General features: G+C 37.1%; 4 protein-coding genes and 6 non-coding genes across 11 annotated transcripts; 7 read left to right on the top strand and 3 right to left on the bottom strand.

The window, feature by feature from the left end:
- Window positions 1–14429: 14429 nt before the first annotated feature.
- LOC110937723 (brefeldin A-inhibited guanine nucleotide-exchange protein 2) lies at window positions 14430–24781 on the top strand. 2 transcript variants are annotated; one of them, XM_022180177.2, is made up of 11 exons: window positions 14430–14570; window positions 15577–16984; window positions 17073–17748; window positions 18265–18687; window positions 19369–19655; window positions 19742–20015; window positions 20718–21220; window positions 21397–21718; window positions 21796–22138; window positions 22721–23364; window positions 24002–24781. In XM_022180177.2, exons 2-11 carry the CDS (start codon window positions 15753–15755, stop codon window positions 24611–24613), a joined length of 5316 nt encoding a protein of 1771 aa, XP_022035869.1. In that variant the 5' UTR covers window positions 14430–14570; window positions 15577–15752; the 3' UTR covers window positions 24614–24781. The 2 variants fall into 2 exon arrangements, with proteins under 2 accessions (XP_022035869.1, XP_035844630.1); XM_035988737.1 differs by lacking the exon at window positions 14430–14570 and adding an exon at window positions 14626–14641.
- A 682-nt stretch (window positions 24782–25463) lies between these two features.
- TRNAL-UAG lies at window positions 25464–25552 on the top strand. Its single transcript has one exon. It is a non-coding gene; the product is annotated as a tRNA-Leu (tRNA).
- A 957-nt stretch (window positions 25553–26509) lies between these two features.
- TRNAL-UAG lies at window positions 26510–26589 on the top strand. Its single transcript has one exon. It is a non-coding gene; the product is annotated as a tRNA-Leu (tRNA).
- Window positions 26590–28410: 1821 nt separating this feature from the next.
- TRNAL-UAG lies at window positions 28411–28490 on the top strand. Its single transcript has one exon. It is a non-coding gene; the product is annotated as a tRNA-Leu (tRNA).
- A 9062-nt stretch (window positions 28491–37552) lies between these two features.
- TRNAL-UAG lies at window positions 37553–37632 on the top strand. Its single transcript has one exon. It is a non-coding gene; the product is annotated as a tRNA-Leu (tRNA).
- Window positions 37633–73107: 35475 nt separating this feature from the next.
- TRNAL-UAG lies at window positions 73108–73187 on the top strand. The gene has a single exon. It is a non-coding gene; the product is annotated as a tRNA-Leu (tRNA).
- A 104-nt stretch (window positions 73188–73291) lies between these two features.
- On the top strand, window positions 73292–73371 carry TRNAL-UAG. Its single transcript has one exon. It is a non-coding gene; the product is annotated as a tRNA-Leu (tRNA).
- Window positions 73372–74467: 1096 nt separating this feature from the next.
- Window positions 74468–79512, bottom strand: LOC110937715 (ankyrin repeat and zinc finger domain-containing protein 1). The gene is made up of 7 exons (XM_022180167.2): window positions 79064–79512; window positions 77828–78291; window positions 77301–77415; window positions 76482–77135; window positions 75455–75532; window positions 75083–75154; window positions 74468–74900 (listed from the first exon to the last, which is right to left on the bottom strand). The coding sequence occupies exons 1-7, from the start codon at window positions 79400–79402 to the stop codon at window positions 74670–74672; spliced, it is 1953 nt and encodes a 650-aa protein (XP_022035859.1). The 5' UTR covers window positions 79403–79512; the 3' UTR covers window positions 74468–74669.
- Window positions 79513–81451: 1939 nt separating this feature from the next.
- On the bottom strand, window positions 81452–92785 carry LOC110937717 (vacuolar protein sorting-associated protein 53 A). Its single transcript, XM_022180168.2, has 24 exons — window positions 92394–92785; window positions 91053–91147; window positions 90356–90412; window positions 90084–90234; window positions 89905–89975; window positions 89095–89219; window positions 88786–88946; window positions 88562–88703; window positions 88371–88434; window positions 86941–87126; window positions 86795–86824; window positions 86334–86438; window positions 86189–86248; window positions 85996–86073; window positions 85647–85754; window positions 85484–85549; window positions 85126–85203; window positions 84445–84578; window positions 84273–84366; window positions 83267–83344; window positions 83065–83127; window positions 82897–82965; window positions 82594–82689; window positions 81452–81932 (listed from the first exon to the last, which is right to left on the bottom strand). The coding sequence occupies exons 1-24, from the start codon at window positions 92536–92538 to the stop codon at window positions 81633–81635; spliced, it is 2556 nt and encodes an 851-aa protein (XP_022035860.1). The 5' UTR covers window positions 92539–92785; the 3' UTR covers window positions 81452–81632.
- Window positions 92786–101918: 9133 nt separating this feature from the next.
- Window positions 101919–121783, bottom strand: LOC110937718 (BEACH domain-containing protein C2). The gene is made up of 32 exons (XM_022180169.2): window positions 121534–121783; window positions 118885–120904; window positions 117262–118046; window positions 116490–117140; window positions 115910–116044; window positions 115715–115819; window positions 115529–115642; window positions 114501–114577; window positions 114318–114399; window positions 113884–114195; window positions 112212–112840; window positions 111133–111217; window positions 110831–111025; window positions 109588–110115; window positions 109292–109435; window positions 108736–109212; window positions 108315–108460; window positions 108096–108165; window positions 107925–108008; window positions 107329–107385; window positions 107188–107256; window positions 107014–107100; window positions 106809–106925; window positions 106250–106399; window positions 106083–106167; window positions 105855–105975; window positions 105687–105783; window positions 105486–105599; window positions 105012–105384; window positions 103448–104193; window positions 102574–102696; window positions 101919–102404 (listed from the first exon to the last, which is right to left on the bottom strand). The coding sequence occupies exons 2-32, from the start codon at window positions 120881–120883 to the stop codon at window positions 102330–102332; spliced, it is 8832 nt and encodes a 2943-aa protein (XP_022035861.1). The 5' UTR covers window positions 120884–120904; window positions 121534–121783; the 3' UTR covers window positions 101919–102329.
- Between the last annotated feature and the right edge of the window lie 22396 nt (window positions 121784–144179).

Here is a 144179-nt window from a genome sequence, read left to right as displayed (position 1 = left end):
AAATTTTTACCACATATTCTAGTGAGTATATTTTAGCATTATAAAGCTTCGGGTCTGCCAAAAGTTCACTCAGAGGTATAAATTCAACATGTTGACACTTTTGGCCCCTATAGTTTGCAATACTTCACTTTTGTGCAATTTCCGCGTCGTATGAACCATGAACCATCCGTTTAAGGTTATAAACATTATGTAGGGTTATCATAGAGTCTATTTATCCATTATTGACACTTTGGACCCTTACGTTCCATAGTTTTCACTGTTTGTCACTTTTAGTCCCTCTAAAGTATGTTTTCACATACCGGAACCTTATGACACGTGTCAAGACATTATTGGACGGAAATTTTCGAGGTGTTACATCCTCACCCCCTTAAAAGAAATCTCGACCTCGAGATTTACTGAAATAAATGAGGGTATTTCTCTTTCATCGTGGATTCCACTTCCCACGTATATTCGGGACCTCTACGGGCATCCCATTTGACCTTAACAATAGGCACGTGCTTCCTTCGAAGCTTCTTCACCTGTCGATCCTCAATCGACAAACGTTTTTCCACAAACTTTAGACTCCCGTCTATGTGTATATCTGTATGCGGTATAACCAGTGATTCGTCAGCGAAACACTTCCTCAAATTACAGATGTGGAACACATTATGAATAGCGCTAAGTTCTTCGGGCAAGTTTAACTTGTAAGCAACTTCCCCGATACGTTCGATTTTCTCAAAAGGCCTATGTACCTCGGGCTTAGCTTGCCTTTCTTTCCAAATCGCATCACACCTTTCCAAGGTGATACCTTAAGTAACACTTTTTCACCTACTTCGACGTGAAAATCTTTGCGCCATGGATCCGTATTCGATACGGGTTTATCATTATATCACAAGTCTTCCAACTGTTATGTGATAGTGCTTCTTGACTTATTGGCGAAACGTATCCCTTAATCCTTAGGGTGTAATACATTGCGAGTTCCACCAAGCTCCTTAAATAAGCTTTTAGCTCATAAGTTATATGATCTATGATACATTCGATTCCTTCGAATGATTTGTTTTTTTTTATATAATCAGAGTTTAACTAGCCTGATACTTATTAATTTGGCACACCCTTCCAGAGTGATGTCTTTGATGAACCTTATTTCTTAACAAGGACTTAGGAGGGTTGCTATTTTCGCAACTCTTTGACTTTTCTGCCAAAACCGGCAATCTTACAGATGATCATGGATTTGCCTGATCTTATTCGTTGTTTCCAAGGCAACTATCAGACCGGATGATTGGACTTACCAATCTTCTATTTAGCAATAGATAATTAACATTCCATCTAAGCAAGGTCTCCAAAGGAGTAGCCTTGACACTTATACATCACTATTATAGAAATGCTTATCTTAATGTGAAATGGTTCTCCCAACCATTGCTTAAACTAATCTTAAGGGATAGTTAATTCTCTCAGTTAGTCGAACAATCGACGATCCTGGGCAGCTGATGGAAATTCTTAATTGTTGCCTAATTTGGGTTGTGATATTCAATGCATCAGCAGAATGAACCTTCTTTCTTAATTAACAATACCGATTTCTTCAGGATATCGAGTTAGGCTATATGAATCCTTTATTTTAAAACTTACTTAATCGGGGTTTCGATTCTTCAAATGATGGTACTAGCTACCTTGAAGGTTTCATAATAGAATAACCTGAAATGGGATATAGATCTTAACTCAACTTGCCTCTCAAGAGGTGAACATGGTAATTCTTATAAGGAAGCTAATTATGACACATAAAGATGTCAGAGATTTCCGTACTCTCAGGCTTTGGCTCATCTATCGCTGTCGGTGTCAGATAAATGACACATCCCCTTTGCCTTTGCAAAGATGCCTAAGTAGAGATACTTATAAGGACATTTTTATATTGGATATCTTCTTTGAATACTACTAGTCGACTTTAGTACTATATGACTATTGGGATATCTTCGGGGATCCCATGCATTAAACCTCCATACTGATCAGGCATGGAAGCAATCTATGGGACGCACTAGGATACGCAAATCCTCATATGGCACTCTTATCAAACATAGTTTGGCATTCGCAGACGATAGAAAACAATGAGAAAATAATAAAATACAATAAATAATATATATTGTCGTACTCTTTCTGGGGAAAGCTACTCCAGATTCTTATGAAAGGATCTTCTCCGAGGATGCGAGAGAGGTCATTAAAGATTCCATTGGTAATTCATACCTCACATTTAATATATGGAGTCCTTATGAAGAGTTAAAAAAAATCTGATCTACTTATAGTTTACGAAGGATTTACTGGTATTCGAACCAAAATAAAACTCTTAGCATTTAAATCACTGATAAAACGACAAGGAATTGTACCTGATGTCATTATTTATGGGTCAGCTTAGGCATTTTAGGCGCTTTCAATTTTTGGCTTTACTTCCTCCGCCGCATTTCCTTTGACATATTTAGGGCACGTAGTCTTGATGTGGCCTTTCTCATTACAGCCAAAACAAACTGCATTCTTCATGTCCTTACAGTCCAATGCTTTATGTCCCTTAGACTTGCAGATCCCACAAACCCTGGGCTGTGATTTGGATCTTAGTTTGAGCCTGCATTTCCCATAATGGCGCTTCTTGCAGGTCTTACATACTGGTTTCTTGTCAGACTTTTGTTTGTTCTTTTTCTTAGAACTCTGGGAGTTATCTACCTCCCTTTTCCTTTTTAGTTCATCCTTTGCATCCGAGGCATGAACGAGATCCTCCTTAAGAGCAAGGAAATGTGGTCCTAGATAAAACTTGGACCGAGCAGCATGGGGCTCCTTTAACTTTTTCACAGCCTTCTTTACAGCTTTTCCAACGGCTGCGTCTATCATAGTCTGAAGAACATCTTTGGAAATTCTAAGGTTTACAATTTCAGCATCATTAGCATGCGTCGCGTCATCAATGGCGCGATTGACTGTTATCTTACCCGAGTTTGCCATACTCGATATTGGTTCCTAATACCAATAAAACAATTTCTTAGTTAAAATCCAACAACTGCTATTTTTCACTCTGATGGCCTTAATATATGCTAACCATGGTGTCAATCACCTATACAGGCTACTATAGCACTAACATTCTTAATGAACGTTATTTAAAATATAATAATATTACTTAGCCTAGGTCGCAAAAGACCATCAATGGCATTAAAGGTTTGGACCTAGTCCATTACCTTTCTGACAGAGGATCAAAACGTCACATCTGTCTTTATTATATTAAAGAATTTAGGTAGCTTGAAAGCTTGCCATAGGAATATCAGAAAAGAGTGATTCCTATTTAGATATAAAATATCCATCTAAGGTTTGTTGGAGCATTTCCTAAAGTGTCATCGGCCAATTTCTACTTCGTATAAAATGACCGAAGTCCTACTAAGACGGAGACAACAGTTCTCAACAGTGATTGTTCATTATTGAATCACATGTGTCAGTATCAATTAAATTTCTGCATAAACTGCTTGATAAGGAAAAGTACCTGCTATATAGTTATCCTTCCTAGCATTCATCCGGAAGACTCATGCATTTGCTTTTCCTGGCCTCTCAGGCTTCTTTATAAGCTTTGGGCAGTTGGTTTTGATGTGTCCTTCCTCGTTACAGTTGTAGCATGTGGCGTTCTTTAACCCCTTGCATTCCAAGGTTTTGTGGCCTTTGGTCTTGCAAATTCCACACAATTTAGCGCGTGGGTCTATGGTACATTTTCCAAAATGCTGCTTTTTGCAGTTATTGCATTTGGGTCTGTTATCAGACTGACTCGAGTTTTTCCTAAACTCGGAATCTTTCCCATGCTCCGAACTTCCCTTCTTCTTCTTGTTAGTTTGATGAGAGTTTTCCTCCTCTCTTTCTCTTCTTCTCTCGCCAGAAGCCTTAACAGACTGAAGTCTGATTGCATCTAAGGTGAGAGATAAGGATAAGTCCACCGCGGACCTATATGTGGTTGGCCTAGATGCTTTAACATTTCCTTTTATCTCTGGTGCTAGGCCTCCAATGAAACGCGCTATGCGTTTAGGTTCAGGGGTGACTAAATAAGGAACTAGGCGGGACATAGTGTTGAAACTTGTCACATATGCCGGACAATTCAAATCTTTCATGACCAAAGTCAAGAAGTCTGATTCTATCTTTTCTACTTCATGCTGAGGGCAATAGTTTTCCTTGACTAAAGCAACAAATTGACCCCAAGATAAGTTGTAGAGTAGAACTTTCCCCGTGGCTTGGAGCAATGATCTCCACCATGCCAACGCTTCTCCTTTAAATGATTGTGAAACAAACTTCACAACGTCTCGCTCCGCACAACCGCTGATGTCAACAACAGCGTCCATCTCATCGAGCCATGTCATGCAATCGATGGCCCCATTTTCTCCTGTAAAGTCTCTGGGCTTGCAGGAGACAAAATATTTATATGAACAGGTCTTAACTGGTGCCTCTTGATGAAACACAACTTGTCTAGACGGAATACTCCTTTGATTTGACAAGTCATGATCATCGTCCTCCCTTGACTCATGCGTTTCAGGAGGGGGCTCACTACGAGCCATAGATAGAGTCTTGGAGTGGGTATCATTTGATTCATCATTCTGTCGATCGAGAGCTCGAGTAACAGCATAATCTATCATTGCCTGCAGTTCTGCTCCAGTTACACTAATTCTGGTAGTGTCATTGCTCTCCTTCAAACGACTGTTAACTTCATCTAATCCAGCCATGTAGCTTGATTGCTACATAATTATTAACAATGATTTATTCAGAGATTATTATGGAGTCATCATCTTTGACGATTTATCAACCATGGTAATATAAACCATATTGGTTAACTTGTTAGTTATATTTAATTAGTATTTTCCATTATAATTTATCCTAGTTATAAAACATTAAGGATATTAAAGTGGCGCATAAAGCCTAGTCACAAGGACAGTTCAAATTTTTTTTTTTTTTTTTTTATAAGCCATGATTCCAGAGAATTGAGGCATTTAAGGTTCGAATCACGTTCATTACCTTCTATTGACAGGGAGTTGTAGACTTCAACTGTCTTTTGTCCTTTAGGACAATAGGCATAGCCCGTGGGCGTTCCCCTCTTGAGGGATGGTTATAATATGATCATCTTCTCAGATGCTATTAGTCGAGATCATATGGATCCTACCGACTATTATGCTTGGACCTGGTCCAACACTTTTAGACATGAGGTCAAAGACCACCACTGTCGTTGTCTTATCGGACAACAAGTTTAGCCCGGAGGCACTTCATCACTATCGGATGTTCATAATGTGATCATCTTATAGGATGACACAAGCCATGATTTCTACATCACTAGGCTAGATAAGAAAATTGGGAGAATCCAATATAAGTTTGATTGTTGTGATTTATCGAATCACATTTGTCAGGAGTGCTAACACGTTCTTAGGCGTTAACAAGGATCTGAATCCCTTGGGTAGGTTTCACCATCTTGGCCGCGTAGGCTAGATTTCACCTTTTAGATTCTTTTTAAAAATACCTACTGGCAGGGAAGGAAGGATATTTATTTTATTCAGGATTTTATCATAAATCCTAATTTATAAGTTAATAATAGCACAAATGGCCTAGTCGCGTAGACAAGTTAATTTATAAGCCATGATTGTCTGGGATCGAGGCATTTAGTAATAGCACAAAAGGCTTAGTCACGAGGACAAGTTTAATTTATAAGCCATGATCGTCTGGGATCAAGGCATTTAGTAATAGCACAAAAGGCTTAGTCACGCGGACAAGTTTAATTTATAAGCCATGATCGTCTGGGATCAAGGCATTTAGTAATAGCACAAAAGGCTTAGTCACGCGGACAAGTTTAATTTATAAGCCATGATCGTCTGGGATCAAGGCATTTAGGTGTGAATCAAAGTTCATTACCTTTTCTTGACAGGGAGTCATAGACCACCACTGCCTTCTGTCTTATATGACAATTAGTATGGCCCGTAGGCGCTACATCACTATTGGATGTTTAATAAGTTTGGCCCGCAGGCACTACATCACTAATGGATGTTTAATAAGTTTGGCCCGTAGGCATTACATCACTAATGGATGTTTTAAATAAATTTGGCCCGTAGGCATTAAAAGATAATTATGTCCTTATAAGGACTAATAAGGAAAACGATTTTCAGTAAAAGGAGTTCCTTCTTCATCTTATTTCTGAATGCTTTCTCCTTGGATGTTCGTTCCATTTTAGCCGCGGTACAAGACTCAGCATCTCGGGCTCCGGTGTGGAGAACTCCTATTACGGCTTCTTCGCTTGGCGACGTATCCAATAAAAATAATCGGAAGCAGTAAATTCCAGATTAGAATCGGGAGTATTCCTATGTTAAGTCTAGACTCAGAAGATTTAGGAATGTGCGATTGTGTCATTGAGATTAAACACAAAAGTTAGTGTTTAATTCACTCAATGTTGGCTCTGATACCAACCTGTCACACCCCAATTTTCCACGTGTCATCGGTGGGCCCGGTGGGGAGCATAGTGACGTAGTTGGCGTCATCATAGACAAACAACACAATATATAAATGCACAGCGGAAGCAAAAGATAAATATATTACATTCCGAATACGAGTAATGTCAAAGTATTACAACGGAAGGTAAAGGATCCACAGGCGGATCAATAAAAGATAACTGTCCAATAGACTTTAGGCATCTAGGACTTGCAAGATTCCCTAGTGACGCCCCGAGCTCCCAGCCAATTACGCATAGTACCTGTCACTTAACCTTTTGGAAAAATACGTCAGTTTACACTGGTAAATACAATTAACTGACTCATTTTGGAAAAAGAGTTTGAAAAGTGATTTGAGTGCAAACGGCACAAAATATCTTGACACATTGATTAAAATGCACAGAGGCAAAATTAATCTTTATACTTGGGACAATTTTATTAATAAAAATCTTGTATCCGATTTACATGGTTGTCCAACATTTAGGGCCGGTGATTATACAATACAAGCCGGACAAGATTAATCGACACACCACAAATATAATCTCACAAGAAGAAAATCTCACGAGTGAGTATACGTTATACATATGCAACAGGAGGTGTTCTGTCTACACCTTGTGCTTACGTCGTGGCCATTCACTTTTTAAAATGAGCCAAGGATATCCAGGACACGGTCATTAACCCCCAATGTTATTTGTTATCAATCAATACAGATTAAAACGGGATTATGCAATTTAATCATCTCCGATTAAAAGGTTTCTACACCCGACCAAGCGGTATTTTTATAATACCGTATCCCAAGCCCGTATAGGGAAAATAAGTTAAAATGTATTTACCTGAGCTAGCTCCTGTCTTAAATAGCAAGAATAATAACTCAGCCGTATTCCTAAGTAAGCGTAGGTACAATTTACCGGAAAGCTCTAGTCTGGAACGATGGTATAAATAACCAATTAGGATACTAACGGGTCTTTAATTAAGCCTAAGCTTAGACCGGTTAGTTTTAAGGAAATATGCGGTTCAAGCGCACGATTAAGCGAAAGACCGGATGGAATGTGATTTAGACCCGACAAGCTTGAATACTTGTATAATATGGGTATACTAAATACATCCTGGATTTTGAGACAAAAATGATAACGTTTGACCCGTTTCGGTCAATTTACGCAACCTAGTTACGTAAACCGAACCGAACGCAAAAAAGGCGTTACGGGTAGCCAAAAGAGTCAAATGCAAGTTCCCTGAGATAATACGCCTTAATTATGACATAATATCAGTAAGTTATGTTCTATTATGCCCCGAATAGTTTTAACTCAATTTATGACTTAGAAGGGCATTTTGGTTATTTAAAAGATTATAAAAGAGTAAAATTAGAAATCTGAGTTTCGGGACTGGTTCATACAGTAAATATACTTTATTTAACATATTATATCAGTAGGGTATGACCCATATACCAAACTTGTCATTTAAAATCAAACTATGCACCGTAGGGGTATTTTAGTAATTTCACAAGGGCTAAAAATGCCAAAACTGGAAATCTGAGTTCATATACTCATACTTACTATTATTATGTGAAAATATACTAATTACATCAGTAGGTATAAGTCTTATATGTTTAAAATGGGTATAACGCTTACTATGCGTTAAAAACGCTAAAAATGCGATTTAAGGGCGTTTTCGGGTTTTCAAAGAAAAGCTGAGATTTTTATATTTCCAGAATACTTAAAATACTTTATTCAACAAATGAAAACAGTAGGAAAAGGTTTCGGGTCAAAAGAATGTATAAAACTCATTTTATGGCTTAAACGGTCAAAACCGGCATTAACCGAATCGACTAAGCGACGTATGATCCGATCAGCCAAAAATTAAATAAAAATCATCAAAAATCCCAAAATATTATATAACATCAGTGAGTAAAAAGTTTGGTATCAAAACGTGGCCTGAAATGGGTTATATGCGAAATACGCCGTTTATTAAACATAAGAACATAGTTTTACGCTAATGGCCATAACTCAAAATCTGGACCACCAACTGATCCGAAATTTTCGGTGCAAGTATATATATTAGAAATAAAGATTTCTACTCTTTCACTTTTCCAAAAATCATGTTTTATCTCAAAAAGGGCAAAATAGTCAACTTTATGTATAAATCGGAAACATGCATTTGAATCGGCTAAGTATAGACTCAATCAACAAAAATTCCAGAAAGTTTTACCAAAGTAAAAATGGTTCAAAATACTCTCCAATACAGATCTCAAACATGCATGTACGAATCCGAATCGATAGTCTACGAAATAGTCGTTTTACAAGACTTTCGGTTCCGATTCGTATTTATACTAAAGATTGTCGAGTTGATTATGATAAAACACATTCTTACATATATTATAAGTTATTTATGATGATCAAACAGATTGCATGTTATCTACATTACCATTTAAGCTTATTTTGCCAAAAACAACTTCTGTTGACTTTTTAGAACAAGTTTGACTCGACAATTAACACGCATATAGTGGGAATCAGAGAACACCCTTTTGAGGGTTTGTTTCCCACATAATTACCAACATAAGTGTGGTTTCAATTTGAGAAATGACTGAGTAAAACTCGCTTAATCGGAAAGTCAAAGCATAAGAATAATAGTTTGACTTTTAGCAATTAATCGATGCAAGAACGAATTAGAGACTGAATTAGGAGCTTACAAAGGTCCTATTGATGCTTAGTTAACACTAGGATGTTGCCTTGATGATCAGAAATGCTCCAGAAATGCTTGAGAGAGTTTTGCAAGTTGAGAGTGTTCTTGATCACAAAAGGAAATGCCAAGAAATGGGGTTTGATCTGATTTAAAGAGGGATTCAGAGGTTTGAGGATAGGTTACTATAGTCCTAGGCATGCAAGGGTGTTCATTGGTGCAAAGGGAGGTGCTACCAGCTGTTACACACCTCAATTTCGGACCAAATATGCAAAATTCGCAAATTTCTGATGCTGGGGGGTTCACGCGGCCCGCCTAAGGATTCCCAGGCGGGTCGCCTGGGGTCTGCAGGCCCAAAAACTTTCAAACATTGGCAGATTTGGTCCCTGTCCTTGCACGCGATGTTTCGGCTACTTATTTTGACTCGTAAACCCCCAAACTTGGTTTTTAAGAACCTTGGGACATTTACCAACATGGAAATGTCCTCGGATAACTTTGCGCTCAACCGAAAAGCCAAGAAATTCGACGTTGACGCTTTTAGTCCCTCAAGTACGGTTTTGGCCATAACTTTCTCATACGTTGACGAAACTTCACGAAATTTTTACCACATATTCTAGTGAGTATATTTTAGCATTATAAAGCTTCGGGTCTGCCAAAAGTTCACTCAGAGGTATAAATTCAACATGTTGACACTTTTGGCCCCTATAGTTTGCAATACTTCACTTTTGTGCAATTTCCGCGTCGTATGAACCATGAACCATCCGTTTAAGGTTATAAACATTATGTAGGGTTATCATAGAGTCTATTTATCCATTATTGACACTTTGGACCCTTACGTTCCATAGTTTTCACTGTTTGTCACTTTTAGTCCCTCTAAAGTATGTTTTCACATACCGGAACCTTATGACACGTGTCAAGACATTATTGGACGGAAATTTTCGAGGTGTTACAACAGCTGGGAAAGGCATCTGCCACTTGTGGAATTTTCGTATAATAACAGCTACCACACCAGCATTAAAGCTGCTCCATTTGAGGCATTGTACGGACGTAAATGCCGGTCACCCCTCTGTTGGGCAGAGGTGGGGGATAGTCAAATCACTGGTCCAGAACATGTGGTAGACACTACTGAGCGGATTGCTCAAATACGACAACGCATGGCGGCCGCTCGTGACCGTCAGAAGGCTTACGCCGATAAGGGCAGGAAACCACTTGAGCTCCAGGTTGGGGAGCGGGTATTACTCAAAGTTTCACCCTGGAAGGGTGTTGTTCGTTTTGGTAAACGAGGCAAACTCAACCCACGATACGTTGGACCTTTCGAAATCATTGAGAAAATAGGCAAAGTGGCCTACAGACTGAAATTACCAGCAGAACTCGGTGCAGTTCACAACGTTTTCCATGTGTCAAATCTGAAGAAGTGTCTGTCAGATGAGACGCACGTAGTTCCTCTGAAGGAACTCACGATCGACGAACAGTTGAAATTCGTCGAAGAACCTGTCGAGATCACGGACCGGGATGTTAAGGTCCTCAAGAGCACTAGAATACCCCTTGTTCGAGTTCGTTGGAACTCACGTCGCGGCCCAGAGTTTACCTGGGAGCGCGAAGATCGGATGAAACAAAAGTATCCCCAACTGTTTGAGAACAGTACAAACGCTACTGAGGCTGAAGCTACGGAATTTCGGGACGAAATTCCAGATCAACGGGGGGTGGATGTGACACCCCAGGATAACCGGGAAAACCTTACAACTTGACTAGCTTCCTCAGTGAGTGCCATCAAATTTCGGGACGAAATTTCTTTCAACTTGGGGATGATGTGACAACTCGAAATTTAGAACCTTTCGTTGTAACTTGCTTGTACATTATGTGACTAGTTGACTGACTAAACTTAATGATAAACGTGAACTTTTATGTGCTTGGTATGTATGCATTTGTATATATATATATGTGTACGTGTTATATGCGAGCCGAGAACCCAACCCGAGAACAAAGAACCCGACTCGAGACCATGAGGTCTCGAGTGAATAGTGACCGAATGGGCCTTTGGGCCGAGAACCTAGTGGCCGGTTGGGCCTTTGGGCCGTAAACCCCCACTCGAAACCATGAAGGGTGCACCACTTGAACTAGCCTATATAAACCACACCTTAGTTATTTTCACCATTGGTTGAACAAGAACACACACACACTCTCCTATCTTCTCTCTCACTAGAACTCTAGAACACAAACACACCTCCAAGACTCTCGGATCCAATCGGTTGACACAAGAACCCTCGGATTTGGACTTTGGATCGGCACACACACACACATCACCAACCGGTTAGTATTTTTATGGTTGATTTTTGTTGTGTTTTGTGATGTATGATAAAATGCATGAGATGATGTTTATTGTTAGTATTTCTTGATGATCATTGTTGAATGCTTAGTGATAGTATGTTCATGTTATGCTTGTGCTTAAATGGATGCATGAATGAGATGATGTTTTATGTGTGCTAAAAAGTTTTAGTGTTGGAATGTGTTGCTAAAGAACTCATGACATCTTGTGTTAAATAGAGTTTAAACTACTAGATTTTGATGATACATGAAATCGGTTTACATATGTCATGAAATCGGCTTAGAATAGAGACAAGCTTGTGTTGTTATGCTCAAAAGTTTAATGGTTGTTCATAGTTTGGTTGAATAGGTGTTAAATAAGTTATGAACTTGATGAAGATGGTTTTGAATATATGAAGAACACTTTGAATGATAGTCAAAGATATGAAAACCCTTGTGATTTTGATCCATTTTGACTAATAACCTGATTAGGAAAACTGTTAGTGGAATTCTATTGGTTATTTCCTGATTTGGGCCTGATTACATTGTACCATTTGGCTGACTACATCTGCATCAACACCTGAACGTGAAAATGACAGCATACCGACTCGCAATCACACGGTTGCGACTCGCAACCACAGCGTGACAACTCGAGACCACGCGGTTGCGACTCGCAACCATAGCAGGACAAGCCGAGACCACAGGTTACGAGTCCCGTTGCGACTCGAGACCTCAGCATGACAAGCCGAAACCACGGTTGCGACACCGGTTGCGACTCGCAACCACCTGAGATCAGCACAAACAGCATGACTCGAGACCATGCTTGCGAGTCCGGTTGCGACTCGAGACCACACTTTTGGGCCTAGGTTAGTGGGCCGGACTTAGGAACTTCTGTGCTTCTGTGACGTATTGTTTGGGCCTGTTACTACGAGCCCAACTGTTTGGGCCTCACACTTGGACTTTGGGTTTGTATTTGACTGTTAACTGTGAACTGTGTATGTTAAACGTGTTGCCATGATTATTACCCGTGTTTGCCATACGTATTGAACATTCGTGCACTGCTTGGTTTGAATCTGATTATAAGTGGTATCCATGTTAGGACGTAATTGACTACTTGCGACTTGATTGATCTTTCTGTGATTAACTGCCGAGCAAACCAAGGTGAGTTCACACCCTCTACAAAGCATGGGATTCCCTGGGTTGGGAACGGGGTTAAGGAATGTGGATTCCTCGTCCTCCTTGGGTAGGACGTCAGTGGTTCAGGAATGTGATTCCTCGTCCGGATGGACGGATAAACGTACTAGACTAAAACTCTATCACGAAGTCCCTCCTTTTTGTATCGACTAATCGCCGGGCCAATGGCGAGCGGGTCATTAGTTAGATAGCGCTATTTAGGTCTGACAAGCCTCACACCGTGCCGCAGAGGACGGGCGTGAACTAATGGATCTGGGGCACGTCAATGATGATAGACATTGATGTTTTCAGGGCACATAAACATGACTACAGTCAGCAGTCGATATGGTAACGAGTCTAGTGTACGCATGGGGTAGCCCCCACGGCCGAAACGCCTGATAACTATCATGGGGTAGCCCCCACGGCCGGAGTGCCGGAGTAACTGGGAATGAACATGTCACGTTTTTAAACTATGGGGTAACCCCCACGGCAGGATGCCAGTTAAAGGAAACTGTTTTCGGAATAACTAAAACAAACACCCAACCGTGAACTCACTCAACTAGTTGTTGACTCGTTACTACATGCTTTGCAGGACCATAGGTACTCAGCTGGAGCTTGCATGGAGGAGGATCGTTGTGGGACACGGATCGCTACGTGCTATGTTAAACTTGGAACTTTTTGAACTTATGTTATAACTTTAAACTTATGCTTCCGCTTGCAACTTAACTTGTTTGTTTTGAAACACCAATTGTATTGGTTAAACTTTTATAACTGTTTATATGCTTGTTCAGTATGATTGGTGGCTGGATCCTGGTCAGTCACGCCTCCAAGCGGTAGTACTCCGCAGGTGGGATTTTGGGGGTGTGACACTGTCAATCAACTATCTCAGTTTCTTCATTGCCCAACAGTTGATCATTTTCGAGCAGTTAAACGCCTCTTACGGTATGTCAAAGGCACACTTTCATTTGGTCTTTCCTATAGCAGCTCACACCCGCCGGATATCGTTGGTTACTCTGATGCAGATTGGGCTCGATGTCTAGATACGCGCCGCTCCACATATGGTTATTCAATTTTCCTAGGTGGTAATTTAGTCTCTTGGAGTGCGAAGAAGCAGCCTACAGTCTCCAGGTCTAGCTGCGAATCTGAATACCGTGCTATGGCTAACACGACTGCTGAACTTGTTTGGATCACTCATCTCTTACGAGAATTGCATGCTCTACCACCTGATCGCCCAACGCTACTTTGTGACAACAAGAGTGCCCTCTTTATGACTCAGAACCCCGTGTTTCACAAACGTGCTAAACACATTGACTTGGATTATCATTTTATTCGTGAGTTGGTTAATTTTGGAAAACTATATACTAAGTTTGTCCCAACCATTCTCCAGGTGGCTGACATTTTTACTAAAAGTCTTCCGCGCGCCCAATTTGTTGTTTTTCGTGACATGCTTCGTCTCGGTCAGCCACCGTTTCGATTGAAGGGGGGTATTAGAGGAAATGATTTGTAAATAATTGTATTTATTTAGCTTATTTATTATCTTGTAAATTAGTGGTTGACTCTCCTTATTTACAGGAGAGATTTTTGTATATCTTTGAATATAAATACACATATCGATCACCTCATTGATCATTGAGGTTTGATCTCTTACAACGATAACCATTACAGGTAGGCCGGACCCGTGTGTCTAACTTTGGTATATACGGGCTTCTACAATATTGTTACGGGCTAAAACGAGCCGATATTTTATGAGCAATGGCCATAAGTGATAATGGACATAATAAATAATAAAAATAAAAATAAATAAAATAAGATTAAGGAGGAAGCAGTTATAAGAGTAGATCGTCAATTGTTCGGCATCGCTCATCACCTGAGTTCACCAGCAAATCTTGCATTGATTCGCAAATCATCGCGAATCTGGTTAGGGTTTACTCGATCTGCATCAACTTACTATAAATCTTCGCCAATCAGGTTACACTTTACTCGATTTGCATCTACTTCTCTTCCTCTTCACAGTAGTAATCTAAATCTTAGCGAATCAGGTTAGGGTTTACTCGATCTGCATCCCCATTTTTCTTTTTTTGCCTCAGATTTTTGTTCTCGATCTACTTTCCTGAGCTGTTTATGACTAGATTCTACACATTTTGAACAACAATTTGGTAACTAAGTCGAGTTAATACTGCACAGATTTTGATGTCAATTGAGTTAATCGCAATTTAATTAGCTTACAACGACGGATTATTTTCATGATGTCAATTGAGTTATTCGCAATTTGATTAGCTTACTTGAAGATTGAAGAAAATGTATTAAAATCATTCAGATCTCAACGGAACTATGTGTTGCATATGTTCAAATTGGGAACATATGATCGTGTGCTCATGAATTGCAAAAGCATATAGATGTTAGGGTTTTGGGACTTGTTTGTATAAATCAGATTATTTATAAATCTTAGTTAGTCATGGCATTGGCAGGTGCTGGTTGATACACATATAGTAGATTTCTAAATTATTATTATTATTTTTTTTGCAAAATAATCATTTTTAAAATTAGCAGTTCTGATCCGAAACCGTTATGACGCGATCACGTTTAAAACTTGGCTTGCCGCTCGTTCTAACCCGCTCGTTTTACCAGGCCTAGTTGCGGGTGCTCTGATCAGACAGAGTATATTGAGATTTTTTAGAGTGTAAAATGTACATATTATTATCTAATGTCATGGCTTGTAAGTTGTAACTAATGTTTTCTAAAAGGATTTTGCATCTATACACTAAGGATCCCTTACAAATGAGAAATATTCAATGCATATTAAATAAGTTTGATTTTACGTTGTAATAAAATTAAATGCCTATGCTTTTAGAGCATACTTTGGATGTTTCCTTTATTGGAATTTCGTATATCTTTATTTGTGTTTATCTTGATAAAAAATGGTACAAATTTTGTAACTTCCACTGTTGAACGCATTTTTCACACTTCGCATCAGAACCTGGAAGACCGGAAAAAAGCTACCAACTCATCAGACAACTCAAAACATACTCTTTACTCTGACGAAATCGCCACTGCAGACCATCAACATCCACCATGGAGCCATCACCACGGAGCTCCAACTAAACCACCGTCATCTTATTGTGGCCAGATCTTACCGGAGAGACTAAGGGGATGGCTTCTCCGGAAGCCGATTCCCGCCTTATCCGCAGCGTCCTCGTCCCCGCCTTAGAGAAGATCATCAACAACAGTTCGTGGCGCAAACACTCCAAACTTGGCACCGAATGCAAATCCGTACTTGAACGTGTTACTTCCGAAAAACCGCCTCCGTTATCCCCTACTTCCCCTTCACCGAAGGAAAAGCAATCAGATGTTGAGACGATATCACATTCTCAACTTCCAGGTGTCCTGCATGATTCTGGTTCCAATGAACTAAGCTTAGATGAATCAGAAGTCATTTTAAGTCCACTCATCAAAGCTTGCTCTTCTGGAGATCTGAAGATCGCGGAGCCAGCGTTAGTCTGTATACAGAAACTGATAGCGTACGGACATTTACGCGGCGAATCGGATCCTACGGGTGGACCCGATGCGAAGCTGTTGTCTAGACTGATCGAATCGGTTTGTAAATGTTGTGAGTTGGGAGATGAAGGAGTGGAGTTGCTGGTGTTGAAGACGATCTTATCAGCTGTGACGTCCGTGCAGTTGAGGATACACGGTGATAGTTTATTGGAGATCGTGAGGACTTGTTATGATATATTCTTAAGCAGTAAGAACGTGGTGAATCAGACGACGGCTAAGGCTTCATTGATTCAGATGCTTGTGATCGTGTTTAGGAGGATGGAGGCTGATTCATCGACAGTGCCGGTGCAACCCATTGTGGTGGCTGAGTTGATGGAGCCGCCTGAGAAGAGCGGAGACGAAGACGGGCCGATGACAACGTTCGTTCAAGGGTTTATTAGCAAGGTTATGCAGGAAATAGACGGGGTTTTGAATCAGGGAACTCCGGTGGGATCAAATGGGGGTGCAACTGCACATGATGGGGCGTTTGAGACACGTACCTCCACCACAGAGACCACAAATCCCGCTGATTTGTTGGATTCGACAGATAAAGATATGTTGGATGCAAAATATTGGGAAATGAGCATGTATAAAACCGCTTTGGAGGGCCGAAAAGGGGAATTGGCGGATGGAGACGGAGAGAAGGATGACGATTTAGATGTGCAGATCGGGAATAAGCTGAGACGGGATGCGTTTTTGGTGTTTAGAGCGTTATGTAAGCTATCAATGAAGACTCCCCCAAAGGAGGCATTGGCAGATCCACAGTTGATGCGAGGAAAAATCGTTGCATTGGAATTGCTTAAGATTTTGTTGGAGAACGCGGGAGCTGTTTTTAGAACTAGTGAAAGGTACTTACTTACGCATGTTCTTTTCCTCCTTTCAAATCGTCATTTTTCTTTCATGTTAAACTTTTATTTTCTTTTCTTGTTTGAACAGATTCTTGGGTGCCATTAGGCAGTATCTATGCTTGTCGTTGTTGAAGAACAGTGCATCAACCCTCGTGATCGTGTTTCAGATCTCATGTTCCATTTTCTTTAGCTTAGTATCAAGATTCAGAGCCGGGTTAAAAGCAGAAATCGGAGTATTTTTTCCAATGATTGTTCTTAGGGTTCTAGAAAATGTTGCCCAACCTAATTTCCAACAGAAGATGATAGTACTGCGGTTTTTCGAAAGGCTGTGTGATGATTCACAGATCTTGGTAGATATCTTCATCAACTATGATTGTGATGTCAACTCATCTAACATATTTGAGAGGACCGTAAATGGACTTCTTAAAACAGCTCAAGGTGTCCTACCTGGCGTTACGACCACTCTTTTGCCAGCTCAGGACGCAGCGTTAAAACATGAAGCCATGAAGTGCTTAATCGCTGTTTTAAAATCAATGGGTGATTGGATGAACAAACAAATGCACATTCCTGATCCTCACTCGGAAAAAAAAGTTGAAGCCATTGAAAACAATCCTGAAAATGGGGACTTACCTATAGAACACGGGAATGTAAATGCAAATGAAAATGAATCTGTTGATGGATTAGATTCTAATACTGAAGCTTCTAGTGAAGTTTCAGATGCTTCAACGTTTGAGCAACGACGGGCTTACAAGCTTGAACTTCAGGTTAATATTATTTTAGTTTTTAGAGTAAAATGCCATTTTCGTCCCTGAGATTTGGCCAGTTTTGGAACTTTTGTCCAAAGGTTTGTTTTTCTGCATCTGGATCCAAAAGGTTTATAATGTTGCCATTTTCATCCGGCTCGTTAACTCCATCCAATTTTCTCTGTTAAATCAGGGGTATTTCGTCTTTTCTTTCAACTTAAAGGGCAATTTGGTCTTTTTCACATTATGTCAAAAGACCGAATACCCCCGAAAAGACCGAATTGCCCTTTAAGTTAACAAAAAGATGGAAATATCCCTGACTTTATGAAGAAAAATGGATGGAGTTAACGAGCCGGATGAAAATGGCAAGATTTCAAACCTTTGGATCCGGATGTGAAAAAACAAATATTTGGACGAAAGTCGCAAAACTGGCCAAACCTCAGGGACGAAAATGGCATTTTACTCTTTTAGTTTTTATATTTGACTCTATTTCATCTGGCATTTTTTTTGAGAAATCTAATACTACATTAATGGCAGGAAGGTATATCTCTTTTTAATAGAAAACCGAAAAAGGGTATCGAGTTCTTGATCAAAGTGAATAAAGTGGGAAATTCACCTGAAGAAATAGCAGATTTCTTAAAGAACGCTTCTGGTTTAAACAAAACTTTGATTGGGGATTACCTTGGGGAACGAGAAGATCTTTCACTGAAAGTGATGCATGCCTACGTTGACTCGTTTGACTTTGAAGGTATGGAATTCGATGAGGCAATCAGATCTTTTCTAAGGGGATTTAGATTGCCTGGCGAGGCACAGAAGATTGATCGAATTATGGAAAAATTCGCTGAGCGTTACTGTAAATGTAATCCAAAAGCATTCATTAGTGCCGATACAGCTTATGTTCTTGCTTACTCTGTTATACTGCTAAATACAGATGCTCATAATCCCATGGTCAAAAATAAGGTAAAATCAATACATTAAATTTGATGCTTAATTGGCGGTTGGCCTGTAAACGAACCGAACAAACACTAACACATGCATGTTCGTGTTCGTTCATTTAACTTTAACCATACACGAACATATAATCGAACACATTTTTGTGTTCGTGTTCGTTCATTAAGAAAATGGGCATGTTCGTTTATGTTTGTTCGTTTAAAACCTAAACGAACAGTTCATGAACGTAAACGGACATAAACAAACAAACGAACATAAAACAACATAAATGAATATAAATGACCAAACATAAATAGACATAAAGTAGCTTTTTTATACAAATTATTGGTTGATGACAATAAGTTATATTGGAAAGCCCAATTAATGTATATAAGTAGAAAAAAACCTCTCTTATGTTTATATTTATATAAGCCCATATGTATCTATTAAAATATTAACGAACATAAACGAACGAACGTAAACGGGCGTTGACGAACATAAATGAACGAACAACATGTGTGTTCATGTTCGCTCGTTTAATTAAATGAACAAATAATTTTGTTCATGTTTGTTCGTTTATTTAATAAACGAACTTCCCGCTGAACAAGTTCACGGACAGTTCATGAACGTTCGGTTCGTTTACAGGCCTAATTGGCGGCACTCTTAACCATATATTGTTGCTAATATTGAACATATGTATGAACTATGCAGATGTCAGCGGATGATTTTATAAGAAATAATCGTGGCATAGATGATGGGAAAGATTTACCTGCAGAGTACCTGATATCGTTATACGAACGAATATCGAAAAACGAAATTAAAATGAAGGAAGATGATCTAGCCCTTAAACAGAAGCAGTCATCAAATTCAAACAGGATTTTAGGTTTAGACAGTATACTAAATATTGTGGTGCGAAAGAGAGGTGATGAAAACAATACGAGTGATGATCTTATGCAACACATGCAAGAACAGTTCAAAGAAAAAGCACAAAAATCTGAGTAAGACGCAACATTTATTCATTAAGAAGAATAATTACTGAAATCGTTTATGCTTTTTACATATATTGTTTATTGTCGCTTTGTAGGTCTGTTTATTATGCTGCAACGGATGTTTTTATACTTAGATTCATGCTAGAGGCATGTTGGGCTCCTATGCTGGCTGCGTTTACTGTTCCTTTTGACCAAAGTGAGGACGATATAGTAATTTCCCAATGTATAGAAGGGTTCCGGTATGCAATACATGTGACATCAGCAATGTCGATGAAGACTCATCGAGATGCTTTTGTGACATCACTTGCAAAGTTTACTTGTCTTCATTCACCAGCAGATATTAAACAAAAGAATATAGAAGCCATCAAGGTTTGTGTTATTATTTATATATATATATATATAACAATAACAATTACGAACTTTGATGAACAGTAGATTTGCCTTTTGACCTTTTTTTGTCTTCTTTTTTGTCACAATAGTAGATTTGACTTTTGACCTTTTTATTTTTGTGTTTCCTTTTTATCTTTCAGCATTTACACTTGCAACCCATTAATTTTCTAAACACTTTGTAATTGAATTTTACGTTTTCAGTTGGTCTATGTTTTGACATAAATTTTGTTTGGAAGCGAGCCGGGTCAAATGTAATACGTTTTAATTAAGCGGTATAAATTCGAGTTACTTTACGTTTCGACACCGCCGCAACGCGCCGTACCATAATTTAACTTAAAAAAACACTATTTTCTTACGTGCTTATTTTTGTGCACATGCTGGTATAAATTCAAGTTTGTTTACGTTTCAATGTAATTTTTTTCCGGAAATATGTTGGGTCAAATATGATACGTTTTCGTATTTATTTTTATGTATGTTTTCAGTTGGTCTACGTTTTGACGTAAATTTTGTTCGGAAACCAATGGGGTCAAATATAATATGTTTTCGACGATATAAATCTGAGTGACTTTATTACATAATTACGTTTCGACGCTGTGGCAATGCGCCACAAGTTACTAGTTTTTAACATTTACTAAAACCTTTTTTTACATAAATTTCATATTCATATTTATTGTTTCACAGGCCATTGTTACAGTTGCATATGAAGACGGGAATTACCTACAGGAAGCCTGGGAGCATATTTTAACATGTGTTTCTCGATTTGAGCATTTGCATTTATTGGGAGAGGGGGCCCCACCAGATGCTACTTTCTTTGCCGTTACTCAGAACGAATCTAACAAATCACAGTCAAAGACAAAGTCAAACATCCTTCCGGTACTTAATAAAAAGGGAGCTAGTAGAATCCACCAGGTGGCAGCTGCTATGAGACGCGGTTCGTATGATAGTGCTGGCATTGGCGGCAATGCTTCTGCTGGTATGACACCCGAGCAGGTCAACAATTTGGTCAACAACTTAAGCTTGTTGGAACAAGTCGGAGAAATGAACCGTATTTTCACAAGAAGCCAGAAATTAAACAGCGTGGCTATAATCGACTTTGTGAAAGCACTTTGTAAAGTGTCTATGGAGGAGCTACGTTCTACTTCTGATCCCAGAGTATTCAGCCTCACAAAAATAGTTGAAATTGCGTATGCATCTCATTCCTTACCACATCAGCTCTGCCATGTCAGCAGTTAGTTTCTGTTAGAAGCAGTTGACAAACAAAATTAACTGCTGACATGTAAAGGCTGATGTATATCTCTATCACTATCAGCACGCGTTTTTATCTTTATCGTAAATAATTTGTTTTTTTTTTGCTGATCAGGCACTACAACATGAACCGGATCAGGCTTGTGTGGACGAGCATCTGGAATGTACTATCTGATTTTTTTGTGGCAATAGGATGCTCCGAGAATTTGTCAATTGCGATATTCGCAATGGACTCCTTACGGCAACTATCTATGAAATTTTTGGAGCGAGAAGAATTATCGAATTACAACTTTCAGAATGATTTTATGAAGCCTTTTGTGATTGTTATGCGCAAAAGCAGTGCTGTTGAAATTCGAGAATTGATTATCCGATGTACCTCTCAGATGGTTTTATCACGTGTCAATAACGTCAAGTCTGGATGGAAAAGCATGTTCATGGTATCAAATTTAAATTTATTTTTTATATTTTATATTTGTGTCCTTTTTTTATTTCTGATTTTGTGAACATATATCAGGTCTTCACAGCAGCAGCTTCTGATGACCACAAAAGCATTGTACTTCTTGCCTTTGAAATAATCGAGAAAATAATTCGAGATTATTTCCCATACATTACGGAGACTGAAACCACAACTTTTACCGATTGTGTAAATTGTTTGATTGCTTTTACCAATAACCGATCAGACAAAGATATTAGTCTCAGTGCAATCAATTTCTTGCGTTTCTGTGCTGCCAAACTTGCTGAAGGAGATCTAGGATCCTCTTCAATATCCGTTTCGCCACGTCAGCAAGGAAAGGATGCGAAATATGAGTTGGCATATAAGGAAGATCATCTATACTTCTGGTTTCCGTTATTGGCTGGTGAGAAATATAATTAACTTCAATTGATGTTGAGGTGACAAACCTATACCACCCGTTTTTAGAATTGACCGCGTAATTTTGTTCATAGAATGGAATGCATTTTTCTATTAACAAAGTGTTATTTTAATAATTATGTTTATTAAATCGACATTTTGAAATGAGTAAAGTACACAAATGGTCCCTGTGGTTTACCAAAATTTTAGATTTGGTTCCTAGCTTTTCAAATATACATGAGTGGTCCCTGTGGTTTGCACTTTGTAACACATTTAGTCCCCAGCTTTAACAAAAATCACATGGATGGTCCCTGTGGTTTGCACTTTATAACGCATTTAGTCCCTAACTTGGACATGCTGAAACCTTTAGATTTGTTGGCTGGGGACTAAATGCGTTACAAAGTGAAAACCACAGGGACCATTCATGTACTTCTGAAAAACTAGAGACCAAATCCAAAAGTTTGGTAAACCACAAGGACCATCCATGTACTTCACTTTTTTGAAATTGAAAATGGCAATAGAAGTTACCGGTCAACTTGAGCCAGACAGGCCCATTTGACCATTTTTTTTAAATTTGCTTGTTTCGCAGGTTTGTCTGAACTCAGCTTTGACCCGAGGCCCGAGATTAGGGAAAGTGCCCTTCAAGTACTTTTTGATACATTAAGGAATTATGGTCATCTCTTCTCTTTATCATTATGGGGGAAAGTGTTTGACTCGGCTCTCTTTCCGATCTTTGACTATGTTCGGCATGCGTCTGATTCTGCCACCAATACCGACACAGACGAGCTTGATCAAGACTCTTGGCTGTATGAGACATGCACTCTTGCACTCCAATTAGTCATGGATCTTTTCGTTAACTTTTACGACACTGTTAATCCGCTTCTGGAGAAAGTTCTAGTATTATTGGTAAGTTTTATCAAGCGTCCTCATCAAAGCCTTGCGGGTATTGGTATTGCTGCGTTTGTTCGTTTGATGAGTAGTGCCGGGGAATTCTTTACTGATGATAAGTGGCTTGAAGCGGTTTTGTCACTTAAGGAAGCCGCTAATGCAACACTTCCGTATTTAGCTTCTATTCTTAACAAAGATAGCATGAACTTGAACTATGAAGATGCTCCAACGGTGCAAAGTAATGGGGCCCATGATGACAATTCGGAGAACCTGCAGACGAATCAGTTATATGTTGCCGTTTCTGATGCTAAGTGTCATGCTGCAGTTCAGCTTTTGTTGATCCAAGTATGTATAGCTATATGCTTATTAAACATTAGGCCTGTAAATGAACCAAATGAACACGAACATATAATTGAACAGAATTTTGTGTTCGTGTTCGTTCATCAAGAAAATGGGCATCTTCGTGTTCGTTTATAACCTAAACGAACAGTTCACGAACATAAACAAACAAACTTAAGCGAACATAATTTAACAAATATAAAACAATACAAATGTACATAAATGACCAAACATAAACATACCTAAAATAGCTTTTTTATATAAATTATTGATTAATTACGAGGAGTTCTATTGGAAAGCATATTTTTAGAACTGGAAAGCCCAATTATCAATTAGTTATATGTATATAAGTAGTTAGAAAACCTCTTTTATGTTTATATTTGTATAGATACAACTCCATATGTATTTGTTAAAATATAAACGAACGTTCGTTCATGCTCGTTTATTAAATAAACGAACAAATTAATTTATTCATGTCCGTTCGTTTGTTAAATAAATGAACATAAACGAACCTTCTGCCGAACAAATTCACGAACAGTTCATGAACGTTCAGTTCGTTTACAGGAAACATTCTCACAAGAATGATCTTTTTTTGTTGTTTTTTGTCCATTAAAAAAAATAATAATCTCTTTAAATCTGGCAGGCAATAACGGAGATCTACAACATGTATAGACACCATCTATCAGCAAAAAACATCATGGTTCTATATGACGCGGTGCACACAGTGGCAAGTCATGCTCACAAAGTAAACATTAACGCCACATTGCGATCCAAGTTACAAGAGCTTCAACCCATGGCACAAATGCAAGATCCGCCGCTATTACGTCTCGAAAACGAATCCTACCAAATCTGCCTGACTTTTATACAAAATCTCGCAATCGATAAACCGCCGTTTTACGAGGAATCAGTAGTGGAATCATCACTCGTTTCCCTTTGCCAAGAAGTCCTAAAATGCTACATCGAGTTAGCACTTCCTGCAACTATGAACGAGTCGTCTCATGAAGCCCACCCTCGTTGGTTGGTACCATTGGGCTCTGGTAAAAAGAGAGAATTGGCTGCTCGTGCTCCGGTTATTGTCGTAACCCTACAAGCTATATGTAGTTTTGATGATTCGTTGTTTGAGAAGCATCTGTCTAGCTACTTCCCCCTGTTTTCAAGCTTGATACGGTGTGAACACGGGTCTAGTGACGTTCAAGTGGCTCTCAGTGAAATGCTTAGTTCTTCTGTAGGACCCGTTCTATTCCGTTTATGTTGATATGGTGTTTTTACGCTGTGTGTATTATCGTTAGTCATGCTTCACTACTTTAGAAAGGAATAGGTTTGATAGAGAGTTTTGTTGTATCTTGGTCACAAATTCTCATATGTTGTAACAAATATTGCTCATCTTTTAGTATTTTTAAAGTGATACAATTTTCCATCTAAATTGTCTTTGATAACCATAAATTGTTGCAAGTTATCTCTCTTTTTTTTGAACAAACGAGTGAAGCTGCCATAAAAAGAACCAAAGATCAAACCCAGCCAGGAGCTGGAGAAACCAAGTTTCCTCTATCGGGAGCGTTATGTCACGGGGTTATCTTTCGATCCATGTGTGGCGTATTAGGAGTGCGGTGCTAGCTCTCGACTAGTGGTGCGTTCGTCGTAGACACGACTAGGCACGTACACTTCATTGACACCGAGACTGTCCTTGATAAAGTCCCGGACTAGCTAGTGAACCTAAGCGTTCAAGCACAACCCATAGCATAACGACCTTCGAATACTTGGCCCGTGACAGTTAGCTGCTGCACAAATCACTCGATAAATCTAACTATTTTGATTTCCCTGAATGGTCATAATTCTTGAGGGTGAGATCTCTTGAAACACGATCGCATACTTGGGGCTTCAATGAACTTCAAACTCACACCGAACGAGACATTCTTTGGATCGCGTTCCTCTTGTTTTATATCTCCTTGTTCCAAACAGTCCTTATCTTATCCATACGATGCGAGTCACTGGGACAGAACACTGGAACAGGTTCACATTATATCTCCCCGTGCAACTCAAGGCCTGGTGTGTCATGTGTGCCATCTTTTGATACTATGAGAATGTCAAAATACATAAAACATCAAGACAGTTTGGCCGAGTGGTCTAAGGCGCCAGATTTAGGCTCTGGTCCGAAAGGGCGTGGGTTCAAATCCCACAGCTGTGTTTTATATCAAGTGGGTCAAAATGAAAAAGTTTAGTTGGAAGTTAACTGTGGCATTATTGATATATGTGGTTATGATTAGGCATACGAGAAGTAGATTACCACAAGATGGCGTTACAATCTTGGTCGCAAGAGGAACTTTGAACAAGTTATCGTGACATTATTGAAGCTTATGTCTCATATTTGGTCAATAGTCAAACATTTATTTTCAATTATATATCCTGGACATGTGTTAATATTTTCATTGAAGTGAGGGAGTGTTATGTTTGTAACCATCAAATCTTTTAGCCTAAGTGTTTCACCATTTTTAAAAACTGTATCCGAAGAAAGAGTCACTGTTTGACTACAAAAGGTCAACTGTTGTGCTACCAAAACTATTTGTCAAAGGTCTAAACTAGATCGTTTATAGTGATGACGATAAATTAAAAAGTAACTTCATGTTAGTTTTATTCATTTTGTTTGGTTGTTTTAGTTCCGGGAGTTTTTTTATGAAGTTAGCGCAAGTCATATATAGGTTGTTGAGTCATACGTTAGTAACGTTTTAAAGGATAGCCCACACGTAATGCATTCGCGACTTTGTGTTGATTTTACATCTTGATTTTTTATGTTTCCATAGACAAATAGGCTTCTTTATTCTATTACAGGTCCATGACTCGATCGTTAAGAAGAGTTACGTTTTTTTTTCTTTTACCATTAAGAGAGTCAAGTTGAATTACGTATTCCTTAACTGAAATCAAACCGTTTATTTAACAAGTCTTCTGAACGAACAAGTAATCTCAACTTGCTCAATGATTTAGTCAAGTGGCAAAACATACTACAACCATTGCATTTACCTTCTATAATAAATTTCCAAAAGTGATAAAATGTTACTGAAAAATTTATATTTGAGTCTAATTACACCTCTTATTCAACAAATTAGGAAAATCTCATCCAGATTTATGAACATACTTCCAATACTATAAACATCCAGACAGTTTGGCCGAGTAGTCTAAGGCGCCAGATTTAGGCTCTGGTCCGAAAGGGCGTGGGTTCAAATCCCACAGCTGTCAACTCTTTTTTTCATAATTTTGCAGCGTCTTATCCTCTTCCTCTAGTACTTTTGATCGATTTACTTATTCATTGGTTGATTTAGTTGTGTTTTATATCAAACGAGTTGACGCTACCCCGCGCATTGCGGCGGAATGTTGATTATAAAAGTCTATAGTATCGCCATATTAGCAAATACTAATTAGGTATTTTCAAAGAATTTATTGATCAAACTCTTATTAACAGCCACTTGAACCATGTTTGTTTTGGTTTTTGGTTTAAAACATCACACGTACTCTCAATGTATGTTCAGATCTATACATCAATCAAATGCTTTTTTTTAATTATATATATAGTTGTATATTTCATGAGCCATTACGATGGTTTGTTATTTTTTTTATTTAATCCTTCGTGTTTTTCCTATTCAACCTCTCAAAAAGGTGTGAATATGCATAATCTGGCAAAACTAGAGGGCACGATCATTCGATGTTAATTTTATATGATCCGTCACGTTAGTTCGAATAAAACTCCTTACCATAACATGAATCATCTCACCTTTTCACATGGAACCAACATATTACTTTTATTTCATAGGGAACCATGGTGCTTTTTTGTATATGCATATAATTTCTAACAGACGCGACTTTTAAACAAAGGGGTACAACCCAAGTTGCTTTTTATAGTATTATATATTATATAATATAATGGGTCAAATGAAAAAGTTTAGTTGGAAGTTAATGTGGCAGTATTGATGTATGTGTATGAGAAGAAGACTACCACAAGATGGCGTTACGATCTTGGTCGCAAGAGGAACTTTGAACAAGTTATCTTGACATTATTGAAGCTTATGTCACATATTTCGTCAATAGTCAAACATTTCTTTTTAATTATATATCATGGACATGTGTTAATATTTTCATTGAAGTGAGGGAGTGTAAACATCAGTATCTTTTAGCCTATGCGTTTGAATTTATCTTTTACCGTTTTTAAAATTTGAATCCAAAGAAAGAGTCAATGTTTGACTACAAAAGGTCATCTGTTGTGCTACAAAAACTATTTGTCAAAGGTCGAAATTACATCTTTAATCTGTTATAGTGATGACGATAGGTTGAAAAGTAACTTTATGTTAGTTTTATTCATTTTGTTTGGTTTATCTACGAGTTTGGTGAAAATTTCAGGTGTTTGGGACAATACAAAGCTATTGGTTTATTCCAGCTTATAGTGGTGAAGTTTGCGAAGAATGCCCGCCCTTCAAGACCTGAAGTATCCATCAAAATTGGATGTTGACACCCCAGAATTCTGAAATGAGCATGAATAGAAAACAAGAAAGAAAATATTGGTTAATAGCATCACCTCAGTCCTCACCCCCCCCCCCAACCCACCATTCGTGCGATGTACTGAATGGCCTGCAACTGAGTTTGGTATGAGTGTTTAACTATTGTAGAAGTGGTAGTTCAGCCGTGAGCGGGGAAACATTGGATAAACGGAATGTTTATTTAATGGGTATAGTTTTTGGGAGTTTTTTTATTAAGTTAGTGCAAGTCATATATAGGTTGTTGTAAGTCATAACGTTTTGAAGAATAGCTGACACGTAATTCATCTGCAACTTTGTGATGATTTTACATCTCGATTTTCATGTTCCGATAAAAATAATAGGCTTCTTTGTTACATTACATGTTCATGACTCGATCGTTAAAAAAAATACATGTTTTTATCAAACCATTTTTATAACAAATCATCTGAATGAATAAGTGATAATTTCCAGAAGTGATAACATGTTTGAAAATGTCACACACGTTGATTATATTAATCTCTAGGAAAATATAAAGTTCATTAAACATCCAGACAGTTTGGCCGAGTGGTCTAAGGCGCCAGATTTAGGCTCTGGTCCGAAAGGGCGTGGGTTCAAATCCCACAGCTGTCAACTGTTTTTTTTTCATAATTTTGCAGGGTCCTTATTCTTCTTCTAGTTATATATATATTAGTGGTGATGCTCCATGAACAGTACATTGCCCAAACTTAAAATAAAAAAAAAAGAAATGGATTACATGACAATTAAATAGCTGTAAGTTTATTTTTTTTAAACCTGACTATTTGTTGTCATATTATATCAAATAAAAATTCAATATATATTACAAAAAATGAGTTGGTTTAGTGGTTTGTTGCAGCCTACTCAAATATTGAACCCAAGTCCAATCCTCATTGATTACTTTTTTATTTGTTTGAATCTCTTCACTTCTTGAATCACAATGAAAATATTTTTTTTACTTTATTTCTTATTTTAGTTAAATATTTTTACTTTGGTTTTTGTTACTATCTAAGTTTCTAATGTTTTTTTCTTAATTTCTCCTCTTGAAGAAGTATATACTTTTTTTATGATTTTAAATTTTAAATATCTTCTAATATCTATAGTTACTTTTAAATATTGGTTTCGATATTAATATTCGTTCTTTTATAAACATGTGTTGATATATTTTTGTCCATATCACGACTTATTTTTTGATTGCTATATTAAGTGTTGGTACCATAACGAACAAAATAGGTACCGATCGAATTCCCGCCACAATAACGAAGGCCCATGAATAGTTATTTTAAATTTATAACAATATATATCTTTTTAATATTTTATTATTTAATATTATAATAGTTATTATTATATTCACTTTTACGTTTTAGCATATTTTTACTTTTTTCCATTTTAAAAGTCATATTTTCTTTATCATTTAGTTTTTTTAATAATTCGTTTTCTGTTCTAAATTATATTTCCTTTATCAGTTAATTTAATATTTCTTTAACAACTTACGTTCGTTAATTTTTTTTTCCGAGAATTTAAGTATGTAGTTGTGCTTAATTTCTTTTCCAACTTTCTGGTATGAGTTTTGTTAAAAATGAATTTGTATTCAAAATAAAGTATTTATTTGGTATCGTATAATGGTATGATAATAAACTGAATCGATTCTGATAACATGACTTTCTAAACAACATGCTACATTTTCAAATAACATTTGTTTTACATTATCAATTGCTTTGTTTCGCCGCAAGGCGCGACATAGAAAAAACCTAGTTGCTATTAATCATGATCATTTCACCAGGAAAAAAAATGAGAATTCAATGGATTTTTTTTTTTGCGCTATTTGTGTGTGCTTTGGGTTTCAGATTTATAAATCTTGATTATTTAAAGGTGACACTTTTGACCCATTTACTTATTCATTGGTTGTTTTAGTTGTGTTTTATATCAAACGAGTTGACGCTACCCCACGCGTTGCAGCGGAATGTTGATTATAAAAGTCTATAGTATCACCATATTAACAAATACTAATTATGGTAGTTAAGAAATGCCATCTCATCACAATTTCCTCTTACCATCAAAGGATTCAAAACATGCATAGATCGATATTGTTGGAAAAATAGTGAAAATAGCATTTTTCACAAATATAAGAAAATGATTTTTTTTTTCTATTTTGGACTAGAAATAAATATAATAAAATGAGCGGGTTTTATATATTTATTTGTGGGTTTGTGTTCTATGTTGCAAGAGCTTCGCAACGAACTAAACCACGTCCAAAACGGAGCTAAGATGAATGAGATATCGATGCTCAAAGTTGGGTGTTTGAAACATTGAATGCTGAAACAAAAGGGAAAGTAGCACATTGTCCCACATCGGAGGAGAGATGGAACTTAAATGGGTATTTAAGGTGGAACTCTCCATCCTTGTTGTTTCATGGAAGCACACACTAGTGTCCTCGCGAAGGGTGACACGCGCGCGTGGCGTGGGCGATGAGGCGCAATTTGGCGCAATTTGGCGCTTTGATGGCGCACGCTCGCATCGCCGCGAGCCGCTTGAGAGTCGCCTTTATATTTTTGACCGCGTGCGCGTGGTGGAGCACAAGGGTTGCAAGGACCAAGTGGTATGTGATGCGGCGCATGACGTGGCAGTCATGCGCATGCGCGCGCGAGTACACATGGCACGGAGGCGCGCGGTTGCGCATGGTGCTTGGGTCCTGCTGTGTCGTGCGTGGCGCACCAGAGTGAGCCAATACGGCGCGACTGTGTGGCGCGCTCGTATGGGTTCACAGGTGATGTGGCGCACGCGCGCATGGACTTGAGCCAGTGTGGCGCATGCGCGCATGGCAGTGAGCAAGGAGGACGCACCGCGCATGGCGTGCAGACCTGGGCGCTTCCAGCATTGAATGACAGTGCAGTTACAGTCCAGTTTCGTAACTGACGAGTTAATAGGCTTTGACTGAGAATTAAATGACCTATTAAATTGCATTGAAGATGTTTAATGCAATTTAAACCTCTCATTTAATTCGGTTTTGACTGTTTCAACCTAGGAGCTGTATAAATACAGCTCCATACCCACATCAGAAGGATACCAGCAACACAACAGCAAATACCACTTTCTCTCGACAACTTCCTGATCTTTCTCTAGCGGTTTTCAAGGTAACCTTCGAGTTGTAGGCGAACTCCGGCAGTACGCTACTTCGGCTGTTGTACCCTGGGAAACAAAACGAGTCCTCTTGGGAGACTCGGAATTTGTTTTATGGGAAGCGTGTTTACACGTGCCTCAGCCATTCTGTTTCTACTCCTTGTATTTTGGTTCATTTCAGTTGTAATTGTACTAGAATTTTAGCTTTCTATTTTCTGTATTGTAATCGTATTAATAAAATTTGTTTTATTTTATTTAATTACGCGAACGGTTACTACAGATATCACACGTAGTTTCTAACCATATCTGTGTTCTTTTATTTTCAAAGAGTTTATTGATCAAACTCTTATTAACAGCCACTTGAGCCATGCTTGTTTTGGTTTTTGGTTTAAAACATCACACGTACTCTCAATGTATGTTCAGATCTATACATCAATCAAATGCTTTTTTTTTAATTATATATATAGTTGTATATTTCATGAGCCATTACGATGGTTTGTTATGTTTTTTATTTAATCCTTCGTGTTTTTCCTATTCAACCTCTCAAAAAGGTGTGAATATGCATAATCTGGCAAAACTAGAGGGCACGATCATTCGATTTTAATTTTATATGATCCATCACGTTGGTTCGAATAAAACTCCTTACCATAACATGAATCATCACACCTTTTCACATGGAACCAACCAACATATTACTTTTATTTCATAGGGAACCATGTTGCTTTTTGTACATGCATATAATTTTTAACAGACGCGACTTTAAACGAAGGGGTATAACCCAAGTTGTTTTTTGTAGTATTGTATAATATAATGGATCAAATGAAAAAGTTTAGTCGGAAGTTAATTGTGTCAGTATTGATGTATGTGGTTATGATCAGGCATATGAGAAAAAGACTACCACAAGATGGCGTTACAATCTTGGTCGCAAGAGGAACTTGAACAGGTTATCTTGACATTATTGAAGCTTGTCACATATTTCATCAATAGTCAAACATTTCTTTTTAATTATACATGTGTTAATATTTTCATTGAAGTGAGGGAGTGTTATGTTTGTAAACACCAGTATCTTTTAGTCTATGCGTTTGAATTTATCTTTTACCGTTTTTAAAATTTGAAACCAAAGAAAGAGTCAATGTTTGACTACAAAAGGTCATCTGTTGTGCTACCAAAACTATTTGTCAAAGGTCGAAATTACATCTTTAATCTTTAATCTGTTATAGCGATGACGATAGGTTGAAAAGTAACTTTATGTTAGTTTTATTCATTTTGTTTGGTTTATCTACGAGTTTGGTGAAAATTCCAGGTGTTTGGGACAATACAAAGCTATTGGTTTATTCCAGCTTATAGTGATGAAGTTTTGCGAAGAATGCCCGCCCTTCAAGACCTGAAGTATCCATCAAAATCGGATTTTGACACCCCAGAATTCTGAAATGAGCATGATTAGAAAACAAGAAAGAAATATTGGTTAATAGCACATCATACCCCCCCCCCCCCCCCCAAAACCCACCACACGTGTGATGTACCGAATGGCCTGCAACTGAGTTCGGTATGAGTGTTTAACTATTGTAGAAGTGGCAGTTCAGCTGTGAGTGGGGAAACATTGGATAAACGGAATGTTTATTTATAAATCTTGATTATTTATAAGTGACAATTTTGACCCATTTACTTATTCATTGGTTGTTTTAGTTGTGTTTTATATCAAACGAGTTGACGCTACCCCACGCGTTGCGGCGGAATGTTGATTATAAAAATCTATAGTATCACCACATTAGCAAATACTAATTAGGTATTTTTTTAAGAGTAAATTACAAGTTTTGTTTATGTTTGTCCCAAATTTCAGGCGCTGTCATTTACCTTTAAAATTGATGTGTTTTGTCCTTAACGTTTCAAAATCCTGCACATTATGTCCTTTAGAGCAAACCCAGTTAATTTTTTTCATGAGTAAATTACAAGTTTTGTCCTTTATGTTTGTCCTAAATTTCAGGCGCCGTCCTTTACCTTTAAAATTGATGTGTTTTGTCTTTAACGTTTCAAAATACTGCACATTATGTCCTTTAGAGCAAACCCAGTTAATTTTTTTCATTAAATATTTATGATCATGTGCAAGGCACATGAGGGCATTTTTGACATTTTACCCTATTATTTAAAAAAATATCTTAAAAGAAAAAATAAAAATAATATATATTAACTCAACTCTCTCTAAACAAAACCTTCTCTCTCTACAACATCTAACTCTCTCTCTCTCTCTTCCTCTCTCTCTACCACTTCCACCACCACCACCTTCTTCCACCGCCACCACCAGGTCCTCCACCGCTCCCTCACATCTCTCTCTATATCATTCTCTCTCTAAAAACACCACTTGCCTTCTTACATCTGATGAGAAGTATAACATGGTTGAACAAGTAATGGTAGATATCACCAACCAAGTGGGCCTGGATGTAAATTTGGCTATAAGTCATGAATGGTTATTCGCTCCTCTGCATCAATTAATTACATCGCCTGGTTCAACAAAAACACCACCCACCATCACCATTCCACCGTCTCCAACATCACCATCAATTACATCGCCTGAACCAGATTCAACAAAAAAATCCCCAAATCCCTGAACAACCAAAAAATCCCCAAAATCATCTGAACAAACAACCCCCCCCCCCTTTTAATAAATCATTAAGAACCCTAATTCCCAAATTTTAAAATCATCAAATTTCTAATGCCCCATTTGCGTATAAATTCAAAATTCCCATATTCTAAAATCACCAAATTCCAAATAATAGTTATTAGCAATGAAAGTTTCAAAAGTGTTTTATCTGTTTCGAAGATCACCAAATTCCAAAAATATGAGCTAAAAAAGCCTTTGATACAATGTTATTTCCCAAAATTCAACGAATGGATGAGAGATTATCTGCCTACAACTTCAAACCTCGTTGACTCCAAAGTCATCAGATCCCCAAAATTCAACGAAGGGGTGAGAGATTATCTGCGTACAGCTTCAAACCTCGTTAACTCCAAAGTCATCAGATCCAGATCAGGTTCCTAGAGACCCGGTTGCTAAGAGATTTGGGTATCATGGTGGAGGCGGTGGTGGCTGGTGGGGACTGTGGTGGTGGCGCTGATGGATAGCAGGTGGGACGATGATGGTTGGTGGTGGCTGTGGGGGTGGTGTAGTGTAGAGAGAGAGAGAGAGAGATGGAGAGAGGAAGAATGGTGGTGGTGGTAAAGTAACGGAGTAGAGAGAGAATCAGAGAAAGAGTGTTTGTTAATGAGAGGATTGAGAGAAAGAGGTGGATTGAATTTTAATATTTACATTTCTTTTTTCTTTAAAAATGTGCTTTTAAATAATAGATAAAAAGACAGTTTTACCCTCATGTGCCTTGCACATGATCAGATTTAACAAAAAAAAATTAACTGGGTTTGCTTTAAAGAACATAACGTGTAGGATTTTGAAACGTTAAGGACAAAACACATCAATTTTAAAGGTAAAAGACAACGCTTGAAATTTGAGATAAACATAAAGGACAAAACTTGTAATTTACTCTTTTTTCATTAAATTAAATCTGATCATGTGCAAGGCACATGAGGGTATTTTTGACATTTTACCCTATTATTTAAAAAATATCTTAAAATAAAAAATAAAAATAATATATATTAACTCAACTCTCTTTAAACAAAACCTTCTCTCTCTACAACATCTAACTCTCTCTCTTCCTCTCTCTCTACCACTTCCACCACCTCCTTCCACCACCACCACCTTCTTCCACCGCCACCTCCAGGTCCTCCACCGCTCCCTCACATCTCTCTCTATATCATTCTCTCTCTAAAAACACCCCTTGCCTTCTTACATCTGATGAGAAGTATAACATGGCTGAACAAGTAATGGTAGATATCACCAACCAAGTGGGCCTGGATGTAAATTTGGCTATAAGTCATGAATGGTTATTCGCTCCTCTGCATCAATTAATTACATCGCCTGGTTCAACAAAAACACCACCCACCATCACCACTCCACCGTCTCCAACATCACCATCAATTACATCGCCTGAACCAGATTCAACAAAAAAAATCCCCAAATTTCTGAACAACCAAAAAATCCCCAAAATTATCTGAACAAACAACCCCCCCTTTTAATAAATCATTAAGAACCCTAATTCCCAAATTTTAAAATCATCAAATTTCTAATGCCCCATTTGCGTACAAATTCAAAATTCCCATATTCTAAAATCACCAAATTAATAGTTATTAGCAATGAAAGTTTCAAAAGTGTTTTATCTGTTTCTAAAATCACCAAATTCCAAAAAAGACGAGCTAAAAAAGCCTTTGATACAATGTTATTTCTCAAAATTCAATGAATGGATGAGAGATTATCTGCCTACAACTTCAAACCTCGTTGATTCCAAAGTCATCAGGTCCCCAAAATTCAACGAAGGGGTGAGAGATTATCTGCGTACAGCTTCAAACCTCGTTAACTCCAAAGTCATCAGATCCAGATCAGGTTCCTGGAGACCCGGTTGCTAAGAGATTTGGGTATCATGGTGGTGGCTGGTGGGGACTGTGGTGGTGGCGCTGATGGATAGCAGGTGGGGCGATGATGGTTGGTGGTGGCTGTGGGGGCGGTGTAGTGTAGAGAGAGAGAGAGAGAGAGAGGTGGAGAGAGGAAGAATGGTGGTGGTGGTGAAGTGACGGAGTAGAGAGAGAATCAGAGAAAGAGTGTTTGTTCATAGAGAGGATTGAGAGAAAGAGGTGGATTGAATATTAATATTTACATTTCTTTTTTCTTTAAAAATGTGCTTTTAAATAATAGGTAAAAAGACAGTTTTACCCTCATGTGCCTTGCACATGATCAGATTTAACAAAAAAAAATTAACTGGGTTTGCTTTAAAGGACATAACGTGTAGGATTTTGAAACGTTAAGGACAAAACACATCAATTTTAAAGGTAAACGACATCGCCTGAAATTTGGGATAAACATAAAGGACAAAACTTGTAATTTACTCTTTTTTAAATTTAAATTTATGATAGTTAAGAAATGCCATCTCATCACAATTTCCTCTTACCATCAAAGGAATTCAAAACATGCATAGATCGATATCACATATAGTTTATTGATCAAACTCTTATTAACAGCCACTTGAACCATGTTTGTTTTGGTTTTTGCTTTTTGATTAGAAAACAAGAAAGAAAATATTGGTTAATAGCATCACCTCAGTCCTCCCCCCACCCCCACCCAAACCCACCACTCGTGCGATGTACCGAATGGCCTGCTGCAACTGAATTTGGTACAAGTGTTTAACTATTGTAGAAGTGGTAGTTCAGCCGTGAGCGGGGAAACATTGGATAAACGGAATGTTTATTTAATGATTATAGTTTTTGGTAGTTTTTTATGAAGTTAGTGCAAGTCATATATAGGTTGTTGTAAGTCATACATTAGTTACGTTTTGAATAATAGACCACACGTTATGCATTCGCAACTTTGTGTTATTTTACATCTCGATTTTCATGTTCCAATAGAAATAATAGGCTTCTTTATTATATTACATGTTCATGACTCGATCGTTAAAAAAGATACATGTTTCTTTTTCTTTTACCGTAAAGAGATTCAAGTTGAACTTCTGATTCCTCAACTGAAATCAAACCGTTTTTATAATAAATCATCCGAATGAATATATGATCAACTTGCTCAATGATTGGTCAAGTGGCAAACATACTACTACTACCATTGCATTTACTTTCCATAATAATTTCCAGAAGTGATAATAGCATCACCTCAGTCGTCACCCCCTCAAACCCACCACACATGCGATGTACTGAATGGCCTGCAACTGAGTTCGGTATAGGTGTTGTAGAAGTGGTAGTTCAGCCGTGAGCCGGGAAACATTGAATAAACGTAATGTTTATTTAATGGGTATAGTTTTTGCGAGTTTTTTTTTTTTTTTTTTTTTTTTTTTTTTTTTTTTTTTGATGAAGCTAGTGCAAGTCATATATAGGTTGTTGTAAGCCATACATTAGTAACGATTTGACGAATAGCCTACACGTAAAGCATTCCAACTTTGTGTTGATTTTTTTTTTGAATCGCAAATATTTCTACTTTACACCTATTATACTAAAATACTTCTCTTGCTCAGGTTTGAACCTGAGAGCTATTCTCTAACAGGCATATACCTCTACCAAGTGGTAGCCTCACATTAACGCAACCTTGTGTTATTTTACATCTCGATTTTATGATCCGATAGAAGTAGCAGGCTTCTTATTTTCTTACAGGTTCATGACTCAGTCATTAAGAAAACATGCGTTTTTTTTTTTCTTTTACCACTAAGAGGGTCAAGTTGAACTATGGATTCCTTAACTGAAATAAAACCGTTTAGTTAACAAGTCATCCGAGTGAACAAGTAATATCAACTTGCTCAATGATTAATCAAGTGGCAAACATACTACTACAATGGCATTTATTTTCTATGATAAATTTCCGGAAGTGATAAAAAAATGTATTTTACAAGTGATAACATGTTAGAAAATGTCACACACGTAATCTTTAGGAAATCTTCAAATACATAAATCATATAGACAGTTTGGCCGAGTGGTCTAAGGCGCCAGATTTAGGCTCTGGTCCGAAAGGGCGTGGGTTCAAATCCCACAGCTGTCAACTCTTTTTTTTCATATTCTCGTCTCTCTCTTGAATGCAAGTCGATTGACAGGTGCACAAATGCTATCTTGCAGGGTCTTATTTTCCCTCTAGTTGCAGTTTATCATGATCATTTCATCAGAAAACGATGAAAATTCAATGGATTTTCGGTCTTTTATTTGCGGTATTTATTTGTGCTTTGTGTTTTTAATTTTATGGATTTGCCCCAGTGGAGAATTGGGAGTCTTGGTAAAAAGAGCAATTGGCATCTTTTTTAATAATCTAAGGCTGTACTGATTGATAAATCTTGATTATTTACTGGTCGCAATTTTGACTCATTTACTTATTCATTGGTTGTTTTAATTGTGTTTTATATCAAATGGGTCAAATGAAAAAGATTAGTCCGAAATGGAACCAAGTTAAAGAAAGGGGTTAAGCCAATGAAGAACTCAACTCGTTTTAGAGGGCAGGCAAGCGTAAGTTAATCCGTCACAACTTTCCTGTTTCAATAATATTGTGAGTAAAATTAACCATTGTCAAATAGATCATGTTTAGAGTTCAAAAAAGTTTATAAACATGAAACTAAAACGTGATGTGATGTACCTGGTAACTCTTCTAGGAATACCAATATATCCATCGATCTCCTTCACTTCAGTTGTTTTTTGACTTAAGAATCTGTAGAGTCAAAGGTACAAAACTCCACTACAAAATGGATATTCTTGTTAAAAAAATCTGGTTGGTCGAAGAGTTAACGGGCAACCAGACTTCTTAGTTTTACCGATGGGTTACAACTACTACTAGTTGTAAAAGCTAGTGATTCAAGTAGTTTAATATAAAAGCATTAAATCACAATCGTAAGAATCTTTTATTATTAACAATGCTATAAATTTTATTAATAAAGTATCTAAATGACACCAACTAATGAAGAACAACATTAATTTTTAACCAAACCCATTGAAAAATACCCGAATTAGTAGGGACGTTCATAGAGAAGTACCCAAATGACACAAACTAACGAGGGACAGCCACCTCATCGGCACCCACACTCAATTGATTTCCCCGCATACCAAAATTGGCATACACTACTTGAGCAAGCAAACCGATTCCACCCCGAAACCCTTGCGGCGATATTGCCAAACTACCCACACAAACCGAATGCACTATCCGATAAACGTCCCAAGTACCCTTAAAACTTATTTCAGTTTCCGTTTGGATTCAATTCACAAAGTTATTGGAGTTAAGGTGTTGCTCTTTTCTGACGCGTGCTGACGTGGCGTCCACATGTAACATAACGCCCCTTTTTCAAGCCCCTCCACACCGTATAGCCTTATAAGTAGCCTTACAAGTGATTATGTGACGCAGAGCGGAAACAAATATATATGCAAAGATATATGATTCTTAAGAAACTTCGATAAAAAAAATAAACGAATGAATAAACCATTACAAGAAGTGTATTTTATGGGGAGTTTTTTTTTTTTAATTTGGCGGGTTTGCTAAATTTTCAAAATTACAAATTGACTACAAATTAATGATCAAAGCCATAAATATATGTGTATATTGTACTAAGGCTAGACGGTATGGCCCCGTCTTCACCCCGTCCTCACGCGGCGACGGACCGGCACACCATGCCGCCCCCCTGCCGTCCCGTCCTCTACGTCCTTTCTTCGCCGTTTGCGACGGACCAATTTGTGGGGCCCAAGTACAAAAACTAGCCGTTATTTAAAAAAAAAATTAATTTCTCATCTATACTATATAATAAAAGAAACCACTTTATGGACACTTGTCATCATAGTGGAGGGTTCAAATGAGAAGAAATTCTTTGTAAGAAGAAAAAAGAAGAAATTTCAACCAATAGAAATGCTTCATTAGACTTCATTTAATATTTGTACTTAATGTAATTATAAGGGTATATTAGTAAACTTACATACATCATTAATTGGTAGTTTCATCTTTAATAACTAATTATATTAAATTTGTAACTTATTTTTAAGATATATATTTTTCACAAAAAAATAAAAATAAAAATTCATTTATAGTGTAGGATAGATACGAGGCGTGTAGGATAAATTACGAGTTGTGTAGGATAAATTTCAATATGTGTAGGATAAATTTCGAAATGTGTAGGATAACTTTTGATGTGTGTAGGCAAAAATGTTTAGTGTGAAGGATTATAGTCTTAATGACTAATTAATTAGTCAAATATAATAATAAATGAGATGAGAAAAAAATATTTAATGTTTTACAATTGTACCCTTTTATTCTTTTTCTTCTCAATAAAATTTTCTTCTCAAATGAACCTTCCCCTGTCATCATATTAGGTTATCTTTTATAGATAATTATTATTTTAATTTAATATTTTCTAATTAATTATAGATAACGCTCCTACAAAATATTATTTAATTTAATATCTTATATTATAGATAACTCTCCTACTAAATATTATTAGTTTAATATCTTATGAATAATTATTATTTACTTTAATCTCTATTTATTTGAATTAATTATATTTTAACGTTTTGTTTAGTTTGGTATCAAATAAATTTTACGAAACTTAAAATAAAATTAACTAATATTATTTATCATTTATACATTTACGGAGTTTTAAATAAAGGATTAAATTTATTGAGACTTCGTTAACAAATTTTGCAACAACAGAATAATCTATTTTTATCACGAAAACCAAACTTTGTATTAATATATTAAATATTTTTATTTTCACTGTACAAAATTACATTTACTCGACCCATGTAACACATGAGGTTTTTTAAGATATAACTTTTTGTTATTTGATATATAAAATTAGATTTACTCAATTCGTACAATACATGGGGGTTTTTAAGGATATATATATTTTTTATTACTTAGTACAGAAAATTACATTTATTCAAACCGTGTAATGCACATATTTTTAAAGATGTAATTTTTTATTGTTTGGTATATAAAATTACATTTATTCAACCCTTGTAATAAATGAGGTTTTTTAAAGATGTATTATTTTTTTACTTGATAAACAATCCTACGTTTATTCAACCCGTGTAACACACGTGGTTTTAAAGATATAACTTTTTTATTTGGTATATAATATTACATTTATTCAACCTGTACAATATGGTTCTTATATATATAACTTTTTATTATTTAATATATAAAATTATATTTATTCAACCCGTACAAAAAATAAGGTTTTAAAGATATATTATTTTATTATTTGGTATATAAAATTTATTTATTCAACCCCGTGTAATACACGGGGTTATAACCTAGTTTAATTTAATATTTCAAACGGTTATATTTCAAAGAATCACCAAATTCACTTCCACTTTTATAAATACTCACTTCTTTTACACATTTTTCACAACTTTTCACCCACTACAATCTCATATCTCTCTCACATTTTATAACCCCTCTTTCATTTTTATAAAAACTCATCTATTTTTATACCAATTTTTACCCGCTACCACCCTATCTCCCTCTCAAAAATTATCATGGCTTCACCTTCTTCCATTTCTTCATTATCTTCGTCTACGTGCTATTCTTCATCTTCGGAAGAGGATGTTATTATTTTTTTTAAGCTTATGTTTTTTTTTAATTTTTTTTTAAGTTTATGTAATGTTTTTTAATATTAATGAAAATGTTTTGTTAGTTTATTTGTTAAATGTTAAAAGAAAGTAGAAGATTAAAAAAAATAAAAAAAACATAAAAGTGGTGGGGATGACTATGACTAGGACCATCCTCCCATTCCCTCTACTTTTGGGGGATGGACCATCCTTGGGAGGACTATGACGTGACGCCTACGTGACAGATGGTCCTCCAAGGATGGGATGTCACCATACCCTCTAGCCTAAATGATTTACATTTTAAGCTAAAATGAAAGTTATCGAAAATTTAAGAAATTGGGGAAATCTTGAGTGATAAAACCGGAGCCTATGGTGGTTTGCCAAATGATCCGGTTCTGTCCACTAGTAATGGACCTTGTAAGAGTTTGGCACCTCTTGGGTCAACTCTCGTCATTTTGACGATTTAAAGAATCAGAATTAGATAATTAGTTGGAGTGAGGTTGAAGATAGTTAGGCACTTTTAATTCATCTCATTACTTAGTTTTGTTACACGTTTTTTATAATAAAACTGATCATTTTGACCCAAAATAATATGAGAAAATGACAACCCAAACATTTTGAATTTCATTTTAATCTTCTATCAAACCATCTATAGATTCCAGTGGCTTTAGCTGCCGAAGAGTCGCATATGGTGGTGTCAATGGAGTGTACTACAGTTCAGTGGCTTTAACACGCAAATACGAGATCGAACAAGGTGTTCGACTCTTTTTATTATTTATCAATGAAAGCACACCAATTACAATAACCATAATCATCTATTTATACTAAACTCATCCTAATCCTAATCCTAACACAACTCAAACTCTATTTATATAAATAAATAAACCTTAATAGTTTAAACTAATAATTATCCTTAAACTAAATATAAAAAGAATCAATAAATAATTCACAAGAATTATCTATAACCCATTTAATAAATATCTCCTGAATTCAAGATTAACGTCTTCAATGAGTTGATCGTGCCGTTATTTTGTGTAAATTATTTAGATGAAGTAGACGGGTTTGAAGAAAATTGGAAAGCCAATGCAGACAAGTATATGCCCGGTTGGAGTGACGGGTTCAGTTCTCTTGAGAACTCAGGTAATCAATCATTCAGTTACCATAAACAATTAAAGATCAAGTGATGATGTTTCTAAAGATTTGTTTATAAATTATGATTTATAAGTTTATAACCATAACTATGTGTTGTATTTATAGGGCTCGAGGCTTACGGTCAATTAGGAATTTAGGATGGGACGGTCAAGGGGCTTGGGATGGCTGGGCCCGGGCCCTGCCTTGGATGGATATTTGGGGAACCGAAGGAGCAATGGTGCCAACTGGCGAACCTGAACCCGAACCCTCTTCTGGTTCATCGGCCATAAGGGTCAAAAAGGTGACCCCAATTGATATCATGTAGTTGAGTTAGCATACCCAAATAGTTGTGCAAGTGTTGGTGTCTTTTTTATGTTATCGGGTCAAGTATCGACTCTTGGACACGGTATAAGTTCTTGACATATAACATTGGTATATGAGTACATGCATTTTTGTAAAATACTCGTATTCAAGTGACATGTTGAGCGTGTCATATAAATATTTGGTTGGATAGTAGATAATGAGGTTTGTCTCGGTCATTGTAAGAATTCTTCCAGTATCCAAAATACAAAGAGGTTTGTAAGTGTAGGAGCGAGGTATACCTAATATAAAAGAATACAGTCTAGACCATTGGTTGTGCTTCTTCATAACCCACATGGTGTAAGATTAAATATATATATTTTATATTATATTTAATCTAGTAGCCATTATAATCATTTACATTATATGGATCAAAATATATAACAATCCTATTAAATAATTAGTTGGTAATTGTTGATGGGCCCAATTACCCTTATTAACTAATTAGGGTTTCCCCCTGGGTGCTTATATAAGGAGACTTATGTGGAGGTTAATAGGTTACACACTTAAGACACATAACCTAATTACTCTCATAACATCAATCGACCTCCTCTCCATAACCGATCCCCTTGTCGGTTTCTCATCATCACCATCATTAGATTGCACCCTAAGGAGGAACCAGATTAAGCTGACAATCATGTCAAACACTGTTGCTGCGTCTACATCTGGATTCTCTGCTGGCCTGTGCTGATGCAATCAAAGGTATGTTTTCATGTTTTTCATTATGTCTAAAACAGAACTGATCAACATGTGGTATCAGAGCATATGTTGATTAGTCAGTTCTGTTTTTCGTATCCATTATTCTGGGATTGAAATCTAGAAAACAGATGTTTAGAAAACTCAATAAAATTCACGGCTGGATTCGAGTCATATGTGCCGAAATCATTGTTTTTTTCGGAAAAAGGATAATAAAAGTTCACTCGAAATCATATGGTTAATATTGATGTCCGAAATCTGTTTTAAAAGGCCTTAAAATTCAGGTTTCGGGTTCCAGAATCATGTTTTTATTTTTAGGGTTCATCATGTGTTCTTAGAAAAATTCGAAATTCCTTTATGTTTTGGAATATAATTTCGATTTTTGAGTGTTATTTCCCTGTTTGATCCCATTTAATCTGTTAAGTTTATTCGAAAATTGTTAAAAGATATACAGTTATATTTTCGAAATATTATAATAAAATTAGATCATCACTAAAACAGGAAACCATATCTCAAAATCCCTAACAATTCGAATTTTCGGTTATGTTTTCACATTAATAGCTGTAACAGAAGTTTCGAGATAAGTTTTAACCACCCGAGACAAAGGTCTCGACTCGAGACCACAAGAACTCGACTCGAAATCATAAGTGTTCTCAAATGTTTATAACTCGAGACAACGATTTCGACTCGAGATCATAAGGTCTCGACTCGAGACCACTGAGGTTTCGACTAAGGGCTTCAATCTTTACAACTCGAGACAAAGGTCTCGACTCGAGACCATAAGGTCACAACTCGAGACCATAAGGTTGCGACTCGAGACCATAAAGCTACAATTCGAGACCACAAGGTCACAACTCGAGACCGTGGTTGCGACTCGAGACCTCATTATGAGTCGAGATCTCATAAAATATAGCAGTCGAGACCATGATTCCGATTCGAAACAACAAGGTTGCGACTCGAGACCTCATAACTGACTCGAGATCTCATAACTCAGTCGAGACCTGACTCGAGACCTGACTCGAAACCTCATTATTTTAGGCTGTTTAATGTGAACTAAGACATAGCTCGGGGCTCCGCCCCGAACCCCGTGCTAACAGGTGGTTTGCTACTAAATAATTGGTTTTTGTAATTACTTAGTTAATTAATAAGGATCAAATAATGTTTTACAAAACCAAAATGGCTTAACTTGAATGAGCTTCTGATGTATCACTTCTGGCCAAAGCTGATTTGATGCATCTACTTATCGTTCAAGTGTTACGAAAGCTATGTTAAGTGTGCATCATAAACATGAATGTCTTAATATCTGGCCAAAGCTGATTTAATTCCTTCATAGATGGCATACTTAACAAGTGCATAACTAAAGTGATTGTCTCAATTTCTGGCCAAAGCTGATTTGTTACAATCACTTTGCACACATGCTTAAATGATTACACTTCTGGCCAAAGCTGATTTGTCTTCGTTTAAGTAGAACTTTAAATAGTCTATTATTTTGATGTTAGTAATAGACATATCACAACCTCTTAACATAATGATCCTTATATTAATGATCTTTAATTAATTTTATGATCATTTTGTCTGCCTTATTCTTAGTACCCATAATTTTACTCACTATAAATTTCTTCTATAAATCTATATCTCATCCACTCTAATTCTTAAGCCTAAAATGTTTTGCTTAAAGTTTCTATAAGAATTAGCTCTTAAATTAAATCCTTGATTATCTCTTAAGACACGATAATCCTATTGCTCTCTTCTGATAAAGCACAACAGAAGAAAAATAGAGCATGATCATTATGATAAATCGAATATGATGCCTGTTATGATAATCAAGAATAAGTGTTGTCACTAAAAGGTTATTCCAGATTAAGTCTTTCCTAAGACTAATCTATAATTGTGGAATAATTACTAGAACTCCTAAGATGCATGCCTTCATTTAAAATTCTAAACTATACAGTTAAGTAGTGTATGTGAATACATAATAATGTACAATACCATGAAGTTAAGGGCCTACGCATGGAAATAAGTACATTTTTCCAGTACATTACATACTAAGATTTTCACTTGTACAATTTGATGCCTTATAAATCAACTATAACACTCAAAAGTACCAAAGTATAATGAGTGTGTTGATAAGCAACATATGTACAAAGAAATAGATGTTTGAAGCTGGAAAATAAGTTGTTACTCACCTTACAACCACCTAAAATTTAAAAGAGGATTGTTCTAACTTCTAAGGTCCATAGACAAATTACAAGTAAAAGATTCCAATTCTAAGGTTCTTCAAGGGAAAATCTCACTGCATAATTATGTCATTAGACTAGACATAAGCAACGAGACTATCCATTATTCTAAAGAACAGTTGGATAAATTAATTAGATAGTCACTTACTAATGATATTTAAGTCTGATAATTCATTAATATTCCTATTAACACATGATTAGTTGACTCTAGTTTTAAACGTTTCCTTACCAGAAGTCAACAAATAACTAACATGAGAGTTAGTGACAAAATTAATTGTTAAGGCTATAAGAACCATATTAAGCAGTCTTTTAACAAAGCTTTTCGATACCTTACATATTCTGAAGATTAATCAGAATACAATATCATTACTAAGGCTATGTCAAGAAGGTTGTGAGGTTTGCATAGTCAACATAAAGTCACACTTATCTTAAACTCTCATCTTATTTGTTCTAAATATCTGGATAAAAACATGTTAGGATCTGGGGCCATCATGATTGTGTTTGTTTGCATAAAACGATTAATCAGAACATATGAAATGATATGAGTGCAGCGGAAATGAGTAGCAAACTTTGTAAACACAATCAAAGGAAAGTATAGATTGATAAACAATTGCTTTTCATTGAGTCAAAAGATTTACATAAAAGCAAAAGATTACAATGCAAGCTTACAATCTAAACTCCCCCTCAGCCTGATACACCAGAGTTGGTTGCACAAGATGAAAGGATTGAATTGAGGAGGCGAACTCACTCAAAACGAATCAAGTATAACAGTACAGAATACTGTCATATTTATAGACAAACCAAACTACTGATGAGCTTCAGCTGACGTCACCATGATAGTGTGTCACACCCCGATTTCCACGTGTCTCACCGGTGGGCCCGGTGGGGGATTACCGTGACGATGTTGGCAACAATATAGTCAAACCACACAATTATATAATGCACAGCGGAAGCATAAGATAAATATATAAACTCAACCTCTGGTTGTAATATCAAATGTATTACAGAAGTTGATTATATCCACAGAGGATCGTAAATAGATATAAAGTATTGTTCCATCAGATACTGCAATCAAGCTTGCGAGACTTATCCCGACGCTAGGGAGCTAATACCAGCCAATTACGTTTAGGTACCTGCACTTAATCTTTTTGGGGAAAATACGTCAGTTTACACTGGTAAATACGTTCAACTGACACATTTGAAAATGTTTATTAAAATTGATTTGAATGCACAAGGCACAAACTCTTTTTAACTCGGGAAAATTCATAATGATCTTGTGAACGTTTTACATGTTCTTTTATGCGTTCAGTAGCCCGGGTCGTGCCGGGTTAAAGATTTATAGACACACCACGTTTGCGTAAAACCGTAGTACAAAAACCAACGGCTACGTCTTTTAGTTTTAATGTCGACACTTTATACCGGGTGTACGCCTACACCGGGATGTCGATGGTCGTGGCCATTTCGTAAAATGATGCCGAGGATATCCGGGACAACGGTCATTAAACCCCCCAAAGGCTTATAAGCAACAAAACTGTTTAAATGAGCCGATCATATTTAATCAATTAACCACCTAAGCGATGGAATTATATAATGCTCAATCAAGCGGTATTAATATACCGTAACCCAAGCCCATATAGGGGAAATAAGTCAAAAGTATTTACCTTTGCAAGTATTAATCCTTAATTTAGATCAAGTCACCGATAGCTTTTACTGGGGCTCCTAATCTGGAACGAAGGTTTTAATTAACCTCTTAGAATCCTAACGGTCCTTGTATTAGCCGTAGCTTAAACCGGTTGATTCCGATATATAGATATGGTTAATTCGCACGAAAAGGCGAAAACCGAGAATGGAGTATGATTTGGACCCAACAAGTTCAAAGACTTGTTTTATATGGGTTTATAGTTCGTACTCTGAATTTTGGGGTTCAAATAATATAATTTGACCCATATCGGCTATTGCACGAAAACTAGTTCCATGAGCCGTACCGTGTGCGCAAATAGGCGAAACGGTTAACCATAAGTGTCCTACGCTTATTTCCTAAGTCAATATGCCTTAAAAGTATTTTGGTATCAGTAGGATACCTTCCGTAATGCCCGTAACGAGTTTAAGTTAATATTATGCCCCGTAGGGGCTTTTCGGTCATTTTAAAGACTTTAAAAGGGCTTTTCGAGTTCTACAGGAAATCTGAGTTTCCCGAACAGCTTATAAAGCTTAAATACTTTATTTATTATTTAAAACTAGTGGCAACTGGAATCGGGTCAAAAGACCTTGTAGAACTCCCGTTTTGGCCAAAAAGGGCATATTCGGTATTTACCGAACCGTAGCCATAACCGCAGGTTATGAGCAAGGTAAAAATTATTAAAAATCTTTAAAATTCCCAAAATATTATTTTACCACAGTGGGTAAAAGTTTTGGTGACGAAAACTTGGGTTAGATGGGCGTTATGCTAATTGCGCCGTTAATTACAAAACTTTCTTAAAAGTGCGCCTTTTAGCATAACTCTCATTCTAGACCTCGGATTGACGTGAAACTTTAAGGACATGCTTATAATTTAATAAGCAAGGTTTTGGTCCGTGCACGTGTCCGAAATACTCGTTTTAATTTTAAAAGGCCGTTACGGTCAACTTTTAGGCGAATGACGGAAATACGTAAAAGACTCGGATAACTCATGAACCGACCACAGAGGCTTATACCAACATGTGACCTGGTCCTAAGAGAGTCCTAAGGTATATTTATACCTCACTAAAACGGGTCAGAACTGAAGTCAAAGCAAAAGTCAAACTTCTGCGACATTCGGCTCCGAACCGGTTCAATATAGTAAATGATCGATTCAAACGAGCGCAAACAGGTTTATATACTTATTATCATGTTTTATGATTGTCAAAACAGGTTCCATAACACATACATTACAGATTATGCATAAATCGCTAAAATAGCTTTCTGTTGACTTTTTAACCGCACGTTTGACTCGACATTTGACATAGTTAGAGTGGTGATCAGGGGGAACCATTTTAGAGGTTTATTACCCACATAAATACCAACTCATAACCACTTTTGATTCGTCATAAGACTGAACCATTGCTGAGTTATTTTAATGTCAAACCGTAGTTACGACGGTTTGGTTCTTAGCCATTTACTAAGGAAATGTGAAACCACAAAGGGTTAGATCACTTACAGAAGTTGTGTTCTTGCTTATAGAGCAGAGAAAGATGCTTGGAGCTTCTTAGAATGATCAGTAGTTGTGTTTTGAGTTGTGTGAATGTTGTAACTACAACATTGCTATTTATAGTGCAAAATGAACCTCAAGATCATTCCACATTGGCCTATACTGATCATGGATCATGGGCAGGTGTCCCTAAGGTGTATGGGTCGAGTAGGGGGCGCCCATGCTTCATTAATTGAAGATTTGATCGTTCACAAGCTCCAAAAGGCAAGAAACTACAACTTTCTGCATCTGGGCACTTTACGCGGCCCGCATGGGGATTCAGGCTTCCCTTTAAGCGGGTCGCCTAAATCTAAATGTCAGAAACGAATTTACAGGAGGCTCGCGGCCCGCCTACACTTAACCGGTTATTCAACGCGGGTCGCGAGAGGCTTATTTTCCTGATTTTTTAATTCTTTTGTCATGATTATCAGAATCCGGTAATTAATAACGAAATCTTTCGTAATGGTTTACCTGACCTTTCGGTTTTGAAGGGGTAACTTTGCGGTTTGGCCCTCGGTTATTTACCGATAGGGGCCTCGTGTTATTTACCCGCATTATTAAGTCCCCGGTTTATTTATTAATTATATTGGAAAGCCTTAACTTTCACTGTTGACGCTTTTAACCCTTCTTCTACGAATTCGGTCGTAACTTTCTCGTTTCATATCGAAACTTCGCGAAATTCATATATATTATTTTAGTGAGGGTATAATACCGTTACAAAGTCTTTGGAACGTTAAAGGGTCACTCAGAGGTATTATTAAACATGTTGACACAGTTAACCCCTGTAGTTTGTAATCTCTCACTTTCTTTCGCGTTTTTGTTTTTGTACGATCTATAATTTATTCATTTGAAGGTTTTAAGCATTATTTAGGGATACTATACAGTATATTTACCCTTGTTGACATTTATAACCCTCGAATTTATATACTTTCAAGGTTTGTCAAAATTAGTCCTTTATTTATTATAGATGCCACGTGTAAACAAATGACACGTGTTAACACATCATTGGACGCAAAAATTCGAGGTGTTACATCCTCACCCCCTTAAAATAAATCTCGACCCGAGATTTACTTAAATAAATAGGGGTATTTTTCTTTCATTGTAGCTTCGACTTCCCACGTATATTCTGGACCTCTACGAGCATCCCATTTGACTTTTACAATCGGTACGTGCTTTCTGCGAAGCTTCTTCACCTGTCGATCTTCAACCGACAAAGGTTTTTCTATAAACTTTAAGCTCTCATCTATATGCACATCTGTGTGTGGAATCACCAACGATTCGTCGGCGAAGCACTTTTTGAGATTGCAGATGTGGAACACATTGTGAATTCCATTGAGCTCTTCAGGCAAGTTTAGTTTATAGGCAACTGATCCGACTCGTTCAATGACCTCAAAAGGTCCTATGTATCTCGGACTCAGCTTGCCCTTCTTGCCGAAACGCATCACTCCCTTCCAGGGTGACACCTTAAGTAATACCTTTTCACCCACTTCGAAGTGAAAATCCTTACGCTTTGGATCAGCGTAGCTCTTCTGCCTATCGCGAGCAGCCTTGAGACGTTCCCGGATCTGGACAATCTTGTCCGTTGTCTGGAAAACAATCTCTGGTCCCGATAATTGGACCTCTCCTACTTCCGCCCAACAAACGGGCGATCTACATTTCCTACCATATAATGCCTCAAAAGGCGCAGCCTTTATGCTGGTGTGGTAGCTATTATTGTAGGAGAATTCGATCAGGGGTAGGTTTTTATCCCAGTTACCACCTAAATCGATCGCACATGCACGAAGCATGTCTTCTAGCGTTTGGATAGTACGCTCACTTTGACCGTCCGTCTGTGGATGGTAAGCCGTACTAAAGTTTAAACGCGTGCCCAAAGATTGCTGGAAACTTTTCCAGAAGTGTGATGTGTATCTAGTATCCCTGTCGGAGATAATATACACAGGTATGCCGTGTAAGGCTACAATCTTATCAACATAAAGTTGGGCTAACATATCGGAGCTATACGTCTCCTTGATGGGTAGAAAATGAGCTGATTTAGTCAGCCTATCGACTATGACCCATATTGTATCGTTTCCTTTCCTGGTTTTGGGTAACTTGGTTATGAAGTCCATAGTTACGCATTCCCACTTCCACTCGGGAAGTTCAGGCTGTTGTAGCAAGCCAGACGGCTTTTGGTGCTCGGCTTTGACTTGAGCACAAGTCAAGCACTTCGCTACATGGGCGGCTACAGACTTTTTCAAGCCTATCCACCAATAATTTGCCTTTAAATCTTGGTACATTTTGTCAGCACCAGGATGGACTGAGTATTTGGAACTATGGGCTTCCTGGAGAACAACATCTCGTAGTCCTCCATAAATCGGAACCCATATACGTCCGTTCAGCCTAAGAATTCCATCCTTGCTAAGAGTCAACTGCTCCTCAGTTACTCCCAGCTTTTCATTAGGATAATTAGCTTCCAACACAGCCTCACGCTGCGCAGCTAATATTCTTTCCATTAAATTATTCTTAACCTCAATGCTCTTGGCATTGATTCGAATGGGTTTTACCCTTTCTTTCCTGCTCAAGGCATCGGCGACTACATTCGCCTTGCCGGGATGGTACCTGATTTCGCAGTCATAATCATTCAGGGTTTCCATCCTACGGCGCTGTCTCATGTTCAACTCATTCTGGTTGAACAGGTGCTGGAGGCTTTTGTGATCAGAATAAATCACAAATTTAATACCATAAAGGTAGTGCCTCCACAACTTCAGTGCAAATACAACGGCACCCAACTCCAAATCATGGGTGGTGTAATTCTTTTCATGCACCTTTAATTGCCTTGAAGCATAGGCAATCACCTTGCCCTTCTGCATAAGCACACATCCCATGCCTGTGTGTGATGCATCGCAGTAAACTACGAATTCATCTGTACCCTCAGGTAAGGTTAACACAGGTGCGTTGCTTAGCTTCTGCTTCAGTATTTCAAAGGACTCTTGCTGCTTCGGGCCCCAAATGTACTTTTCTTTCTTCTTGGTCAAAGAAGTCAAGGGCGCAGCAATCCTTGAAAAGTTTTCAATAAATCTCCGGTAGTATCCTGCTAACCCTAGGAAACTACGGATTTCGGTAGGCGTCTTTGGCTCTTGCCAGTTCATGACCGCCTCTACCTTAGCGGGATCCACTTGGATACCACGCTCACTCACAACGTGTCCTAAAAACTGAACTTCTCGTAGCCAGAATTCACATTTCGAGAATTTGGCGTAGAGTTTCTCACGCTGTAGTAATTCGAGAATGCAACGGAGGTGCTTCTCGTGGTCAGCTTGATTCTTGGAATATATAAGGATATCGTCGATGAAGACTATGACGAATTTGTCCAAGTATGGCTTGCAAACGCGATTCATGAGATCCATGAACGCAGCCGGTGCATTTGTGAGCCCAAAAGGCATCACTAGGAACTCGTAATGACCATAGCGAGTCCTAAATGCAGTCTTGTGTACATCTTCATCTCTGACCCTTAGTTGATGATAACCCGACCTTAAGTCGATCTTGGAGAAGTAGCTCGCTCCTTGCAGCTGATCGAACAGATCATCGATCCTTGGTAAAGGATATCTGTTCTTTATGGTAACTTTATTCAGCTCTCTATAGTCGATGCACAACCGCATCGATCCGTCCTTCTTCTTTACAAATAGGACAGGAGCTCCCCAGGGAGATGAACTAGGTCTGATAAAACCTTTCGCCAGCAGTTCATCCAACTGGGTCCTCAGTTCTTTCATTTCCGTTGGCGCTAATCTGTAAGGTGCTCTTGCTATCGGAGCCGCTCCAGGAATGATGTCAATTCTGAATTCCACTTGTCTATCTGGTGGCAAACCAGGTAGTTCTTCAGGAAAAACCTCGGGGTATTCAGAAATGACAGGAAGATCCTCGATCTTCGGCTTTGGTTCTTCAATTATCACCTGAGCCATGTAAATTACACAGCCTCTGTTCAAACACCTTGAAGCTTTCAGCATAGATACGTCTTCGGGCAAACCGTAATGCGTATCTCCTCGAATGGTAAGAGATTCACCACTCGGAGTCTTTAAGACTATTTGCCTCTTGCCGCAAATGATTTGGGCCTGGTTATGGGATAACCAGTCCATGCCTAGCACGATGTCAAAACCCGCAAGTTTGAAAGGAAGTAGAGATAAAGGAAAAGAATGGTTCCTAATGGATATTTCACATCCTTCTAAAATAGTAGAGACGGTTTCTATCGTGCCGTCTGCTAACTCTACTTCGTATTTCACGTCAAGGGTTTTGATTGGCGTATTTAGTAGTTGGCAAAATTTCTGGTCTACAAAGGATTTGTCAGCGCCAGAATCGAACAGTACTCTTGCAAATATATTATTTACGAGAAAAGTACCTGTAAGCACATTGTCGTCCTTAACCGCTTCCTTTGCATCCAAGCGAAAAACTCTTGCATTCGATTTCTTCGTCTTTTCCGCCTTCTTGGCATACTTCGGGCAATTACTCTTTATGTGCCCCTTTTCGTTACAATTATAGCAGGTTGCATCTTTTATCTTTTTGCACTCCACTGTCTTATGGTCCTTGGACTTGCATAGCCCACAGGGTGGAGTCCTTTGTTGCGACTGTGAACCAGACGCAAACCTACACTTCCCGGAGTGAGGTTTCTTGTAGACCTTGCAGTAAGGTCTTCCATCAGCTTGCCCCTCCTTCTTTGCCTCCGACCCTCTCTTGCCTTCACCGTTTCCACGGTGCTTTTTCCCAGACTTTCGTGAGGTATCATCCTCACGTTTTCGCTTTTCAGCCTCCTTGCTCCTTTGTGCCCTCAGACGGACAGCATCAAGTGTAAGAGACAAGGAGAGGTCAGTAACTGACCTGAAGGTCGTTGGCCTAGAGGCCTTTACGCTGGCCTTAATCGCCGGCTCTAAGCCCCCAATGAAACGGGCAATCCTCCTAGGTTCTGGTGTCACAAGATATGGCACCAGGCGTGACATAGTGTTAAAACTTGTCAGATATGCTTGACAATCCAGGTTTGTCATCACTAATGAGACAAAATCTGCCTCAATCTTTTCAACCTCGTGCTGAGGGCAGTAGTTTTCTTTTATGAGAGCAATAAATTCCTCCCATGTCATTTTATACAAAGCAGACTTACCAGATGCCTGCACCAATGCCCTCCACCATGCCAGGGCCTCGCCCTTAAAAGACTGGGACACATACTTCACCACATCCCTCGCTGCACACCCGCTGATGTCCACAATAGTGTCCATCTCGTCTAGCCAGGTGATACAGTCAACAGCACCTTTCTCCCCTGTAAATTCACGGGGCTTGCATGATACAAAGTATTTGTAGGTGCAACCCTTAGCACTGGACGCATCAGTATATTCTCTATCGCGATGAACGCTGTGCTCAGTAGACGAATGTTTATCGTCATCTTTCTTGGGTTCAGAGGGTGGTTTGGAGTGTGTCTTTGGTTTAGAGGGTGGTTTTGACACAGATCTGCCTTGAGACTCAGTATTTTGACGATCAATAGCTGCCTGGACAGCATTGTTGATCAGAGCCTTCAGTTGTGCGCCTGTCAAATGCACTGACGCATTGTCATAGTCATCTTCATTTGTGTGGCTGTTCTCTCCATTGGGATCCGCCATTGTAACTTGAATCTGTTACAGAAGATAACAAAATTTTAATTTAGGAGATTATTATATGATTGTCTTTTATGACAATTTGACAACCATGGTACAGAGACCATATTTGGTTAACTTTTTATTTCATTAAATATTAGGATCTGAATATATCCTATTTTAACTATATAAATAGTATTGGCGGCATAAAGCCTAATCATGATGATGTTTTATAATGTTAGCCGAGATTTCAGAGAATCAAAGGCATAGAGAGTTGAACCGTAGTTCTTTTATCTCTTTCTGACAGAGAGTCATAGACTACCACTGCCTTTTGTCTTTATAAGACAATTATTATGGCCCATAGGCACTACACCTCTAATGGATGTTTATATATAGTTGGCCCGTAGGCACTACATCACCAAATGGATGTTTTATAGTACTGGCCCGTAGGCACTACACCACTAACGGATGTTTTAATAATATTGGCCCGTAGGCACTACATCACTAATGGATGTTTTAATAATACTGGCCCGTAGGCACTGCATCACTAATGGATGTTTTAATATGTTGGCCCGTAGGCAATGCATCACTAATGGATGTCTTTATAATACTGGCCCATAGGCACTGCATCACTAATGGATGTCTTTATAATACTGACCCGTAGGCACTGCATCACTAATGGATGTCTTTATAATTTTGGTCACCTTTATTGGTGATTTAACCCGCGATTTATGAATCATTTAGTTGGGTTTTTGAAATCCTTAAAGGATTATTGTATAAGAATGACGTGCGTGATTTTAACGAATCACATCTGCCATGATTGTTAACATGCGTACAGAGGTTAACAGGGAATCAGAATCTTTTCAATTAGGTCGTACCATCTTGACTAGATCTTAAAAGACCCCAAGCTAGGTTTCACCTTTTAAGATTCTTTATTTAGGCAGATCAATGTAAAAGGAATGGTTTTGATTTATCTTTATATATATTAAAACAAAACTCATAACATACATTCCAAAAATCACAAATACAGTTACATATTGCCCTAAACGGGTCTTTCAAATAGTACATACCTCCATAGAGGTTTTAAAATAAGTGACAAGTCCATGCAGGGACTAATACAAGATAGGTGTCCATGCAAGGACTAAAAATAAGTCCACGTAGGGACTGAAATATGATAAGTTGTCCACGCAGGGACTTATTTCAAAGTAGAAATTACATTCGTATAACTATTAAGGGCTAGTGGTCACGTTTCTTCTTTTTGCCCTTTAGTAGGTTCGCCAAGCCTTTGAGAAATCCTCGGTGGCTCTTTTTCTCTTCTTCGAACCCTCTCTCCACACGATCTAGTCGATGGAGTATTTCTTCCTGTTCAGGAGGAGAGAATCGTGGTTGTGGCGCTTGATGCGGAACTGGAGGTCTGGGAGGTATTGGATACCCATGAGCTGAGTAATCCGGTGGTCCCATGTTTCCATGTGCTCCGTCAGGGTAGCGCGCATTATATCTTGCCGACACCACATATGGGTCGCGCTCATAGCCGTAGTTGTATTGTGCTTGTGATGGTTCAAACGGGTTGTAAGCCGTCGGACCCGTATAAGCAGGTATGGGTTGGTCATACCCAAATGGTGGCGAATTTCGTGCAGCTGGTGCGGAGTTCGCTTCTTGTATAGGACTTGAAGGTCCTTCTTCTTGTAGCGGCGGATAGTGGCTACTACTAGAATGTCGAGGAGTGCTGAAGTGCATACCTCCTCCTCCTCGTGTAGACATACGAGCATTTGTCCTCCTACGCCTCGGCGGATCAGGTATTACTGGTTGTGCCGGCGGCGGAGGTGGTGGCGTAACTGCCTCAAAGCGTGAATCCTCAGAGGGATCCTGTGGATGTCTCGGTTGCGATGTCTGATGAGATGGTGTGTTGTACCACTCATGTCGGTCAAACAAGGCCATAAAGCTGTCTGGGCCTTGATACTGCGGACCATGATATGAAGATCCATCAGATACTTCTATCGGATGCTTGGGCGTACCACGAGCTGGTTCAGTTGGATCCTCATCTTCCTCCATGGGATCTTCAGAAAAATGGTCTTGTGGCCCTAGTGGAACAAAACCTGAAGGTTCCTGTATGTAGTCAGCCGGATTAAACTGAGCTACGTAGTATGGAGTAGGGTCGTCATAATTCCGGTGCGAAACCGAACGTTGCAGAGGTATGAAGGAAGGTTGTGGGTTGTTGGGATTATTTTCTGAATCTGGTCCAAAGGAGTGCCGGTAGGATGGCGTCGAGCTGTGCGAAGTGGAATGCCTCGCGGGTTCGTAAAGATCTCTTCGTCGTTGTGGCTCTTCGCTCCTTGTCATCGAAGGATGTCTTGTACCAGATGGTCCAGCTTCTTGATCGTGATGTGTCACGATTTCTCCTCGGCCTCTTCTTCCCCTTCCTCTTCCTCGGAATATAACAGGTGGCATTTTCCTGCTCCAAAACTTATTAAAAATCAAATCGAAAAATAAAGACAAAAAGGAGTATTAATCCGAATTTGTCCTAAGTTCTTGTCTAGACTCAAGTATGTGCAATTGTGTCATTGAGATTAAACACATTAGGATAGTGTTTAATTCACTCAATGTTGGCTCTGATACCAACCTGTCACACCCCGATTTCCACGTGTCTCACCGGTGGGCCCGGTGGGGGATTACCGTGACGATGTTGGCAACAATATAGTCAAACCACACAATTATATAATGCACAGCGGAAGCATAAGATAAATATATAAACTCAACCTCTGGTTGTAATATCAAATGTATTACAGAAGTTGATTATATCCACAGAGGATCGTAAATAGATATAAAGTATTGTTCCATCAGATACTGCAATCAAGCTTGCGAGACTTATCCCGACGCTAGGGAGCTAATACCAGCCAATTACGTTTAGGTACCTGCACTTAATCTTTTTGGGGAAAATACGTCAGTTTACACTGGTAAATACGTTCAACTGACACATTTGAAAATGTTTATTAAAATTGATTTGAATGCACAAGGCACAAACTCTTTTTAACTTGGGAAAATTCATAATGATCTTGTGAACGTTTTACATGTTCTTTTATGCGTTCAGTAGCCCGGGTCGTGCCGGGTTAAAGATTTATAGACACACCACGTTTGCGTAAAACCGTAGTACAAAAACCAACGGCTACGTCTTTTAGTTTTAATGTCGACACTTTATACCGGGTGTACGCCTACACCGGGATGTCGATGGTCGTGGCCATTTCGTAAAATGATGCCGAGGATATCCGGGACAACGGTCATTAAACCCCCCAAAGGCTTATAAGCAACAAAACAGTTTAAATGAGCCGATCATATTTAATCAATTAACCACCTAAGCGATGGAATTATATAATGCTCAATCAAGCGGTATTAATATACCGTAACCCAAGCCCATATAGGGGAAATAAGTCAAAAGTATTTACCTTTGCAAGTATTAATCCTTAATTTAGATCAAGTCACCGATAGCTTTTACTGGGGCTCCTAATCTGGAACGAAGGTTTTAATTAACCTCTTAGAATCCTAACGGTCCTTGTATTAGTCGTAGCTTAAACCGGTTGATTCCGATATATAGATATGGTTAATTCGCACGAAAAGGCGAAAACCGAGAATGGAGTATGATTTGGACCCAACAAGTTCAAAGACTTGTTTTATATGGGTTTATAGTTCGTACTCTGGATTTTGGGGTTCAAATAATATAATTTGACCCATATCGGCTATTGCACGAAAACTAGTTCCATGAGCAGTACCGTGTGCGCAAATAGGCGAAACGGTTAACCATAAGTGTCCTACGCTTATTTCCTAAGTCAATATGCCTTAAAAGTATTTTGGTATCAGTAGGATACCTTCCGTAATGCCCGTAACGAGTTTAAGTTAATATTATGCCCCGTAGGGGCTTTTCGGTCATTTTAAAGACTTTAAAAGGGCTTTTCGAGTTCTACAGAAAATCTGAGTTTCCCGAACAGCTTATAAAGCTTAAAATACTTTATTTATTATTTAGAACCAGTGGCAACTGGAATCGGGTCAAAAGACCTTGTAGAACTCCCGTTTTGGCCAAAAAGGGCATATTCGGTATTTACCGAACCGTAGCCATAACCGCAGGTTATGAGCAAGGTAAAAATTATTAAAAATCTTTAAAATTCCCAAAATATTATTTTACCACAGTGGGTAAAAGTTTTGGTGACGAAAACTTGGGTTAGATGGGCGTTATGCTAATTGCGCCGTTAATTACAAAACTTTCTTAAAAGTGCGCCTTTTAGCATAACTCTCATTCTAGACCTCGGATTGACGTGAAACTTTAAGGACATGCTTATAATTTAATAAGCAAGGTTTTGGTCCGTGCACGTGTCCGAAATACTCGTTTTAATTTTAAAAGGCCGTTACGGTCAACTTTTAGGCGAATGACGGAAATACATAAAAGACTCGGATAACTCATGAACCGACCACAGAGGCTTATACCAACATGTGACCTGGTCCTAAGAGAGTCCTAAGGTATATTTATACCTCACTAAAACGGGTCAGAACTGAAGTCAAAGCAAAAGTCAAACTTCTGCGACATTCGGCTCCGAACCGGTTCAATATAGTAAATGATCGATTCAAACGAGCGCAAACAGGTTTATATACTTATTATCATGTTTTATGATTGTCAAAACAGGTTCCATAACACATACATTACAGATTATGCATAAATCCCTAAAATAGCTTTCTGTTGACTTTTTAACCGCATGTTTGACTCGACATTTGACATAGTTAGAGTGGTGATCAGGGGGAACCATTTTAGAGGTTTATTACCCACATAAATACCAACTCATAACCACTTTTGATTCGTCATAAGACTGAACCATTGCTGAGTTATTTTAATGTCAAACCGTAGTTACGACGGTTTGGTTCTTAGCCATTTACTAAGGAAATGTGAAACCACAAAGGGTTAGATCACTTACAGAAGTTGTGTTCTTGCTTATAGAGCAGAGAAAGATGCTTGGAGCTTCTTAGAATGATCAGTAGTTGTGTTTTGAGTTGTGTGAATGTTGTAACTACAACATTGCTATTTATAGTGCAAAATGAACCTCAAGATCATTCCACATTGGCCTATACTGATCATGGATCATGGGCAGGTGTCCCTAAGGTGTATGGGTCGAGTAGGGGGCGCCCATGCTTCATTAATTGAAGATTTGATCGTTCACAAGCTCCAAAAGGCAAGAAACTACAACTTTCTGCATCTGGGCACTTTACGCGGCCCGCATGGGGATTCAGGCTTCCCTTTAAGCGGGTCGCCTAAATCTAAATGTCAGAAACGAATTTACAGGAGGCTCGCGGCCCGCCTACACTTAACCGGTTATTCAACGCGGGTCGCGAGAGGCTTATTTTCCTGATTTTTTAATTCTTTTGTCATGATTATCAGAATCCGGTAATTAATAACGAAATCTTTCGTAATGATTTACCTGACCTTTCGGTTTTGAAGGGGTAACTTTGCGGTTTGGCCCTCGGTTATTTACCGATAGGGGCCTCGTGTTATTTACCCGCATTATTAAGTCCCCGGTTTATTTATTAATTATATTGGAAAGCCTTAACTTTCACTGTTGACGCTTTTAACCCTTCTTCTACGAATTCGGTCGTAACTTTCTCGTTTCATATCGAAACTTCGCGAAATTCATATATATTATTTTAGTGAGGGTATAATACCGTTACAAAGTCTTTGGAACGTTAAAGGGTCACTCAGAGGTATTATTAAACATGTTGACACAGTTAACCCCTGTAGTTTGTAATCTCTCACTTTCTTTCGCGTTTTTGTTTTTGTACGATCTATAATTTATTCGTTTGAAGGTTTTAAGCATTATTTAGGGATACTATACAGTATATTTACCCTTGTTGACATTTATAACCCTCGAATTTATATACTTTCAAGGTTTGTCAAAATTAGTCCTTTATTTATTATAGATGCCACGTGTAAACAAGTGACACGTGTTAACACATCATTGGACGCAAAAATTCGAGGTGTTACATAGTGACATCTAATGACCTAACTATAAACACTGTTCTATACAAACTACTGACATGTAACATCTGATAAGTAGTAAAATGCAAAACTAAGAAAAACTACTGCTTCATGTTCCACTGTTGTAGCCTGAGCACAGATGTTGAATCTTCAGTGCAATCTTCAAAGGTGATCAGTCTTTGAGAGAGCAGTGCTTGAGTCTTCAACAGTACTTAGGAAACAGCAGTAGATAGAGCATCAGTGTTTGTCTTCAGCAGTCGTTGGATAATCATCAGAGTTTGGTTTATCAGTTGTTGTAGTTGAGCAGCACTTAAGATCCATCAGCTGTTAGATAACCACTGTCAAAGGGAGAGCATAGGATAAACTGCTGCTTATTGATGGTCCACTGATGAGATCCGGTTTTGGCTTTACATTATCTGTTCCTCTGTTAGGGTTCAATCCCAACAATCTCCCCCTGGAACAAATAATGCCAAAACCCTTCCTTATTCAGGACCTTTATTACTCATCAAGAGTGCCTTAGCTTGTTCCTTAAATTCAGCTTCAAATTCTTTGACACTCTGGTCATCTTCATCCCTGCATAGTGAAAGCTCAAGGAGATCCTGCAAATCTTCAACACTAAGGCCTAGTGCTTCTTTCCTTGATATGTGCTTCACCTCACCATTGGATCTGAGCAAAGTCAATACGTGGGTCTTTTGATCAGACTTCCACTTTAGTATTTTTGAATCCAATGGATTTCTTGGGAGAGATTTATTATCAGATGAGTTGAGGGATGATGGCCTTGAAAACACATGCAAACTCTCAGACATTCTTTTGAAAGCTTCTTCAAAGACTTTGTTTGCTGCAACTATGTCTTCTGCAGTTTCTTGTCCAGTAAGCTCTTGTTTTTCTTTTTCTATCATGCCTGTTGCAGTGTTTGGGGATGCAGGACTGTTTAATACCTTCTTAAAAAGGTTTTGAATTCTTGCTGAGCTATCTTCTTTTAGACCCATTTTCATGATGGTGTCTTTGAGATACTCTGCTTCCTTTTCTTTGACCTCCTTGTCAGACAGCTGTTTACCTTCTTCTTGGTTTGTCACAAGAGTAAGGTTGTCTGCTGATTTTAGCATTGTTTTGAGGCTTTCAATTTGTTGTTCCAGCTTCACCATTTGTTCTCTCTTCTTCCTTTTCTTCAGCCTCTCATAGGCTTCATCAGTTTGCTGCCTAGACCATTTTGATATGGCTTCAGCAGTGTCCACCTTAGCATCCACTAGCTCCTTTTTCTTTCCTTTATATTCAGCAGTGAGGTCAGCAATGAGCTTTTTGTATTTACTCCAGTTTGGAGCATTCTTTTTCTTTGAAGGATCATTTTTGATTCTTTGGATCCTTTCAGGCTCATGCTTTAAAGCTACTAAAGGCCATTCTTTAAACTGTTGTTCTTCAGCAGGATAGAACTTTTCTTTCATGATGAAGGCTAGAAGTTGTTCTCTCAACTTCTTCTTTTGATCAGCCTTTTCTTTGTCTAGCTCTTGTGCAAATTCTTCTATCTGCTTAACCTTTGCAAGGTAGAACTCCAGTCTATTAGCAATGCCTTCTTCGCTTAGCCTTTCATTTTCACTGTCAACCTTAGCTTTAACTTTAGCTTGCCTAGCCTTTATCTTGAGATAATCATTTATATCTTCTGGAGCTATATAGCCTATGAGTGAGGAGAATTTTCTTTTTGAGAGATCTGTTTCTGTATAAAACTACCTCATCTCATTTTTGATGGCTTCAAGCTCCAATGGATACTTTTCAGCATTCGGATCATGTATCCCTTCATCGGTAGTGTTTGGCTTTCTTTTTCTGCTAAAGAGCTTTGGTTGAGATATAGGAAAGGATAGAGCAGTGGTGGATGATTGACTAGCAACTGTTGAAACAACTGGTGTCTCAACTGCTGTTGTCATCACAACTACTGATGTATCAGCAGATGTCTTCTGCTTTTGAGCAGGGGTTATTGTGGCAGTTTTTTGGGTGGTGATCAGTGGTTGACTAGCAGTAGTTGAAACAACTTGTGTTTCAACCACTGCTGCCATTACAACAGATGTTGTAACATCTGTTGTCTTCTGCCTTTTAGCAGGGGGTGATGATGGTTTGGTGGTTTTTGATTTTGATGGTGGTTTTTGTGTTGTGGACACGGGTGGTGGTGGTGGTGGAACAGTAGTTGTGGTGATTTGTGTTGAGGTGGTGTGTGTTGGAGGTGTGTGTGTTGATGAGATGGCAGCTGTTTGGCTACAGACAATAGTTTTTGTAACTGCTGTTGTATTCAGCAGTTTGAGTTGAAGTTTTTGAGGTTTTGGGTTTTTCTGGTTCAATGTACAACCCATCTTCTATACTTTTCTTTTTCAGCTTGATTTTCTCCCTCTTTTTGGCATTATCTGCCAGGGGTGTATCCATGAAGAAGATGGCAGATGGAACTTTCTCACTCTGAGCAGTCTTTTGTATGCTAGCTTTTATAGCCTTGATGTCTGCTTGAGTGTCTTTGAACCTTGATTCCACCATGTTGGTCAGCATTTGTACTTGAAGAGCATGCTTTTTATCAGCCATTTGTTGCTGTTGTTCAAGCATTGGTTGGAAAATATTCCAAAGCTCATTTGCAGCAAATGCTTGTGGAGCAGGTGCTTGAGCAGGAGGAGCAGATGATTGGGCTTTTTGAGCTTTTAACAGCTGCTGCACCATATCTTTTATCTCTGCAACTGAAGATTCCAGATTTTCAACTCTGGCCGTCAATTCATTGTATTTTGAATCATCACCTGAATTAACAGGATCATCTGAATCCCCACCAGCAGTGGTTGTATCAATGTGTGACTTAGGAACAGAGTCCCAAAAATCATCCATTGATGCCCCTTTTTCTTGGTACTGGGGACTTCTTTCTTCAGCAACCGATAAACCTTTGATGTTACCAGCAGTTAAAGATAACTTACTGGTGGTTACCGATGTTGCCATGGAAGAAATTGCCTTCAAGGGAGTCTTAGTAATGTAACAACTGTCCAACTGAAGATCTGTTGATCCATCAGTTGTAGTTGCTGCTCCACTTGAACTACCACCGAGAGTTACTTGTAACTCAGGGGGTGTAACCTCCTCAGCTGTTGCTGGGTTAGCAGAAGTATGAGCATCAGACCCAGTCACTTGTGGAGGTATACTCTCAGTAATAGGTGATAGAGAGGAACTGGTTTGTGTCTGTGCCATATCAACTGCATGCAACAGGGGTATTATTGATTGTGGTAATATGATTGGTGAGGGTATGGGTGTTGAAAGAGACATGTCCTTGGGATCAGGACTGTGGAAGATGGATCTGAGTGGGTCCAGAGCTTCATATTGTGGGGTCCCTGTGCTTACAACCTGATCCTTTTGTGAGGATGCAGGAGGAGTTTTAGGCTGGGGTTGAGATCTTTCTTCCAACTGCTGTGAGGAAGTAGCAGCAGTGGTTTCATGTGACTTTTGTGTTGTCACTGGCATTGATTCTGGGATCTTATCTTCCAGAGTTGCCTTTGGTGTGGGTTTGGTGGGTTTTCTGGATGTTTTTCTTTTGGTCTTTTTGGTGGCAGGTGTTGGTTTCAAAGCAGTGGGTGTGCTACTTTGATCACCTGGAGCAGTGGGCTCAGTAGTGGGTGCTTGAGGATCAGTAGCAGTTTCTAGAACCTGCTCAGCCTCCTTTGCTTTTAATTTCATTGGTGCCATCATTCTTGAAAATGTTTCAATTGTTAAACAATTTATTTTGAATGAGACACCTTGTTTGGGCAATTCTGCATCTTTCTCAACAAATTTTTGTTCAAAATAGTAGCTTAGAAATCTTAGAAAGAGCAGAAAGGCTTTATTATCAACGTTCTTTACCAAATCATCAAATATTTCCTGGGAGTAGTTATAGTTTTTATCATTTAAAATTGCATACCCAAGGCATTGGATTTTTGTTGGTATCTCATTAAAAGACGTTGTTTTATTAGAAACACACATGAGCAGTGTGTGGAATAAAAATCTGGGTGCAGAAGGGAAGTAACCCTTTTGTAGGGTATCCCTATTTGGTTGTTCTGCATAGCCCCTGTTCATGAAATCCTTTGCCAACTCGTCTTTAGTAAATGAGGTTTTTCCTTTCAAATCATCGAGTTTAAAGGTTTCAGAGATGGATTTTGGTGAGATTTGTACCTTCTTACCCTGTATCGAGGAGTTGATGGCGGCGATGATATCTCGTTGTTTTTCAAGGGTGGCATTTTTCCAGAACTCTCTCTGGGTATCAAGATAAATAGGAGCGTCTGCTGTTATCAAAGTTTTGTACTTTGATGCAGAAAGGATGTCAAGGATGGAGTCGAAAGTGTGGTTATCGGTAGGTTTTGTGAGAATACCTACATAGTTGTGTGGAGCTTTGTAACGAATCTCCGTGGTTACAGCAGCCATTTGAGTGGCCTCTGCTGTTGTGGAAGAAGATGATGGTTTTGATTTTGATTTTGCAGATGGCTTCGATTTTGGTTTCGTCATTATTATGAAGAAGATCGAAGAAGATTTTTGGAGTTATGAGAGGGAAACTGCTTTGTGAAGAGAATGTTTGGAATTCAATTCGACAGTGTAATCCTCTGTTTGGATTTAATCAGGGTTTTATTTAGGGAAAAAGTGATTGCTGATGTGGCAGCGGTTATTTTGATCTGAAGGCTAAAAACTGACCACGTGTCAAACATCTGATGGAATGGTAAATAATGGAGGACAGTTGTTTTGACAACTACTGATGGATCAAGTATCAGTAGTTACAACGGTAATAAAAAGAGACAGTGGACGTATCAGTGGATGAAACAATGATTTTAAACATCAGTGTTTTTGAAGAACAGAGGTTGACACTTAGCAGTGGACAGGTTTTAGTGAGCAGATGTTAAGGCACAACAACATTTTAGATACAACAGTGGATAAAAACCAATGAGGATCATATGTTTAACAACTGTTTGTGCAGCAGTGTTTTGACTTTTGACAAAAACTTTTAGCACCTGTTTGTTCAGATGTAGAAAATGATTTGTTCTTGTAAAAGCACAATCTCTTGTCTATCATCTGTTGAGTACCCGAAATGTTATTCTTAATACTACACATTTTAGATGTATAATATCAAGATTAAATTGTCAGCAGTTATCTTCAGAAATTTTGTTCAAGGTTTTACCATCTGTCTATTTTTCAGACAGTGGTTTAGCATCCCAGATGATGAGTCCTTTTTACTACTAAACAACTCATTTTGCTTCTAATTACTTGAACTAGAACATGAGTGTCTCTGTAGTTCAGAATTAATTTGCAATCAATTTTTAATCTATTACTACCAAACTTGAGTTTAACATGACCTTGATATGTGTGTCATTTCCTTTTGACCAGTTTTAGGGATAGTAACTACACCCAAAAATAAGCTAATTACATCCAGACCAGATATGAACTTTTACTATATAAAAAAATGAGTAAAAGATCATAATATATTAAAAAATAAAATACATCTGGTTTTTATTTTAGAGGAAAACACCTTAACAAAAATCAAAGGAAGTTTTGAAAATAATCAAAAGGATCCGACAATTTTCCATTAAATTCATGATCATATTATTCTCAAGTTATTTTGACCATTGTTTAAGTCATTTTCTTGTCAATTGATTGAAAGTTTCTTTTAATCATAATCACTGGAGATGCCATTGTTACCAGAACAATTTCTGCATTGATGAATGCACACAGTTGCATGATGATGACCACTGATGATCTAACTTTTAAACCTCAAAAGTGTTTTATGCTTATACTCTTTTCTTTTGATTTCAAAAGTTTTTGAGATAGCCACACTTTGAGATTTATTCATTTTTCTTTTCCCTTTTTACCCTTTTTTATTCATATGTTCAGAAATACTCACTAGGAGATTATATTTGAACATACTTTGTCCATAATCATTTTGAAGCAATGTTTTGAGAGATCTGAACATTTTTGACCATATTTTATTACAGATCTCACATCACTTATGATTAGGACTGTTTTGACACCTTATTTTCTCAATGTGTTTTAGACAAAGTCGATTTGGTCCTTTTGAAGGTACTCAACTTGCCTTTGAGCACATGAAAGATTTTGCCTAAAGTTTTATTTCCCCCTTTTCTATGTCAGCAGTATTCTAGTGTTTTGGATGAACACAAGTTTTGCTGAACTGAGGTACATACTTTAGTGATTATTGAGAACATCACAAATATCGAAACAACAATTGAAATCAATTTTGAAAACATCGAACGATCCCATAATTTATCAGATATTTTACAGATCTGAAAACTATGAGTAACATATGCATGAAAACACTTGTTGTGTGAGATTTGTGTGTCATATGACATCTTGGTTGATTTACAGAGTTTTTGAATAACTATTTTGACCATGATTCACTCGTTACTCTGTTTTTCAACTGAATACAACCAATCCTTGAGTATCAATAACTTTTGAGCTGAACTGTTATGTCAAATTGATTGTTAGATCGAATTTGACTGTCCATGCTCTGATACCAATTGTTAGGATCTGGGGCCATCATGATTGTGTTTGTTTGCATAAAACGATTAATCAAAACATATGAAATGATATGAGTGCAGCGGAAATGAGTAGCAAACTTTGTAAACACAATCAAAGGAAAGTATAGATTGATAAACAATTGCTTTTCATTGAGTCAAAAGATTTACATAAAAGCAAAAGGTTACAATGCAAGCTTACAATCTAAACTCCCCCTCAGCCTGATACACCAGAGTTGGTTGCACAAGATGAAAGGATTGAATTGAGGAGGCGAACTCACTCAAAACGAATCAAGTATAACAGTACAGAATATTGTCATATTTATAGGCAAACCAAACTACTGATGAGCTTCAGCTGACGTCACCATGATAGTGACATCTAACGACCTAACAAACTATAAACACTGTTCTATACAAACTACTGACATTTAACATCTGATAAGTAGTAAAATGCAAAACTAAGAAAAACTACTGCTTCACGTTCCACTGTTGTAGTCTGAGCACAGATGTTGAATCTTCAGTGCAATCTTCAAAGGTGATCAGTCTTTGAGAGAGCAGTGCTTGAGTCTTCAGCAGTACTTAGGAAACAGTAGTAGATAGAGCATCAGTGTTTGTCTTCAACAGTCGTTGGATAATCATCAGAGTTTGGTTTATCAGTTGTTGTAGTTGAGCAGCACTTAAGATCCATCAGCTGTTAGATAACCACTGTCAGGGGGAGAGCATAGGATAAACTGCTGCTTATTGATGGTCCACTGATGAGATCTGGTTTTGGCTTTACATTATCTGTTCCTCTGTTAGGGTTCAATCCCAACAAAACATTACTAAGATGAAAATAGATGATACCTTACATTTTCACAACTTTTGTCATCATGCAAATGAGAATTTGACAAAAGGAAAATGAGACTTATAAATTTCATCCATTATAACCAAAATTCATGAGAAATCATGACATGGTTAATGAGGATGATTTTTTTCATTTAATCTCATTCTAAGTGATTTTAAATCATGACGTTACAACCCTAAATATTACTTGGCTTAAGGAATAAGTATGGGTCCATCATAAGTCATTCATTGACATTCGTGGAACTTATTCCAAATGGGATATTCAGACATAATTCATTTATCATTTAACAAACTATCAACTTGTATCTAAATTTTGTCGCATATGGCACACGGTCTTAGAAGAAATCTATTCATATATATACTTAATAAGATTTCTATTAAATATGTCCCTAAAGTTTCTTATGATATCTGGACATTAAAGAAATCAAATAAAGTCTAACGTATATGTGATAGGTTCCCACGTCACGTACCTCATTGAAATTTATCTTGTAGCATTTCTAGAGATATCAAAGATCAGTGGGAGCATTAAGTGTTTTAATGATAACTTGCAATAGTTACAAGAGGTGGGGGAGTGAAAATTTTACATTACCTAAATTTACACCTCTTGTACAAGACACTGCTCCATCACGACACTGTTCCATCAATACTTGTCTCCTTAAAATCTAATGCTACTCTTACAAAAGTTTCATTGTTGCTTAATTGTGGGCATACTTAGATTTCTTACCCAAACTAACATAATTCTCAACAAGAGAAATCACAACGACTACGTCATTAACTTGTTTCTCTATTAGAATTTGTTGGTCGTTAAACATTGACCATAAGCATGCTGAGTTCCTAAAGTTTTCTAAGGTCAGTGGGAGCAGTCAAAATCCTTATTATGACTTGCAAGGAATACAAGAGGCGGAGGGAAGAGTGTCATTAAATTTCACTCCGAATTTAACTCTGATTACACCTCTTGTACACCATACTGCACCAACTCTTACAAACTTAGAATCCTGAAAATGATAGCAACCTAACCAAGAGCTAATCCATAAAACTGAAACCTCTAATGAACCCAATAATCAACTCAGGAGGTCATCTAGGTTTAAAAACCTACTAACTTTGATGATTACATAACCTCCCTAACTGAAGTTGAAATGGATTATGGAAAAGTTTACTGATCCAATCTCTTCTAATTAGGCCATTAGTGTCAATCAATCTTCTAAATGGAATAAAACAGTTTTATAGTAAAACTGATTTTATGTGGTCGTATAACGTTTGAGATTTGATTGAGTTACCTAAGAGTGTTCATAACTAAACCAAATCCTGATATATAAACGTTAAGACACTAAGAAGCATGATTGATTGTCAAAAGGTTATACTTAGGAAGAGATAAATTATCAAAGATTTCTTTAAGGATCATCACTGTTCTAGTAGCTTATAATAGTTTAAAGCTACATTAGATGAACATTAAAAACAATTTTCCTTAACAAATGGCTGACACATTTACATGTTCATAAAACAACCTGAAAGTTCTAAACTGAAGGTTAAAGAACACTTTATTTGTAAGCCAATAAAATCCATGTATGGGTTAATGCAAACATCATAATGTGATGAAATCTTAACGTAATTATTTTCATCAACAATCAAGTGGATTAATGTACCTACCTCAAATGAGTGGGAGCAACTAAGATAAACTTGTCCATATAGATGATATTCTTTTGACAAGTATATGTTACATAAGTCAAAGCATTGTTAATAGATCTCAGAGATATCTCTTACGTGATTGATATCATAACATACCGAGATAGACCCACTGGGACATTAGTTCTGTTCCATAAGTTTAACATTAAATGGGTCCTTACATATGTAACAAATAATACTGCTTTTCCTTTAGAGGATAATAGGATAAATGAGATTATTTATTTACGCTTCATTAATTGGAAGCCTTATGTAAGTTTAAGTCTATACTCGTTTAGATATTACTCACATTGCAACACACTAGATATGTCTAGATTAATGTGAAGCATCTAATGGAGTATTACAATATCTTTAGAAGAAACGAGAGACTACAATTTAAAGAAGAAGTGAGAATTAAAACCGATTTATTACTGTAACTTTGTAATGTTCAAAGATGACAAAATGTAATGTCGGGTATATCTTTATGTCAGCAGACAAAACCTATCTCATCGAGGAGTCATAATGGACTGATATCAACAACCTAAGTTATAACGACATAATATAGTCACTAAATGTTGTTGGAAATTTATCAGTAGACTCATAAGTTTATTAACTCCATATAATTAATGTTTTGAAGACTTAGTGTGATAAAGTCAGCTACCATGACTCCTTGAACAGTAACAGTTCGAGAGGTGCTGCATTAAATTTCGATACGCAATTAATTATTCGTTTATGAACGAATTGAGGAAACTAAGTTTTGTATCGAATACATTCATGATATGCTTAAGGATCCTATAACTGAAGGGCTATTACCCATAAGTCTTATTAAGAGAGCTCATAGACGGGTATTAATTAATGGTCGTGCGCAATTGCATATCGTACTATGAATGACTATGTATTAGTTAATTTTCCTCATCAGTTTGATTTTGTATGTCTCTAAGAATATGTCAAGTCGACATAATGGCATATAGACAAATAAAGTTACAAATCAAACAAAGGGCTTATGCATATTTTGATCATGACGATTAGGTTTTAAATTAAGGCTATAGTATGATTAATAGGGGTCATGAGTCGCATAATGATTCAACGGCTGTATTTCTCTGCTATAGTACTTGTTTAAGGCTAAAATGAGTGTTAACTCCTGATCAGACTTATCTAATACTCATAGTAAATGATTACTCGGCTAAGTGGGAGAATGTAAGATTAAATATATATTTTATATTATATTTAATCTAGTAGCCATTATAATCATTTACATTATATGGATCAAAATATAACAATCTTATTAAATAATTAGTTGGTAATTGTTGATGGGCCCAATTACCCTTATTAACTAATTAGGGTTTTCTCCTGGGTGTTTATATAAGGAGACTTATGTGGAGGTTAATAGGTTACACACTTAAGACACATAACCTAATTACTCTCATAACATCAATCGACCTCCTCTCCATAACCGATTCCCTTGTCGGTTTCTCATCATCACCATCATTAGATTGCACCCTAAGGAGGAACCAGATTAAGCTGACAATCATGTCAAACACTGTTGCTGCGTCTACATCTGGATTCTCTGCTGGCCTGTGCTGATGCAATCAAAGGTATGTTTTCATGTTTTCCATTATGTCTAAAACAGAACTGACCAACACATGGTACTATGTTGTAGTGCACAAAGGCATCCCCCAAATGATCCATTCATCGTACCCAAAAGAAGCGGTCGCTTAAATGGGAGATTCATCGCTGAAGGTATCATATCTTTAACATCCAAGATGATCAACACGTTCTTTTGATACCTGCATCATGTTGAAATTTAATAAGGAAGCTAAAGTTGTATGCTATAGCTAGTGCTCCATGAACCCTCTTTAAAATTGTAGACATCATAAATTTTTGAATATCTTCTAAACTTAACAACCTTTAAGTCGCACTCGTCAGCATAGCCATAACCAAATCCAAATGCACAATCGTGACCACAAAATCCGATACGAAACGTAAATACATAACAATACTGACCAAAAAGTTGGGGGGTCGGGCGCCCCTCCCCGCCCCTTAAATCTTGCGCCCCTGCAAGAACTCCACTACAAACGCACACCGCAATATTCTTAACATGTGTTTTATGCTTAGATCAAAGCTGTTCAAGCCCTCTCAAGTCAAGTCATATCCTTAACATGCTGGATGCGTCAATCTCAATTCAATGAACAAATGCATAAATCAAGTACAAGTCATAAAAATTACCCATTTGACTCTTCAAGAAAAATTACCTGTATAGGAGAAGAAGAAAAAAAAACAAAAATTACACATAGAACATCAACCAAGTTTTAACACTACAAATTACAAAAAGAATGGGGTTACTTTACCCGTTGACCCGTTCAATAGAAATTACCCATTTGCCCCATTCAATAACAAATACTCATTTCTTTTTGTAACTTCATTTGACCCGTTTATCAAAAACCTAATGTTCTAAATCCGTGAACTTAATCATATGACCAATTACCTTTGAAAAAAAATATAAAAAAATCTTTGACCTGTCCAATAAAATGATTACAAATATAAACAAATCCTGTAAATATTGTTGTTGTTATTTAAATATTTAGTAATAATTATATATTTAACAATTTAAATAACATAATACTTAAGTTACATAGTATGTGATGAGAATCCTAGCTATCCATTTTTAATTTTATAAATCCAAATATTATATTAAAACAATAATAATAACACTTTATTATTAATCAGATACGGAAACGCAAATAAACACAACAACAAATAAAACCATTTCCGCTTGCGATCCAATTACAACTACTAGGAAGTCAACGGACAACCAGACTTCTTAGTTTTAAGGATGGGTTAAAACTACTAAGAAGTCTACTAATGGGTTAAAACTACTAGGAAGGCTACCGATGGGTTAAATCTACTAGGTGTAAAAGCTAGTGATTCAAGTAGTTTAATATAAAATCGTTAAATCATAACCGTAAGAATCTTTTATTATTTAACAATGCTGTAAATTTCATTATTAAAGTACCTAAATGACACCAACTAATGAGGAACAACATTATTTTTTAACCAAACCCATTGAAAAATACCCGAATTGGTAGGGATGTTCATAGAGAAGTACCTAAATGACACAAACTAATGAGAAACGGTCACCTCATCAACACCCCCACATTCAATCAATTTTCCTACATTCCAAAATTGGCATACACTACCTAATCAAGCAAACCGATTCCACCACCCGAAACCCTTGCGGCAGTGTTGCCGAACTACCCACACAAACCGAATACACTATCCGATAAACGTCTCGATTACCCTTAAAACTTATTTCGGTTTCCAGTTGGATTCAGGTGGCAAACTTATAATTAGTTACCCATAATTATGTTAAAACTCATGGATTTAAGTGTAATAAGATGGGGGGCTAAAATATAATTATTGTTAAAAAAACCAATTTACCCTCATTTAAGGGTACATTTATAAATTAAGAGGATAAAAATTATTTTATTTTTTGGATATACTAAAATGTCCCTAATATAATATAGATGGTTTCTTCAAACACTACAAACATGGAACAGTTTTTGCTATATCTGTATACATTATCAAATAACAATTGTAGTTAATATCATCTCATAGTTTTATAACTATTCCAAAGTGACACATGTATCTTTCTAAATGGTTTATCAAATAACCATTGTAGTGGTTAATATCATTTCATATCTCATAACTATTCCGACAGTTTGGCCGAGTGGTCTAAGGCGCCAGATTTAGGCTCTGGTCCGAAAGGGCGTGGGTTCAAATCCCACAGCTGTCAACTCTTTTTTTTCATATTCTCGTCTCTCTCTTGAACGCAAGTGTAATGAAAAACCCATTGTCTGATTTATATTCTAACAATCTCTTCGAACTTAATAAACATGTGACAGTTTGGCCGAGTGGTCTAAGGCGCCAGATTTAGGCTCTGGTCCGAAAGGGCGTGGGTTCAAATCCCACAGCTGTCATTCATTTTTGTTTGCCAATTCTCCTTTTCTTAATTTTTTGTAATCAAATAATTTGTCGTTGGTATCATTTCATACATTTATTTATATGTATATTTCATATACATATAAATTCTACTCGGTTTCATACCTTTCCAAATTCTATTTCATTAGCGGTTTTACAGTAAAAAACAATCATGTTGTATTTATTAAACTAATTATAAATCCTTCTCTAGCTAGTGCATTGTCGTAAACACGTCTTCTCCGGCTAACCTACCTTCCGAAACCCTTTAAATCGACCTTCTAAAATTGTAAATACAGCAATCCTTGTAACTTGCAACTTCAACCCTAAACCCCCTTGTCGTTTCAATTTGGGTTACCATGTCTACTTTGTAACGGGTGGAGATGGCTGGTAGAGAGGATATTGGGTGGCAAAGACGATGCTGCAAGGGGTTACCATGGTTTTCCGGAAACTCTCTCAATGCTCATTTTTCTGCTTTTTTTAAATTTTGTTACCACATCAACAATAAAAATCACGCAGGCGTCATCACATGTACCATGTAAAAAACGGTTACCCTCTCAATTACAGATATTGTATTGGCATATAAGTTTATGCACCCTCATGAGTATTAAAAGAAGCACATTATAATCTTGAAACTCCATTATTGACATTAACCCTATAATATAAGAATAAGAAGATATGAGAATGGAAAATGGGAAGGATTCCCACATTTTACGGAACCCCAAAAACCAACTGTAGGTTTTAACTTTGAGATTTATTGTTGCATTCTTATCTCCATTTATTCAAACTTGTTTCGACCACTCATTCATTTCGTCATCAGCTTAAACATAATTAAACCCAATATACATTAGCTTTCATTTAATGACTGATCAGCTATGTATAAACATATTTATAGTGCAAAATAAAACACCACCACAACCTGGTTTTGTTTGGAGATGGAAATCCCGCGCTTATTTGCTCTTAATTTTTCAATGCCAAACCACACTACAGGGATCAAACATAAACCAAACTAACGGATTTTTAGTTTGAATGGTTAGTTGTAATCATTTTCTTTCAACTGATTCTTATTTTTGAAATACAAGTAGAAGCATTATTCGCTGGAATCAAAATGATTGGTATTTTCTAACTCTCTCATAACCTAAACAATTAAAGGTTACCGAATACAAAAAACTGCTAACGAGACATTTGGAACAGAAAAGAAGCATGTCCCATATATAACATAAGCAAAAGAAAAATATTTTGACGGTTAAATCATGGGAATGAGAAACAGTGATGGTGAAAAAATTGGAGAGCTATATTGTTATTCATCCTCGAGGATCTCTCTGTGAACATGCATGCATGATGTGGAGCAGTATTTATAATTGTACCTATGAAACGGAACTTTACCTGCCAACGACACTTGGCAATATGAACATAAGCTGTCTGATGATGACGTGGCAGTGTTTTTCTGTGATTGAAGAGCTGCTATTCTCCTCTCCGCAGCAGCAGCTCTTTTCTCCCTCTCTTCATCTTGTGCTCGTTTTAGTTCCTCCTGCAATTACATAAAAAAAAGTATGTTTTGTTTTTCTCAAACGACATCTACAATAATTTTCAACTATACATTTTTATAGTCATAGTTTATATTTCATTTAGAGTACATTTGAGCCTATAAAGATGCGTTTTGAGCGAAAAGAGAAAAAGCTCTTTGTTATAGAAAAACAAATAGCAGAATACCTCTTTAGTCATCCGTGGTGTGATGGATTGTGATTGAGTTGATGAAGTATTCTGTGACTGAGCCGCCTCTGCCTACATTTTGGCAACAAAATGATAAATACAAATTCCAAATCATATGTTCAATAAATATTTCAAAACGGTGTAGCATTTATCAGTAAAAATGGTACAAATTCATGCAACTTATGATCATCTAAAGAATTCACCTTACCCGACCATACCTTTTATCCAAGTATTAAATTAGAAAGACTGATAATTGAAATGTAATATGTTTATTCCCATTTGAAGCATGTAAAAAAGGTTTTTATGGTAATATGTAATTTAAATTAAGTTCTACTTCAGTGCATTTGAGAACTGAGAGAAAGAAATACACACCTCAGCCTTCTTTTCTCTAGCTTTCCTTGCCTTCTTCAGCTCTTTTGCTCTTGCTTTCCTTTTTGCATCCTTCTCTGCCTAACAAGCAATCAAATAACGTTCTAATTTAACTATAAGCATTAAGCAAACAGCCAACCACCTTTAACTTATTACATAACCCCCATAAATGATAAATAGGTGTACGTACACAAACAAATACCCCATTAACACCCTCAATGTTTGATAGAAATCTCATCCTGCTTATGCTAAATTCATTGAAAATTTCATCAAGGTAAAATACAATAACTAGAAATCTATCTTTATCTTATAAGACCATGATCATATTAAATCAAAATGCCACTATTGTTTTGGCTAGGGGTGCAAACGAGCCGAGCCGAGCCCGAGCTTGACCGTCAAGCTCGATTAATTATGGGAGCTCGAGCTCGGCTTGTTTATTATTTATTCATTAATATATTAAATAAAATTAATATAAATAATAGGCTCGTTTAGGCTCGCAGGCTCAATAAGTGAAGCTCGGGCCCTGGCTCATTTACCAAACAAGCTTATTTTTAGGTTCGGGCTTGGCTCGTAAACAGGTTTAAATAAGCTTGGCTCAGCTCATTTACTAGACAACTTTAAATAAGGGGTAAATGATATTAAATATTAATAAAAAGCTAATATTACACTAAGGCTCGAGCTTGGGCTCGATAAATAAAAGAGCTTTATTTTAGGCTCAAGCTCGGCTGGGGCTCAATAAGGCTCGGCTCGTTTCGCGCTTTTTTCTCTAGCCGATATCGAGTAGCTTGCGAGCTGCTCGGCTCGTTTGCGTCCCTTGTTTTGGCTATCAAAAATTACTGTGAAGAAAACTGGAATATTTCAAGGGTAGGGAAGTGAAACAAAATACTGCAACATAATTTTGAAGAATAATACATACGGCAACAAGAAGGTGTGGGTACTGGGTTGGATTAACAGTGGTTATTAACTCAGACTATGTATATAAACAAAAATGAACTGGAGGTATTTAAAAATGAAAATGTTCTAAAAATACCTGCTTAGCATTCTGAGATTCCTCCATTTCTTTTGTTAACGGACTGGGAACTTTAGCTGCGTGCCAATCCCACTTATCAAGGTTCAAAGCCATAAACCTTCTAAACGTGTTTCTAACTTCTTTTTCAGTAGCAAGCATATACGGCGTCTTCCCCCTTTCATCTACAACGCACGGATCCGAACCTTGTTCAAGCAGTTCCAAAACTTTCTCTACATTCCCATCCTTCGCTGCTTCATGTAAAGGTGTCGATACAAGAATTGCTTTACTCCCGTTACCACTCGATATAACCAAATCTTCCATACTATTAACTATACTAGCTTCACCAACTTCCGTATGATTGCGCACATTTGTTTTGCTAGAATTTGGTAAGTCCGTGTGTGTATTTGTAGTTCTGGAATCTTCCTTACTAATAGGAACTGTTTCTTCATTTGGTTCGGGGGACACTTGTGTCAATATGTTATACAGTCGCTTAGCTTCCTTGAATGTTGGTCTACGAACAGTCAAAGGGATGCGTCTAATGGCGCTTTTCTGACAACTAAAGTACGGAGTTTCACCTTCAAATAGCAGTTGGCGGTTGTCTGATGGAGCATGAATGAAGATGCAAGAGGAAGCTTCAAAATAAGGCTTCCAGGCTGCGAGTAATTCTCGAATATCCTGATTTTGAAATGATAATTACTTGAGTGATTAAAACAGAACAAAATAATAATAATAATTTAACTGAATAAGATTTAGCTTCTAATCTAGGCGTTTTGGACTAAAAGTAATATGAATATAGGGCCAAGATATTGATTATTGACTGAACTTAATCATGTTATATACCTTCTTTAGAGCAAGCTCGTTGTGTCGGCGTATTGAAGCTCCTGCAGAATGTGCAATTTTACCACTGGCATCTTTTGATGACTGCTTTTTACCAGCCTTGGCCCTTATGACATATCTACATGACACATGATCATGCATAGTTCAATAGGCATAAAGACGATAGTAACATATGATAAAACCTTTAACTATAAGTAAATGTGACAGAAGTGTTGTACGGGTTTAGGGTTTAAAACTTGTACCCTTAAATTCAGATCACATAACACCACAGTTTTTAGATAATTATTGAACTTCCTTAATAAGTTGTCAAAGTGAAATAAGACTTACCTACCTCGGTGAATCCTTTCAATAGTAAAATACTATTTACTACTTTTGTCGATATTATGGTCATCAACATGGATACATTGAAATACAAATGAGGTTGATATATGTTACTAGACTCTGTATAATTACAGCATTGGAGAAGTTAAAATATTATTAAGGGATTTGAAGCAAAAGGGATTTGACGGAAAGATTAAGTCAATACTGACCTGTGGAATGTTTTATGGGCCACAACAGAGTTTCCGTCAAAGACACAACCAGCAAAATGTCCACCACTAGCAAGCAACATCACTCTAAAATGGGTATTATCCCTAGGTTCATGAGCCACATAACGCAGTCTCACAGTCATTTCTCTCTCTGTAACACATGGCAAGACATCATCCAACATGGTACTGGATTTACTATGTTCAAAAATAATTTTCACAGTATCATCTAGAAATAAGCTTTTCCATAACGAAACTATTTCTCCATTTGATAATTGTACAAAAATCTTCCTTTTATTACTTCCCAACAATTCCTTATTCGTATCATTGCGGAGGCTAGTTTCTCTGTCATCTTCATCTTCAGAGCCTGATATACTTGATATATCGAAATCTTTAACCAACGAATCTGATGTCCATTCATCGAAATCATCCTCTTTCACAGTATCCTTTCCAGCAACCGTGAGTTTTACCTGATAGTATAAATTGATAGGTAACAACTCAACGAATGTTCAATATCATTTTGATGATGATTAAGCAAAAGAAGTGACCAAATAAAGTCATGATTTCATATTTCATTCAGCACCTAAGCTGCATGAAAGTCGTTTATGCTCTAGTCTACACTCTACTGTCGTACCACATAAGCTGCACATGCTATCACCAGCAGGACACTTTTTGTGGTTAACTATTCAATAATATAATATTTCTCAGATCATAGCAGATGAAACACAATGCTAGTAACTAGTTTACATATCAACACTTTTGCAAATGCAGCTCCTGTACTAGTGAACAAATCTGATCCAGGAACTAGTGTAACATCATCTGCCGTAAAATTTTCACCAACTACGTTTCAAAAGTGACGCTTCTCTAAAACTCTTCACTTAAACATATGTTTATTTACTATGAATCGAGGTACCTACGCATTCCAATCCACCGATTCATGTATTCATTTTAAATGATCTTTTTAGTAGCATACATATACATAACCAAGCAAAATTGGAGTCCATTTTGTTAACATTGAGACCTGATTGTCCTTTAAATTTAGTAATTCTAGCATAGCTACAGACTACAGTATATACAATGTTGTACACAAATTTTATTCCAAACATTTAAATAATTAGCCAAAAAAAAAAAAGCAATAGCACTAATCGAAACCTTATAACTTCATATAACGCGTAAACTCAACGGAAAAACAGCATAACAGGTAGTAATCACATAAGTAACCAGTAGATTAAGAGAATTCACATTGATTCGATGAAAATCGGACTTGAAATGAGAGCGTTGATCTAGAAGCGACTCGAAACTGGATTTACAAGTATTACACGTCCATTTCTCACTAGAACTGACACTTTTATCCTTCGTCGATTCGTCTTCTTCTTCTAGGTTATTTTCCTTATTAATAGTGGCAGTTGTTGCGAGTTCAGGAATCAAAGCGGTTGAAGAAGATTCAAGGAGGCGGCATGAATCGAAGAAATCCGACGGAAGTTCGAAGATCGAACGGAATATCCTTTTAGGTTGAGTATGTTGCTCTGAACTGACGGCGGTGGCACGGCGGCCGGAAGTAAGCTCCGGTGCCGTATTCATCGTTGTTAGTCGGGTTATGATAACCGCCTGTATCTAGGGTATGAATTCAGTTCTTGTGCGCAAGTCGGGATAGCTGGTTAAGTGCGTCGGGTTGACCCAACTTGTTTGACGAGTTGGGCTGAGTTTATCTCAATTGCTGACCAATAAATAAAAACTAATTTAATTTGGCTCAACAAATATTATATTTTTAGATAGTTTTTCTTTTTATTTTGAACGGCAAATTTGGATCACTGACGGATCCGTGGAGTATCATCGTTAGGGCTAGAAATTTTACACGAATACACGACAGAACCTACACGAAGTTAACAGATATCGTGTATGGCCTTAATAGGTATCGTGTACCAAACAGGTAGACACGAGATTACCTGTTAATTTTCGTGTATAAACAGGTTAAATACCTGTTTACCTTTTAATACCCGTAAGTACACAATAAAAACTAAATTAAATAAAACCCATTAGCCATGTGCGTGTGGGTTCCTTAACTCCTTTCTATTTTCATTCCTCATTCAAGTAAAAAAAAATAAAACCCTAAACTCCCTCTGTAACTCTCAGATAGCATGTCGTGTTCATGTTTTTGTTCGTGTTAACAGGTATTAAAAGATAATTTTCATGTATAACAGTCGAACAGTAGTGTTAACATGTATTAACAGGTAATTTTCGTGTATATCGTGTCGTGTTCGTGTTTGAAAAAAAGGACACGATAAGTTATCATGTCGTGTTCGTGTATGGGATTTCGTGTATCGTGTCTTATCGTGTACGGGTATACACGATATGTCAGCCCTAATCATCGTGCCACCAGCGAAACCACCTGATCATATTCATCTCCACTAGGCATAATGTCTATACACCAATTCTGAAGGAAACCCAATTAATATGCGCCCCCCCCCCCCTTGTGAGAATCGAACACAGAACCTATTGGTTCCAAAGTCTTATCTCACCCCTAACATGTCACTAGGCTATAAAACCATGGGCTATATTTTTAGATAGTTAAATATGTGTATGTGATGTTATAAAATGCACTTATAACATCATTCGAGTAATTGTTTGGTCTATGTGGTGTTATAAAATGCCATTCGAGTAATTGTTTGGTTTACCAGATGGAAACGCACGTTTTACAAGATAGGGGCATCGTCGCAACTGCCTCAAGATGGTGGAAGGAAGGAGAGAGGCTGCAGAATTTCTTGGGAAACGTGGGGATCACAAGATGAGAGCTAGAACACCGTTGTAAGTGGTGTGGGTTCGTTTGGAATGAAATTGATTTAGATGAGGCAACATAGTATAATTGAGTGATGATGTGGGTTCGCAGGATGGAGCTAGAACACACCATGCCCACCCTAAATTTGTTTCAACTAATCAGATAATATAAATACAAGTATGAAATGTAGATAACTAGTACTCATTTATCAAATGCAAAGTTGTTGATTCTAGGGTTTGTAACTTTTTTTTATTTCTCCTGTCTAGAAGTTCTTGTCTTCGAAAATAGGTTTATTAAGAGATTTAATTATGGGTTATTCGTCGTTCGTATCACTCAAATACTAAGTTTGTTTTTAATACTATGTTTAAAATATGGATACCAATAATATAGTCCCCTACGATTGTAAGATAAATAAAAATGGTTGTTGATTCTAGGGTTTTTAACTTTTTTTATTTCTCTTATCTAGAAGTTCTTGTCTTTGAAAGTAGGTTTATTAAGAAATTTAATTATGGTTTATTCACCGTTTGTACTACTCAAATACTAAGTTTGTTTTTAATACTATGTTTAAAATTATAACTCTAGTAATTATTCCCTTAAATGTGTGTAGTTCATCTTCTTATAAAAGTATCATGATCATTGTTAAATACATTTAATCATCTCGTGGCATACTGGCCTTAAAACGCCATGCGCCTCCTATTAGCGCTTCAACATAGTTGAGGGGCACTATTACAGGATGCGATGGTGAGATAGCGCTTAGCCAGAGGCTTTGGAAGCAGGTGATGTGAGTTTGTTTTTGCTTCGCCACTACCTTAGTCCATAAACTAGATCTAGCATGCTACCATTGGCTATGTACGTACATAAAGAATTGTATTGCAAAAACAAACATCTAGTACAGTAATACATACTCTGGTTTAAAATCTTGGATCTGTGATGAGTGATCTAGCATCTAGCCGTAACCAAAACATAAAACAGTCTTATGTTTCATTTTGTCTTGCTTATAAATGAATTTAAGGTAGAACATTCAAATACATATGCTCATGCATTGAACAGTTTTCTGAAAGGTCCATCGGTTCGGTCTTTAGCGGCTTCGGTCAAAGCAATGAACCGTTTGAAACCAGTTGTAGCAGCACCTCTACCGAGGGCTGCTGCTCTGGTGAGGACGTCCTCCCTAGATGCAATGACCGCGCCAGAAAGTTGGCTAACCACTGGAGCAGGGGTAGAAGCCACTGCTGGGATTACTGGGACTGCTGATGTGGCAATTGGCGCTTGAGAGATCCCGGACCCTCGTTTGTTGAAATCTTCTAATATCGTTTGTTGGTCTGCCTTTTTCAGCCCCTGTATGGTCAAAGCACGAATAATACAAGATCTTTAAATACTCTGGTCGATATGAAAAACGTTTTAAACGTTCAAAAATAGTTTCAATAAGTCTTTACTTGTCCTTTTTCAAATTATCTGCAATTTATTTAAAGGAGTAAAATGCCATTTTCGTCCCTGAGGTTTGGCCAGTTTTGCGACTTTCGTCCAAAGGTTTGTTTTTTCACATCTGGATCCAAAAGGTAAAATCTTGCCATTTTCATCCAGCCCGTTAACTCCATCCATTTTTCTCTGTTAAGTCGAAGGTATTTCCGTCTTTTTTGTTAACTTACAGGGCGATTCGGTCCTTTTCACTTTATGTAAAAAGACGTAATACCCCTGAAAAAGACTGAATTGCCCTTTAAATTAACAAAGAAGATGGAAATACCCCTGACTTAACGGAGAAAATGGACGGAGTTAACGAGCCGGATAAAAATGGCAAGATTTCAAACCTTTTAGATCCAGATGCGAAGAAACAAACCTTTGGACGAAAGTCCCAAAATTAGCCAAACCTCAGGAACGAAAATGATATTTTACTCTATTTAAAGAGTTAATTTACTTCTAGAGCTATAAAAATCCATTAAAACTGACTAGAAGCGTTGAATCAAGGCTTGATTTTTAGAGGAAAAAATTACAGTACAACCTTGAGCTCTAGGATTCGCTGAAACTCCGAAGGTGTTCCCTCAGGTAGTAGCACGCTATATGTATCTGCCACCGAGTCAATGGGGGACAGGATAACCTGTACGTAACATAGAAAAGACATCACAACCAACAAATATATGCATTCAAGTAACAAATCCCTACAAAACTGCATGAAGTAGTCACACTGTGTGAAAGGTGTGCTCTAAAATGCAATTTGAACGCTTGCTGCCAAAACGTTGTGTAATGACTTGCTTATTGTTTCTTTCAAATATTTTTAAAAGGAAAAATAAGACATAACACAAACCTTTAAAAGCGCTTCCGCTTTGCTCATCTCCCGACTCACAAATTTTGAATAACTAGCGGCTCCTGATGTCTGTTAAGAGCAATTAAATGAACTTCTAATTAAAAAATTTGAAAGTATTACAATATTTGTAGAAAACTTTGAAGAGCATATGAGCTTATGAAGTATTACCTGTTTCCCGAGGGATGGAATATCTAAAAGTATTGTCTTCACAGCCTGAGTATCCAACAACATCTGCAGAAAAACAACACAACTTTACGCTCAACCAGAAGTCCGGAAACATAATTGCGGTCATCATTGTAAACCGCTATCATATGTTTTCATTCTTAATATTAGAAAGAGCACAAGGAGAAAAAGAAGTATAAAAACGTACTTGCTGGGCTCCGGTCTCAGATATCTGCTTGCATTTGAAGATATTGAGATAGAAGCGTGGACCTAGAGACGATGCAAGCTGCATTAAATAAAAACAGATTATCAACCAAAAAGCATGTAACGGTCATAATTCTCAACTTCATATGAAATAAGAGTCCCTCCCTCCAAACGTAAATGCAGCGATTTTAATTCCGGGCAGTCCCAATATACACGTTACAATTTTTATTTTGAGATATCCCAAGATAAATGCAACTTCCATTGGTATTTGCGACAATTTATATTCATCCACATTATTCTCCTGTTATCTTGTCATTGAGAAGATTATTAAAGATTAAAATATATGCTCTCTTGTACATCATATATACTATATATATGCTATTTTGTCACATCAACCAACTTTGGCATTAACCAACTTTAGCCCCTCAACTTTGATAATGACATGTTTAGCCCCTCAACTTTGGTAATGACATGGTTAACATCTTAATAAAACAACTTTAGCCTCTCAACTTTAATATAAACAACTTTAGCCCCTCAACTTTAATAATGACATGTTTCGCCTTTCAACTTGAATAATGACATGTTTAGCTCTTTAACTAAAACAATCTAAACCCTCAACTTTAATAATAAACTTTAGCCCCTAAAGTTTAATAATGACATGTTTAGCCCCTCAACTTTAATAATGACATGTTTAGCCCCTTAACTAAAACATCAAACAACTTTAACTCTCGCGATTTGCTTATTATTATCTACGTTTCGAACCCGCTGCAGAGCGCTGGTGGTAACCCACTAGTTGCTTTTATTTGTTAAAGGAAGGAGTATGGTTCAGTTTCTATGACTCAGTATATCCCACGGACATGAGGCAACGAGCAAACGTAGCCTCTTTGGTTCTTTTTTTAGTACACAGCAGCATGTCTTCAGAAAGAAGAACAAAGCTCTAAAAGACTGAAAAAAACTAAACTGACGTCGATGAAAAGAATATCACTACATGAACCAGGAAGGCAAGTTACCTTGTCTAAAAAGAATTGGAAATAAACTGGAGAGAGAAGGCTTCCAAGTACGGGGATGCTACCATTGAGGATCATTTTTATGTTAGTGACATACCTGCAACACAGAAAATTTGTTAAAAAAAAATCGTTGGAACAATACTTTTAGGTTTCATATGCCTAAAGTGCGCCTTACTCTGATTGATCGCCCACACTTTCAAGTGTACCCCACGAAACACGTGTCATTGTAAGCATTTCAGTGTCAAATTTGGTTTCCAGTCCATTGACTAATGTTACCAACGCTTTGGTTATAACTGCTGAGAATTCATCCTGTATGAATAAAATCAAGTAAAGTATGTTCAAGAGAAGATACTACATATAGCTTTCAGAGACAAAAAAAAATAAGATATATATATATATATAGGGAGAAGATCATGCGAGAACCACCTCTTATTGCGAGAACCGCGAGAACCAACGTGAACACAACAAAAAATGCCTAAAAATAGCTAAAAATCACACAAAAAAATTTTTTTTTTAATATTTTTTATATAAAAATCGCTACTTTTCGAAGCCAAAAAAAAAATTTTTTTTTGGCCACTAAAAGTAGCGATTTGAGCATAAAAAATATTAAAAAAAATAAAAAATTTTTAGATTTTTTTAGGTTTTTTGGGGGTTTAGTTCTTAGCATTTTAGCTTTTGGGGGGGGGGGGGGGTGGTTAGGTTTTTTTAGCTATTTTAGGTTGTGTTCACATTGGTTCTCGCAATAAATGGAGTTCTCGCATGAGCCCCTCCCTATATATATATATATATAGCTTTCAGAGACAAAAAAAAGATATATATGTGTGTATTGGCATGAATCATAATAAGACATATTTACCTGTACTTCTGACATGTCGACAGCATCAGCCAACTGGGTATCTATTATTTTGGAGACGTTATCAGCCAACTCTTCAGCCTATAAAAGCAAATAACTCAAATAACATAGGGTAAAATTTCTAACAAATCGGAACTGGTTGTATTCTTATTATCTTTGCACTGTACGTTTTATAGCACATTATGCCTGTTTTAGAGGTGGCAATTTCAAACCATTCACTTACAAATAGGTCGATTATTATTCTGATTTACAATTAAACGAATGACTAATATAAAAAATTGAAACCTTAGCCAACGTTGAGACAAGGTTTTAATTCTCAAACCGTATACACAAGATGACAATTGACAGGTGAGAAGCTAACCGTTTTATGACAATATTCTGCTGTATTCACAATATAGCATATCATCCTTTCATCTTTATCAGATGTCTGCATTCAGTGTCACACAATATTAGCATTAACAGCAGGATGTAAACTTTCATAGTTAAAATTAAAGTCGGGTCTATAGAACTGGAAAAAAAAAAACCTTAATATGTCCATCCATCCCTGTGGCAGCTGCAACAATCCCTGTGCCACCTTTAGGTAACTTCATAAAAAGCTTTGTAGCGTATGCTTTAAGCACCCTTTGAAAGACCTATCAGCCAAACGGAGCAAGCAATTATTATTATTATTCGCACCGTAAATCGAATGAATTAATCTTAGAAATATTTAAATTTCCATCCAAATTAGCTAGTTCATGTGGATGCAGAATGCATAGGTTTCATATATGGAAAACAGTTGCATGATCAAAACGGAACTATTAATAAGAGCAGAAACTTCTAGAGAATAATGTAATGGCAACGAACAAAATGTAAACAGGTAATTCCACAGCTGACCTTGAATAAATTTAGCAAAGTTTGGTTCTTTGTTAAGGCAGAGCACCGCTTTAAGCTCCTTCTGATAATCAAGAATACCTTACATAGAGAAAATTGAATTATTAAACACATCCGAGAAGAGTGAATTACTAAACACATACGAGAAAGTGTCTTTTGATAAATATTGCATATTAGTTTGCCTAGAAGAACTTACTTGCATACTACTGGATAAAATACTAGTTTGGCTTCCATCATCCATATCCCATGTTTCTTCCTGCAAGTTTGAAGATATAAGCATATGATATCTGGAAATAAGAACGGGTGTCAAAAAGGCAAATCAACACAGAGACTGATTAAACCTGAACAAGCTTCTCTAGGTTGTCCATAAGTGTCTTCTCTTCAAATTCTACATACACCGTCAAGTGTGGTTCGAAGCAAGACGATATGATTCCACGAAAGTTGAACTGCCATAACAACCGAAACAGTATAATACTCACCACCAAGTTTTTTAAATAGCGTTTTAATGTGAATGTAAGTATGAGACAAATAGCAACTTATAATTCTTAAAATAGTTCAATGATTTATTACGTGTTGAGAACCATAAATCATATCACAGATTAATAAATTAGCTCTGCAATTAGGATAATATCCTCAAGTTCTTTTTCATAAATCATGCGTTAATGGAAAAATAGGCCAATATGTAAAAACAAGAACTGATATAAGTTATGCATCTCTAGAAAGGGGCCACATTTTTTCTGCTATTAAATGTATTAATTTAAACCATTAAAAGTGCAATTCAAACGGAAAAAAAAAAACTTACACCAGCTCCAGGCACAGCTAAATCTTTATCCTGGCAGAATAAAAATCGTTTGTAGTCAATAGTCATCCAACCAGAAGCACAAAATACAGAAATAAAGCAGAAAATTGAAAACAGAAATATAATAGGTATAAAAATTAGCAGTTTACATCGTCCTGGTTTCCCTGATGTGCAGCAAGCTTTTTCTCATACTTCTTACGAATATCTAGTACAGTTTGATTATTATTTTCTGTTTTCTCTGTTTCTTCAAAGCCATCTGTTACAGTTCTGCTACTACCACTACCACCAAATTTATCTGCTAACTCTTCTTCGAATTCTATCGTCCGTTGTAATGCCTGCACATGATTCCAGAACATGAAAAAGTCTAGAATCAGGTGTCAAGAAATTAATAAAGACACTAAACTGCAAGCAACATGTATAGTTATCATATTCAGCCATTATATCAGGAAGAGTTTTAAACATAGACCATAATAAGGAACATATACATCGTATATAATTACTACAATCACTTTGGTTTATAAGGAACAATAAAAACAAACACTTTGTCTCAAATCCAAAGGGGTACGCTTATAATGAGAAAGCGTTATGAATTACAAGCTGTGTTCAGAAATCGATTTGGATTCAAAAAAATTCGAAATTCGACTCAATTCGATTATCAAGAATTCGAAATCGAGTCCAGTAAATTGAATACCAATACAAATTTATAATTTCAAGTTCGATTCGAATCAAAATTCGAATTCAAATTATACATATTTATTTATTATATTTATATATAATATACACATATAACTTTGATTTGGGCTATAGTATGAACTAATCTATAAATTTAATCTACGTCATAAAATAGCCCATTACCAAGCCCAAATAGCCCATAACGAATTTACTCGAATTTGTCCTAATTTGATTTGAATTGGCGTTTTAATTCGATACAAATTCGAATCGAATTGACCAGTTTTTAATCGGATCGAATCGAATTTGAATTCCAGCAAAAAAAAAAATATTCGAAAAAAAATTTGATTGGAGTTATTCGATTCGATGAACACCTACTGAGGGAACTCTAGAATGACTGGGGAAGTAAAATAACATATAACAATAACATAATAACTAAAAGAGTTAATTACATAGTTAGTCCCTGTGGTTTGCGCAAAGTAACATACTTAGGTACTAATAGTTTAAAATCACATTCTAGGGTATTAACTTTTCATTTTGTAACGTTTGAAGGTATTAACGTTATTTGTAGGTTTAAAATCACATTCTATTAGTACCTAAGTATGTTATTTTGTGCAAACCACAGGGACTAACTATGTTAATACCCTAGAAGTTAATACCTCCAAACGTTACAAAATGAAAAGTTAATACCCTAAAAGATGATTTTAAACTATTAGTACCTAAATATGTTATTCTGAGCAAACCACAGGGACTAACTATGTAATTAAAATAAAATGTCAGGTAAGTGACATGATAGATTATATATACACAAATTCAAGCAAAAGAAGTGTAGGATGTAAATAGATTCCAATGTCTAGAAATAAGTACAGAAATAAATATAACTGTCAAACAGTGCTACTTCAGAAGTTACCATTAGTAGTGTTCCAACATCTGGCTTCTCTTTCAAGTTTTCCAAAATATCCTCAAGTTGTGTCCTAGAATAAAAAACAATATAAAAAATCTGCATATGACTTATCTAGAAAAGATAATGTGAACAATAGTATTTAACATGACCAATGTCAATTCAAAATAGAATATTCCCTCCATGGTCAAACAACAAACCTGGTCAACTTGCAGAACTGAATACAGAGCAGATAGTCAACATGCCATGAAGCGGGAAAGATTTTCCATATCTCCTCGTTTGTTCTTAAACGACGTTTAACCCAAGCATATCTTCTCTCCGTTTTATCCAACTTTGCTAGCTCTGATAACATGCAAGATGTTCTCAGAATTTGATATTAAAAGTTTTACCAACAAAAAGAAAGTAATTATAAAAAAAAAAATACCAGCTCCTTCAAATATCTGCTGATACGATATAAGTTCCTTATCACAAAAGTTCTTCACCAACTCTTCTCTCACTGATGGCTCCAACGCGTCAACAACCAAGCAAGCATCTGATAAATGCTGCAGCAAATTTGTTTCCTCCGTCTCTTTCCCTGTACCTAAGCTGGGATAAAATAAATAAAAAAGAAAATAACAATCATTAAATTACAATAATGATGTTTGTTTATATATCAGAGAACTTCTGCAGGTTCACGATAGAGATGTAATAGAATAACAGTGATGTATTCCTTAAAAACATCGAATTTACACACCTGGAGAAATCAGAAAAGACATGAGACTTGAGAATTTGTTTAATGTTCTTGAACTTGTCTCTTAGCTCGGTGATCTTCGGGTTATCTCTGTAGCCGTCAAAATGACTACATAACTGGCTGACAGCCTACAACATACAAAATAAAACATCATATTATACAATATTTCTTTATACAATAACCCGGGTTCTCCGTCATTGTTGCACTTCCTTTCATGAAGAATAACATTATAAGTTTATAACATCTTTTAATAAATGCATTAGTGATAGGTGTACAAATTAAAGGTTTGGATATTATAATGTACATCAAATGTAAGTTATTCTTATGCCATTTGTTAACACTAGTAGTTAATTCGGTAAAAAATCGGGTCTCGGACTCTCGGTCAAGGACCGATATTCGAGATACCGGTAATTTTAATTATCATGCTGAATCTATACTATATAGCATTTTAACACTAAAAATTAAGTATGCTCTCCTACCATTAACAAATTAACCTTTTGCAACTTGCAAAACACTAACAATTATAGCAAGTAGGAACTCATTACATTTAACACTAACAATTAATAATTAAGACTTAAAACACTAATAGCAGCAATAAGAAGAAAGACGAATGGTAAGAAGAAAGGTACTGATATCGGGAAAATTGGTGATATATCGGTCAAATATCTGTCCAATATCGGTCAATATCGCCGATAATATCGGTACCGACATCTCACTAGGGGGCCAATAACCGATATATCAGTGATATATAGATGATATATCGCGATATTAACTGCATATTAACAGTTACCATTCTACAAACATTGTACATACCTCCAACTGTGCAGAGGCCTCTTTATATTGTCGTTTTGAAGCCATTACTTGAAGTTGTTCGATGGCAGATACTGTCAAAGTTTAAGTGAGTATTACCGTAAGAACTTGTAGGCTAATAAATATCAATTATAAGACTTTGTGTCAGAATATCTTTTAAAGGTCGTGATCGGAGCACAAACCAAGCATAGTAAGACGATGGAGGGCTGTGATAGTAGTTGTTATGTGCTTCTTTGCAAAATCCAGCTTTTTAATGTCACGACATATTTCCTGAACCATTGCTTCACTTTGTTCGGCTTTGCTTTTAATTTCTCTGACTTTATACATAAGTTCCTGCAGTAGAATAATAGCAACAGAGGCAAAATGATTTGTGTGGTTCTTGTAAGAAAAGTAAGTGAACTGAATCTCAGTATAAAAGAGTCCCATTTGACAACAATACAGAACGTCAACAGACCTTCACAGCACTTGTAGCTGCAGCCAGATCCTCCTTTGCTTTTGACCCTGAATTACTCTGTAAATATAACAAAATTCAAAGATAAAGTGTCAAGATTGCACGCAAATAGATAAATAAATGGAATCATTGAAAGGTAAGATATTAAACCATTATGAATCACGAGACCACAAATGATAAAGGATTAAACTGCCGTCCCAAATGTAACTTCTTTATGATCTTGGTTTTAAAAAGCGCGCCCTAGGCGCGCCTAGGCGCAAGGCGCAACAAGGCGCAGGGCCTGGGGCTTTTTTGCTTCTCGCCTTGTGTAATTACAGGAAGCGACCAAAAGGCGCATTTTTTTATGCTTTTTTGTGGGCTTTTTGGCCTGAGGCGCGCGCCTCTTGTAACTTAGGCGTTTTACTGCACAAAAATGTTGTACCTTGGGTTTTTTGACTTGTACATGTAATTAAAATGGTATAAAAGCCTTACTTATAGCTATATTTTGGTTAAAGGAAGCTAAAAACCTATGGGATATGTATGGGATATATAAAAAAAATTATATAAACATCTTGCGCCTCGGGTACAAAAAGCCCACCGCTTTTGCGCTTTGCACTTCGCGCCTCAATTTTAGACCCCGTCGCTTTTGTGCGCCTCTCGCTTTTTAAAACCAAGTTTATGATTAAAGGCAAAAAAAAGCCATTGAAAAGCACAAATTCACCTGCTGACGAACAGCCGCTAGAATCTCAGCATCCACAATGCGTATCTCATTGTGTACTTTTTGCATCAGTGGCTCTACACCCGATAAAGATGCTTCTGGAAATTGAACATTCCATGATGTTAAACTACAGGAAAAACTTATCAAGAAGAAAATGCATCATAAAGATCAACACAACTATGCAGGTACAAGAAGTCATACCTTAGGCGTAACCTACAAATGATGAAGTGTTACAATTTACTAATCTTCAAAATCCTCAAAAAGTCATACCTTAGTGATTTCTATTTAGTTTTATAAATGTGCCTCTTATGTTTGCTTCTTGGAGTGCCCGACTTTTATTTTCTATAGGCTTCCATTTTAGCCTCGACATAGTGGTTAGAGATAAAAGGTTTTGTTCAGCCGTTATGCGCGCATAATGCATGATGCGCCCGATGCAATAACGAGAGCGCATCGCAACAGCTGATGCGATGCGTTTACGTGATGCGAGAATATTGCGCGCATTTCGCATAATGCGCTCTGATGCACGCAACATTGTTTCTTATGCTTTTTTTCCAGATTTTATGAACTGTGTTCGGTTTTTTCCATAATTAACATCTTAGTATGCTTGATTTGAACCAAAAAACACAACTCTTATCTTCTAATTACGTCAGTTGTTTTACTTTAAGTATGTTTTTATAAGTTTTTATGTATAAATAATTTTTAACTATTTTTTTATAAAGAACGCATCACATACGTGATGCGCTCACATCGCGCATCACGCATCAGATTTTTGGACTAAACGCATCGGAGCGCATCACGCAATTTAAAACCAAGCCGTCCATAACTTCATATCTCATTATGCTGTACATAACTTCCCCTAGCCTAGGATAATGAAGGCAGAGCGCTTCAAGCTAAGTTTGAAGCACATATTCTTAGACAAATCAATGTTATTGTTAGCCAATTATAAGTACATAACGTCCGTCATCAACAAGATCTTATACGCCTATTGTAATCAGGTATGGAGCTCACATCATTTACTTATCATGAATAAATCAATACAATACAATACAATACAATCATCTCCTCTTATATATAGAGAGAGAGAGGAGGAATCGAGAAGATAACCGACTATAACAAACTAAGGCTAACTGCCCTAACAATACTAACTGCCAAGCTACACTAACAACAATATATACACACACTATACTGATACCTATAAAACTGCTAATTGTCTCACACAATTGTTCAGACCAGATGTTTCATTAGTGTCAATAATTTTCCAGAAGAAAGTATCTCAAGATGATCAGATCGGATCTTAAAATTAAATCACACATGTAATAACACATAAAGATGAAATTAACTAACCTGTAGGAAACATCTGGTTGATGTAGTCTTGAGCATAGTCACATAATTCGCTGGTCATGGCACGACTTTCGTTTTGGTTCGTCCGATCCAATTCGCGGTACGAAGACGATCCAGGTTCGCTCGGGATCGCGTTTCCGACGACCATAATGGCAACAATTGAAATGTAATAGAGAAGAAATGGTGGCTAATCGAAGTTGCTGAATCGAAGCTCACCTCCTGATTGAACCTTCCCTTTCCTTCCCTGCTGAATCGTAGAATGAAAGAAGATCTGTCGGTTGTTTTTTGGGTTTAGAAGATGGGAGGAGCCGGGAGCGAACAGGGGAGATAGACAAGAGGAGTAGGTTTGCAAATCGGGTTAACACAAATATTAAACAAATATTAAACATGAATACAACTTATTTAACTACTTTATATCTTATATCTATAACAGAGTTGTAGGTCGTAGCGTCCTAATTCTATTTATTTAAAAAAAAGTAAAAATCCAACTAGTGTACTTCTTCAATAAATAGGTTTAATCGTGTCTTATACAGATATCTATTGTCAGCTCTAAAGGGAAGGACGCTACTTTAGTTTAGGGTTATTTTAATTTTAATTTAACTATAAACAATTACCTAATTAAACGCAAGCATTCAGTAACAAATAAGCGACTAAATTGAGCATCATATCATGCGTTAATTACGCTACACAACATCTCGATTCACGCACAATCCAGCATTACAAACCGTGAGATCTAGAAATCGGAATCACCTGAATCGCCTTTGGTGCGTGTAGTCATAGAATTTGGATGAAAACAGGTGCAAATTATCTCGCAAATATGTGAATCTTAGGGTGAATGAGGATATGACGGTGGAATCACAGCGGAATACGGTGTTTTCTGGTGGCGGTAACGGTGGTGGTTAAGTTGTGTAGTTGTATAGACGATTTTGACTATTTATTTCGTTCATTCACTTTAGTCAAATCTTATATCGATGGTATTCCACTATTGTTACTTGTGGTGGTGTTTGTATAAGTTACAGAAACGGACCTTGAAGAATTTTATAATTTTGATTTTAACCTCGGACTTGTTTCTATGCAAATTATGCCTCACTAGAAGAAATACATTGGTAGTTTGGTAAATGTATTTGTTATATACGAGCGTAAACGAGATAAGACGAGATTGAGCTGATAAGAAAATTCGACCTTAACTTATAGCTCGACAACCATGTTTGGGATGAGCTTGATTTGAGTGTGCATGTAACTCGAATTATTAGAATCCATGATGTATTGAGCATACTTGATTCAAGCTCGATTTTAAGTTTTATTAGTATTGAGAGGGGTTTAAGTTGAAATAATTTTGAATTGTTTGCAGCCCTAAAATATCATTCGAAATTTAATATTTTTGTGTTGTGAATTTACATCGAGATAGATGGTAAACGGGTAACAAGTTGCGCTGCTACCCCTTTTTGAATAGCAAAACTAAGTCTTTTAAACTACGTCCATATATCTCGGGGTCATAACAACTGTGCATGACCCTTTTAACTCGACTAAGTAGGTCAACAGCCTCTGACGCCAGAAAACCAAAAGTATCAAAAGCAAATGGGATAAACACGTGCTGGTTGTCAAGGCACGCTTTCTCGTGTTTAGTCACTTTACCCGAAGCAGCCTTTAAAGCAATCTGACCCACCGTGAAAGCACTACCTCCTAAGCCCACAAGCGGGGAAACCCATGTTAGATACCACACATATATGTTTTCCTCATACCCATCAAGAATAATTCATATCAGATTCATCTACACTAAATAATTAATATCGCGAAATTCGTTGTGTGACATCCCACATTGGTTGTGAAGGGGAACGAAAGCTTTCTTATAAGGGGCTTAATACCTTCACCATAATGACGCGTTTTAAAAACGGTGAGGGGCGGGCGTTGAGGGCGTGTTGGCTGCCAAAGCGGACAATATCATGGTGTGGTTATGCTGGGCTGTTACAGATGGTATCAGAGTCAAGGACCGGACTGGTGTGCCAGCGGGGACGTTGGGCCCCGTAAGGGGGGTGGATTGTGACATCCCACATTGGTCGTGAAGTGGGAACGAAGGCTTCCTTATAGGGGGTTTGATACCTTCACCATCATGACGCGTTTTAAAAACCGTGAGAGGCGGGCGCTGAGGGCGTGTTAGCTGTCAAAGCGGACAATATCATGGTGCGGTTACGCTGGGCTGTTACACGTTGAACAAACTAAAATGTTCATTTTTTTAATCTTATAAACTTTTAACATAAAAGAAAATGAGTTAATGACAGTATTGCAATATTTATTCTAACTAGGATTACGACCCGCCGCAATGCGGCGGGAATTCTTTAGTTATAACTAAGTCGGTCTAGGACCCGCACATTATGTTAACCCTGTCAAACGGGGAATAAATAGACGATGTAAAACGTTCACCCACACACGCATGTTGCATCGTGTTAACTCGCAAAATTTAGAACGAAACGTAAAAACGTTAAGCCAAAGACACACGTTGCGATGTGTTATGTCACAAAATTTAGAACCAAGCATAAAGCGAAAAATTTGCGGAAAATGAAAACTATAAAGGAACAAAGTTGAAAGTAAAAAACTTATGAGAATAAATTGCAAAAGATAAAAAGTTTTGGGTTAAAAGTAAAAAACAAATAGTTTTGGGTTAAAAGTAATTTATGAAATACTTTTGGGTGAAAAGTAAAAAAAAATCATTTTTTTTTGGAAAACCCCTAAAGCCAACGTTACGACAACCATATGCATAACCAGTTTTTTTTTTGAAAAACCCACAAAGTACACATCGCGTTGCAGCGGGGCGTAAAACGGTGTCAAATAGTACTAATGTCACACAACCGTCATCGACCACCAACACTGACTCGACCTAGGATATGCGTGTCGCGAAACCTTTCAAACATGGAAAAATAGAGGCAAAAACGTTGAACCACACATGTACGTTACGTCGTATTAACTCGAAAAATTTAGAACTATACGTAAAACAGAAATTTGCGAAAGATGAAAAGTATAAGTGACAAAAGTTGTGAAGTTAAATTGCAAATAATGAAAAGTTTTGGGTTAAAGTTAAAAAAAACAAATTATATAGGGTTAAATTTGCAAAAGGTAAAAACCTTTAGGTTAAAATAAAAAGTCAAATTTTTTTTGAATAACGTGCAAAGCATAAAGTACAACTTGATATGCACCAAAAATTTACTTCTTTATAAGGGTATAATAATTGTTGAATAAAAATATGATTAAATTTTGTTATGTATATGACGTACAGATGTCATATATCTAAAATGTATGAAGAAATTAGTTTTGGTGCTTTTTATATACATGAACAAACACATTTGTAAATGTTAAATGATGAATTATCGATCAAAAGGTTAAAAAATTTAAGCTTGTTCATTTTATTTTCACAACAATTTAGTGTTCTTTAATGAACCTTAGTTTACATGCATACATATTTTTTTTTATTGATGACAAATGATTTAAGAAACTAGAGATAAGTGTAAGAGTAAACTGTTATTTTGGTCCCTATGGTTTGGGCACTTTTGCTATTTTAGTCAAAATCTCAAACTTTTTACATCTGGGTCCCTATGGTTTGCATTTTGTTGCCATTTTAGTCCAAAAACCCTCTATTTTAACGGTTGAAAGCTGATTATTTTGTCCTTTAGTGCAGGGGCATTTTGGTCATTTTTTAAATTTCTTTTAAATACCCTTATTTAACACTCATCATCTCCCTTCATTTTTAAAGATCATCTTCCCCCAAAGAAAACCCTAACCCACAAAAATCGCATTTGTTTAAATCCAGCACACATTCACCAAATCAACAAAATCTAGCAATCAACAAGATCACAATTATAAACCCAACACCTGCAGCCCCTCCCAATATTATTGCAACTGTTCTCCCTGGATTAGATCCTGCACTTTAACACCTCGAAAATTTACGTCCTATAATGTATTGACACGTGTCATAAGCTTGAACGTGTGAAAGAATACTATAGAGTGACTAAAGTTGACAAACATGGAAAGTATGTGAATTCAAGGGTTCAGAATGTCAACAAGGGATAAATATACTTTACAGTAACCCTCATGATGCTCATACCTTCGAACGAATAAATCATGGATCATACGGAGCTAAATATGAAAGAAAGTGAGAGATTACAAACTACAGGGGTTAAATGTGTCAACATGTTTAAGTTATACCTCTGAGTGACCTTTTAGCAAACCCGAAACTTTGTAACAGTGAATTATGCTCACTAGAATGCATGATAAAAATTTCATAAAGTTTCGTTATTATATGAGAAAGTTATGATCAAATTCGTATATGAGGGGTTAAAGCGTCAACGTTGAAAGTTATGACTTTTCGGGTAATAACAATGTGACCAAGGACTTAACAAGATGGGTAAAAGTCTCGAGGCCCTTGTACGTAAATAAGAAGGGCTCATAATGCAAGAAATACCCTTCCGAAGAGCCAAGAGCCAACCTGCAATTATTGAAAAGATTTGAAATCTGTCAGAGTGATCCAGGCGGGCCGCGTAAGCCTTGTAAAGGCCTTACGCGGGCCGCGTCAGACTCCCAGATACAGAATACGTAGACAGCAGCACTGTTCAGCCTTTTAACCGACTTAGATCGATTATTTCTCAGCATGGGCGACCCCTAAATGACTCCTAGGCACTAGGGACATGTGTTGGTGATCAGGGACTGTTGGTAGACTTGTTTGGCAATGATCTAAGGTGATTTAAGCACTATATAAAGGCCTCTTGTGCAACCATTTTGATCACACCTCATTTCTGCATTTCTGGAGCTTCCTGGAGCTTAAGAGCAGACCCTAGGCCTTCCTAATCGTGCATAGGACTTCAGTAAGTATGCTTAACCTTTCTTAGTTAAGTTTTTGCTTAGTTTTAGCTTAAAAGTCAAACCGTCGTAATTAACGGTTGACTTAACGATTAATCACTAATGGTTCAGTGATTAGTCGAATCAAAGGTGGTTATAAGTTGGTGATCATGTGGGAATTAAACCCTCAAAAGGGCACCCTCTGATTCCCACTCTAACTTGATCAAATGTCGGGTCAAAGTTGCTTAGAAAAAGTCAACAGAATGCTAATTTTCTAATTAATGCATAATTAGAAATATAGAAGGCATGTAACCTGTTTTATCACTCATATAACTTGATAATAAGTATTATAACTGGTCTAAGCTTGTTTGATCCGACCGTTTTCTGTTTTGACCCGGTTCGGAACCGAAAGTCGCAAAACTTTGACTCTTGCTTTGACTTCAGTTCTGACCCGATTTGGTATGATTTAGATATGCCTTAGGACTCTCTTAGGACCAGGTTACATGATGGTGTGACCCTCTGTGGCTGCTTCATGATTGTCCGCTTCGTTTACAAGTTTCCGTTAAAAGCTTAAAAGTTGACCATAATGCCCTTTTGATCATAAAACGAGAATTTTGGGAATGTGAGAGAACAAAAATCTTTGCTACTGATTTATAAACATGTCCCTGAAATTTCATATCAGTTGGAGGTCTAGAATAGGAGTTATGCTAAATAGCGCAATTAAGAAATCTTTTGTTAATTAAACGGCGCACTTAGTGTAAAGCCTATCTAAACCCAATTTCAACACCAAACCTTTTACACACTGATGTAATATAATATTTCGGGATTTTTAAAGATTTTTAATTATTTTTAACCTGCTCATAACCTAAGGTTATGACCTTGATTCGGTAAATACCGATTATACCCTTTTCGGGCATAAAATGAGTTCTACATAGTATTTTGACACAAATCCAATTGCTACTGATTTTATATAATAAATAAAGTATTTTGAACTATGTAACCTGATCAGAAAACTCAGATTTCCTGTTTAACCCGGAAATCGCTTAAAATGGCTTTTACGCGTATTAAACGCCTAGGATAGCTTTAAAACCATTTTGTCACATAAGACCTAACACCAACTGATTTACCCTGTTAAAATAAGTTATTTTACTGATTTATTCAGACCCGAATCACAGGAGTTTAATTTATCACTTTTATAATCTTTAAAATGACCAAAATACCCATACGGGGCTTATATTGAGATTAAACTCGTTTTGGGCATAATGGGAGATATCCTACTGATATCACAACCTCTTTAAAGCATATTGACTTAGGAAACCTGTATAGGACTCTTACGGTTACCCGTTACGCTAATTACGCGTCCGGTTCGGTTTATGTAACTAGTTTGCATAAATTAGCCGAAACGGGTCAAACCTTGTCGTTTTTACCTCAAAATTCAGAATGTGGTTGGATTACCCATATTATACAAGTCTTGGGTCTAAATCACATTTTATTCTGGTCTTCGCTTAATCGTGCGTTCGAACCGTATCTTTCGTTAAAACTAACCGGTCTAAGTTTAGGCTTACTTAAAGACCCGTTAGGATTCTAATAGGTTATTATAAACCTTCGTTCCAGAATAGGAGACCCGGTAAAAGCTACACGCACTTGCTATTTGTGATTAATACTTGCAAAGGTAAATACTTTTAACTTAATTTCCCTTATACGGGCTTGGGGTACGGTATATAAAATACCGCTTGGTCCAACATTGAATCTTTAATCGAATAAAGATTAAATCATTGATATGCTTTGTTTTGAAATGTTTTGTTTGCTTAAAGCCTTTGGGGGGTTAATGACCATGTCCCGGATATCCTTGGCATCATCTTACGAGATGGCCATGACCTGAGCACGGGGTGTAGGCGCACACCCGTCAGTGCATAAATGAATAAATAATGTGGTGTGTCTATTGATCTTTAACCCGGTCTACGGATCGGGCTACTGAATGCATAAGGAACATGTAATTCGTTTACAAGTATTATATTCAAATAATTATCCCAAGTTATAAAAGTTTGTGCCACGTGCATTCAATCAATTTTATTAAACTTTTCAAAAAGAGTCGGTTGAATGTATTTACCAGTGTAAACTGACGTATTTTTCCCAAAAAAGGTTAAGTGCAGGTACTACGCGAACTAGGCTGGCTTTCTTCTAGCATCCACAATAAGTCTCGCAAGCTTGGATGTCAAAATGTTGAACAATGTTTCCTATTTTATTTTTGATCCCCTGTGGATTACTTTCAACTATTGTGATACTTGATATTACAATTCATTAAAGTTGAAATATATCTATCTTTTGCTTCCGTTGTGCATTTAAATATTGTGTTGTTTGACTGTAACGTTACCAACTACGTCACGGTAATCCCCCACCAGGCCCACCTGTGAAGCGTGTAAATATCGGGGTGTGACATGCACACAACCGGAAGTCGATCGAGCGAGAGAAACAGAGAGTTTAGGGGACAAGTACTTAGTGGTGGCAGGTGGGGCGGCAGCGGTTGGCGGAGAAAGTGGCGGTCGGAAAAACGTCAAGATCATCATCAACATCGTATCATCACCGTCTCTCTCTCTCTCTCTCTCTCTCTCTCTCTCACTAACTCCCTCTCTCCCTAACTCCCTCTCTCTCTCCGATTTGCTAAGTGTGAAGGTGGAGGTGAAGATCGGCAAGATTGGAGGCACCGGTGGTTGTGGTGGATGGTTGAAGATCGGTGAAGACTGAGCTGTAGATAAGAGGTGAAGATCGGCAAGATTGAAGCAGATGAAGAGCAATCGAAGCCTGATTCTTTGTGGAGAAAACTGAAGCAGATGAAGAGCAATCGAAGCCTGATTCATCGTTGAATTTGTTGATTTTTTTTTGGTGAGAAATTGGTTGATTTTTTTTTTGTGGAGAAAAATGAAGCAGATGAAGAGCAATCGTTGATTTTGTTGAAGAGCAATAGACTTTTGTTGTTTATGGCGGTAGAGAGAGAAGAGAGAGAGAGAGAGAAGAGAGAGAGATAGGTCTGAGCTGTATAGAGAGAGAGAAGAGAGAGAGGGATTTATAAAGTATAAGGTGGTTGGGGCAGGCAAAATGACCAAAATGCCCTTCAGAAAAGGACAAAATAGCAGGGGATTTTTTTTTTTAATCTGACCTGATTTGAGTTTTGGACCAAAATGACAACAAAATACAAACCACAGGACCCAGATGTTAAAAGTTTGAGATTTGAACTAAAATAACAAAAGTGCCCAAACCACAGGGATCAAAATGACAGTTTACTCTTAAGTGTAATGACACATGAGAACATGGTAGCACTTTTGAATGCTCTGAGAACATGCTTTTGAAATTTACTAACTTTCAAGGTTTCTTGATATTTCTTTAAAGTGCTCGTAACAATATATGAGTGTGGACCGTAAATAATACAACATCAAATGCAAATAAAACATTTAATTTTTCAAATACTTTAAGATACTAATTGCTTGATTTAGGTTAAAACCATTATTACCTTCTCTTTGATATATATTATATTACCTTAATAACAACATATGGAATCTAATCAACAAACATAAAATTCTTTTGTAGTGAGAATTTCACCGTGTGTATAAGAGATAACTCATGGTTTAACTCATTAACGGTTTCAATTATGCCAATAGAAATGTTTTATGGTACCTTTGTTTATTTTTGAAGAATATCCTTTCACTTACGATAAAAAAAAAAAAAAAAACACATTCATTAAAATGGCCCAAATGTTGTCTTGCAAGTGAAGTTTGTGAGCAAAACAAATTACGTAACATGCCGAATTATTTTCATCCAAGATATTTGCTCTTAAACCATTGGACTCACCACACATATAAGTATTTATTATATGCTCTTAAACCATTGTTACTTTTTAGATACAACTACACTCATCAACTAATAAGTAATAATGCAAATACATGTCAAATAGTAGAGGGGTTGCTATTCATCACCCAACTGCAGGGTTGTGAATTGTGATTAAGGATTAGGGTTTGTGATTTCGGGAACTCAAATGGTATGAGGAAACAAAAGATAAGAAAGTTTTTTTTTTCTTTTGGACTAGATTAGAACAAAACCCAAAAAACTGTTACATGTCAAATAGTAGAAGGGTTGTATTGTAAATGTATCATAGTCTAGGGTGTCCTTTGTCAATTGTATGGGTTTGACCGTTTGTGCTTAACCGAAGAATGAACCCTAAAAATAGGTAGCTAACGATTTTGAGAGTTAATCTCTTATCCTCTCCGTGATACTTCTTCTCCAACTTTGGCTCATTCCCCTCTTGATCACCATTTTTGTTCGTAACAAAAACCTTAAATGCTTTATTGACTTGATTATTTTTAGGGCTATATGCATGTATACAATAAATCACCAAGGTGTAAACGCCCGTATACAAGGATTTGCCATGAGTTAAAACGGCCATATAGAAGAAACTGCCTTCGCCATGGTTCAAATGTTCATACACACGTGAAACGGGAAAAGGGGGGGGGGGGGTGGTTACTATGTGATGGCCCTTATATATGGAAAGTAATACCAACTACGCTGTACCTACATGATGGTCATTAAAGCTTTAAAATAGTATATCAGAACATTAAGGGTTGTCCCACCAATACCCTGCTACCCACAATTAAGTTATTTTGTATCAAATGTCAGGGGTTTTTTTTTTTTTTTGCAGGAATCAGGGACTTGAATGAGAAATTAGTTACCTTCCACAACATTATCTGCGTTTACATCAAAATACAATACTCGGCACTACACACGCTTTGAAGACAAAAATGCACAACCTCAAATGCAACAGCCACTATCATGGTGGCAACAATTTACAACACAGCCAAAGTCCACATAACATTGTCTATAGCACATCTAATACTCTTTCCAACTCATGTATAGTTTTTATATACCACCAACCTGTTCCCTACCCAGGAAACATTATGTTGTTGTATCGCAATAACACCAGCTACCGAATCTGTGTCAACTTCAGGTACCGTTTGAAAAAGGGATCCTCAAAAAATAGTCTCTCTGGTTGACTAGTCAACTGATGGTCAAAAAGGTAGGGCCCACAATAGTGGAACGACACAAACGTGGAGCTGAGGTTCATCACTTCATGAAAGGGCTAAGCCCGTCACCTTCCCATCCGAGCTTGAGCATTTGATCTACAACCTTCAAGCTCAACTACAAGAAATGACATAAGTCAGAGAAAGTCAACACTACATAGATCAAATGAAACATCCACATAGTTAGAGCTATCAAAATCAGCAATGAATAACTACATGAAGATAAAGAATTTAGGGCTAGAGAACAACTACTTGGAAGATGAAGAAAGATAGTTTTGTCAACTTACAGCAGGATCGGTGAATATAATCAACTGTTTGTCAGCTGTTGAAACCAAGAGATTTGTGTTGTCTTTGCTCACAGCTAGTGTTGTTATATCTTGCCCCTTCTTCAGTTCCAATGTGTGAAATACCTGTCAGAGTGTACATACGCTTGTCAGCAAATCACATTGATACAAAAACAACTAAGCGTTTCTTCTGCCATTTCTGCAGGGATGATGGTTTGTTTGCTATGAAAAAAGGCACGTTTGAAAACAGAAAAAGTAGATGCTTCAGTAAAGTGATACAAATTATATTATTTCAATGATAATACAACTTTTTGAACTTTAGTAAAGAGGATATTTGCATATAAAATACACTATGGATGACCTCCGCCTCTTCCTTTTATAGCTATATTTTTTTTATCGAGTAAAGTACACAGATGGTCCCTGTGGTTAATCAATGTTTTGGATTTGATCCCTAGCTTTTCAAAAGTACACGGATGGTCCTGTGGTTTGAGCTTTGTAACGCATTTAGTCCCCATTTTTTTCCGAAAGTACATGGATTGTCCCTGTGGTTTGCACTTTGTAACGCATTTAGTCCCTAACTTGGACCTACTGAAATCTTTAGATTTGTTAGCCGGGGACTAAATGCGTTACAAAGTGCAAACCACAGGGACCATCCGTGTACTTTTGAAAAGCTAGTGACCAAATCCAAAATTTTGGTTAACCATAGGGACCATCAATGTACTTTACTCTTATTTTATCCATTAACTCTTAGAGATAAATACAACCCGGATCGACCCATTCCTAAGCAAACGGGTTGAAATTTCCACCTTTAGTATCATCTTTGAAGTTGAAATTTGGTTTTTTTAAGCTCATGAAATTACAACTCTTACAATCTTACCTTAAGAGAGTGTAGATCAAGGAAGCAAATCGAAGGAGATGATATATCTAATCTTTCAATTCCAACATCTTCATTTGACTTGGTTCTGCTTAAATCGTTATTTTCTGAAGATGGATTTAACCCAATCAAAAGACTTTGTCCATCAGAAGAAACCTCCATGCAACTAACACTACACGAGAACGGAATATACGCTCGAGAAATCATCACCCCATTAATCGTATGAGTGGACAGAGTATACAACGTTTTATTCCAAGTAATCACAACGCCAGCTGGCGAAAGACAAACCATGTGTGCCTTCACACCCTCAAGCCTTCTGAGCAACCTGCCCCTACTCACCGAATGAAGCAAAACATCTGAAGAATCAGAGCACGATGCAACAATTCCAAGATCTGAATCAACACAACAACAAACCACTTCCCCAAAATGGCCTCGGATGACCTGTACCGGACCCTCGATACGCCGTTTACGGTTTTTATCCGGTAAGCTATTTTTATTTATCGTATTACTGTTTGCTGAAGTTGGTTTTTCTGAGTTAGAGGGGGGTGGTTCTGAGATGCTGCTTTGTGGTGCACCTGATTGGTGTATTCTCCACACGAGAACCATTGTGTCGCGGGAACCAGTAACGAGATAATTGCTATCGGGTGATAGTGACATACATGTGACGGGTGCGGAATGACCTCGGGCTATCTCCAAAGTTTTTGCACCATCTGATGATATTAACCGTACACTATTGTCCACGTGTCCACCTAGGTTAAATCCAAAATTCAAAATAATGATTACCAAAAAAAACATTAGTTAAATAATGATCTAAGGTCTTTGATCATCATCATCATACTCGGTAAATCTCACCAATAGGATCGAGGTCTTTGATAAAGATTTAAAAGGCTGTATTGCATTAAAATAGACTTTTAAAAAGGGCCAATTTCATATAATTACACCCATGCAAAATTATGAATATCATATATACTCTTACAAAGTAGTTGAAATATCATATATACCCAATTCATTAAAAACAATTAATAAATGACAATTTTACCCTTACTTTTCTAAAACTTTGAAATCTCATATATGACCTTTAACTTCAAATATTATATTTACTCATTTCTAGCTTAATTTATTTAGCTTAAATATTATATAAGGAGAATACTATTGTTTATGGGAAAAAGAATAAAAATAAAAATGGGTAAAAATAAATTTAAGCTTAAAATGTGTTATATAAAAATATGAAGTTAAAAGATGAGCATATATGAAGCTTGAAGTTAAAAAAATAAGGGTAAAATGATTATTTATTAGATTGTTTTTAATAAATTGGGTACACTTGATATTTTAACTATTTTGTAAGGCCATATATGATAATTTAGTTGTTGTTGGGTATATATGAAAATTTTCAAGTTTGTAAGGGTATATATGAAATTAATCCAAGATTTAAAAAGCCATACTGCACTAAACTAGACTTTTGAAAACCCTTAAGTCGTTTGGCCCGTTGCTTGCTCTTAACGGTGGGGTACATCAATCTCCTTGAAAAACAAAACAATATACAACAAGATCTGAGTTAATAAAATACCTGTAATAATTTCATTTTCATAAGTGATGGCGACTATGGAAGAGCTCCGAATGCCCGGTGCGGGATAAGCAAGAGCCTGGGGATAACGCCAATCCTCTGAGCCAGATGAACCGGAAGCTCCTTTAAACATACGCATGAAGGATCCACCACTGGTGCTTGCAGTAGCCTTTGCATGTTGAAATAGGAAGGGTGTTCCTTGGCCATCGGGTGTGTTTGGTTGCCATTTGTGTTGTGCTATATGTGCTGCTGGTGCTTCCATATCAACAACCACAAGTGAATCTGAAGATGCCCTAATCGCAGAAGCTGGTAGATTGCACCGTTCTGGAGATGAAACACTGTATTGTTTCACTTCTTTGGGATTCCGAAAGATGGTCTGAGATGAGAATACATTAGGACCTTAATATTATGACACACACACACACACACACACATATATATATGAAGAAATAACACTAGTGACATGAACAAATATACCTGCATATGAAGAACATCTGAAAGCGGCATCCTCTTTATGTGAGGAGTAGTTAAAAGTTGTGACGGGGTTTGTCCAAAGTAAGCAATTTGATCTTGCATAGCACGTTGTTGGACCTATAGACATATTTATTAACGAATCAAGAGATACAAAACCTGTATATGAAAAATTTTAATTATTAATTGATAAATGAAAAAACATACCGGGTCCATGATTTTGTCTATATCTACCGTCCCTTCATAAGTAATGTAAAAAAATACATTGTTTGCTGATATAGCTTCTTTTCCTCGTTGCTTATACCTTATCATAAGAAAAATCCATAATAAAAACAAGATTCAGGCATTAATAAAACCCAATGAATTAGAGCTCACCCAAATATGAGATCGATCCATTCATGCAAATGTGCGGAGACATGCTCACTCTCGAGAGCCATCCGATGCTTATGCACAAAATCAACGGGGTTTTCAGCCCAAGGTGGAAGCTTAACACAATCTGAAATTTTAAAATCAACAAGTAAGAAACTAGAGCATTCAAACAGACACACAAACACGATAAAGCTTCTACTTACAATCAAAGTAATAAAAGTCAACAGGCCATACCTAGCTTGTCTCCAAGTTGTGTGGTACCAAAATCAATCGAATTCTCATTTAATAATATCTCAGGAAGGTAAAACAGCTCAGGAACCTAAAACAAAAAGAAAATATAGGCTCAAGCATATCCAAGTTCTTTGTTCTAGAATTTGACCAAAAAAAACTGAAACCAGTACCAGTTCCTTCACATCACTCATGTCCTCCAGAACACCATTCCAAGTGGCAGAAATATCTAAAAACATTCTGTCTGCATGGTCAAACTTGCCACCTTGTAACTGAATGGAAAGAGTAGTAAACGGCTCCACTCGCATGAGATAATATAATACCTGTCATAGACAAGCAAATTTGATTACACACCAGCACGTTGTAGATGCAAAAAGATTTAATGACCATTTTCCCCTTGTTAAAAGCACGTTGTAGACACTAATCAATCATTCCATATAAGGCCAAATATCCATGTCATCTGTATACCATGTGTGCATTTATACTTTCAACAATATGCAAAATGCATGCTCGTATGACGCGTTTCTCACTAACTTATGTGCACACCTAAATTCTAATTTATTATAGTGATGAACATACCCAAAGTGAAGAACCTCTAGCAAATGAATAACGCAAAATTGTTCATGGTGATAAAATATAAACATTGCATCTTATTCATTACGTAAAAAACCATCCTGCAAAAAGACGATTCCTAGAACTGGAAATCCACAAACAAACTATTGGAAAACGTACCGTCCCGGCACTCGAATAATGCGAGCCATAATGGAATTTGGGTATCACAGTATCACTAAAGCTGTAGTATCTCTCCTGAAACTTTTTCAACCGTTCACTATTTAGTGCTCCAACAGGCTGCAAAATATACAACATGTTAGTTTTTCAGTCTGCTATATGTAAATCTTTAGAAAAAAAAAGAGAAGAAGAAGAAGAATGTCATGACCTTTGATAGATCTCGGTAAGACGAAGGATTTGCAAGATCCAAATCCTTTGACTTGTAATCTGCAAGAATCCATGGGAAAACAGGGTACTGCACACGATATATATAGTTATTAACCTACTCAACACATTTCAATTAGAAAAAAAAATGTTTATAATTATTATATATTATCTTCACCTGGGTAATGTCATTATAACTCCGCCCAGCCAGTGTGTTAAGCTGCATTAGATATTCGAAGTTGCTGATCTGTGAAATGTCAGGTAAAACGATGAGTGCATATAATTATAAAACGAGAACATATTTAACTCTTCTATGTACCTCCCAGCGAGCCCAGCGTTCCATAAGTTGAGTCCTTTTGAGCAGTTGTTCTGGTCTCTATGACAAAGATTAAAGCACACTGATATAAGTCCTCATATACAGTAGGTCCCATGACTATTCACTGGTACCAAACTCAGTTTGTCAGCATACACAAAGATTCGTTATTTTATTAAAAAAAATCTCCTAACAACACCATTCAAGCAGTAGTTGCCAAAACATCCCATTAGCGATTGAACCACATTAAATTTCTAAAAACTCCATTCAAAATTTCCTACCATCTTTGTGTAGAACACTTTAATCAATAACTCACTATCAGGCACTTGAAAGGAGAGATAGTTTTGCTAATATTAGAGTAGTAACGGAAGGTTAATAGGACCAGAAAATAACCGTATCACCATTACAAGTATATTTTGGTTTAAACATTAGTAGAATGCTCATCTTATGTGTTATATACTTCATGCATATTACATCAGTTCTAAGAAATGAAACTAATGACTAATCTATGATCAAAATCACAATTTCCATGAAATTAGCGTAACCTTTCTTGGGTTGGTTCACAAATTAACGACTATGTCCAGTATCGGAAAGGAAAAAACCTGAGTTGCCAAGTAAATATTGTTCAAATGAGAAGGGCGTGCTTGAACAATGGCTTTGTATACACTCCTCCTTCCCTCAGTAGTCTGCAACAAGAAAACGAACATTTTATAAGCTGGATATAACATTGTTGACCTAGTAACATATGGAGATGATATGAAGATGGTACATACCCCAAAGTCAAAAAAGAAGTTTGATCGGTCAACCATAAACAATTCCAGAGCACTTCTTCTTAGGAGATATCTGTCACATCAGTAACCAACAGATAAGTTTCAAGGCTTAACAAGCTTTCTTCATAAAATAATGACACACAGACCAACACGGCAACACTTTGTTATAAACACAATCATTATAAAAGATGAAATAAATAAGCTGTTCATGATTCATCTGACCTCCTGCTATATACTTGATGAAGAGAAGATATTAACCAACTCCGGTCCTTATCTTCAACTTTGCTTTCGGTTCTATGATCCAATCCATCCTCTGGCGTATTGCCTTCTGATTTACTAAGAAGAAAATTGATTTTTCTTGTCGTAATCTGGGAACAAGCATCACATCTTTGCTAAGAACAGTCCAGATAATTTGAAAAATAACAAATACATAACATATGCCAAGTATAAGATATCATCTGCAAAGGCTTAGCAACTAACGATGTAGGGTTCTATGACTCTATTTATTTATACCCCTCTCTCATCATATATACTTCATATTGAGGTCTCCGTGTAAAACAAGTGGGACCCATACACACATCTTCCTTTTTATCACAAAAAGGAAGCCATGAAATGATTGTTTAATAGCCAAAACAAAGCTTACCTGAAATGTTCCTTGCCAAACTTTTAATGGTCGGACCATTGATGCAGAGAGCTCAAGAATAACTCTTTCATCATCTTCACTGGGAATATAACCGGGGCCCACCGCGGATGCACTTACAAAATCTTCATCATTCCCAGCATGAGATTTGGTAGATTCCGACACTCGCACCGGCTGTTCTGCAGTCCCAGATAACCTCGTTTGAGTATCGTCATCTATCTGCTCCATATCATCCTTCTTCCTCTCAATGTTAACCATATCATCTTGCTCGTCATCCTCGTTTACTAATTCCATTGAAATAGCTTCCTTAGGCAAATTAGAAGCCTTAGAAGGGCTAGCCACATTCTCGTTACCATGCTTGGCGTCCACGGGATCTTCATAATTTGCAGCAGCACCAAAATGATCTGAGCCCTCAAAGTTCCTTCTTAAACATCTCCTCATCCTTGTAGAACTTTCCATATGATCAAGTTTCCAAAAAATCTATGCATGGAAAAGTTGTTTTAGATATGCAATGTTACAACATAAAGCAATTTTAAACATGTTTAAGGATGTAACATACTCGTTTAGGATTGTAAAGATTTTCTCTGATTGGTCCAAATAAACATTTTGTCTCAATCAAGTAACGGATGAGTTTGCGCCAGGCACGTATGCCAGTGCATGCACGATGTCGAGCAATGGAATCAACTTGTGCACGTCTATCAACCTGAAAATAGGATTGAAATTTGATGCCATTCAAACTTGTGTACATGATAATCACATTATCAGAAGAAGAATCATTTTATCAAACACTAACATAATGCCAAACACTCCGAATCTAAAACGAAACACAATAACGAGAAACAAGACCAAAGGTACCTCTGATCGCTGCATGTTTCGGGCTAAAGCCAAACTTCCAACAAGAACAGCAATGAATTTATAGGATGTAGCATTAAGATCTTTCTTATAAACCGGTTTATTGTCGGTTGACGGCAAACATTCTGTCCAGGCGGTCCCCATTGCTTCAGAAACATTCCATCTTTTTACACGGCTCATATCACTTCTATTCCGCCTCTGTGCAGCTGTAGCCATTGCCACTGCACTAAGACCTCTTCCAGAACCAACTTTTGCAGTACGTTCAAGATCACGAGCAGCAGCCAGTGCAGCTGCTTTTGCAGAAGCTTTGTCTTTTACAGATGATGATCTGTTTGCCGCATCTATTGGTTCGTGAAAGCTAGCAAAAGAATGAAGCTTTGGTTTTCTATCGATTGAAGAAGAATCACGTTTTAGAGCGGGGGCAGCGGCTTCACCACCACCAGCACCTGCAGCAATCATTGCCAACGCCAAAGCAGCAGGTGGAGATGCAAAAGCAGCAGCCCATCCAGGTGAGATCATAGCAAGAGCACCCTGATTGTATCAGTTTGATGTGTCAGAAATATTGGCAATATGGTGACATGTACACAAAGAAACTAAATGGATATTTTCTATTGCGGAAATTGCAATAAGTAGCAACATACTTTCACCACATTTCTAATTTGGTCACATAACTATAAAAAATTAGAGGTGTCAAGATGGGCGGAGGGTTCGGTAATGGACCAAAACAGGTCTTGGTAAAGACAGGGTTGGTTGAGTTGACCCGCAAACATTACATGTCCAGTTTTTATGTTTTTTTTTATAAATAACCAATGCATTACATATGATTACGAAGGCACTATTATTGGAAAACTGATTTACATTTATTAATAGAACAGTTTCAAAGACTGTATGCATTAAAAATAGACTTTGGGTGACCTTCGGCCCACCACTGATAAAAATAGTAATAAAAACCATTATACTTCTCAAGATTTATATTGGGTGATTCTAATAAAAAATCTTGTAGCATTATGAATAAGCTGAATTGTTTTTGTAACAGTTTTTGAGACTGTCAAGGTTTTGTTTACAGTTTGAATGGAGTGAAAGTGCATTACTATTTACTGTAACTCACCCTTTGTTATCCGTATAGAAAAAATAAAAAAAACAAGCTACATTTTCCTGAAATGGAATGTGTGTAACGAAGCAAAAGATCAACTATAGAAAAACCCTAGAATAATTATCTTATAAATAGCCAATTTAGTAGTTGAACCTCTATAGGCAGTGCATCACCAGCCAGGGCAGGGTCATCTACAGCAAGAGGATTCAGAGCATCTGTAGCAACAAGCTCATGAATTCCAGCTAAATACGGCCGCCATCTTCTTAAAACAGAAACGAACGGTGGCACAATAGCTTCTAGATACTGTTTTCTAAGAGGGGTTCTGTCGTAGCTAACCGCATGCCACACCTGCAAAATGTATTTTCATTATGTTACAAGAAAGGAGAAGCTAATGCACCTTTGGTCCAATGAAAAAGTTGTAAGAATTTGTATGTGTCATGTTTGTTTGTATAAACCTCAGAATATAGAACGGCGGATGCAACCAACACTCTCTGTCTCTTGGACTCAGAAATTGGCATGTTCAAGAGAGGCGAAAGCACACTGTTCATAGTCACTGAAAAATTAGTTCACAAATGACTTGCAAAAAAACAAACACATATGAAATCAAGATAAATTTCTAACATTAACATGACCGTACATATACTGGTAGCATAAATGCTAGGAACCAATGATGTTCAAATAATCAACTGTTTAGCATTAATTTGAACATCAGTTAAAATATGTTACATCTATACCACATCAGTTCACCACTGATGCTGATTTAACATTGAATTAGGGGAGTAAACAAGCCCAAAGGCTCGAGAGCTACTCGTGATCGGCTCGGTTAAAAGCTCGAACGAGCCGAGTCTTAACAAGCTCGAGCCTGAATACTAAACGAGCCCAAACAATTTTTTTTCGTTTTTTTATATATAATATAATGATAATGATAATGATGATAATTTATAACCCATTTAAACCCAATTCTAGAAAACCCAAGTGGGTTTCAACTTAGGCCATAAAATCGAGCCGAGCTTTGGCTCGTTTAAGCGATACTAAAGCGAGCTTGAACCGAGCTTTTAGCTCGTTTGAGGTTCTTAAAATAGCTCGAGCCGAGCTCGAGCTTCATAAAAACATCACGAGCCGAGCTTGAGCCTAGTCGGGCTCGGCCCGACTCGTTTACACCCCTACATTGAATACTGAAGACCCTAAATCCCTAATCTTTAATTATTTAATCTCTCATTTTCCTATTTCTGTTTAGCACATAGGTTAGATCCCATTAGAACTAGAAGAATTCTGTTTCAAAAAATATATGTGATTAATTAAAAGTGGCAAAAAATCAACTTGTGTCCCGCTTCAATAAATCCGATGCCCCATGCACCTCCATCCTCATATACCGAGGGCCCTGCCTCACTGAAGCCAGTGGGCAATGGCCAATCCCAATGTACTAACATTATTTAATAGACATCGCATTTACAATAGCAAATAATCCATCGTGCTTCATATGAGATCTGGAAAACTGATCCCACGTTAATACATTATGATAATATAGACATACCTCCATAACAATGCAGAACGAGGCTGCCTCATTGAAATGCGAGGACTGTTTTCTAAAGATGATGGAACACTTCCATCTTGTCCATAAGATACTTTAAACGACACATCATCAACACCACTAACATTCCTCATAAGCATATTATTTCCACCATCATCTTCTTCCCTCATAGAAACAAGAATCATTCGAAGCATGCATAAAAACGGTTGATCACTGTCTAACAACTGATAAAGAGCCGCCATACCACCCATCCCTGTACCAGAACCACCACCAATACCAAGACCACCACCAAGTCCCGACTCATCCAATAATAACGCTTGTAGCATGGCAACACACTTATTTATTAACGGGAGTTCGATCCAGTTACCATTCGAATCCTTCTCCAAAGAAGAATTCCAGGCAGCCCAGCCACTACCGCCACCACCAAAGTCGGATGTTTTTGAAGGAAGACCAACACCATACCATAATAGACTTCTGTATTTCCAACCTTCAGCTAAATCTACAGCACAGCTTCCATATGATACAAAAGCACAAGAAACAGAGTCATAGGGTTCAGCTGCTGCAGCAGCTGTAAGCCGTTCCATCGCTGCTGCTGAAATTTGCCCCTTCGTGTCAGCCATTGAAGCAAGCACCTTGTGAGAATATTTACACAGCTTTAGAACTAAACAGTATCATATTTTAATACATAATGACACATTAGCTTGTAGAGAACTTAGTAGAGGAGGCACAAGGTGCGGGCAAATTGGGTTATTTTGGTAGTGGTTGACCTGCCAACACTTTTTTCCATTTTTATTTTATTTAACACATGACCAAAATATGATTACAAACACTGCTATTAAAATAAGGGTTTATCCAATTCAAAGCCATAGTACCCTTACTTTATTTTGTACAACTAAAATCCCTGTCTTATTGTCTTATTTCAGAGGAAAGTAGAAGGATGGTCCCTGTGGTTTACCAAAATTTTGGATTTGGTCCCTAGCTTTCCAAAAGTACACAGATGGTCCCTGTGGTTTGCACTTTGTAACGCATTTAGTCCCCAACTCTTTCCAAAAGTACATGGATGGTCCATGAGGTTTGCACTTTGTAACGCATTTAGTCCCTAATTTGGACATACTAAAAACTTTAGATTCGTTGGTTGGGGGCTAAATGCGTTACAAAGTGCAAACCACAAGGACCATCCGTGTACTTTTGGAAAGCTAAAGACCAAATCCAAAATTTTGGTAAACCATTGGGATCATCCGTGTACTTTACTCCTTATTCAAATACATATATCTTAGGGACCTAAGTGATAAAGTTGGAAAAAATATAGGGTATTTACCAGTCTTATTTAAACATCATACATACTTGTCGACTTTTATCACTTTTTGTCCCTAAAAGTATATATGTTTGAATAAAAAGAAAGTTACCCCATGTAAAAAGTTAAGTGTCAAAACTGAGCTGACGAGTGTAGAATGACATAGACCCTTAAAACGATAATCCACTTTTTAGTAAGGCAATTTAGGATGTAAGACTTTGTATACAATTTGGGCAACTTTCAGCCAGTTTAACCATTTCAAATGTAGTCAAATTTTTAAAGTTTAGCCATTTAACCAATACATGTTAACTTAGACCCCAATAGGCCCATTTCTTGACCACCTCTATTACATAACGATCATGGAAGTAACAGCAAACATACATCAAGAGGAAGACTTCTTGAGTCAGTAGATGAAGACTGTGCCTCTAGTGGTTCTGGGATTTTGGGGAGATTTTTGCTGTTACCAACGCGAACCACTGATGAAACTGAAGAATCAGAACCAGCTTGAACAAGGGAAAAACTAAAAAGTTTGCTTTGCAGGCGCAAATGATCTTCAACAAGCATTAACACCACGATTGCATTCTCCACCAAAGCCACGGAAAGTTGTGCAGCATTCTCTGCTTCTGCCTTGGAACTTTCAGGTGATAACCCATAGGCGGCAACACCAGCAGCTGCTGCAGCAATAACTTGAGTCTACACCATAAAAGGATGAAAAGAAAAAAGCTTGAACATGTATCGAATGTTCTAGTACATAGTGAGGTGTGAAAAAAAATATTAGGACAAGAAATCTAAGATCGAGTCGTTGCTTTTTTTACCTGAACCTGTAGCTCCCTAGCAGCAAAATCCAGTAACCCACATAAAAGCCTTCTCTTAAAAATGGGTAATGATTCTTCACGTCTGTCAAATTAAAGATTACAGTTTTTTTCTGTAATATATATATAGTGTGTGTGTGTGTGTGTGATTGCTTAATCATGTATGCATATCTAGTGATGATATACCTTTTGCGCTGCTCGCCGGTGCTAGATCCACCCACCATTGAAAGCCATTCTGCACAATGAATTGTAGCTTCAATATCCTGTCAAAGAGAAATATGACCAAACAGTATAAATGAGCATATAATGCTTGAAAGTTCAGACTGCAGTTGCTTCAATCAACTTTTGACAATACAAGCAAGCAAAATGACAATCTTATGATGTAAACAACTAGCACAGAGATTGAACAAAATAAATTCACTCAATTGCATGTGGAAATACATAGTTAACAAAAATGCAGTGACGAAAAATAGAGAAATGAAAAAAAGTAAAGTTGGCAATTGATAAACATAACAAACGCAAAAGAATCCAATCCATACTGAAAATATATGTGGCTACACTTGAATAGGAAATGAGAAAATCAACGAAGTTAAGTCTTCTAATCCAATAAAAGAACATTCTTGTAGCTTATAGCACTACTGATATGGAAGATTAATCAACTAACTTGTATAAAGAGGAATATTAAGGATGAGAATATTATATTTGTTTTGCAAAACAAAGTAATTAACTTCACATCAGACATATATAAAATGTAGCGGGTACAATCTGCATTTCGTATGTGTAATTTGAGAATTCGGATTTTAATAATGAACTACGACATCAGTGAATGCAGCATACATAACATGGGCATCTGATTACATACCTTAAAACTGTATATACGAGTCCTAAATGATTAAAATTTAGTATATAATACCCCCTTTGAAAAATGCAAAGTTCAACTTGACACATAATTTGATAAATTCTTTGACTAAACATATAAGAGTTAACCGAAATTTTCAGCATTACAGATAATGAACGATTGTTAAAGCGTATCATTTGATTGAAGTGAACGTTGAAGTGTTCACTGGTTGCCTTATTACGGAAACTTTACAAATTTGAAACTAGGTAATATGCCTTTATCCCAAATTCTCTGAACACTTATCGACTCCTGTTTGACCAAATCCAGAAACTTAAAGAGCTACAGAACAAACATAAATAAAGGTAAATGGTCCAACCTTCCATCCATCCTTCTGACGCATCGAATGCTCGAGCATAATAATGAGAAAATTGTGTATTAGGTCTTCAACATCTCTGAAGCTTGAAGACATTGACGCGTTCTTCCCACACGTCTGTGTGAACAATCATGCATTTATAAGTTTTAAAGAAAATAGGATTTGCGAGAATAAATAAAATAAGAACACCTCATAGTTAGAAATAAGGATTTCCAATATCCATTCAGGCCATTCCTCCATCTTAGTTAGCCTGCTTCTATTTTCAGCATGACTGCAAGCCAAAATCAGAAGATCCTGAAATCAAAAGGAGAAGTAACTATACAAAGTAAAATTTAAAATCCACAAATGTTAATAGGACAAGGAAATATAATGAAACACCAGTACCTGTAGTGCTCGACACTGAAAGCTCTTTGGAGCATATGGAAGTGAACTCAAAAGAACTAACAGAAGCTGTGAGTGCTCAAACCGATATTTTGAGTCATAAAAATTCATCCCCTCGTCTGTTGTAGAAGCATTTAACTAATACAAGAAAAACGTTTCATTTTATTAACCTTCCAAAATGAATCTAGAAAGAAAAATTGATATGGGTATTCAATGGTGACATAGATGACACCAACGATGAGAGAATTAATGCTAAGGATGATAATTTCCTGTAAGTTCCTTCTAATCTCAATATCCCTTCTTTTCTCTTCAAAGGTTATGAAAAAGCATACATGGAACAATGCTACAAACCTCTATAAAAGAATTGCAGATCGTTCTCTTACTGTTTATTTATAACTATAGTACTCTATCAACTTCACAATATGTTATTACCTTTTTGGCATTTAGTTTAGAAAGAGGAACAATTTGTCTACCTTCTTTCTAGGTTAGTAAGAGACACATCCAAACACCCTCTAACAAAGTAAACACTTCATCAAAAAAAAAAAAAACTTTATTTTATATAAAAACTTAAGAAAATGTGTACCGAGGCAGCCAATAAAGCCATGTAGGTGTTGCCAGTCATAAGCCTGTTTGGTGCTGCCTGAAAAGCCTTTTGCAAAGCATACCTCAAAAGTGAAACTTTATCTTCAAACATACTATCCCCTCCCTCAAGCGGACCATGATCTTGAGAAGCATGAGATCCAGACTTGAGTTGACCAGAGTTGACTAAAGCACCGAATAAACCAATAATTGCAACAACAATACCATCACTTTGGTCAACGTTATATACACTGTTCCTAGCATTCTCAGCGCTGATAGAAAAACTCATACCACCCAAAATCTTTTTCAACTGACCCTCGGAAACAGATGTCCTGCTTACAATGGTATTGGCACCAGTACGACTCTGAGATTCATTCGATGACAATTCATTTTTATCCAATGATGCAACATCTTCACTGTTATTATTTTCCAGATGATCACCATCGTTGGGTTTAGATCCTGCGGATGTTACAGCTTCATCATTTTCAGATGAAGGATCTGGAATATCATAATCTCCCGCCTTTGCTTCCCGCTGCAATAGAACAAGAAGTGTTTCTATGCCACCACATGATATAAATGCCTCTGAAAATGTTTGAGCTCTAAAAGTATTTGGTTGTACCACCAACCGATATAGCAGGCGCAATGCCCTTGCGACCTGAAAGTATACCAGATATCATAATGTATTGTAGATATACTAATAGCAGAAAAATGGTAAAAAAAAAAAAGAAATAAAAAATATATATGTTTGAATAAAAATCAAGTCAACAACGTGATACCTGATTTGGTTGTGGAGAATCAACCAAGAAACCAAGTAAACAACGAATATCATCCACTGCCATTGAGGGAGGAGCTGCCACCACAAGAAGTTCAATAACCACTAAAAGTTCATCAACTAAAGCATTCACTTCTCCCACTGGACGAGTGGGCCCATTAAAAGAAAATGTATTCATTGAATCTTTTTCACGAATGGTCCAATAACATCTCCTGCAGCCATCAAGAAGAGTCTGAATAGCTTTTGCATCACGCATTACAGATGACTCTGTAAACACCATATCTGCCAAAGACGATAAAAGTTTCTTTTGTAAGCCGTAGCTGCAGAAGCTCCAAATTTTCAAATCCAGCAGCAGTGTACTGAACAGTTGCACTTTAAGTGCATAATTATTCTTCTGAGATTGGCATAAAGAAACAATGGCTGCAACAATTTCCTCATGAGCCACTCCATGCTCGGCAACATCAAGTGAAGATAAAGTTTGTAGCAGGTAGGTTAAAATTGTTGATAAAATCTCGGGCCCACGAGTACGACATAGCTCGTTATTGTTACCAGGATGTTGGATTGCAAGTGATATAATCCTAAATACTGGGGCAGCAAGGGCTGTTGTGGCTAGTGACAAAGTAAGATCGCCTTTTTGTGGTTCCAAGCTATCATTATCAACCTTGCTTACCACAAATGGAAGTAAAGACATTGGGCCGCCGTATGCCAAAGCCCACAAAGCCTCTGCGGGCCTCATCCTTGTAGCTACATGTACTTGCCCAAGAACCTCGGCAGGCCGTCTAAGTGTTCCTGAAATGTAAAGTGTTGTTTAAGGATCCAAATCTTGATTGTACATATATTTCTTATATAAAAATCCAAGGAAGTAAGTCATTATTACTACCGTATTTATGTCCACTTATGGATACTGGATATTCAAACCTAGTACTCTACATAGGTAAATAGATTGGTGTACCAGTGACCTAACTTTTAGCTAACAAGATTTTCGTTTGGAACTATTTATAGGAGTTTGATGCATTCATTAATTTATTGCATATGCCAAAACAATACTTACAGTTATGAAGTACAAGATACTCCCTTAATACCAAAACAAACGGAATCAATCATTTTATGGTGTCTCCCAAAATAAATGCAAGAATATTAAAATTTACCTCTTTCCCCTAGGTATATAACAATGGGGCATCAACTACCATAACAAAAAGGTTTTTCGCCATAAACAGACGAACTACAATGAAAAACTACTTACGCTACATAAAAAAGATCTAGGCATGCATGGATGCCTATGTAGGTACCATGCAATCTTGTCATCATTCAAGAGTATATTATATAGATTATAGATAATCAAATACTCCCATCAAACCATGTGCATAGTCAAATATTACATTTAGTTTAGGGCATAAGAATTAACTATTTGAATCTTACATGTCAGAACTAGAAGTTTATAACAAATTTAGGAGCTGAACAGTAACAGGTGTTCTTTAGAGCCTAAAATGGTGAAAAGAGACATAACTAATATATTTGTATTTGAAAAGACAAAAAAAAAAGTTAGTCTTTAATAAAACATAGAGCAATATACTTCAGAGCAAAAACAATAATTAGTTATACTTGAGAATGTAATAAATCTTTAAACCTGCAGCACCAGAAGGAGAAGCATCCGGACATAAGCGACCACTTAGTAGACTAGGATGATAGAGAAGGTGAAGAGATCCTGCAATTTCTGCATCTAAACGCGCACTTTCTTCTGAAAAATTTTGCACATGAGCAAATGTCGCTAACCAAGGTGACCCTGCGGCGTTACCAAATGAAGGAAGTGCATCTCCTCCTCTAGAAGCCAGCTTAGCCATCCTCTCAGGCCCAATTGGTTCTTTAAAGATATATACGGGTCCCATCTCAGCAAACAAAGGGCACTGGCGGCGCCGCCGCTGCAAACCCGCCATTGTTGGTGGTGGATTTGTCCCAATGCAACAAAAAGCAAGTGGCTTGGAGATTCGAGGGAATTCAAAAGGACGACTTTCATATAAGGTTCCATCAATGTATAATCTCAGCTCACTCTCTGCTTTACCAAGTAACCCTTGCTTCGAAGTATGCTCAAGACCAACAAAATACCAACATTGTGGCTTAAATGCATGAGTAAAATGCAAAGAAGCCTTCCTACCCTTCCCACTACCACTTTCAACCACCAAAAATTGAGCATGGAAATACGCCTCCATACCCTGATTATCAGCAGATAAAAAACTAAAAAGTCTAGGCATATGTGCCATGCCTTCACCCGCGAGTGCACTAGCAGCAGCGGCCGCAGACACAGCTGACGATTTTCCTGATTTTGCTGCTGCAGCAGCAGCAATAGCTGCAGCGGCAGTAGCAGTGTTTAAAGTGTCTGCAAATGATTCAATGTAAATCCAGGTTGCAAATGCATAACCGTTATGAAACGGCCACCGGCTCTCTCCTGGACCAAGTAAACCAGAGCTTTCACCGTCAAATTCAAATGAAGACATTGGACCCCTTGATTCTTTGCTGCCCATAGCCTTCTCTAAAGAAAGCACTAAATGAGGTGCCCATGAAGTATTAATCGTTCTTGTAATCGTGAAAAACCACTTATTCAAATCTGTTACACTAAGCGAATGTCCAGCTAAGTATTCGATGCAGTAACACAAAGGAGTTCCATCCCATTTCAATTGCTGACTTGAATCAGCATCGTTCAGAAAAATCTTCTCGGCTGACTGCAAAAGAACCCCTAACAACCCTACTGAACAGCACATGGCTCTGTTTCTTGTACAAGCTCTCAATATAGCAAGTAATCCACGAACCATACGTGTCCTAGGGGACATGAAACCAACACCATCTCCCAACCAAGGAAGCCATGGAATAAGCTCACCTGATACTACAGCAGCCCTTGCGTTCAACATCACGCTAGGCGGATTGTTATCCTCGTCTTCTTCAAAAGATTCAACGCCACCCATGGTAGCAAGAAGTGAATCAACCACCAGTAATGCGATGCTCTCTGCCTCTTCTCCATTACCAAAGCTTTCTACACCACTCACAATATTCTTCAGTTTTTCCATGCTTTCAGGCTTCCCGGTGATGACAGAATCCACCAAATGCAAAAGCTCTGGTGAAACATTTGGCATGGGTTTTGGCTTAGGCTTTAGGGGTGAACCAAGCGGGGAGTGTCCTTCATTCCCGTATGCATACAGCGGGGAATCATAACTAGTTCTCGCAGATGATTGCTCAGAAAGAGTAGATGATTGCCCCCCTGATCCACGGCTTGAGACGTTACCATCATGCTGTTCTTGAACAACCACCGGTAAAGAATCAGACTCCACGGGACTCCCTTTAACCGAAAACGCTAATTTCTCCTCGTTTCCATCAGATGAGTTCTTTACATCATCCAAATCCCCAACAATCTCTTCTATATCTAACGATACCTGCTCAAACATGCTATCATCCACATATCCACTTTTGGAATCAACTTTCCCCGCATCATCCGCAGTGTTCGAGTCAACCGTAGTAACACTTCCTAAATCAGATGTTTCCACTCTTAAACCTACACCACTACCTCTGCCTACTTCAACATTAGAATCACCCCCTGTAACTTCCACATGTTCTTGTTTTTCTTCTTCTTCTTCCATTATATTACTGCAATCAGTCACCTGAAATAAAACTAAATCAGACTCATATACAGAGATCACACACATTTCATATACAAAAGCTCCACAGATCTAACTACAGTACAGAAACTAGTTACACATATTCCTAAACAAGATCCAAAGGTATAACCAACACTAATTCACACACATTTATTGTATATCAAACTTAATTCTAATCTCATAACCCTAACCAGATACAAAAGCTCCACAGATCTAACTACATTACAGAAACTAGTTACACATATTCCAAAACAAGATCCAAAGATATAACCAACACTAATTCACACACATTATTGAAAATCAAACTTACTTCTAATCTCATAACCCTAACCAGATGATCACACATTCACACACATTTCATATACAAAAGCTCCACAGATCTAACTGCAGTACAAAACCTAGCTACACATATTCGAAAACAAAACAATACCTACACTAATTCACACACATTATTGAAAATCAAACTTACTTCTAATCTCATAACCCTAACCAGATGATCTAACACTCTAACATAATAACGAAATCAAAAAACATTAACAAATATCATTTACATCATCACATACATAAGTTTTCTTCAACAATTTGTATTAAGTGATATGAACATATATAAAAAGTAGAATCGAAAACGTTACCTGATATTCGTAGTGTTAATAGAATGATTTGCAGTCAGATCGAAATGAATGTTAAGCATATAGATCTATAATGTTGTGTAGATGCTGATGATTTATGTAAATCGTGAATATTTTAGGGTTTTTCGGTTGTGTGGAAAGTTAACGAGATCAAATTGACGAAGATGACGAAGATAACCTGAATCCGGCGATGTTGATACGACTGAGTTTAGATCGTTGTCAACCCGCCTGTGTTTGTGCTCGGGTGTTAATTAGGGTCACGGTATAATTATTATTACTTTTTTAACAAATTATTACGCGTTATCTTTTTTCTGTTTTTAAAGTTTGTTTATAAGTAGTAAATAACTTGAATTTATACCGTTTAATAAAAACGTATTATGTTTAACCTGACTAGTTTTCGAACAAAATTTACATCCAAATGTAAATCAACTAAAAACGTGCAAAAAATTAAGCACGAAACGTATTATATTTGGTCTGACTTGTTTGCGAAAGAAACTTATGTTGAAACATGAACCAACTTAAATTTATACTGACACGTACATAAAAATAAACACGTAAGAAAATAATGTTATTAATGTTAAAGAGTGGTGTGGCGCCCTGCGGCGGAGTTGAAGCGTAGAGTAACTCGAATTTATATTGTATAATGAAAACGTATTATAACTGAACTGACTCGTTTTCAAAAGTAATTTATTTCGAAATAACGTAGACTAACTGGGAAAAAAGAAACCATAAAAATAAACACGAAAATGGATTATATTTGACCCGACTTATTTCTAAAAAAAAGATTATAGCAAAACGTAAATCAACTTAATTTATATCGATAAGTATGCATGTAAACCTCTATTACAAAGTTTTTAAAAAGTTAAAGGGTTACAAATGCTCATACTGAAATTTGAGTAATAACGATAAAAAAAAGTTGAGTGATAATGATAACAATAATAAAAAAAATAATAATAAAGAAAAGACAAAAAACAAAGACACCAAAATCAAAAAATTAAAATAAAATAAAACTACTGTACATCTCACTTGAATTTCTAAATATATAGAATAGAATTTAGATTCAAAATTAAAAGAAAAATCAGTTTGGCAGAGTTTTAAGTTTGTTTAGAATTTAGATTATGAAAATTAAAAGAAAATCCAGTTTGGTAATGTTTTAGGTTTGTTGATAATTTAGATTCTGAAAATTAAAAGAAAATTCAGTTTGCTAGAGTTAAATTTCTATACGTTGTATAAAATGGTGTATTTCGTGGTTGCGAGTTCAAATTCTAAAAAAAACTAGGATTACGATCCGCCGCAATGCGGCGGGGATTCTTTATTTATAACTAAGTCGATCTACGACCCACACGTTATGTTAAATCTGTCAAACAGGGTAAAAATAGACGATGTAAAAACGTTCACCCACACACGCACGTTGCGTCGTGTTAACTTGCAAAATTTAGAACGAAACGTAAAAACGTTAAGCCAAAGACGCACGCTGTGATGTGTTAAGTCACGAAATTTAGAACCAAGCATATAGCGCAAAATTTGCGGAAAATGAAAACTATAAAGGACCAAAGTTGAAAGTAAAAAAAGTTATGAGGATAGATTGTAAAAGATAAAAAGTTTTGGGTTAAAAGTAAAAAACAAATAGTTTTGGGTTAAAAGTAATTTATGAAATACTTTTGGGTGACAAGTAAAAAAAATCAATTTTTTTTGGAAAACCCCCAAAGCCAACGTTACGACAACCATATGCATAACAATTTTTTCTTTGAAAAATCCCCAAAGCACACCCCGCGTTGTGACGGGGCGTAAAACGGTGTCAAATAGTACTAATGTCACACAACCGTCATCGACAACCAACACTGACTCGACCTATAATATGCGTATTGTGACGAACCTATCAAACATGGAAAAATAGAGGTAAAAACGTTGAACCACACATGCACGTTGCGTCGTATTAAGTCGAAAATTTTAGAACTATACGTAAAACGAAAATTAGCGAAAGATGAAAAGTATAAGTGATAAAAGTTGTGAAGTTAAATTAAATAATGAAAAGTTTTGGGTTAAAGTTAAAAAAACAAATTATGTAGAGTTAAAATTGGAAAATGTACAAACCTTTGGGTTAAAACAAAAAAATCAAGTTTTTTTTGGAAAACACCCAAAGCACAACTTACAAGTCCTTATGCACAAAAAGTTTACTAATTTATATAGGTTTTAATGTGTAGTGATTTTAGTTGTTAAAAAAAATATTTATTATTTAGTAATAATATAATAAAGTGATGCAATTAAAGCTCCACATGCCCTTAAAAAAGTTCTTCTCATTTTAGTCCCTGTGGTTTGAGTCATTTTGTCAGTTTAGTTCAAATGTTTCATTTTTCGCATGTGGGTCAAAAAAGGTTTCATATTTGTCATTTTTGTAACGTCTCGCTTTTTGTAACTTTCCTTATTTAGCAAGATCATTGTACCTTTCATTTATGGAAACTTGTAATCCTTTGTATTCGTATTCTATTTCACACGTTGTACCCTGAGACCTGAATCATAATGAAAATTTTATCTTTTATATGCTTGTGTTACTCGTTATTCACAAATACATGTCGATTTTTCATGAAACATACATAGTTGATAGCACTTACATGCAAATTCATACGTATTCATACTTATTTTACATACAAAACATTTATATATTCTTTTAATTATGCACGACACTTATACATTGCACTTGTACGTTTAAAACGCTTAAAACCGTCAAATTAAGCAAAAATAGAACTTTGGGCTTTTGGGCCTGGCGCATTCGTGCGAATGGGCCGGACCAGTTCGTCCGAAATGGCCCATCCGTCATAAAAAGCCCATCCGCCATTAAAGGCCCATCCTCCCTAAACTGTCACTTCCACTCTATAAATACAAGGCCACTTCTCCATTTCCAAACCTTCAACACTCGAATTTCTCTCTTGAACCCACTTTGAGCAGAATGAATTGGAGCTTATCTTAGACACTCCTAAGTGAGTATTGAGCTCAAAACTTCTGTTCTTTAACTAATTCTTCTACTTTATTCTGATTTTATAAGTTTTACATAGATCCTTCTTTATCTTTCACTTGGTTTCTCATATTCGCTTAGGCAATCTGATACAAACTCCCAAACTGTTGAGGACCAAGCTGGAAATGAGTTAGATCTTTTCAAAAACCGTTTTTACAAACTTTATGTATTTGAACTTAACTGGATCTGAGGTTCGTCGAGCTTACAAACTGAGGTGTATTCAAGACATAACCGATTCCAGTTGAGTAGGTGGTCAGTTCAAACAAAACCGAACTGATTTACCTAAGGAGCAGCTACATCCGTCCGAATGCCAGGCGCATTCGTCCAAAGGGGACATCTAGGGGTGTTCAAAACCGGATATCCGAAAATTCAGAGATCCAAAATTTTCGGATACCAGATTTCACTATCCGAATCCGTATCTGAAATTTCGGATATCCGAGATTCGGATATCCAAATTTTCGGATATTCGATCGGATAGTGAATCGGATATCCGAAAATCGAACTTTTTATTTAATTTTTATTTTTTTATTATTTTTTCATATTCGGAACCGGATATTTCGGATATCCGAGTATAAGTTTTCGGATATTTTTCGATATTTCGGATATTTCAGATATTTTCAAATAATTCGCATATTTCAGATATTCGGATATCCGAAAAAAATTAAAGTTTCGAATACTTCGGATATCTGAAACATCCGAGAAAATTTAAAATCACTATCCGAATCTGAAAAATTCGGATATCCGAATTTCAGATATCCGGAATTTCGGGTATCCGAATTTTTCGGATATTCCAGATTTGGAGATTAGATATTTCAGATCAGATTTTTGGATACGGATAGTTTTGAACACCCCTAGGGACATCCCATTCGTACGAATGTGACACCCCCATTCGTACGAATGCAACTGTTCGTCAGGTTCCGACGATTCCAAGTGTTGAATAATTGCCCAGGTTGCTATCTTCCATATAGTTAAGTCTGGCACACCAGTGTGTGTTCTGTGGGAACTTGGGTTTCCAATCTAAAACCACCGCCTCACTTAAAGTCGTAAACGAACACCCCAAACAACTTCCTAGACCTAGAGCGAGTTGTCACACCCTGACTTTTGCGGAAGCGTGATTATGTGTGACTTGCTTAATACCATTGCATTCAACCATAACAAACAACTATATGATAAAACTAGAGATGTTCATCCATTGATTAAGTTTAAAAACATCACAAACAACATTGTCTTAAAACCCAAACATAGACTTCAAATCCATAATACAAACCATGCAAATTGTTTTAGAGTTCCAAAAGGACTTGATTAAAAACACTAATAAAAACCACGCTTTGAATTATGTATCTTATCCAGGATAAGACACACAATCCAAACCTTTAGACTCCGGATGACATCTTTTATTTCCAACATTACTTGAAACCTCTAAACACCCGCCAGATCCACATTTAATTCCCTGAAATACATGTAGTTTAAAAACATCATCAAAAGTTGAGCGAGTTCATGCGTTTTGTATATGTGCACGAATAAACCTTTGAAATCATTGTAAGTATGTATGTTTTCTAAATCCTGGTATGAAAGCAAACAAGGAAAACAGATCATTAATGGTTTGCAAGGCCATTAATATGTGTGACGTGATGCAGGATGGCTCAAACCTAGCAAATTTTGTCTCCGGCTGTAAGACATAGTCACCTCATGGGCCAAACCCTGGTCCACATGGGTGTGGGCTCGCTACACCCAAATAGATCTATCACTCATGTCCCTCGGTCCTGCTACGAGGATTAATGGCTTAAGCGTTGTACCCACCACTCACATGATCTAGCAGTACCTTTCCTTAGCTAACCATACAACATATAAACGTTTGAAATCAATTTGTAACATGTACTTCACCCCCGAAATTATAAAACAAAAACAGTTAAAAGAAAAGGGGGACATGAACTCACAGTTTTGCGTTCTTCAATCCGACTGTAACTCAAAGTTTTCTCTGGTGTACACGACTACCTACAACGTACTACGATCTATTAGACGAGCGGGTCGTGCCTTGTCTTAGTATTAATTAGTGTCTTTGAGTTACGTTTCATTGTGTCTTCAATATTATTCTAAGTTATATAATTATTTGTTAAAATAATAAATATTTTAACTTAAATTATATTTACTAAATTTTGGAATAATAGTGAAAATAATATATTTTAACTTGTTACTTTTTATGTATTTATACGTGAATATCCTTCCCAAGGATGGGTGTATTTGTATTCGTATTCTTATACTTGTATATTTTTGCCAAGTATCGGTGGCGTATTCCTGTGTGTATTTATACGTACGGGGATACATATTTTTATTGTGTTTATTAAGTATCCTTATACTTAATTTTTGTATCAACTTTGTCCGGAATAATATCTTTAATAAAAATACATCAATATATATTTCCAAAATATATATTTTAAGAAACGTTACTTAGAAAAATGATTTATAACTTTTCCCTTGGCAAAAATATTCATAAATCTCATACAAGTCTCAAAAATAGTATATTTCCAAGTCTAACTTAGAATATATATATATATATATATATATATATATAAACTTATTTTTACCCAAAAATAATGTATTCCGTGTGTATCCAATAAAATATATTTTCACTCCAAAAATATCGTATTTCATGTTTATTTGAGAAAATATACATTTTCTTCCAAAAAATAATACATCTTCTAATAATTCCAAGAAAAATATATATTTTTACTTGCCAAAAATAATATATTTTTCCCTTGTCAAAAATATGATAAATTTTGTAATAATTGTAAAAACATATTTTTGTTCTTTTGGTGTCCAAAATACTTATTACCAAAATATACTTATGAATAAATTTTCCGGAATATTTTGTAAGTTATATTTCTTTGTTTGGTTTCTCCAATATTTTGGGTATAATTTCTATGTTCATTCTCTTGGAATTTTGGTAATATTTTGGATTGTAATTTTTGATATTTTGATGAGTTATATTATTTCAAGTCCTAAAATAATATAACTAATACACATAATATACAAATAATCACACACATGGTGACTTCTAAATATATATTTCCTAAATACATATTTAGTCACTTTTATTTATAAAAACTAACCTCCAATATTTATAATTTTTGTAACAAAAATTATGCCAAACTTTATATAAATATTCATGGTTTAAAATATACTTGTAAATATTTGTTTTAAAAAAATATTTTTATAAGTGTTTAATTTTTAGAAAAATTTTGCCATAGTTTCCCCTAAAAATGGAGGTTTCCATGCCTTCAAGGCATATCATTTTCTTTTGTAAATCTACGCAATCAACAACAAATCAATTTACACTTACCAATTTTGCCAAAATCAAGCATAAACTACTACCTCATGAACTTGAAAATTTATAAAAATGTGTAGTAACTTACTAGTGTATTTAGTAAGTATAGTTACCCTTTAAAATGTGGTTGTTTATTTAAAAACTTCATTCTTGAAGAAATTAGATCTTCACAACTTGTAATTAATTTTTCTAAAAATGTTTCTTCTTGGATTTTTCTTGTTAAATACATGATCCTACACTTGATTAACCACTGAAAATGTGGTTTATTTCTTTAAGAACCAAGATTAAGTAAACTTTGTATTTTTAACTTGGTTTCTTGAAAATCATTCTTGAAATCTCAGATTTACAAGACTTTATACTTACTTTGATCATCCTTTAACAAGAAAACAACTTATTCTTTCAAGTTCGTGATTTACATGAGGATGATCCATTGATCTTTAACATTTTCATCCTCTCATCTTGCTAGATTATGTCTTTAATCACTATCTAGCAAGATCATATGATGATCTACATCAATAACATGAGTAAACAACAATCAACAAGCATAACAACACATAATCATCATGATTTCTTATGATATTAAGCTTATGTTCAAGTTTCAAGTTCAAGATTCTTAATGTTCATCATGATCAACAACTTGTATCTTCTTTTAACCACTAAAATAAGATGTAAAATGAAGTGTAGAGTGTTCTTACTACTAGCTCAAGGTTAGGGATGATGACTAGATGAAATGGAGTGGATAAAAGCACAAGAGAAAGGTCCTTCAACTTCCACAAGCTCTAAGCTTCCTTATACACCTTCTTACACCCTTGTGATTACTTGGAATTGAATGAAAATTGATTGATGATGGTGGTATGGTTGTTGTTGTTCTCGGCCGAACCCAAAGAAGAAGGGAAGAAGAAGAGTGGTGTGTGTTGTGTATTTTAGAGAATGAGGGTTATGATCTTGGAGTTACTACTTATAACCACCATCACTTGTTTATCTCATGGTCTAAGTGTTTAGTAAAGAACAAACATGATCCATTTTAATATGTAAATAAAATCTTGGTGTGGGGCCCTTGTTGGGCCGTGAACTAGGTGGGGGGGGGTCTAGGCTTAGGTTTCAACTATAAGTTAGTTTATGTGGTTAAAATCCAAGTGTTGGTTAGGTATTTAGTTACTAGATGTTATATAATGTGTTAGGATGTTCGGGGACCATAACTAGCTTGGTAATGATAAAACAATGCTTCTAGTGAAAATTTGGTATTTCGGGTAGTGTCCGGTTGTTCGGTTGGTTACCGGTTCGTTAAGGTGCTAAACTATGCAGTTTAGTGTGCTTTATGTTACCTTTCGTGACAGTTTTGATTCCCGACACTTAGGAAAGCATTCAGGACCATTCAACCATATTTCTGCATGATATTAGTTTGTTTAAATGCTTATTATTGCTGAACTTTGCTGCAGTTTGTGTAAGTTTTAGGCACTTTCCGGCACTTAAACTATCTCTAGGAAGCCAGTTTTGTGATCCTTACTTTCCTACACACCATACTAGTGTAATACTTGGTTTCTGGCTCATTCTGTGTCTCAATACAATGCCTGTCTATGTACTGAACTCCGTTAGCATTTTTCTGATTAATCTGATAACTGTGCTAACTGTGTTTCGTGCATCATTTGAGTCAATAAAATTTGCATGCAATAATGATATGTCATTTGCAATATGTGATGCACATGTATGTATAAGGCAATAATCAGAAAGCAATTCAAGTCATTAATTGTAATTCAGCACAGTCATTAAGCACTAATCATTGTTTAATAGTTGTACGGATACTTGGAATTTCGACAGTTGTCACACGAGTGAACCCCGTCCAGCCTCCGACACGTAGGATTACATTTCTATGTCGTGTTGGCCCACCTGGGTTGTACATTGCTCGGTTGTTTGGTATTTACATTCTGTATTTCCATTTCTGTAATCATGACCAATCGGTCAGTTAACTAAGTTACTGATTTGTGCTTTGGTGATCAATAACGAGGTCTTAACCTCCACGCATGACTTCTATGAGACTTTCTGATATTACTGCATTGATAATACACTTATACTATAACTAATAAACTTAACAGAATCACGAACATGACTGATTAATAGTTAAAAACTTTTAAAAACGGGAATCTGCCAACCAACTGTCCAATTCGCACGGATGACACATTCATACGAATGGCACATCCGTTCCAGATACACTCGTCTGAACAATTCGTATTTCCGTTCCAGTTATTCTGATTCTTGCATTACTTGCCAACAGATTCAGTAAACAAAATATACTTTCTATCTATTTCTACTTTTGTATTATACTAAGTAACTTAATTCCTGAAACTTAAATCCCCCAACTCCGACTCACGCATTTGTTTACCCTATAGGGTGACCTCGATGTTTATGTACTAGTTTCGTCATAACCTCGGTGTTCCTGTACTACGTCTACCTACTCCTGCCAAAACTACGCTCACAGGAATTCTAACGAAGAATTTGCAAAATTGTGAGTATACTCGAACACCCACTTTCCTGTTTAACACTTTGGGTGCAATATGTTATCTTATAAACTTACATTGTACATGTAAACTTTTATACAAATTGCACGAACAATCCTAATACATGCATGCATACGTTATACTTGATACTTTAATATGGGTTTGTACGTTTTGTGTTGAACTTGTCATTAACTTCGTACGAGCCTAACCTTGACATGTATAACTCTATAGGAGTAACGCACCGCCTGTGAACGTTGGGTCATGTTAAGACATTTACTTGCATTAAACTCTGGGTTGACTTGTTTGTTCACATGCCAATTTATTGTTTATCTAGATAACTAGCTTTCCATGAGGATTCGTTCAAACTTTTATCATTATGCTATGTATCAAAACTTGTATACTCGCCAATGCCTTGTGTGTTGATCTATACTTTCTAACATATTGTAGGATGATGATGTTAAATAGGGATGAGATCGGTACGATACCGGTACCGTACCGGTACCGATACCGTAAATACCGTTACCGAAATTGAAGAAATATGGATACCGATTACCGTACCGTATTTATAGATTTGGTATCGGTACGGTACCGGTATCGGTACCGGTATTTCGGTATTTTACCACATTGGTACCGCTTTGGTGTAATCCATTGTTTTACCTAAAAAATATATCATGTGCAACCCATCCATCTTTTATTAACTGAACTAGAGTAATATATAGAGGAATGTAAAAAAGGTAAACATATTAAACATCCATGGGTTCGACTTTTACCCAATTCCGAGACACCATCAAGTTCGACAAAAGGGGTTTCTTCAACAATAATGTCGTCTCCTTACACAACCAACCACAAAGATATTAAAAATCTAAAAATAAGAAAAGATATATTGATAATTTATAACCAAACCATTAAAAAATTAACTTACTTCAATGGATTCCATGCTTTTTACCGATGATTATTAAATTCGGTATTAATACCGGTATTTACCGAAAAATACCGGTACCGATACCGTTTTTCACCGATACCGAATTTCGAAAAATCTATTACCGATACCGGTACCGTTTACGATCGGTACGGTACGGCATCGGTACGGTACCGGTATGGTACCGGTACGGTACCGGTATTTCGGTAAAAAATCTCATCCCTAATGTTAAATGGGCATAGTAACGAGGCATTAGATTTACACCTAGAAAATCTTAGATTCTAAACCGTTGTATGAAATTTTGTATTATGATATGTTGTATTTGGAACTTGTTGTATTTAAATCTTCCTTATATTGTAATTCAACATTGTTATGAAATTAAATGAAATCAGTTATCTTAATTCTATTGTCACTTTTAGTGTTGTGTGCAATGAGCAATCTCGTTTTTCGTCTCACTCCGATGTTTCCGCCATCGGTTGGGGTGTGACAATTTTAGTCCACTTGATTAACTTCATCCATTTTTTATGTTAACGAGAAGGACAATTCAGTCATTGTATATGGTCGAATTGCCTTTCTAGTTAACATAATTACATATAAAATGACTGAATTTCCCTTCTCGTTAATAGAAAAAATGAATGAAGTTAACCCAGTGGACTAAAATGGCAACGATGAAACGTTTTTGGACCCACATGCGAAAAATGAAACCTTTGGACTAAACTGACAATATGGCCCAAACCACATAGACTAAAATGGCATTTAACTCCTTAAAGTTATATACATTGTTAGAACATAGCTAGACCCAAAAACTAATAATACAAATTGAAGACAACACCCTATGGATTTGAATCCACAGGCCCTAAAAAAGTTCTTCTAACAATCCCTAAAGTTATATACATTGTTAGAACATAACTAGACCCAAAATCTAATAATATGGATTTGAAAAAGAGTCATCGACCATGAACAAAAGCTAACACTTCTATGAATATGGTTATTTATAAATTCTACGTCTATTATAAAAATGATCATAGGATAAATTACACTTTTTGTCCTTTATGTTTGTAGCGGATTGCAGTGGATAACCTTTAACTTTAATAATTACAGTCACAATCCTTTATTAAATTACACTTTTTGTCCTTTATGTTTGTAGCGGATTGCAGTGGATAACCTTTAACTTTAATAATTACAGTCACAATCCTTTATTTTAAAAACATGTTGCACGTTTCATCCTTTACCTCAAACCCAGTTAAAAAATTAAGTTAGTTCTGATCACGTGCTTCGCACGTGAGGGCATTAAAGACCATTCACCTACAAACTACCCCACCATATAAATACCCATTTTTCTCCCTCAAATCCATCATTTTTCACATCGCACCTGATCTCAACTTTCTCCCTCAACTTTCTCTCTCTAACTTCCAGAACCCGACACCACCGAATCAGGTCACAACCTCCTTAATGGACTCAAACGGTGCTAACGTGTCAAATCCTTCAAGAATCAAGAAACACAGGTTCAACGTTCTTATCCGAATCAAGTGATTCCATGAAACAACCAGAAATAAAACAAAAGGTTGTAGATTTTGATAGGGGGTTTTGATTTGTTTGGATCTGAAGTGAAATGAGATGAAGCCCTAAATACGGTGATGGGGAGCACCACCTGTGACTGCCAGCAAAGTAAACCCCTAAGGCACACGAACGTCACATAAACTCCACTAGAAATACTTCCCAACCACTAAACATAAGATGCTACTCATGTAATGGGTCTCTTGTAACACCCAAATACCAGATTCCGAACAAATATCAGATTTATTACTATGTTTTCTAATAATAACACATTTATATAATAAACCCTGGTACAAAGCAGATAGGTAATGCTGAGTTGACTCAGCTCCTTAAAATCCATGCCATAAGTTCAACAACAATGAACAAGAAAACCAAATTTCAAAGTTTGGAACTATATATAAAAAAAAATATAATTACTTCACAATTTGAAAAACCTCTAATCCTACCTCCCATTTTCTAACCTTCATCCAACAATCAAATTCCCTCATTTTCTCATCCAACAAACCCTAATTTCACGTATGTCCCAAATTCAAAACCATGGCAGAAGACCTCAAATCAACTCAAGTAAAACCAAATTCAACCGAATTCACTAACACTGTGTTCAACTACGTGGTGTCGTACATCCATAACCATCGTGACCGGAGCTCCGTTTCTCTAGTCTGCCCGAAATGGTGTGAACTCGAACTTGCATCACCAGATTAACATATTAATTTAGCAAACTTATACATATCCAAATCGAACTTGTAGATTATGGTTGCGGTGGTGTGGCGGCTATGGTGGTCGTGCTAGAGTTGTGGTGGAGATGAGGGGATTTGAATGTGGGGCTTGGGTTTTAACATATTGCTTAGTGTTTTGTTTATTATTTTTTTTAGAGTTAACTGCCATTTTCGTCCCTGTGGTTTGGTCACTTTGGCCATTTCAGTCCATTTTTCAAAAATGCGTCATTTTCGTCCCCCACGTTCTGGAAAGGTGTCATTTCAGTCCAAAAATCATAACCCAGTTAAGTCAGTTAGTAAATAAGGACTGATTGTGTAAATTTGTAACATAAAGGACCATTTAAGTAAATATTAAACACCACCACCACTAGCCCTGCCACCACCACCACTCCGCTGCCACCACCACCACCACCGCCACCACAGCCCTGCCACCACCACCACTCTGCTGCCACCACCGCCACCGCCACCGCCACCACAGCCCTGCCACCACCACCACTCCGCTGCCACCACCACCACTCCGCTGTCAAATTGTTGTGTTATTTAGAGTCCCTGAACCCATACGAAACTCTCACACCCTTCAAAATCCTTTACCCCTTCGAAAATACCCTATGTTCATCGTCTGCAAGTCTCACCGGAATACCCGTCGCCGGAGACTGTCGCCACGCCGTTGCACGCGATACTGGATCGGTTTTAATCACCCAATCGGTATGTTTATACTTGTACAATGTTTCTGCAAGTTTAATTTGAATATTATCCGGTATTGATCGAGAATTAGGCCGTTTGACTTCTGTTGACCGTTTTGGAGAAGACGATGAACAGTAGCATGGTCACCACCGCCGCCGCCGGAACCACCACCATCAACGTCATCATCGTCATCATCTGGGGAAGGCAGCCCCACCGTCGCCGGTTCTCTCTCCCGCCTCGTTATCTCTCTCTCTCTCTCTCTCTCTCTCCGACTTTCTCCCTCTCTCGTCTGATATGATGATGAAACGGTTGTGGTGGCGGTGATGGCAGGGCTGTGGTGGTGGTGGCAGGGCTGTGGTGGTGGTGGTGGCAGCGGAGTGGTGGTGGTGGCAGGGCTGTGGTGGCGGTGGTGGTGGCAGCGGAGTGGTGGTGGTGGCAGGGCTAGTGGTGGTGGTGTTTAATATTTACTTAAATGGTCCTTTATGTTACAAATTTACACAATCAATCCTTATTTACTAACTGACTTAACTGGGTTGTAATTTTTGGACTGAAATGGCACCTTTCCAGAACGTGGGGGACGAAAATGGCGCATTTTTGAAAAATGGACTGAAATGGCCAAAGTGACCAAACCACAGGGATGAAAATGGCAGTTAACTCTTTTTTTTAATAAATAGGTAAAATTATCGATCTACCCTCATGTGCAAGGCACATGCCATACTTAACTGGAATTTTTAACCGAGTTAGGGGTAAAGGACCTAGGGTGTAATGAGTTTTACAAATAAAGGACTGTGACTGTAATTATTGAAGTTAAAGGCTATCCACTGCAACCCGCTACGAATATAATGGACGAAAAATGTAATTGATGTGCGTGAAGTGTGTTATATTTTAGATGTATATTTTAAGCCCTTTTTACACTTTTAGCCAAGTTTTAAACTTATAAAACACGATATTTACTAACACTAAACACACATATGGGCAAGTGCACCCATCGTGGACGTAGTATAGTGTTGGTAAGATACCGAGGTCGTCCAAGGACACAAGAGCTTTTAGTACCGGTTTATCCTCAACGTCTAATCAAATCAAAAAGTTAGAAAAGGTTTTTAAACTAAGAAAATAAAAACTAACTAAATGCTGAAAAATAAAAATAAAATAAAAACAGATAGACAAGATGAATCACTTGGATCCGACTCGTGTATTAGTATAATCTTTGATTATTTTCGCACTTTTGCACTTGTTTAAGAGATTATCTTAGTTATTGTAGTAGGCCCCTCTTTTGAAGGCGACGTTACCCTCAACCCAGTAGTTTGAGTCAGCAAGGATACAATCCTAAAGGGTCGGATTATTGAAAGATAATGAATTAAGTTATTAATGCAAATTATGGTAGGCCCCGCTTTTGGCGGTGACGTTACCCTCGACTAAGTAGTCTGAGTCAGCAAGGATACAGTCCTAAATAGCCGGATTATAGTATTAATAGTAGTTAATTTATGAGGGGGTCAAAGAGTTTGGATCCCCGCCATCCAATACCTATGGGCATTGAAGGAGATCCTACTAAATTTGACCCAGGTCCCTTGCAGGACCTCTAAACGCTGAACAAGGGCAAGACCCTTACCAAACCGTTCCCTTAACCCCCGACCAGGTAGCCAACATACCTCCATATAGACCGTGGAGATATGAATGGTGAAAATCTTTTATTTTATATAGACAGTAAAATAATGCCAAGACACCATGGACAAACGATAAGGAAAGATCACCTTCAACATAAGCAACTAGCTATTAAAGTCATTAATACAAAACCAAATAAAAAGTGCAAAAGATTAAAAATAAAAAGTATTATACTAAACACTTGTCTTCACCAAATGATGTAAGAGACTTAGGCAAACATGGCCTTGATTGTCAAGAACTCTTACGATCAATCTTGGATCCCGAGACGACTCACACACTCTATGATGGACGATGGATGATGGTGGTGGATGATGGTGTTGTGATGGTGGTGGGTGGTGGATGAAGTGTGAGAGAGGTGGTGTGCCAAGGGATGAGTTGAAATGAAACCAAGCATTCCTATTTATAGGCTGAACAAAAGGCTGGGCACGGCCCTGTGTCCGCTGGACACGCCCCCGTGCCCGTCTGACACTCTCTCTTCATTAATTGTAATTCGCAATTACAATTAATGCGCCTGCTGTACTTTCGCCACGCCCCCGTGCTCACTGGACACGGCCCCGTGGTGGGCAATAGAAGCTTCTATAGGTTTGTCTTTTTTGCTGCTTCTTGGGCACGGCCCCGTACTGACTGAGCACGGGGCGTGTTCAGTCTTCTGCCTTCTCTATTTTGCTTGGGAAGATGCCGTTGAGGGGTCGGGCAATCCACTTTTGTTCCTTTTCTTGTATTTATGTTAGATTTAGCTGTCTTTTTGCTTCTTTTGTGAATTTGAGCTCATTTCATCCTGAAAATACAAAAGGAAGACAAAAACACTCTTTTTCCAACATTAGTACTTAAAAAGGGTTAGTTTTATGCCTCATTTGATATAATTTATATGTTGCATTTTACACACATCAAATACCCCCACACTTGAACTTTTGCTTGTCCTCAAGCAAAACTCTTTAATATGTGGCTTACACTCCCAAATGGAATGGGTAGAAGAGAAGGTTTTTGGCTTGTCATAGAGTGTCGGGAATCCAAGATCTTTTTGGTTTTATTTTTATTTATTTACAATCCTATTCGTTATGATTTATTTAGAACGTTTCATAAGAGAAATTACTTATTTGGGCATAGCATGCCTTTTTTAAAATTTCATTTATATACAAGTTCACTTACCTTACGGGAGAAATCACTTACACTCGGCTGAAGGTGTATTTTTAGTGAATCACTTGAGAGCGGCGTGGAACTTATTCCTACCATAAGCTTGCCAAGCAATCAATCCTCCTCCTTTTTAACTTGTCACCTTTGTAAATATCAAGAGGACTTTTTGGGTATAGGCTTGGGCTAAAGGTGGGTGAATGGGTTAGTAGAAAATGGCGAAAAGCGTAAAAAGCGTCGGTTTTCGTAAAACACTTTGTTTTAGTGACTTTTTATTTCGATGTATTTCTCCAAACAAGCTTTTAAATAGCTTTGTTTGTTTATTTCTAACTTCATCATCATTTTTTTTAGTCACACGAAAAACCGAGCTTGTTACTAAAATAAAGGGTGAAAAATAAAAAGGGTTTTTGGTGGGTGAAAAGGTTTTAGGGTAAAGAAATGAAAGGTTTAGGCTCAAAGGGGTTAACTAGGGGGGTTTTGGGTAGGTGGTAAAAAAAATTGAAAAATAATGGTGTAGAAAGAAAAATGGTTAGTCCTAATGCCTCCATCATTTACTTACTTGGGTTTAAGTTGGTAAGGACCGGGAATGAATCGTCGTGGCAAGTTCTAGAGTCGTAAGAACCAAGCGGCTATTCACACAAGAAACGAAAAATGAGCATTTAGTCTAAAGATGTAAATTTGTATGCTCAATAAAGGCTCAAAACTCACTTTTGTGGGAATGGGTTTTTATGTGATCAAGTATATATAATCGAATTTTAACCAAGCTTGTCATGCCGTTTCATAATTTTCTTATGTTGGTTCTTTTTATCACGACGCTATCGGTTGTAAATTTGTAAAAATATAACCTTTTTAGAACTTGTTATTCCCAAATTAAACCAAGACAAGTAAAAAAAACGAAAAGTTTTTGAAAAAAATTTGGGGTGATTAGCGGTTCCAATAGAGTTTTGTGTAAGGCTTGTTAATAGGACTTGCAAAATTTCAAAGTTTTAGCTTCCCCCCACACTTAAATTACACATTGTCCTCAATGTGTCCCAAAAATAAATTTTTAGGTTAATTGGATGTGTAATGTGGTGTTAAAAAGCAAAGATTTATGTTGCTGGCAGTCTGGACACGGCCCCGTGGGGACCGGACACGGCCCCGTGTTCAGGTGCCAGTAACAAAAATTAAAGAAAAGAGACAGAAGCCTGGACACGGGGGCGTGTCTGGTGAACACGGCCCGTGTCCAGTTACCTGAACTGGGCATTTTTCTGCAGGGGGTTCAGCACGGGGCCGTGTTGGTTGGACACGGCCCGTGTTGAGCCTTCTGTAATGGAGAAATTCATGTCGGGTTGCCTTGTTCTTGTGCATGGGGCCATTTTTCTCGTTTCCCTTTTCATCCTTTACCACCATGAGTGTGTTTTATTTATTATGAGCCATCAAACTTTAAAAACCATCATTCCATTTAATCAATAGAGAAATACATATAAATCCTAAATAAAATAAAATTAAACCTTAACTAACTAGGTCAAGAGGTACACGAGGTTATAATAAAGTGTTCTACTTTTTAAGAAAATTTCGAGAATAGTCTCCCGATATAGTAGGACCTTCGGCCGATGGTTCCCTAGATGTCGTTTAAAGCCATTCTTCTATCTCCCTTGGAAGGAAGAAGGCGGCTTCATTTTCCTCAGCAACTTGCGGCTGAGGGGGCACATTCACCGGGACTCCTTGCACCACCCTTTGCGGAGGCTCAGGGTGCATGGCGTACCATTCGGCCGGAATGATGACTTCGGGCACCACGTTCCACGCCCTTTGGGTTATCACAGGCACCAAGGGTGGGGAGGCGAGAAGGTTTAACCTCTGGTGCAAGAGGTTCACCTCTCGGAGACAACCCTCCAGTCCCACCGTCAGATGGTTGATACGGTTCACTAACGCTTCCTCCACTCCCGTCATTTCATCAATAGCCTCCCTTAGGGCGTAAACATAGTTTACAAGAGAGTCTTCTGCTGTTGATGACCTCCTCCTGTGTCAGTTACCTCTTAAAGATGATCCGCTTGTTCTGCTGGCCATTTTCTGTGAAAGAAACCGAAGAAAGCTAAATTTTTACAAAACAGTACCTCGGACACGGCCCCGTACTCGCTGAGCACGGCCCCGTGTCCATTTGTCTACAGGATTTTAGGCTAAGGAGTCTTGGGGTTTTAAATTATTTTCATGATTTTTAACTGTGTTTTAAGCTTAGATAATTTAAAACAAAGTTATACAACTAACTTTAAACAAGAATCCTTAGCAAATAATCTTACAAACTTCACATAGAGGGTTGGAATCATGGAGTTTCCAAGCTTCCATGGAGGAAATGTTGAAAAATTTTGAAAGAAGAGGAAATGAATAAAAGTGGAAGGGACAAGATGGTCCTAGGGAACCTTCTTTTAGCACTTACCTAGGATGGTATGAGTGAAGATCCCAGGAATCTCTGTCTAGTGAAGTGGTCAAAAATGAGCAGGAATCAGGCTGCATTTAAAGAAAACGACAGCGCACTGGACACGGCCCCGTGTTCGCTGGACACGACCCCGTGTGCAGAGGAAATCCTGACACATTTTGTCTGTATTCTGACAAAATCAGCAGAGAATCTTTTAGGTGAGCACGGGGGCGTGTTGACCTGGACACGGCCCCGTGTCTGGAGGCTATCTTATGGAGTTTTGTTACTCCTAAGGATCTCGTTGATATCGGGTGGTTCCTTACTGGATGGAACAACCACAAAGTGCCTAAGATACCTTAATTATCCTAGACTAAGGCGAGAACGCAAGAGGTTGTCGGTGAGGGTAATTCCTATTTTCATTCTAGGTGGACAAGTCCAACCCATTCCCGGGCTCTTGTTAAAGAAGGTGTATGCCGAATCGCTCAGGTCTATGTATGCACCGAACGAAGTCGATGGAGAGTCCTTCACGGCACAATCGGCACAGGGACGACTATCGTCCAAGTCTTCACTAGGTGTGAAGGTATTTTTGGGAGCAACGAGGTTGTCGGAATGCGGTTCCAACATTTCTTCATGGTCATTGTCTTGGGGCGGATCGATAAAATCCTTCCTAAGTTCTTTCGACCAATTTAGAATTAGCTCTTCTAGTTGAAATAACTCGTCAAGGAGCATTTCCCCTAGAATATCTGGCTGGGCGCATTCGAGGGAGAGATAGTGCTTATTTTTACTTTCGCCCCTCTTAAGGTTATAAGGAATTGGTGGGTCTATGTAGTGGGGCCTATAATTTAGAAAGTAACATTTTAATTCTTCATGTTCGCCTCCACACAATTGACACCACATACCATAAGAGTGCCGAAAGTAAAAAGAATTACTATCACTCATGTTTATGTCAGAAATTACCAACCGCCGGCATCTAACGGTTCTGTTTTCAGTAAGTGAATCTTGGGCATGGGGGCGTGTTGAGTGAGCACGGCCCCATGTTCAACTTACTGTCTGACTTAAAACAGGATTGCCAGTTCCAATGATTGAGCAAGGGGGCGTGTTCAGCGGGCACGTCCCGTGCTGAGCTCTGCAGAAGCTGAAAAATTAAGAAAATCCTAAAAAAATAAAAAGAAAACTAAAAATATGATTAGGCCGTTGATTCCTAACTTTCTTAAAATCCTTGTGTCCCCGGCAACGGCGCCAAAAACTTGATGTGCGTGAAGTGTGTTATATTTTAGATGTATATTTTAAGCCCTTTTTACACTTTTAGCCAAGTTTTAAATTTATAAAACACGATATTTACTAACACTAAACACACATATGGGCAAGTGCACCCACCGTGGACGTAGTATAGTGTTGGTAAGATACCGAGGTCGTCCAAGGACACAAGAGCTTTTAGTACCGGTTTATCCTCAACGTCTAATCAAATCAAAAAGTTAGAAAAGGTTTTTAAACTAAGAAAATAAAAACTAACTAAATGCTGAAAAATAAAAATAAAATAAAAACAGATAGACAAGATGAATCACTTGGATCCGACTCGTGTATTAGTATAACCTTTGATTATTTTCGCACTTTTGCACTTGTTAAAGAGATTATCTTAGTTATTGTAGTAGGCCCCTCTTTTGAAGGCGACGTTACCCTCAACCCAGTAGTTTGAGTCAGCAAGGATACAATCCTAAAGGGTCGGATTATTGAAAGATAATGAATTAAGTTATTAATGCAAATTATGGTAGGCCCCGCTTTTGGCGGTGACGTTACCCTCGACTAAGTAGTCTGAGTCAGCAAGGATACAGTCCTAAATAGCCGGATTATAGTATTAATAGTAGTTAACTTATGAGGGGGTCAAAGAGTTTGGATCCCCGCCATCCAATACCTATGGGCATTGAAGGAGATCTTACTAAATTTGACCCAGGTCCCTTGCAGGACCTCTAAACGCTGAACAAGGGCAAGACCCTTACCAAACCGTTCCCTTAACCCCCGACCAGGTAGCCAACATACCTCCATATAGACCGTGGAGATATGAATGGTGAAAATCTTTTATTTTATATAGACAGTAAAATAATGCCAAGACACCATGGACAAACGATAAGGAAAGATCACCTTCAACATAAGCAACTAGCTATTAAAGTCATTAATACAAAACCAAATAAAAAGTGCAAAAGATTAAAAATAAAAAGTATTATACTAAACACTTGTCTTCACCAAATGATGTAAGAGACTTAGGCAAACATGGCCTTGATTGTCAAGAACTCTTACGATCAATCTTGGATCCCGAGATGACTCACACACTCTATGATGGACGATGGATGATGGCGTAGCCCGGGCTACGGCTCAACGTTTTACTAGTAGTGTTAATTTTTATTTTTTTTCGGTTTTTTTTACATAGGACACCCCTGAACAAGTACGAGGACACCCCTCAAAAATTTTTTTTACAAAATAATAAGATGTTGGTAAGCCCAAATAAGTAAATAATAACACATTAGGTAAGCCCAAATAAGTAAATAATAACACATTAGGTAAGCCCAAATAAGTAAATAATAACACATTTGCTAAGCCCAAATAAGTAAATAATAGCCCAAAATTGAATGATTATTGATTTGGGCAATTGGACGGCATGTTTAATCACTGTTGGATATCGAACAGACGTGAACGAACAAAGAGCCAACAACATTGAACGAACATCAGTGGCACTTCGGCAGATCATTGAACGAACAGACGTTAGAGACGTCGACTCTAAAAAACGAACGAACGGAAGTACATAATCGGCACTTGAACTTCGGCAGGTTTGTTCGATTTCAAACCGAAAATACAGGTTTGTTTCGATTTCGTCACACAATAAGCGATGATGATAACTTTGACAACTTGAATGGAATAAGTGATCTTGCGCGTCTTATGGTTGAAACAGGAACGCATATTTCTTGTCCTTTAGTTTATCGGGTAGTTAAGTTAGCTTTGCTTGTACTGGTTGCAACCGTAACCGTTGAAAGATGTTTTTCGAAATTGAAACTTGTCAAGACGGATTTACGCAATCGAATGGGCCAAGAATTTTTTACGTGAAGTAAAAGATGAGGATTTGATGGAACGATTTCAAGCTATGAAAAAAAAGAAGAGGACAAATCTATTAGGTAATTGTTTTACTTTATTTATTTATTGTCGTCTTTTATATTTTATGATTGCACGATAAAAAAATTTTTGGGATACCCCTGAGTTGATGTTCTAGTTCCGCCACTGGATGATGGTGTTGTGATGGTGGTGGGTGGTGGATGAAGTGTGAGAGAGGTGGTGTGCCAAGGGATGAGTTGAAATGAAACCAAGCACTCCTATTTATAGGCTGAACAGAAGGCTGGGCACGGCCCCGTGTCCGCTGGACACGCCCCCGTGCCCGTCTGACACTCTCTCTCTTCATTAATTGTAATTCGCAATTACAATTAATGCGCCTACTGTACTTTCGCCACGCCCTCGTGCTCACTGGACACGGCCCCGTGGTGGGCAATAGAAGCTTCTATAGGTTTGTCTTTTCTGCTGCTTCTTGGGCACGACCCCGTGCTGGCTGAGCACGGGGCGTGTTCAGTCTTCTGCCTTCTCTATTTTGCTTGGGAAGATGCCGTTGAGGGGTCGGGCAATCCACTTTTGTTCCTTTTCTTGTATTTATGTTAGATTTAGCTGTCTTTTTGCTTCTTTTGTGAATTTGAGCTCATTTCATCCTGAAAATACAAAAGGAAGACAAAAACACTCTTTTTCCAACATTAGTACTTTAAAAGGGTTAGTTTTATGCCTCATTTGATGTAATTTATATGTTGCATTTTACACACATCAGTAATTTACCCATAATCATATGTAAATTATTACATTTTTATATCAAATTGTAGTTTTTAACATGGTCTATGTTTTTTTTGAGTTAATAATAAAAATAGTAACCATCACTAGTGCTCTAGTGGTGGCCATAAATATTTAATTTCCACCCATGGTGGGTTCGGGTGAGTTTTACCCCTCTAGGTCTCAAGTTCGAGTCTAGATGACAGGGGTTTCTCATTAAGGGGTTTAAATAGGGGATCTATTGTGCGAGGGGGCTCTCTAGCGCGGACCCGGTTAAGACAACGCATGCTAGACCTCCCGACATTCACGAATAATTCACACCTTTCAAAAATAATAATAAAAACAACAACAACAACGATAATAGTAGTAGTAGTAGTAGCAGCAGCAGTAGTAACTACATTGTTAGTTTTAGCTACCTGAAAGTAAGATTATCTTTGGCTGTTAAATCAAAATCGCTATCTTCGACCGCTCCAACCGTAAAATCCCATAATCTCGCTTGTAAACATGAAATATATTTATACCGTTTTCTCTAAATCAGTGAATGCAAACAAATTTTAGAGTAAACTTCGGTTTTGCTCCCTGTGGTTTGGCCACTTTAACGGTTCTGCCCCAAACCTTTAAAAATAGCAATTTTCCTCCAATAGTTTGCTATTGTTTTTCCATTTTGCTCCCCGCCTCTAACTCCATCCAAATTGTCTGTTTTTTCATTTTGCTCCCTGCAGGGAGCAAAATGGAAAAACCATAGTAAACTATTGGAGGAAAATGGCTATTTTTAAAGGTTTGGGGCAAAACCGTTAAAGTAACCAAACCACAGGGAGCAAAACAGAAGTTTACTCCAAATTTTTAATCACAAATCTCAACATCAGGCTCATCATTAAAGTGGTTGAAACTAAAACAATA

Source organism: Helianthus annuus, chromosome 4, assembly GCF_002127325.2.
Source record: "Helianthus annuus cultivar XRQ/B chromosome 4, HanXRQr2.0-SUNRISE, whole genome shotgun sequence".
Classification (NCBI taxonomy): Eukaryota; Viridiplantae; Streptophyta; class Magnoliopsida; order Asterales; family Asteraceae; genus Helianthus; species Helianthus annuus.
Note: the sequence above shows the minus strand (reverse complement) of the source record. Positions and strands in the feature narration are given on the sequence as shown.

What these genes read in the sequence shown, in the direction of transcription:
- LOC110937723 (XM_022180177.2), top strand. Translation starts at nt 15,753, where the DNA reads ATGGCTTCTCCGGAAGCCGATTCCCGCCTTATCCGCAGCGTCCTCGTC. An exon ending in CTGGTTTCCGTTATTGGCTG is followed by an intron (nt 22,139 to 22,720) that starts GTGAGAAATATA and finishes CTTGTTTCGCAG; the next exon opens with GTTTGTCTGAACTCAGCTTT. An exon ending in TTCAGCTTTTGTTGATCCAA is followed by an intron (nt 23,365 to 24,001) that starts GTATGTATAGCT and finishes TAAATCTGGCAG; the next exon opens with GCAATAACGGAGATCTACAA.
- LOC110937715 (XM_022180167.2), bottom strand. Translation starts at nt 79,402, where the DNA reads ATGAATACGGCACCGGAGCTTACTTCCGGCCGCCGTGCCACCGCCGTC. An exon ending in CCGATTTTCATCGAATCAAT is followed by an intron (nt 78,292 to 79,063) that starts GTGAATTCTCTT and finishes TTATACTATCAG; the next exon opens with GTAAAACTCACGGTTGCTGG. An exon ending in ACGAGCTTGCTCTAAAGAAG is followed by an intron (nt 77,136 to 77,300) that starts GTATATAACATG and finishes TTTCAAAATCAG; the next exon opens with GATATTCGAGAATTACTCGC.
- LOC110937717 (XM_022180168.2), bottom strand. Translation starts at nt 92,538, where the DNA reads ATGGTCGTCGGAAACGCGATCCCGAGCGAACCTGGATCGTCTTCGTAC. An exon ending in AGGCCTCTGCACAGTTGGAG is followed by an intron (nt 89,220 to 89,904) that starts GTATGTACAATG and finishes TGTATGTTGTAG; the next exon opens with GCTGTCAGCCAGTTATGTAG. An exon ending in GGATGGATGGACATATTAAG is followed by an intron (nt 85,550 to 85,646) that starts GTTTTTTTTTTT and finishes CACTGAATGCAG; the next exon opens with ACATCTGATAAAGATGAAAG.
- LOC110937718 (XM_022180169.2), bottom strand. Translation starts at nt 120,883, where the DNA reads ATGGAAGAAGAAGAAGAAAAACAAGAACATGTGGAAGTTACAGGGGGT. An exon ending in ATTCTCCACAACCAAATCAG is followed by an intron (nt 117,141 to 117,261) that starts GTATCACGTTGT and finishes GTATACTTTCAG; the next exon opens with GTCGCAAGGGCATTGCGCCT. An exon ending in AACGCTGGGCTCGCTGGGAG is followed by an intron (nt 107,257 to 107,328) that starts GTACATAGAAGA and finishes GACATTTCACAG; the next exon opens with ATCAGCAACTTCGAATATCT.